The 112,027-nt window shown below is 48.6% G+C and overlaps 4 protein-coding genes, 2 long non-coding RNA genes and 1 pseudogene across 13 annotated transcripts in view; 2 read left to right on the top strand and 5 right to left on the bottom strand.

Moving 5' to 3' along the window:
• Positions 1-2,274: 2,274 nt before the first annotated feature.
• Positions 2,275-20,978, top strand: LOC133273683 (acyl-CoA 6-desaturase-like). Its single transcript, XM_061462068.1, has 12 exons — positions 2,275-2,731; positions 8,742-8,852; positions 10,149-10,346; positions 10,775-10,876; positions 11,774-11,899; positions 13,614-13,674; positions 14,149-14,225; positions 14,418-14,515; positions 15,905-16,001; positions 18,167-18,246; positions 19,196-19,321; positions 20,711-20,978. Exons 1-12 carry the CDS (start codon positions 2,525-2,527, stop codon positions 20,760-20,762), a joined length of 1,335 nt encoding a protein of 444 aa, XP_061318052.1. The 5' UTR covers positions 2,275-2,524; the 3' UTR covers positions 20,763-20,978.
• Positions 20,979-39,364: 18,386 nt separating this feature from the next.
• On the bottom strand, positions 39,365-55,510 carry RAB3IL1 (RAB3A interacting protein like 1). 7 transcript variants are annotated; one of them, XM_061462064.1, is made up of 13 exons: positions 55,454-55,510; positions 53,633-53,684; positions 51,174-51,408; positions 50,599-50,694; positions 49,001-49,078; positions 48,465-48,680; positions 46,572-46,691; positions 45,253-45,381; positions 45,040-45,152; positions 43,956-43,979; positions 42,328-42,427; positions 41,106-41,172; positions 39,365-40,685 (listed from the first exon to the last, which is right to left on the bottom strand). In XM_061462064.1, exons 2-13 carry the CDS (start codon positions 53,644-53,646, stop codon positions 40,603-40,605), a joined length of 1,275 nt encoding a protein of 424 aa, XP_061318048.1. In that variant the 5' UTR covers positions 53,647-53,684; positions 55,454-55,510; the 3' UTR covers positions 39,365-40,602. The 7 variants fall into 7 exon arrangements, with proteins under 7 accessions (XP_061318048.1, XP_061318049.1, XP_061318043.1 ...); XM_061462065.1 differs by lacking the exon at positions 53,633-53,684 and having other exon boundaries at positions 55,454-55,486; XM_061462059.1 differs by lacking the exon at positions 55,454-55,510 and having other exon boundaries at positions 53,633-54,982.
• Positions 55,511-65,951: 10,441 nt separating this feature from the next.
• On the top strand, positions 65,952-74,578 carry BEST1 (bestrophin 1). Its single transcript, XM_061462073.1, has 9 exons — positions 65,952-66,103; positions 67,270-67,364; positions 67,969-68,202; positions 69,213-69,367; positions 70,132-70,209; positions 71,765-71,917; positions 72,106-72,186; positions 72,891-73,042; positions 73,396-74,578. The coding sequence occupies exons 1-9, from the start codon at positions 65,952-65,954 to the stop codon at positions 74,576-74,578; spliced, it is 2,283 nt and encodes a 760-aa protein (XP_061318057.1).
• Positions 66,050-71,790, bottom strand: LOC133273690 (uncharacterized). Of its 2 annotated transcripts, XR_009744914.1 has the most exons (4): positions 71,344-71,790; positions 67,963-69,553; positions 67,057-67,276; positions 66,050-66,364 (listed from the first exon to the last, which is right to left on the bottom strand). It is a non-coding gene; the product is annotated as an uncharacterized LOC133273690 (long non-coding RNA). The 2 variants fall into 2 exon arrangements; XR_009744913.1 differs by lacking the exon at positions 67,057-67,276.
• A 1,609-nt stretch (positions 74,579-76,187) lies between the features above and the next one.
• FTH1 (ferritin heavy chain 1) lies at positions 76,188-80,751 on the bottom strand. Its single transcript, XM_061462046.1, has 4 exons — positions 80,481-80,751; positions 78,552-78,698; positions 77,490-77,615; positions 76,188-76,527 (listed from the first exon to the last, which is right to left on the bottom strand). The coding sequence occupies exons 1-4, from the start codon at positions 80,589-80,591 to the stop codon at positions 76,363-76,365; spliced, it is 549 nt and encodes a 182-aa protein (XP_061318030.1). The 5' UTR covers positions 80,592-80,751; the 3' UTR covers positions 76,188-76,362.
• A 28,753-nt stretch (positions 80,752-109,504) lies between these two features.
• On the bottom strand, positions 109,505-110,454 carry LOC133273975 (olfactory receptor 5AS1-like; annotated as a pseudogene).
• A 246-nt stretch (positions 110,455-110,700) lies between these two features.
• The window catches only part of LOC133273974 (uncharacterized), a 1,393-nt gene continuing 66 nt past the window's right edge, over positions 110,701-112,027 (bottom strand). Inside the window, exons 1-3 of the long non-coding RNA XR_009744974.1 lie at positions 111,911-112,027; positions 111,104-111,694; positions 110,701-110,867 (exon numbers count right to left, since the gene is read on the bottom strand). The exon at positions 111,911-112,027 is cut by the window's right edge and continues 66 nt beyond it. This is a non-coding gene — a long non-coding RNA (uncharacterized LOC133273974). The remainder of the gene's footprint in view (positions 110,868-111,103; positions 111,695-111,910) is intronic.

Below are 112,027 nucleotides of genomic sequence, written 5' to 3'. Positions count from 1 at the left end.
TCTATTGTATTATCCAGCATGTTCTAAAGTTATAAACTAAAAGCTATGAAGCAAAGGGTAAAAATACCGTGAAAGAAAGGATGTTTCTCTTACCCGTAGTTATCAATTTTTAGGAGAAACAAGGCAGAAAACACATCCAAATGCATCTGTGGAGGGCCCTGAGGAAAACTTGGTCCAGGTGTGTGGTTACAAGGGAAAAGCAGGCTACAGAGGGAACGTGTTTAGCATTACAAAGGTTAAAGCATCCAACATGCTATGCAGAATCTCCCATAAGATTAAAATCCTCGAATTCAAAGAACTCAGGACAGAAACTTTCCAGGTAAACTTATCCCACATCACAAGCAATGAGTTTCAGGTCCACCTTAATGTAGTGTCTTGCTGACATTTATTGTTGTCCTTGTCGGAGGTCTATTTTGAACCAAGCTAAATAAAACTAGCAAGTCTTAGGAAAACATTCCTTTCATTTCTGGCTTTCCTCACCCCCGCGCCACAGGAAAAGACTGTTTATGGCTGGGGCTGGACAGAAGCACGGCAGCACCAGGGCGGGAGGCACTTCTGGTTTCACTTGAGGAGGTGGTCTCTTATCCTATGCTGTCCTTCAGCAACAAGATATGATAGCGGGCTAGAGAGCAAATAAACAGTGTGAATTAAAACACTGGATCTTTAACTATGTGAATTCCTTCCCCTGCATTTTCATTCCAGGTCGGAACATAATGCGGTTGAAAGATGAGGTAAATAAAGGTCTGAGCTACCAGAAGGCAGTGTTGCTCCTATCCTAAGTTTGATCATACACCAGAATGCTCTTAGGGAATGCAGTCAGTACCCCAAAACGTTTTAACATCTTGTATATTAAATTTGCTTAGACTCAGACAGAGCCATTGCAGAAAGGATTAATAAAAACTCTATTTATTAACGCAAAATGGTCACAAGAAAAGACACCTATGGCCAGGAGAGCTCTGGGTCACAACTGCCTCTCCCTGGAGAGCAACTGCAGGTACCTTCAGGCATAAAAAAGGCAGCAGTGGAGATCCTGTGCCATTGTTTCTGCCCTTGCACCACAACACCTTGTGTAACTTAATGACAGAGATAAGTTTAGAATAAAGATGCCCCAAGGCAAGGAAAAGATGGCACAGTCCCACCTGGTAATGAGAGCATCGCCCTAAGCAGGAGCTCTCGAGCTTCGCCTGCTGTCAAACTGCTCTCCCAGGGACAAAAGCAAGCTGTCAGGTCTGACAGCCATCCGGTGGGTAATTCAGCATGACAAAACAGAGCAAAACAGCGCTAATTCCAGGCGGAGTAGCAAGAATCTGCTTTCTAAGGTCAATAGCAAGAGGTGAGGTGACAGTTCTGGGAGGAAAAAAAGAGGGCGGGTGGAAAGGAAAAAGGAAAAGGGGGAAAGGGAGAAAAAAAGGAAAAAAAAAAGGGAAATTAAAAAGGGAAAAAGGAAAAAAAAAAATAAAGGGAAAAGGGGAAAAAGAAAAAAAAAAGGAAAAAAATAAGAATAGAAGGGAGAAAAGGGAAAATGGAAAAACGGTGAAAGAGGGGGAAGGGAAAAAAGGGGGGAAATGGTAAAAGAGAGAAAAGGGTAATAAAGGGGGAAGGGAGGGGAAAAGAGGAAACGAGGGAAAAGGGAACGGAGGGGGAAGGAAAAAAAGAGGGAAAAAGGGGAAAGGGAGGAAAAGTGGGAAAAGGGGGGGGAAGAAGAGAAAAAGGGAAAAAACAGGAAAAGGAAAAAGGGGGGGAAGGAGGAAAACGGGAGAAAAAAGGAAAGGGATAAAAAGAGGGGTGAAAGGAAGAGAAAGGGGGAAAAAGGAGGAGAAGGGGGAACGGGAAAAAAAGGGGGAGAAAAAGGGGAGAAAATTAAAAGAAAAAAGAGAAAAAAAAGGAAAATGGGGTTGGGGGGGGGGAGGGATAGGGAAAGAAGAAAAAAAAAAAAAACCAACAAACAAAAGCGGGGGGAAGCTTCTGAAAGCAGGAGCCAAAATCCCGAGGCCAAGAAGCTGAGGAGGAGGAGCAGCAGCAGAGGGGTGCCCCCCCATCCCCCCCCCCCCCCCCCTCCCCATAGCCCCGCCGCCCTCCCCGGTGCGAACCCTTCGACAGATCGGGCCGGGCCAATGGCCGGGCCGGGCGCGGCGGCGGCAGCGGCGGGATTGGCGGCGGGGCTCTGCTGATCCCGGCGGAACCCCGGCGGGACCGAGGGTGCCGGGGGGGGGATGCCGAGGGGGGAAAAGGGGCCGAGCTTCCCCACTAAACGGGGCTATGTGCGAGGAGAAAGTGCATCAGTGCGGGAGGAGCAGCGCAGGGGGCACTTCCGAGCAGGCGGTGGAGCGGGGAGACGGCGGGGGCCGGGAAAGCGACAGACAAAGAGGAGGGAGGACATGAGCGAAGGGAGAGGGCAGGGGATCAGCTGAGTTAAACCGCGCGGCAAACGCATTCCTGGTTAGAGCCAGGGACAGGTTGCGTGTGTCCCCTCTACACCCTTTTCTTTTTTTGGGGGCGAGAAGACAAAGCGGCAAGTGGCTCCATGGGGAAAGGTGGGGAGAAAGGAGGGGGGTCGGGGGAGCCGGAGGCGCAGCTCCGCTTCTACACCTGGGAGGAGATCCAGAAGCACAACCTGAGGACGGACAAGTGGCTGGTGATAGAGCGAAAGGTTTATAATGTCACCAAGTGGGCAAACAGACACCCGGGGGGTCAGCGAGTGATCAGCCACTGGGCCGGCGAAGATGCCACGGTAAGGACCCAACGCACGGACACTCCCGCGGCTGCATCCCGGCGCTCAGCAGCATCCCCCCTGCCAGGGCACCGCCTTCCCGGTGCTCCCCAAGGAGCGAGCCAGCCGCCTGCTTCTCTGCCCCCCCCCCCCCCCCAACCTCTCTAACACTCGCTGTACACCCAGCTCATCTCCTTCGCTGCTTTTAGGAGCGCAAAGGTTGGTCCAAATACATGCAGCTCCTTGGCTTGAGCCATGGCGATTCGCAGCATCTGCAAGACCTGGTCGGTAGAGATTGCTCGGCTCTGCTTTAAGCCTCGCTGTTTTGTCTTTGTCTCTTGTTTGTGCTGTATCTGGAGTTCTAAATTCAGGAGTGGAGGCATCCCAAATCTCCCCCTCTTCAGTGTGTAGCTTATGACATGCAGATGCAGAGCAGCCAAGCGCAAGAAAGGGTTAAGGAGAGGCCAGGCTGTGTTTCAAAGTTGTTTCTGTGAGGAAGGTGAGCTTGAGGTTTAAAACAAGGAGCTTTTTAGCTTTATTTTTTACTCCAGGAGAGAATCCTCTGGAGAATTTAGCTACAGGTTTCTACAGAAAAGGGGAAAAAAACCCAGCCTTTTGCTAATGCTTTTCCTAGCTGAGTTCAGCTGCTTCATGTTTCAGCAACTTCAAAACCCCAACAAACAAACCCATCCAAACAGAATCCCTTGAAAAAGGAACAAATTGCCTCAGATTGTTGTCTGCACCCTGGTCAGAAGAGCATCCGGGAACAACTTCTCTCCCCAGGGTGTTATTAGCCCCTAGTTAATAAAATGCCTACTGCCTGGGAGCTGTTCCAATACCTGTGTAAGGGCAGGAGAGGCCAAGCTGCAGCATTAACTGTTCATCCCCCACTGCTCTTAACACCTTAGCAAGGAGGAGGCTCTGTGTGTGGCAGAATTAATTGGCAAGATTTACTAACCTTTGCTTTCCATCCATCTCCATTTGCCTGTCCTCTGTGGCTATTTTCCATTCGTTTCCTTGAAGCATTCATTTCCATTCATTTCCTGAGATGCCTTTTGGTATTCCTGTCCCCCTTCCAGTAAATCCTGTGAATGAATAGCTTTCTCCCTCAAAAAGATAGGCCAGGTTTTACTTTCAGCTGCTTAAATGCAGCCCTGCTGAAACCAGAGGAGTTTGACTCCTATCCCCAAGAATTTAACTCCAGTATCTCCACTTGAAACCAAAAAGCATCTGTTATTGCATTTGTCTCCAATCCTTACCAGGAAAGGACCACAGGTTTCTGATTCTACTTGCTGCTGGCCCTCGTCAGATCCACCTTCCCACTGTAGGTTGCATCCCACTATACTCAAGAGCACACTCTATGAAGGCACAGTCTTAAGAATACTCTGAAATTGTTAATTACAGCTCTGAGTGATAAAACCAAGTTGGCATCTGTTTTCCAGCTTCCCTGTGGTGAATAACAGTTTACTGCCAAAAAGAAGTCTCATTCAGGGTGAGCAAGTCTTGGCCTTGACCCTGTCAAGGCTTAACTAACAAGTTTCATTCTGTGTTGCAAGATATCACGACTGGAAGAGTTTAGGAGGAGGAAAAAGCAATGATAAAACTTCAGTTGAACATGTTTATGTTCCTAGTTTGTATGTGGCTTCCATCTTTCTCAGATTCTCCTCAGCATCACGTGCAGTGAGGACCTCTAGTCCAGCAAACGTAGAACCATAGAATGGTTTAGTTTGGAAGGGACCTTAAAGCTCACCCAGTTCCAGACCCCTGCCACGGCAGGGACACCTTCCACTAGAGCAGCTTGCTCCAAGCCCCTGTGTCCAACCTGGCCGTGAACACTTCCAGGGATGGGGCAGCCACAGCTTCTCTGGGCACCCTATGGCAGAGCCTCAGCACCCTCATATTGAAGAATTTCTTCCTAATATCTAAACTCTTCAGTTTAAAGCCCTTCCCCCTTGTCCTGTCCGTACCTGCCCTTGTAAAAAGCCTCTCTCCAGCTTTCTTGTAGGCTCCCTTTAGGTATTGGAGGGTAAAACCTCAGCATCTTGTCCATTTACCAGTCCTCTAGAGGATAGGGTGTATCCATCTACTACAAGCTGCCCACTGAAACACTCACTGAGCTCTATACCCATGCCTGGCCACTCTATCTTGCTTGGTGATACATGAGCTAATTCATCTCAGGATGCTCACAGGACAAGGTGAGAAGCTTCCAGGATAGCTGTCATGTTCTGCATGCTCAGCTCAGGTTAGGGGTTTCCATGCTAGCTTATGCATGAATTTCCCCTGCACATACTAACAACACTGAGCGTTCATTCGTTTTCGGCCATGCTTTAACACCCTGAGACAGCATACTTCTCTGGGGCAACCTGTCTTGGTATCACATCATGCACAGTTGCCTTCAGAAAATGAAGGCAAGAGTGTGCAAAGGCACCCTGCAGTCTCTCTGTTCCAGAGATGTTCAAGGATGTGAAAGAACATCCTTGTACTGACTGCACTAAGCACTTCAAATGCTCATGTACAATTCATACCTCAATAATACAAAGCTTATTAGCCAGCAGACCACAAAATTGGGAGGTCAGGTGTAAATATCATATGGCACTTCCCAAAGACTATGTTATGCCTTTCGCTCTTTATCTCCTCTAGAAAACAGAACTGAGGACAATTCCAAAATTCAGGTAGTATCTTATGTTTGGGACCTATTAGTGAAGGAGATGCATGAGATGTAGCTAATAAAAAGCAATCCTGTGTGATGATGGTAAGAGTATTCAGGTGATGTTTTTCTCGTGCCTGGAGGCTATACTGGAAAAGCCCATTCTCTACATATATCAATGACATACGTGTGTATTACTTGTCAGTGAAGGTAAAACTTTCCTGCTGCCAGCATTTCCCTCATGGCATAGGCTTGTGATGGAAGTGGAAGATAGTAGTGTAGTTTTGAGTAACAGCTGTGTTTTGACGTGCATGATGGCTTTTCTGACCAGTTCCAACCTTTACTTTTCATCCCATCTATAAAAAGTGAGGAACTGGGTTCAGAGGCAGAACTGCCTGTGGGAAAGTCATGTCAGAGCATTTATAAACATGTTTAGAAAACAGATGGGTACTGGCAGGGAGGCCCCAGGTAGACTAAAATACCTTTTAGGTGGTCAGGCAGAAGCTGCTGTTCTGAGTCAACCCCAATTCATACAACGTGAATCAGTGAGATCTCCAGGCAATACCTGGTCAGACCTCCAAAGGCTTTTTCTTTACTTTAAATAATATTGAATCAACATTCTGTAATGCTTCTCATGTGTCGACCCTCTCCCTCTTTCCCCTTCTTGCCCTTTTTTTGCCCCAAATTGCAAAACCTTGCAGCAGGTACAGTCAGCTTTTTCCAACTCATTCTGCTCACACATTTCAGTGGCATTTATGGGTCTGAGAGCTGAAAATGCTGCAGTAACTGAAGGACTAGTGAAAAAGGCTTAAGGCTGGTCTGCTACTAGTTGTAACTTTGTGCATGGCCTGTGCCATCAGGAGAGGATGGTGTTCCTTAACCTCAGATGGGCTGTGATAGTAGCACCAGAAAGGGAGAAGTATGCATAAATCATGGTAAAGCAAGTTAGGTTCCTCAAAGTAGAGAAGGAATATGGTGACTTGGGGCAAGTATTTCTTTGGATGGGGAATTCCAATTGTCTGTAGCTCTGGAAACAGCTTTGCTCATTCATTTTGGCACCAATAAAGTAACACCAGAGGCTAACCCAATGAAGTCAAAAAGTCCCACTTGTGCCAGGCTAAGTTTTACCAGTGATGCACTCCTCAGGAGAGAACATGGATAAATTGATCCAAACATCTCCCTGTGGCAACAGGGATCACTTGTCTATTAAATTGGTTCTCAGAGGGGATAGTTTGGGTACTGGTATGAGGAAAATCTGGTGCTTTACAGAAAAAGTGCACTTCAGTTTCATTTCTGGTATTTCAATTTGCCTCTCCCATTGGAATGACATCCCCCCCTTCTTTCTTCCCCCAAACTCTGGCATTTTATGGCTTTTTTAATCTTTAAACCATTCCCCAGGGTTTTATTTCTCTCCTGCACCTGTAGTAGCTCTTCTCTCCCCTCACCCCCCCTGCCAATGCTGCAGCTCTAACTTCTCGTGTATCATTTCTTTAACTTCAAGTTAAATGGCTGAGATCAGCTTTCACTCTCCCTCCTTATATGCCTCCCACAGCAAAAGTTCTATGGTCAGGGTATTATTCCAAAGCTCAATCCAGAGTCTTGGAATGAGGTGAAAGTTCCTATTGATTTTGGTGGACTTTGGGACCAAGGTTGTTGGCTGGTATTTTTGAACACCAGAGCCAGATTTTGATGGAGGTCAACTCTCAGAAGAGTAAGGTAGACACACTGAATACTGACCAGTTTGTGTTTAGAGCCAGAAATGAGATTTCAGTTGGTCTCTGCAGTTGTTAAGCAATGCGACAAAGGTGGAAAGGCTTGAAGCATGGCACTCCTTACTTCTGTTTTTGGCTGATTTTGATGTACCGGTCTTAGCACTACATGGAATTACATCTTTATACCTCTCCTAGGTGAATTTCTAGAGTTAACTCTAGTTCTGTGTAGTCAAGAAAAGGATGTGGACAGAGTGACAGTTTCTGATCTTGATCAACTTTCTGTTCCTACCACTGTATTTGCAACTAGAATTCAAGCCATGTGAAAGGAGGGGTAGGCAAGATTTCACTACGAGCAGCAGATGCATCAAATAAATGCTCCCGTCAGGCATCTGCAGGACATAGGTAGGCAAAAAACGTGTGGAAAAGGGAAGGAGTACAGAAAAAGAAGAGCCAGGCAAACTCATGAATGCCAGGATCCAAAAGACTCCACAACCAAAGCATTGTCCTTCCCTATTAGAAGTCTTGAAAATATGTGAGGAAAATAATATTCCAGCTGTGTTTCCTGCTTTTCCAGCCTCAGGATTCCATGGGCACAGGATTTATTTCACAAGTTTCCTCAACCTTGAGTTTCATCCCCCAGTTAGATTCTGTTGCTGAAACTCAACACATTATTTATGTCTCTTATCACATGTTGGAGGGGCTTCAGTAAAATGTACCCAATATTCAAGGCATGCACTGAATAGAAAATATAGAAGCAGCCTTGCAAAAGATTAATGAGCCTCTTATAGGGACAAGCAGCCATATACCACAGCACTGTAAATGACAAGAAGTCTTGTAATGCATATTGATAGCTGTAATCTCTTCAACCTGCTTAGCATTATTAGGATGAGGAAAGTTGCTTTATGGTGTAGGTCTCTTTTTGAATGTGGTCTTAGCCACTGCAAAGCTTGGTAACAAGCACTTTAAAGCCATTGCTTTAAAGCTTTGGTATACAACAGAGTTTTTGGGTTGATTCCTTTCTAAGACATTTTACTTGGACTTGCATGGAGGTGGAATTGCCTTTATATCTAGAATATGGTTCTAGAATAAAGAAAAGTTAAGGTAGCATTTGGTTACTCATCTTAGAGAACAAAAGGAGAAAAGCAGTCTCCAAAATGAGGAGTCACCACTTTTTCCTTAGCTATGTTAGTGCCTCTGCAGGTCTGGCCAAACCATCCAGCAATACTTTATGTATCTGCAGTCATGTCCAGGTTCAGTCACCCCCTCTCTTGAATTGCCTCCTCCAGGCAGCAGACTTTGAAAAGGTATTTATATCCTTGTGGGGATTTGCACAAATTCCTCTCTGCCTACTACCTTCTGAGGGAATTAACAGGATTTAGGTATTTAGTTGCTTAGAAAACATTTATTGAGGTGCCTTTCACCATATGGCTAGGTAACATCCCAGGTCTCACCATTTGCTTGCTACTAGATAGGCAAATTCGTCAGCCTTTGGTAGAAGTGCTGTGCTGACAATGATAACAGAGGTGGAAGCCACTCTGACACACCTCTTTCACAGTAACATAGTGGGGATGACTGCAGAGGAGGACAGTGCTGGATATGGATGGGAATGACGCAAGTAGGAAGCAAGAGCTTACTCCTGAATCTCACACAATTACTCCTATTCCCACTCCAGGATGCATTCCAGGCTTTCCACATCAATCCAACCTTGGTGCAGAAGTTTCTCAAGCCATTACTTATTGGAGAGCTTGCTCCAGGGGAACCTAGCCAGGACCGAGATAAAAACGTGAGTATTTGTTTCTGAGCTAGGGGTTCTGATGGGCATGTTCCCTGTTTTGTTCCTTTTGGGATGTCCTACAGGTCAGAGGCAGATTATAAAGCTCCAGAGGAGAAAAGTGGTCCATGACTGAACATCTGCATGTAGCAATATGCACATCCCAGTATAGATTAAAAGTGTGTGGAAGGGAGGTGACACATTCAGACTGGCTGTACATGTGGACTAGGAAATATGCACCACCTCTTGGTGTCCCTTCTGCTGTTCCCTCCCTGGCGACCGAGCTCTAAAACACGTATCACCACTTGCCTGTTATGGGGAAAGGAGAGGAGTAGGCAGGGAAATTTGTAAAGACTTCCAAACTAATTGCTCAGCACCTCAACAAGACTTGAATCTCTTCACTGTTCACTCTGCAGCTCCCTTGACAGATTAGCTCCTAGGAAAACACGTATTTGAGACTCAAACTGGCTTATCCTGCTGAGACCAGTATGAGCAAAGCTCTGGAGAGCAGCCACATTTGTGCCATGCATGGCATGAGCAGTAGGCACCTATGGGTTAGGAGAAGCAATGTCTCATTTTGGTGGCCGTGCTTAAGGAGCAGCAACCCAGCAAGTACCCTTTTTTTTCCCACTCAGCATCCTCAGGGCATCTCTGTATCCCTCCCAGACAGTCTGTTCATCCATTATTCAGGCACAGAGCAGGGCATGATTAGCTCTTGCTGCGAAACTCAATCCTGTCCCCTTGTCTGTGACTAGCCATGATTATGATATATCTGTATCACTCACAGTAGAAGAGACAATGGTGCATTAACTCAGGAATGCTCTTCTTGAATGATTGCATAGTACCTGACCCACATATTAAATAGATGATGGGTGCTCTGATATTGAGTGCTAATCATCAGAGCTCTGGAATTATGCATAGGTAATAGGATCACATTATCTCTTTCTCCAGCTGTCTCTTTAGTACTTGTAAAGCTCATTCAGATGAGAGTCATCAGCTGATGTAACTCTCAACACAGCCAGGTAGTGCTGCTGATTCACAGCTGAAGGCTTGGATTGCTCTCTTAGCTCAAGGTTCAAAATGCCAGGATACAGGCTCAGACCAGCCAGGATGTTTATTCATAGGGAATTGCTATGAAAAGCTAGAATACAGGGTGAATATGGAGGCAGGTTCTTCCTTACTTCTGGAGAAGCCAACCAACACAAAAAGCAGCCAGGATGCTTAGCATTTTATTTAGCCTTAGACTTCCTTAGGCTCATTCAGATTTACTTATAAGCTTCACACTGTGTCTTCCATGTCTGTTTGCAGTCCCAGCTGGTGGAGGATTTCCGGACCCTGAGGAAGACAGTAGAGGACATGGACTTGTTCAGAGCAAATCCTTTGTTCTTCTCTCTTTACTTGGGCCATATTATTGTAATGGAAGTGTTGGCTTGGTTAATGGTTTCATACTTTGGTAATGGCTGGATCACAACTTTCATCCTCTCCTGCATCCTTACAACTTGCCAGGTGAGAAATGGTGGGCACCGAGCATATTGGCTCCTCAAATCATTCAGAGAAGGCCAGCTACTAGAGCAGAACATTCACATCAGTGAAAACCATTCCCAACATACCTGCCACTGTGGTGCCAGTGGCTTCTGGCCACCCCTACCCACTGATGATGGTGGCTCACACATTTTTCTCACCTCTTTGGCCTTTCCTTCCACATGTTGGTGGACCTGGTAGTGTTAGGCTTATGGTTGGACACAACGACCTTAAGGGTCTTTTCCAAACAATGATTCTATGATTCTGTGTTCTCCTCCAGAGCGAAAACTGAGATCTTCAGCTTCTCACTTCAGTTATTTCCCTCTCTTCCTTACACTCAAAATTAGTCTTCTATCTCAATTTCCTTTTGTGCTTAACTCTGATTCCAAATGCTTGATTTCCCTTCGTCCTAGGCCCAGGCAGGGTGGCTGCAACATGATTTTGGACACCTCTCTGTCTTTAAGAAGTCTTCCTGGAACCACATCCTCCACAAGTTTGTCATTGGACACCTGAAGGTAAAGGACTTTATGGACCCAGTGCACTGTGGAAACAACTGCAGTCACTTTGACTAGGTTAAAGTAGGAAACGGCAGCTCTAAGTCTTTCTATAGTGAGGAGATGCCCAGCAGAGAAGTTAGTGACCACTGCACATGGTGCTGCTGTGCAGAAGAGATAAGGGACCCTAATCATAGCTATTACAGAACACAGTAGTTCCACAAGGTTCAGTGGAACTGCACCATTTTATAGCATTTGAGGACAAAGCTTATTACATTGCATAAACCCCTGTTTTAACATCCTGTCATGTTTTCACCATGCTCTCCACCATCCATTCAAGATGCCTTCAGAACTTCTATCCTCAGCTTCTATCCTCATTCTGGGCTTTTCAGCATCTGCCTTCAGGAGGAGCTTGTAGAGGGTGGGACACAGCTTTGCCCATTCTCTCGAACCCACTCCATCTTGTCTGGTTCCAGCAGAGGGAAACCAGAACAATAATTAGTAAGACATCAAGAGGGTTTAATGGTGGATTTGGTAGTGTCAGTTTAATGGTTGGACTTGATGATCTTAAAGGTCTTTTCCAACTTAAATGATTCTATGATTCCATGAATACTAATAACAACTAACAACAGCTATTAATAACAACTTCACATGTGGGAAGATATGGTGACATGCAACTCAGAGTGTATTTATTCCCTGTTCTTTCAATCTGGATGATCCCTAGTAAGGGTAAAGCAGCCCTCTGAATCCAGCAGTCTCACAGCAACTGACACCTTGGCCACTTACTGCTTATTGCTGTCTCAAAAATGAATCAGAGCTTGGCCATAATCTGAGTTGCACCATTGTAGTTTATATTAATGAATGGGTAATCCTACCATTAGAGGAATTGTAGTTTCCCATGGTCTTGTATCTGCCCAGGGTGCCTCTGCAAACTGGTGGAACCATCGTCACTTCCAACACCACGCCAAGCCCAACATCTTCAAGAAGGACCCAGATGTCAACATGCTGCATATTTTTGTCCTTGGAGATACGCAGCCTGTTGAGGTAAGGGAAAGGGGGTAAACCGTGGAAAACCATTGTTCTAAAGGGCTTCAGAGAATGCTTGTGCAAAACCAGGAGCTGGCTAGTGTTGGTAGACATGATTTACAGGAACGCTGGAAAGGGAAATGCTTCATCCAGGGATTTCATCTGTCTGATGAAATGTTGTCTGATAGGAGTTTGCCATCAGACCCTCCCAAACCTCGGGCTGAAGAGCAAGATTGACTGTGTCATTCCCTATCCATTACCTATACTGATGATGGAAGAAAGTGTTTTGGGGTAGCTTGGGAAAAGCAGTAAGGTGGGATCGGAAAGAAAGTAGAAAACCATTAAAGACGACTTCATCCCTTTGGCTTGAAATACCAACATGAGAGGAAAAGAATTGTGTTCCTCAGTACTTCATCAACAGTGTTCCAAAACTGATCTTCCATTTCCACAGAAAATACCTTCCAATATTAGTCAGCCCTGCTGTGCCCCCAACAGTCTGTACAAGCCCCTCACCACTGAAGCCTTTGCCATGCAGTTAAAGGGATGTTGCTTGCATAAGCAGTAACTTCTTCCTTTCTTACATTAACTACATACTGACATGGTGCACATGGAGTAACAGCCTGTTTAAGGGATTGTAACTCAATATGTCCTTCTAGAGCCAACAAATTTACTACCTACTCTATAAAAACCTAGACAAAGCACTTAAACCGTGTATCATTCGTGGTCTTTTTTACAATGGAACAAAGATCTCTGGTTTTAAAAACAACAGACAAACCAAAGAACACAAAATGCAGGAACATTTGCAGCAAAGACAACGCAGGGGAATACAACTTGAAAAGTTAAGGGTTTCTCAGCCAGCTTTTGTACTATTGAGAAAGGAACTCCAGACACATGTAGGGGGACATACACACTGGTATATGGACATGTATAGAGAATGTCTTGCACACAGAATATTCAAGAGGCAGAAGGGCTCTTCTATGTGGCTAAAATGAAAGCCTTCTCCTGGGGTGTAAAAAAGCCCCTATCAAGAAGATGTAAATTAGTATTGCACTCTTAAATGTGTGGGTACCACCCATTTAAATCTTGTGCCTGATAACTGGGTTTAAAAGCAGACCATGGTTGCAGCACTTAAAGGAAAATCTAAGGATGTAAACATTTATGACAAGGAAAACTGGATCTTCTTCCTATAAAATATATGAAATATTAGGTCAGCATCAGTCTATCCCAATAGTCCTTCATACTTGCATATAACCCTTTTACAGGCAATGCTAAAAAGACAGCCATTGAGAGCCCAGACCAGAGTGAATGATGTGCCTGATGTATTGGTGCTATAAGACTTACCTTCATGGAGAAATTGTTATGCTGGAAGCAAAAATACAGGTTCAAAGCAATCCAGATTCTCCATGCATTAGCCCCTTGTGTGATCACTCCTGCAGCTCAAAACAGACACATATGTATAGCTGCAGATATTTCACTATAGAGATGGGTGCTGAAAAGAAATGGGAACCTGCAAAAAATACAATAAAAATTATATTCATATCAAGCTAAAAGACCTTTTAAAGAGATTTCCACCTATCACAATTAGAAAGTCGATGTATCTAACCATACAAAAACACGTGGTGGTGGGAGTTTAGGCAAAACTCTTCACTCAATAACTAAAGAAGTATTGCAGAGAATCTTCTCTTTCATGTGTCCTATTCCAATCCTGAGCTTTCTCCTCTGTGTTCTGCAGTATGGCAAGAAGAAACTGAAGTACCTGCCTTACAATCACCAGCACGAGTACTTTTTCTTCAGTGAGTATCTGCACTCTTCCTTTTTCCCTGAATTCCAGTGGACCTTTCCAGCCCCTACTATGTTAGCAGAGCAACTCCTGAAGTCTCAACTCATCCTCAGGATGACTATACCCTGAGCAGGTCCCAAAATCAGTTCAGTGTATTCTTCAGTGATACCCAAGCATCTTGAACATTGCCAGTATGGCAATTCCCAGCTAAGACTGGGAAATAACTTCTGTGTGAGAGGCTCCATGGGAAAAATGCATGTTGCCATTGCTCTTTGATAAGACAAGATGAATGGGTGTGCAGGAGAGCCTCCTTTCTTCACAGAAAGGCAACCTTTCACTACTCTCACCAGCGCTAGGCAGAACCAGAACTAGTTCCTAACCCTAGGAAATCCTAGGTTTCCCTAGACCCAGTCCTATATCACTGCTCACTCATGTCACACACCTTTCCACCCCTCTGATGTCCAAAACCTTTCCTTTTGCTTTGCAGTCTTCCCACCCCTGCTCATTCCTGTGTATTTCCAAATCCAAATCATCTCGACCATGATCAAGCGCAGGTTCTGGGCGGTGAGTGAAATGTGCCTTAGATCTTCATGGGGTCTGGTTGGCTCATAAGAAATCACACTTGAGTAGGGAGGGAGGCCAGTGGGCAGGAATCACACTTTGGTGCATTAATTACCCAGTGTCCTAACATCACCAACAAGGACATATTACATGAGATAAGCAAAGTGATGCCTAATGTCTTCTCTCTTCCCCTAGGACCTAGCCTGGGCCATCAGCTACTACATACGCTACTTCATCACATACATCCCATTCTATGGTGTTCTGGGATCCCTGTTTCTCCTCACTTTTGTCAGGTAGGAGATAAAGGGCATCCCTGCTGCTCTCCCCTCCCTGCAGTGCCAGATGAACTGGCTCAGCTCCGCTGTACCCCACAGGCCTTTTAGGTTCTTTGCAGTCATTGACCTCACTGTGTGTTATCTTGCTATTCCCACTGCTTCACTTTCCTCTTTATCATCTCCCAATTCTACCTCCCTGCAGCAGAGCTGGTTCTGGTGCTCAGCATCTTTCCCTGCCTGCATCTTCTCCCTTGTGATGGTGCAGCCAGGATTCTCCCTTCTTTCCCTGTTCCCTGTTCTCACATGCTGCCTGATTCCAACACACGTATGCATTTTTTTTCCACTTTGCTCAAGTCTGGACCCTTCCAGAGAGCCTCAGGCCACTCTGTTTGTTCCCAGCTTACTGGGAAGGTGATTCAAGATCCCTCCTGAGCACTGCATGTGCTTCCCCTGTGAGAGAAATGCTCACTGCTTCTCCCAGTGTGGAAGGCTGCATGACCTGTACACAGGCTAGTACTAAGGGATAGCATTTAGTCCCACAGTCAGCACTAGTTTTAAGGGAAACTTTTAATCACAGTGAAAAACATTTTCTCGAGCCAAAATTTTAAAATTTTTTTGAGTAAAAGAAATTACAACAAATGTGCAAAACCCATCACAGCATTAGAACTTTTGCCTTCACAACATCTAGTGTCTGTAGCTTCAGTTTTCACAGTTTCAAAACACTTTGGAACTAAGGAAAAGAGATTCAAGAGACTTACCTGAAGTACCCAGCCAACCTTTTCAGTCTGAAATCAAGCTGAAAAACTTACAACTGACCCATTATTCCCAAAACTTCTGTGTTTTTATTAAGCTAAAAGTACAAGAGGCAAAACTGCAAATTCAGATTAAATGCTCTTTCAGAAATAAGCCTAAAGACTAGAACAAGGATGCTTCTGGACAACTACTTTGTCAGCATACATTTAATTCTCAACATAGAGAAACTGGGCATTTCTGTAGACTATACAGATGCTAAAAATGCAATTATATACCATAAGCAATAAACGAGCTGCTCTAAAGTGGTACCCAGGCTAGGGCAAAGTTAAGACTTAACACTATAGGTACTGAGAGAGCAAAGGGAAGCTGGGAGCTCCAGTGTGCTGAGCTCAGCACTCAGAAAGCTAACACCAATGGGCAGGTGGATTTTGAAATGACTGTATATCCATCAAGCAATGGGAAAGATGAAAACAGTTCTGAGAATTCCAGGTTCTGGGAAACCCATCACAGAAGTGATTCACTCTGGTGTACTCATAAAGAGAGGTATCTACTTCAATACCTCAGAGAAATTCTCCCTGTTAAGCCCACTCTATTTACCTCTTACCCCCATCTGCAATGTAAATTGTTCTGCTTTCTTGCCTGTTTGTTTGGAAGGTTTCTGGAGAGTCACTGGTTTGTGTGGGTCACGCAGATGAATCACATTCCAATGGAAATTGATTCCGAAAAGCACAGAGACTGGCTTAGCTCTCAGGTAACTGGGAAGGGAAAGGATACCCCTCATTCACCCCAAAATGGATTAGAGATTCATATAGAGAGCACACAAGAAGCTTAACATGAACTAGCAGTGTGTGCTCGCAGCCCAGAAAGCCAACCGTATCCTGGGCTGCATCAAAAGGAGCGTGACCAGCAGGTCCAAGGAGGTGATCCTGCCCCTCTGCTCTGCTCTTGTGAGACCTCACCTGGAGTATTGTGTGCAGTTCTGGTGTCCTCAACATAAAAAGGACATGGAACTGTTGGAACAAGTCCAGAGGAGGCCACGAGGATGATCAGGGGCTGGAGCATCTCCCATGTGAAGACAGGCTGAGAAAGTTGGGGCTGTTCAGCCTGGAGAAGAGAAGGCTGTGTGGAGACCTCAGAGCAGCTTCCAATATCTGAAGGGGGCCTATAGGGATGCTGGGGAGGGACTCTTCATTAGGGACTGTAGTGATAGGACAAGGGGTAATGGGTTCAAACTTAAACAGGGGAAGTTTAGATTGAATATAAGGAAGAAATTCTTCACTGTGAGGGTGGTGAGGCACTGGAATGGGTTGCCCAGGGAGGCTGTGAATGCTCCATCCCTGGCAGTGTTCAAGGCCAGGTTGGACAGAGCCTTGGGTGCCATGGTTTAGTGTGAGGTGTCCCTGCCCATGGCAGGGGGGTTGGAACTTGATGATCTTAAGGTCCCTTCCAACCCTAACTATTCTATGATTCTATGTGTTACCTTTTCGCCAGGTACTAGTATATGGTCTCTGTCCATGTTGCATACCAGAAAGATGTTCTCTCAGAGGCTGCAATACTGATCAAGACATTGAAATCTAAAATTCTGTAATTAAATTGACAATCAAAAGATTACTTTATATTTGAGGCAGTACCAGGTTCAAGAAGCATGACCTGCCTTTTCTGGGTGGTGTATTTCAGCAGATACAGATGAGCAAACAGAAGAGCCCCAACAAAAATCAAAGCTGAAGGGGAGCTCAATATATTCCTCAAGTTTATATTTCAGCAATAAGGATTGAAATGAAAACCAGATGCTTTCTACCTCGTTTTAATGCCTCAGGGGCAGATAAATCCACTCTGCTGAAAGGATACCTCTTATTTACAGTGCTCCAAGCCCTATTCAGACCTAGAGGATAATGAGAGCAACTTTGGCACTGACAGTAGGAATTGGGTATTACTGAGTTGAGAGAAGAAATCATCTTTCTTAGCTAGTATATAATTACTATTCCTAGTTTTTAACAGGGCCTTGAAGGTCAAGTTTCAAAGTCAGTTTCTCTCCCTCGTGCTAAATATGCTAAAACACAAGAAAAAAAGGTGCTAAAAGTGCTATTTAGGAAAGCACCTACACATTTGTTTTAAATTAAGCATGTGAATAGAGTCACTGAAGGCTTGGATGCATTCAGATGTTCACCTTAAGCTTTTGCTTAAGCACCTTATGCAACCGGAATTTGTAGGTAAAGAGGTTGTGAGAGTGAGAGATTTGGGGAGGGGGCTTATAAAAGAAAGAGAAATGGGGAAAGAAGGATAAAATGTGTTTGTGATAGAGGGAGATAGGCCTCTTTGATGTGGTTTTAAGATGCATCTTAGAAAGGGTGAGGAGCATATGTGTCCTATGGTTATGATGTAGAAATCACAGCTTAGCCACTCTGAGTAAAAGAGGATTTTAAGCAAGACTACCTAATTTTACCATCATTAGTAGCAAGAGTAGTTAAGATTTCCAGAATATTCAGACCTTGTGCTTAAGGCAAAGTGAGCAATAACTAGATGGGATTTGGAAAGCAGCTTTCTGTGTCCATGTACTTTCCTCCCATTTTCCACCTTGGTACTGTTGTTAACCACCTGATTTTCAAAGGGAAGGGGCTGAGATTTATAAGTCTATACTTGGGCTGCTAAATTACTTGTCACCAAATGTCCATAAAGTGGCTCCTGATCATGTCCCTTTTACCATGGTCAGCCCAACAGTTGTCAGTAAGCCCTGAAAGGAGGATTAAAGCTCCCCTTGCTGCAACCAGCTACCTCACAGCAGCAGTCTTGTGCACTCTGACAGGTCGGTAGTGCAGTAAGACCCAGATCAGCACTCTGCCACAGGCAAAGAGGAGCTTGTTCTGACTTTAGGGTGAGACTTCACTACTCTTCACAGCTGCTCTCTTGCCTTCCCAGATGGCAGCCACCTGCAATATCGAGCAGTCCTTCTTCAATGACTGGTTCACCGGGCACCTGAATTTCCAAATTGAGCATCAGTGAGTATGGACCCAGCATCATTTGGCCACTACCAGGTTGTCACAACACAGGACATGAGGGGAGGGAAAGTCTGCTAAAGACACATGTGTGGGATGGGGCAGGATCTTTGGAGCGCTACCATATGCCAAGGAAAGAGAGGCCAAGAATCCTGGGGGTCATAGTCTGCTTCTACTACAGACATGGCGTCTTTTCCTGCTACCAAATACTTCAGCTTTCACTTTCACACTTTTAATTTGGGGTTTAAATGAGAGTCAGTGGTACATCTCTACCAGTTACAATGGTATGGACTCAAATTCTAAGCTAACTGCTGGAATTTGAATATCCAACTTCCTCTCCCCTAAAACACTTCAGTGTTTAACAGCATCTGGCATCTGTGTGGGAGTGCACATGCTGTTGGATACCAGGTTCCAGGAGAGAGATTAAAACCAGGGCCATAGGGACAGTCTGTTGCTAGTGAAAACATTGAATGTAAAAGAGCATTGAAGAGGGCAAGGTGATCCTAAATCCTTCTTTACCTCCTTCTCTGCTCCATGAGCTTCCAAAGGTGGGAAAGGAGGTCATTGGGAATTCAATTCAACAAGAAACATCTAGGACTTCCCAAAGGGAATAGGCAGGATTCCAGCAGCCTGGGGCTGTTTCCTCACTCCTGCTTCCCCTGTATTGCACTTGGAGTGTCCTCTCCAGCACAAACTGCCTTTCATTGTCTTTCTTGAGCACAGCTTTGTTCTGAGGCATGGCAGGAGAATCAAAGCATTCATTTTTCAAAGCCTCCTTGAAACAGAGGACTATAAAGCATGGGTATCTCTCTGTGCCTCTCTTGTCTGCTTATACAGCTTAAGGAGAAGGCATTAATAATTAGCCTCTATGAGGAGGCAGCCAGAGGTGCCCATCCCTTGGGTTCGGTCTCTTGCGTCTTCTCAGGTTTGTTTTCTCTTTTCTCTATTCAAGCCTGTTCCCAACAATGCCACGGCACAATTTCTGGAAGGTAAAACCTTTGGTGAAGTCATTATGTGCCAAGTATGGAGTCCAGTATGAGGAGAAGCCTCTTGGAAAAGCATTTGTAGACATCGTTGGGTAAGGTCCTTTTAGTATCATCTGCAGCTTGTAATTCATTGTTCCATGGACATCCTGTGTTTTCTAGAACACAGAATTCAGGACATTATAGAACTTTCAGAAATACCATGGCAATATGTTGTAATCTGGTGTCATGACGTTACTAATCTTCATATCTATAGTCCAAGGAACAGCCACAGTAGTGTTGACCCACAGCAGAGATGACAGAGCTCCACTGACTTAGTGGACTAACATCAGGTGACAGCAGAAGGCAATAGGTGATGGGGGAAGAAACTGTCCCCCAGAGCAGCTTCTGCAGCCGAAGTATTATCAAAGTTCCGAACACTTAGTGTTCAGATAAGTTGTAACCTGATCTAATAGAGACTCTTTGTAAATGCTCTTCTGACACCTGGTGATTCTTGCTTTTAGGACCTGGCAGCATATCTTCAGGCTGCAAAATGAGATGAAGCAAAGGGGAATGAGTCTTGTTACAGCCCATGCTGCTTTCCATCTGAGCCCTGTCGGCAGCAATGGTCTATTCCTTATAGGCACAGCTGAAGACCAACCTAATAGCCCTTGCCAGGCAGACTATGTGTTAATGTTTCTGTCTCAGTTACTCCAAGAGGAATAATTCATGATAGGGAACATGAGAAAGTATTCTGCAGTCCAGATCTCCACTTGCAAACCATTCTGAGCAAACACACATTAAAGCTGCTTGGCCCCACCATTTAGAAGAGCTGAAAACTGGTTCAAAACCTGCTTTGCTCTTCTCATCCAGTTAGCACAGGACAATGGATGCAACACTGGGACCCAGCGGGGTGATGTCCAGCATCCCCCCGTATAGTGCCCACATCCCTACAAGAGTTCTCACAAACCATCTCAGCAATCACTTGCCCTGACTGAAGGCTTTTGTCAGAGTGGAAATGTTTAAGGTCAGGCTGGACGGGGCTTGGAGCAACCTGCTCTAGTGCAAGGTGTCCCTGCCCATGGCAGCGGATTGGAAGTGGAGGAGCTTTAAGGCCTCTTCCAACACAAACCATTCTATGATTCTATGACTTTGGGGGACAAATCAGCTCAGCCCTGTCACATAATACCTGCAGAGGTGATGCAGATGGGAAATTCTGTATGATAATTCCCAGGGGGGAGCAGGGAAGCACCTTCAGAGGTGCAACATGGTAAGCACAGGCAGTTCTGCTCTGCTGTTTATTCAGGGCCAGAGGGGCTATGAATAACAGAGTGGGCATCAGGTGAAGCTCTTTCTCACTTTGGCTCTTCTTGCTATACTGGGGAAAGACATTTGGTGTCTTATGGACTCGTATTCAAGTTCAGTTACAGGCTTCTTTGTAGGGAAAAAAGGACAGAGGCAAGATTCACACACCAAAAAAACCTTTCTCCATTTTTTTTCCACAGGTCCCTAAAGAAATCTGGAGATCTATGGCTGGATGCCTACCTCCATAAATGAACATGAATCTTAATGGGGAGGTGTGAGTGACAGGGAGGGATGGGGTGTATGGGGGGGAAATCACACACATGTCTTTTACTCTCAGATCTCAGTCTATAGCTACGTGCACAGTTGGAGGGGAGTTTCCCGTCTTGGCAGCTGCTACTGGGGATGGGCTCAGGCAACCAGTTTAATCCAGACAGATCTAAAATGTGCTTCAGAGGAGGAAATGTGATGCCAGTATTGCACAAAATGGAAGGTTGGGAGAGGAGGGAGAGAAGTGTTTAAAAAAGGGGCATTAATATCCAACCTTCACCTTCTGTTCATAAAATTCATTCTAATTCTACCTAAACCACACAAGCCCCTGATTCAGACGCTCTTATGAGGGTTGTTAGGCTTCAGTGAGCATTTGCAATCCAAGGACACCCCAGTCAGCTTCTGCCTCTTTCCTCTTTCCTGCTTTTGTCTATAAGAATTGCTCAGCGAAGAGTTTCATTTTGTTATCAAGGATCCATGCTCACTGTCACAACAGAGAGCTCAGGTGGGCTGTGATGCCCATCAGCCCTGCCCAGAGCCCAGCTTCCTCCTTTCTCTCCCTCCTTCCTTTCTCTAATCACTTTAGGAAAAGCTGTGATACTGACCCTGCACAACTAAAGTCTAACCACCTCTCAGCAGGGTTAATATAGCTGTATTTTTACAACCAGCCCCTATTTCTAGGGGTCCACGGAAGATCTTGGGGCTTAAACAGCAAAATGTCTCTTTTGGGAGACGTTGTCTCTTTAATGAGCACCAGCTCTGGCATAGCATTATGGTTGTCAATAAATTACACAAAAGACCAACATAAGTCATAGAAGGAAAACTTACTAATTGCAGGTGATGGCTCCAGTGTAACCACAAATGGTCTTTTCACACCAGAGCAGTTCCGTGTGCTGCAGTACCCCACGGTTCCGCCTGCCTGCACATGCCTGGCACAGACCATGCCTATTCCTGCTGGTCAGAGGCCAGAAGCCGTGGCACTTGTTTACCCCTCTCTTGGGAACAATCAGCCAAGAAAAGGAGTTCTCCCTTCAAAGGGAGTTGCTGCCCAGCCCTTTGACCTGGCCCTTCTGAAACCAGAGCTGACCAGGCTGTGCTGGTGGTATGAAACCTTCTGGAGAGCCCTCTAACACGCTGTCTAAAGCTCTGTTTTCTGCCCAACCCCTAAGTACCAAAATCCAGTCATGGCTTATCAGGAGGTACGGTTTAACAGCTTCCAGGTGCTTCTCTAACAGGAAACTTGATCCCAAGTAAATCAAGGGCTTTAGACTCAGCTGTGATACAACAGAATACACATACCCATAGGCTCATGCTAAAGGACCATGGTTTCCAAAGCAGTCTCCAGTTCCAACAGCTGCCTCCTTGCTCACTCAAAACACACAATAGGGATACACAAGTTAGGAGTTTGCACGCCTCATTGCTTTGCTCGGCTCTGAAACTGGATCTTCTCCATCAAATCCTTGAATGCTGACAGAGTCCCACAGAATCAGCAAGATGCTTCTTGAAGAGAGACAGCTCCCAAGACTGGAGCCAGACAATCCAAACAATAAATGGATTGCCCCCCCTGCTCTCTTTGGAGGATAAGATGAAATGATATCTTTTCTTATAGATGGGAATTCATAGGCAGGACTGCAACTTCAGCTAACAAGTAATACGTAAGGTTTGTAAAGGGCTGATGTTCTCACCCACCCCTAAGCTGGCAATACCCGAAGGTCACTAGGAATGCTTAGGATGAAAAGCTACTGCCCCTGGGGTGTCTGAAGCTCAAACAGCCTTTGAGCAAATTATAGAATTGATTTCTAATATCATAAACAATAACATCCTTCTGGATGCTGTGATATCCCAGGCAGGTAGTAACAAGCTAGCCTGAAGACTGCCTTAATACGTGCATCTCTGACTCCTTGAATGTATCTCCCTGTCTCTGCTCCAGCAAGGATGACCACAAGCACACAGTAACATCAGCATGCAATCTTTTAAATATTCAGCTTATTTTTCTGACAGTTCATACTTTTTTACCCTTGCAGTTCTTATTTCTTAATACAGATGCCTCCTCCTCCTTACTGCTGCCCCCTCTTCTCTCTCTTACCTTTCTTCATGGGAAACTGCTTTTTATACCTAGAGAAACTGGTAGCTCAGCCTGCCTAGAGTCCTGCTTTAGCAGCTTGGCTTTGGTGCTTGCCACTGAGCAGCCTACTGTAAGGACTGGTTTTCTGAAATAAACCCAGAAGAACTCCCAACACAACAGCCTGGCCGAATAGAAGACATCAACTGCTACTGATGATGGCTGGAAGAACTTGAAACCTTCAAGGAGAGCAACCATGCTGCAAGGACCTGCAGAAGGAAAGACCAGCTCTTAAATGGGCATTTTTTCCCAAGACCTTAGCAGAAGGTTCCAAAGGGAAGAAAGGGGGGACAGGAAAGGTCTTGGTATTAACTTCCCCCCAGCTATTTGCTTCTTTCAGACTCTTGAAGAATTCCCTTTCCATGAAAAATGTTCAGTTGCTCAAATCCAGAAATAAAAGCTGTGCAATGTAATGGTCAGAACTGATTTCCAAGCGTCACACAGTGTCCTTGCTACTGCAAGGGAAAAAGGTCTGTTCTGCAAAGAACAGGTCACCAACCCTTTGTAGCTATCCCTCTTTTTCTTACTCATTGAACTTGTACGTGCAGAAAGTTTGCCTGGTGAAAATGGAAGATGCTGGTTACTTTTGCAAGCAAAGGCTCTCTGGTTCAGATAGTTTTTTCCTTTCCTCCAAAGACTCCCAGCCTCTATCTTGGAATTTGAGCTGTTTCATACGTGCCTTGATGTGCAAGTCTCCAACCTTCAACTGGAGCAGGTCCAACAGATCCCTGACAAAGAGCCCTGAAAGTCTGGAGCAATCTGCTTTGTTGTATTGAATTAGCACCAAGATGACATTAGGCTTACAGGAGAGGTTCCAGAAGTGTCAGTAAAACTGCAGACTTAGGTGGATATAAAGTTCCATGACCTTGCTTGGCTTTGTCTTCAATGTGGGCAGTATACAGCAATCCATCATGCATGAGGTTCCTTTACAGGTTACAGTTAGCCATCAAAATGGTTTAAACACAGCTATTTCAGTCCAGTTTTGCCCAGCTTTCTGAGGACCATAACTGACTCATTTCTCTGAAAATAACAAGGTGAAATCTTGTACCCTTTCTCTCTTGATAAAGGTCTTTCATTTGCACTGTAATGAGACACAAACAACAAACTAGAAAGCTGGAAATCATGTTGGGAGCCTGCCAGGTTTTATTTAACCAAATCATTGGCTACAGGAGCACTTGGCAATGGAGAGAGGCCATGAGCTGGAAACACAGAGCTTGTTTCAGGGCAGATAATAAAACAATAGACAGGAAAGAACTGGCTTTGCTTCTCGTTAGTGGGGACTGGAGCAGAAGCTGGAGGACCAGGATGGTCAAAGAGATTTGGAAAAGAAAGGCGTTAACTGAAGCAAGTGCAGTAAAGGCAAGAGAAGCTTTGGGAAGCACAGAAATAGGCACGTGTTTGGGGAAAAAGTACAGAGATGGAGATATGTGAAGGGAACAGGCTGGGGAGGGATGCAGGATAGAGTGGGAGTAAAAATACCAAGGGGTTGGAGAGAGAAGAAAAAGCAGCTAGAAATCAGGTGTCTTATATTCTCCCATTCATCACTGGTATCTGCCTGGATAACAGCTTATGCTAGAGACAAGGCAAGAAAGACGGAGCACAGGCTCAAAGGAGCTGGCAGAGGCTGGCAACATCACTAGACACCTTGTTGTGAGCTGGATCTTGCACTGAGCTCCCCCTCGATGAGGGTAACACACACAGTGCCCTTCAATAAAGGGTTTCAGTCCTCCACAGAGCACGTGCTTCTCCTGCACTCTGGCTGAGGTAGGTCAAAGCTGGATCTGTGCCTCCTTTGTGAGCTAACAAGAAATCTAGCCCCATGTTTCCAGGCAGAGGCACAATGGGAATGAGGGGACTTGCACTGAATTTATTTCCTTTAAGCATGGAGTTGAGGAGTCTGAGATCCCAGCTGCTTACTGAAACAGGGCTTGGGAGGCTTTGAGCACCAGCAGAGCCTCATCAGGACACATCTCCAGGCACCATCACTCCTTTCTACTGGGGCTGATCATGCCGGTTGGATTTTAGGTCATCATTAAGGGCAAAGACATCATTTTCTTTCTGTAACAAGCTGTAATGTCCTAGCCATGGGCTCTTCTAGTAGATGCTTTCCCAAGGAAGCCTTCCTAACAAAGCCCTAACATTTCAAATGTGTTCTATGACTTGTTAAAGCATCAGCCCCGCATTCCTTATAGGACAGCTCCTAATTATTTTATTCTTAAAAAGAAATAAATCAGTAACTCAAAAAGAACAATTTTTTTTTCCTTGTGTATTCTACTGCTCAATAAAATCATAACTATTTGTTGACCATAAAAATGATTTATGTGTTTTTTCCACTCACATCCAGCATCACTGCAGTGCTATAAGAATATGTTTCTTCTTGAAGCACCTTCTGCAATATAAACCCACTAGAAGGTAGCATGGAGAAGCCAATTAAGCTAGTTAGGACAGCTCTAGGGTGTTTGTCACCATACAGGCCTGCCCTGACATCAAGATACTGTGCTCAAATTCAGAATTCTTAAAGGGTTAAGGTAGGATTTGGCATAAAGAGTGATTCAAGTCTGAGTTTCAGCTTTAGTCTTATAATTGCTGTACTAATCAGTTCAAAATCAGATCCCAGACCAAGAACACTGTGGAAGCAATCCCTAGAAAAGGGTTTGGGATCAGATTTGCTGATTGTGCTTTTCCTTGGTTTCCTAACTAGGGGGTTTTATCAAGGAGCTGTCAGCTAGTGATTGTGGAAAGTCCTTTTTCCGCTTCACAGGGTGAAATTAATGGTATTACTTTTATAACACCGACTTTTATAGCACAGATAGATTTCTTTATCAGCCTTCACAGAGCCCAGGAGCAATAACACTGTTTACCCTCGTCTTGCATGAACAAGCACCAAAGGAAAGGAGATCTTCCCAGTAATAAAAAGATCTGCTCAGCCATTCACACTCAGTCTCCAGGCCATTTGGGGAGGCAACTGAGAACAAAACTGGTATGAAACCTTTCATAGAAACCTCTTACAGTTTGTCTAAAACTCAGTTTTCTGCCCATTCCTAGCTCTATCAGAGGTTTGGTAAGCAGGTTTTCTAACCAACAACTTAATCCAATGCTTCAGCCGGCTTTAGGTCAACAACATCAGTGGACTTCAGGTCAACATCACCGGTGGACTTCAGGTCAACAGCATCAATGAGCTTTAGGTCAGCAGCACCAGAGGGCTTTAGGTCAGCCCAGAGGCTTTAACACAAGTGAGAGACTGTTGGTTCGTGCAAATAAACCCATTTGAATGGTATCATCGGGGGAGCACACAACAGAGCGAGGCTGTGAGTAGGAAGCGCAGAGGCTCTCCTAGGTCACGAGACAGAATGATAGTCGGGGAAAGGCCAGGCTGTGCTTCTCTGTCATTTAAATCAATACTACAGTTGCCCAGAGTACACATTAATTGCTTCATACGTAAACTCATCCTGCACTGAAAGCACGCGATGAGAAGTCGTAGAACTCAACAGAAAATGACCCTATCTGGCCCTGTTATGAGGTCTTTCATTTGATCCCAGACTAAATACATTCCCCTAATACAAACACAGGGAGCTCTTGTACAAAAATCAGCTGTTACAAGTTGATGTATCACCTGGCTTCCTTCCCTGGAAGTACAACTCTTCCCAGAACCTCTGAGCATCCCAAATCATCATGGCTTGAAGGGGAGCAAGGAGCAACTTTCTATGGGCTAGTTGAAATGTAGCCTTTTCAATTCCTTCCCTCCCTTGAAATTAGCACACAGATGCTAGGAATGTAAGAGAGGAAATGGATATATAGTAAGTAATCTAAGGCATGAAATCAACATAAAATATTCTTATGTTAAATACTCATATGCCAGGCATTGAGCTGATCATTTCTAACTCTATTTTAAGCTAGTTAATGGCCTAAAAAATAGAGATTTATGATTGGCAAGATCTATAAAGAAGCCTTCATCCATGAGCAATATTGATTTAAGAAGCCCATCTGTTTTACTTACCCTGCAATGGCCCAATTCCAGTTGTCTTGGTAAACTGTATGTTTTGCAGCATACCTAGTATGTGGCACCAATGTGATAAGAAACATGTTCACGGTGATCACGCGTGCCGTTTTTACCTAGGTAGTGCAAGAATATGTTGTCACAGAGCTCCCTCCTTGCAAAGTCAGTTTTTAGCTCAGTCTTTGTGCTCTATTATCATGTATTTTATTGGGCAGCTTGAAAAATCAGGCTGAATTCCTCAAATACAACAGAGAAACATTTCCACAGTGCATCCTGCTTATACTGTCCCTCTCTCCTGCAGTTTCTACAGGGTAGGGCATGGGTGAAGGTGCGAGCCTCTTGTAAGGCAAATATTCCATTCACATTTCCAGACACAGAATCATCATCTGCTTGAAAACAATGGTATAAATAGTATAAAGGGAATAATACGGAAGTCCAGAATTCAAAAGCAAGCCAGGAGGTGAATCATTCCCCCACAGCAACGCTAGCACTGTCCTGGGATAGATCTATTAAACCCAAGGGTGGCAAGAAACACAGCACAACACTTCCAGCATCATGGAAATTTCACCATTCAAGCACAGTAAGGTCTGAATCCAGGAAAGAAGATGTTAAGATCCTCCATGACCCCCAGATACATCAGTTGGTTGACAATCTGCAGCCACTTTCTACTGAAAGTGTGTGTTTTTAGAAGCCCCACCATCCCCATGACAAGAATCCAGTGATTCAGCTGGGGGGAGTCACCACCAAAGCCAGGAGCTCAGCCAGGAATGTCAAACAAGACACATGAGGAATGTTTTATGGGATTCTTACTATACCATTATCAAAAGGAAGACAACAGGGGGGAAAGAAGAGATGGGAAGAAGAGAAGGACATTACAGAGCCCATTCAGAAAAGTGATAAGAAGCCTTTCAAAGAGCATGAAGTTTATGATGCTGCTCAACCTTTTGCTGATGAATGAGACAGGGAGGAGGAGATGATTATGAAAAGGTCTCTTTTGTGTACAGAAGTTATAATTTTCATGTTTCATTTCCTGACAGAATTAAGACAGGTGTGGGCTTTATTTCCTAAACACGGACTAGGAACAACGTGAAAACCATTACTCCAGTAAGAGCTACAGGATAAACTCATTTAGTTCCTGATTCAGAGTGAGGATTCTACTGAGTCTAAGCATAACTATGCTACTGAGGCTGCAGTGTAGGGGATTTATCTTTTCTACAAAGGAGTTTTTTCTCCATGGATTATGGACTAGTCCATGAATTGCCTAAATTCACCTTGTTTCTTTGAGCAACGGCAGTGCACTCTGATAACCTGATTCATACAAAAGGTTTAATCTAAATCCAGTCTTCTGCAATCCTCAATAAAGATACAGAATAATAGAATCACAGAATGGTTTGGGTTAGAAAGGACCTTAAGCTCATCCAGTTCCAACCCCCCTGCCAGGCAGGGACACCTCACACTAAACCATGTCACCCAAGGCACTGCCCAACCTGGCCTTGAACACCACCAGGGATGGGGCACTCATAGCTTCCTTGGGCAACCCATTCCAATTCTTCACCACCTTCACAGGAAAGAAATTCTTCTTTATATCTAACCTGAACTTCCCCTGTTTGAGTTTTAACCCATCACCCCTTGTCCTATCACTACAGTCCCTAATGAAGAGTCCCTCTCCAGCATCCTTGTAGCCCCCTTCAGATATTGGAAGCTGCTCTGAGGTCTACCACACAGCTTCTATTCTCCAGGCTGAACAGCCCCAGTGTTCTCAGTCTGTCTCCATATGGGAGGTGCTCCAGCCCCCGATCATCCTCGTGGCCTCCTCTGGACTTGCTCCAACAGCTCCGTGTCCTTTTTATGTTGATGACACCAGCACTGTACACAGAACTCCAAATGAGGTCTCACAAGAGAAGCATAAATCCATTTTGATATGGGTTTGTGGGAAAATGCAGTGATAATAGGCCAAAAGTTCACTGATCCACAAGAGCAGCTTCAAAATATTCACCATCTACTTCTCTTTTCCCTATAAATATAACGCAAAGTGTCAGTACAATTATTATTGCCATGGCATATCGATTATATTAACAAACAAAAACCTGGTTGTGAGCAGTTCATTATCAAACAGTGCATTTTCTTCAATGAGTTCTCTTGATAAAGCCACTCCAGCTCACAGAGGAACATGCAGCCCTTTGCTAAGAACCAGGGTTAGGACTACTGGAGCTGAGCAGTAAAATGAACTACTGGCAATGGAACAGGGATGGCAAGGGAAACAGCTCCTAAGAGGCATTCCAGTGAAAGCAAACCACAAACACCCAGCTGTGACCAGCAAGATGAAATGCAGAAAAGCCTCATATCTGAGATCCTATCCCGTGGTATGCAGGCCAACTTGTAATGTGCATGCAATGTTAAGGCTGTTTCCTGCAACAGCATAGTGCAAATGGATTGTGGATTATGGGTTATTGATGACAAATTGACTTTCACAGTAATGAGGGCTATGTGTTGACAGCTATATAAAATCAAACCATAAAATTAATATGTTCATACTTTTTACCTTCAGTCAATGCTTTTTCTAGTCTCTGTGAGAGGAGGCATTAGACTCAAAGCCTTCTTTAGCCGCTGAACAAGTCCTGGACTACAGCTTTTCTCTCTATCAAAATGCCTTTCCTAGCACCCCAGGGAGACAAACCATCCGTCATGCTTCAGAATTAGACAGCACATGTTCCCAGCTCCAGCTGTCTGGTGGGAAGCCCAGTTTTGTTGGAGAAATACTTGCAAGGAGCTTACAATAACTTCTGCTGCTTTTCTTGATCAGAATTAGCCAGGCAGTTTGGAGGAAAGTGGGGTTTTATAGCGTAGGGCTAACTTTGAGCCACCAAAAGATGAAGGCATCCAGTGCTCAGGATGCTTTCTAACCCCTGTTGAAGTTGCTGGGTTGCAATTGAGCTCCACTGCTGCAAATGATGACTGTTTTCTTAAATACCCTGGGCTTTGTAACAGAGCTCTTCCACCCACTCCTAACAACTGATGCTTGAATGTCAAGCACAGGCTACTCAATCAAGCCAAAGAAGTTCAAGGCTCTCAGGAAATGAGTGGGAAAATGTCAATGAGAAGGACCCTCCCATGGAAGAGCCACCCTTGCCTGAAGCATCAGTTCTTTTAGCACAATTAGACAGCTATGCAACTTACTGGCCAGGTGCTGGATTAGTATATGACAATGAGAAGATGAATCTCAGTAATTGCTTGTGATTGCACACAGCCCAGTTGAAATGGGTGAGGCTTCTTGACTTGTCTCATTCGTTTGATTCACTTCATCTTCAGCTTCATTGCATTAAGCAGTGAGCTGCTTTATATAAAACACAGGAACCAGAGTGCACTTTCTCTACTGTGATTCCCCCCCTCACCTTATTTCTGTAGCAACCAGCACAAAGCCAAAGCCAACTTGCATGGTTCTAATTATAAAGAATGCTTGATAGCCTTTGGGTCCAGCCCAAATCTCCCTACTTCACTGGGAGCCTCCATGGGTTTCATGTCTGCGCCATCATTTCATCTCCCTTCTGACAGGAGTCTTCTATAGCAGCTTCTGAAATTGTTTCAGGTCCTTTCTGTGCCAAACATCATCCCAGATCAGGAAAGCACCTCTGGTGAAGGGATCTGTCAGTGATCTGGGGAGACACTACTCATGGAGATGTAAAAGTGCCAGCTGAGACCAGAAGAACATGCTTAGCAGAGTAATTATACTGATATCACCATTAGAATTAGTCTAGGAAAACTATATATATATAAATAATAATCCTTGCTTAAAGATGCCTGATGAACCTGAAAATTTGTTTTTTGAATCTGCAGAAGATGCTGTTCATTTCTCACAGCTGGAGAAACCAACAGCATCTCAGGTGGTTTCTTCTGGCTGGTCCTATAAGCATCTCCAGATAAATCACTCTGAGTTGATATGATCACCCTTTAAGCCAACAGACCTTTAGGGCATACTCATGATCCTAAATGAACCTAAGCAGCAAAACCTGTTCTTCACTATCATCTGGGGAAGGGGGAATAAAACATGAACAGAAATAAAGGTGCTGCTCCCAAATCCAATCCCAATCCCTTGCTCATTCTTTTCTCCAGATGAGAGAGATATGATACAAACGCTGAAGCTCACAACATGCTATAATTAAACATCTGATTTGGTAAAGGTATGTAACTGAAATGCAATCCAACATCACTAGAGGGCAAGGATGACTTCAGAGCTCCAATGTTCATTGCAGCATTCCAGCTCCATGACTTCTTCCACATCCCTACAAAAAATCAACAATTTGCCTCATAACAAAATGTCTGGGCTTGAATGAGATTCTGTCTCTCACCTTGGGGAAGTCAGGAACTAGATGATCTTTAAAGGACCCTTCCAAGCCAAACCATTCTATGGCTCTATGAACATTTCTGTCTCTATCCATAAATAAGAAGCAAAGAGACGTTGTATCAGTCTGCTCCATGATGCACAAATGAATCACACACAAATATCCACACAAATGAATAGAGATTAAGATGCAATTTCCTTTCTGCAGTGTTTCTGGAACCATCTCTAAACAGAAAAGGACAGTTTTAAGGTATCTATTAAATATTTTGTAAATGCACCTCAGAAAGGTTCCCACAGATGTGCTAAGATAAATCACAGCATGGTAGTGCACATGCTGCAGAAAGAGGGTTTAAGATACGTGTGCATTCTCAATGTGTAAAGCCAGGCCTTTAAAAGCAGCATAATGAAGAGAAGGCAGTGACAGTGCCCCTGACAACATCAACATTACTCCTAGGTTTTTAAACCTCAGCTGGATAAAGCATTGACTAGCCTGACCTAACACGAGTGTAACCCAGCGACGAGCAGGACTCAATTGCCTCTGGAGTTTTCTTCCCTCTGTGCAAACATCCTGTGATGTTTGCATCGCATGTGAAATGAAAGAACCATCTGCTGCAAGGAGGGAAGCTTTATCTCATCGCTCAGTCATGGACCCAGCAGCACCAGCCCAAGCCAAAACAATCAGAGGACTATGAGCCACAGGGAAACTTCCAACACTTCACAGAGACACTGAGGGTTTAAAAACCTTGTAGTAGTGTCTGATATGTCTAAATTAGTTGTCACATCAGGAATCCCTTTGCAAACCAGGAGTGAAGTATCACTAAACCCATGGATATACAATGGTCTGGTCAGAAGAACAGGGGGGCTGAAAAGACAACCTAACCAGTAAACATGATGCCTTCTCTCAGGCCCGTGTGTATCATTTCAGTGTTATTGAACAGATTTGGTCCTCATGTCCCTTCTGTTAGTTTTCCTAGTATAGAAGAGTCCTTAAGCTTGATGCTAACTTAATGAAGAAGTTCTTTACTGTGAGGGTGATGAGGCACTGGAACAGGTTGCCCAAAGCTTCTGTAAATGCTCCATCCCTGGCAGTGTTCGAGGCCAGGTTGGACAGAGCCTTGGGTGACATGGTCTAGTTGTGAGGTGTCCCTGCCCATGGCAGGGGGTTGGAAATGGATAATCTTAAGGTCCTTTCCAACCCAAACCATTCTATGATTCTATGTCAGCCAGAGCTGTCAAGCTTTTTGGGTAGTCCCAACACTTTACATGTCCAAAAGCACTCCTGTCATCCACTCCTGGGACCAGTGGGTCCTGCTGCAATTGCCCCTGAAACATTTGTCAAGCTCACTGCACCATCAACAGTTTCACTGAAAGCTGGATTAATGCCTCATTCCTTATCATCTTCACCCACTGACATTTAGGAGGTGGCCTGACAAAGGGTAAGGTCATCAAAGGCAATGGACAAGTCACCTCTTCCAGCCCCAGCTGCAATTCTGATGCAGAAAGAGCAAAGGTGTCTTTCAGCCGTGACTAACTTACATGTCTGTTGGCATGAGGCACCTTGAATGGCCACTAAGGTGATTAACAGAGCAGAATTAGCACAGTGAGCCAGGGGAATTAAGGGCAAAGACCTGTCCTTAAGTAAATACCATACCTACACCTGCCAAAGGAAAACCTGCACGCCCAGAACTCAAGTGGAAGCATAAACAGGAAAGATTAACAAAGTCTCTGGTGCTGTACATTGAGTTAAGAAGCTCATGAGGCTCTGTGTGCCCACATGGAGATCACTGAAAGCTCTCTAAGGAGAGAACAGGAACAAGTGCTAGAGTTCTCACTGCCAAGCTTTCTAGGGACCACCTCCAGCTTCTATTTCAGCTTCCTTTTCACAGCTCCCTCCTCTGAAAGAGTCCCACCTAAAAATCTGTTTTAGGGCTTACTACTACTCCTGCACAAATAGCTGTAAACCACTTCCATCCTACAAGTGACTTCAGTAACCAGACACGTATCAAAGAATCAGCTTTTCCTTGTGCAGCTCAGTGCCATATCTTCACCTACAAGAGGAATAATTTCACACATAGAATATACTATTACTTGATCAGAAAGGAGGGGTTGATCTCTTTGTACACTTGCAGTGAAGAGGATGCTGAAGATCCTTTTCTGCTTTCCAAGCTCCACAGTGCACAGGCTTTGTGGCTGCTTTACCACATGTCCCTGTGGCATATATCAGCCCTTCTGGATGGGACCTCACTGTCCACTGAGCCCTGTCAGCCTCACCACAAAGTCAATAATGGCACACTGGAACCTTCTGTTTGACCTAGTCACTCCAGCAGCAGGGGCTAGGTCAAACAGTAGCTGCAGCATTGGTTATCAAGCACTGGAACAGGCTGCCCTGGGAAGTGGTGGAGTCACCATCCCTGGAGGTCTGTAAAAGACGTGTAGATGTGGCACTTAGGGACATGGCTTAGTGGTGGCCTTGGCAATGTTAGGTTTATGGTTGGACTTGATGTTCTTGAAAGTCTTTTCTAACTTAAATGATTCTATTCCACTGTTTGTTGAGGGATATTTGTTATTTAGCTTAAATAAGTAGGTTTAAATAGTTTGAGTCACTTAGAGTTACAGTATAATGCACTGTTTGCTCAGCTTTACTTGCTTAGAATAAGCAGCTAAATCTACTGAAGCCTTAGGCCCTAAGTTGTGACTTTCACCCAGACATGCTTTTGGCTGGAATAGAGTTAGTTTTCATAGTAATTTTCCTATAAGCTGCTGCAGTGCTGTGGTTTGTCTTCAGTGGGAGAAGAATGTTGTTAACACACTGATGTTTCAGTTGTTGCTATGTCGTGTTTATCCTAGGTCTAAGACTTTAGTGTCCCATGCTCTCGTGATAAGCTAGTGCACAAGAAGCACAAACCAGAATCTAAGAAAGCTACAGCCATCAGCAGAAGCTGCATCTCAACGTGATAAGAACAGATAACAGCCTGCCTGTGTGAAGAAACAGAAAGAATTCAAGAAGGGGTTAGAAGATCCCAGACCAAAAAAATCACTGTTGGACTAAAAAGATGTGTGAAGGATGAGTGCATAAGGGTATAATTGCCCAGGGATTTCTTTCTTGAATCATGGAATAGTTTGGGTTGGAAGGGACTTTCTAGTCCAACCCCCTGCAATGAACAGGGACATCTGGAACTAAATGGAAAGCTTGGGCAGCAGCTTCTCCCCTAACACTGCTGAACTGGATTCAATTCGAGCCACAGAGCAAGCAGGAAGGCATCTTGCTATCCAATTTCTCTCTTACAAATAATAAGAATTACCCCCACTGGGGACTTGTTCTGGCTTCTGACAGTACTGCAGATGTTATGCAAACCAGCACAAAGTCCATCTGCCTTAACAGGCTGGCTAAGGTCAGCCTTCCATCTTAGCCCCATAACACTTGCACAAACATGGACATATTGACATGATAAACAGCAAAACTGACCTCTTGGCTTCCAGCACTGGTGGCACCACAGGGACTGCTCCTATAAGGAATTTCTGCCTTGGCAGGGCTGACAAGCCCTCAGTGCCAGGTGCACGTTTATAGTTGTGCCAGGACATTGACTTCTTCCTGGTAGGGCCATGCTCCTTGAATGTCCAAAATGAATGGAATTTCCCCATAGCTGACACAGAGCTGCAGTAATCCTCCCTGGTTTGGTAGATTCACCGTAAAGGAAGGTTATTAGTTATCATGAAAGCTTTGAAATAGCTGACTCTTTTGAAGCCATCTGCTTACCTTTTACCTTCTCCCTGACTGCACCTGAATCAAAAAGAAATGTTTCAGTTTTTGGTTCCTGGAAACATCCATCTCTCTGTGCATGTGGGGACAGCCTGACCGACCGTGCAACGACAGCCTGATTTACAGCCCTGTGCAAACCTGGAGTAACTCTGAGGGCAGGGTAAAGGACAGGACCAGCAGACCCAGGAATTGCCATGAGCAACCAAATCTCTACGTCCCTTATGCTGGTTTCTCTCTTCTTGCTGTTCAAAACTCTCCTAGATTCTGCATTAAGCGTGTATTAACATCTAAGTATCTTAAAGTACCTCACTGTGCACAATACTAACCTCCATCAGAGATATGAAACATCCCTTTTCACTTCCAAACACAAACTCCTTTGCAGTCCAGGTTAAGATGCCTCATCCTGGACCTGCAGACCCTTATCCTCCCAGCTATGAATACACTCACAAATGCTCAGAGCCCCACATACAGGTAGAACAAATATATCGAGTACACACACACCTTATCAGCCCTACTAGAGCTCAAGATAGAAGTGGTGGGCCCCAAATATCCACCTCATGGTGGAAACTAATCATCTCCCAGTTTAATGGATAGGAGAATTGAAGCTCCAAGACAGGCAGCTGAACTGGCACCCACCAGGATAATCTACACTAAAACTGGTGCAGGAAAAAGCCACAGGAAGATCTCTGGTTCCTTTTGCTGTAACTGCCGCTATTTGTGTTTTGGTGCCACGCCAAAATGCCTCACATCCTGCCAGTTTGGTTACTGACAACACTAACAAGCTGCAGAAGCTGCTCATGAAGATGCTGGTGGCACAATGGATATACTATCAAGCTATATGTGCATTTGTCCTGGTGCATCTATAGTACTATAGTACTACTGCAAACCATCATTTCTCAAGCTGGCCAAGCCTCTCTGCATGAATTGTCACAGGGATGACTGAGGAGCACTGTCCTACACAGCACAGCCTTGCCTGGTCCTACAGTTAGCAGTTACTAGGGCATCTCCAGGGCAAACAGGCCCTCTGCTCTCAATTGCCCTTTCCCTTATCAGCTCCAAAAAGAGGTCAAGGTCACACACACAGGCTTTAATGCTTACAGAGCCTGAGAATACAAGGGGGATTGCACAAAGGCTGGTTTATGGGCACAGAACTCCAGACATGATGTAAAATCACTTTTAGACTTTATGGCAGAGAAAGGGATATAGGAAGGAGAGAGGAAGGGAAGCAAAATCTTCTCAAAAGGTTTTGCCCATTGTGTTTCAAGCAAGTCAAACACATTACAATGTTGTTTGAAACTCTCTGAAGATCTTTTTTGGCCCAGGACAGGCTGGCAGGCTCTACACTGTGAGGGAAACAGGCACAAAGAGGAGTGCTGTTCGTACAGCAGCACATACAAGAGGACCCAAAGGCTCTCTTCAATGGACATGGGGAGGGTCTGGCAACCGGACCATGGTTTATTTCCTAGAGGTAAAACAGCAGGGAGGCTCTGGTGGAAGAGGTGGGCAGGTGGGGATATGGGACAGGGTAATGTCTGCTTAGACCATAGAAGCTTAGGAGCCAACCTCATGGTTTAGCTCCCAGCCACAGGAAAGTTTCCCAACAGCAATCCCGACTGACTCCAGTGAGGACATTACACCTAAAGACTTAGAGAGCAAAACATTCACAATCCCTTACCTGGCCATTGCTTTTTAGTGTTCCTCTGGCTTATCCAAGAATCCCTTAAAGAAATCCAAATCCTTTCCACATCACAGACACACTGCCCAGTTACCTAAGGAAAACAGCACCCATCTAAGACCAGTTTCGTTTGCCAGCAGTGGAGGCAGGCTGCAGAAATACACGTATTAAGACGCTGCAGAAGACAGGTCAGCGGGTCTGATGCCTCCACAGAAGCGAAGCAAGACCATGGAGATGCTCCATTCTTGCAGGGTGGATAGGGAGGGAGGACAGTTCCTGCCTGGTCTGCCTGCGCCCTCTTGTGGCTGCCTGGCCACGCTGCACAGGGTAGGACCAAACCAGAGAGGCTGCACTCCCTAAAGGATCAGAGAACCCCAGACGGGTTTGTGTTGAAAGGGAGCTTAAAGCTCACCCAGCTCCAATCCCCTGCCACGGGCAGGGACACCCTCCACTAGAGCAGGTTGCTTCAAGCCCCTGTGTCCAACCTGCCCTTGAACACTGCCAGGGATGGGGCAGCCACAGCTTCTCTGGGCACCCTGTACCAGAGCCTCAGCGCCCTCAAATAATCTCTTAAACACTGTAAAGATCTGTGCTACCATCAGTGAACGATGTTTCTCTAGCAACAGCTATTTGGAGCACCAGAGGTCCTCCTGTGTCCATTCATGATTACCAAAGGTGGAGTTACCTAGCTTTCCTCAGTTCCCTCTCATCAGAGTAGTGAGGGAATTTATCCTGGAGATTCTTGTATTACTTGCTAATAGTAGACTCCATAGGATTAAAATAAAATAAAACCAAAATAGAATATAATAGATAAAGAAAAATAAAAATAAATAAAACCAATAATAATATATAATAAATCCCTTTCTGGACACAGCTCCCAGTTTAGAACCCAGCTGCTTAACAGAGTACAGCCCAGGAGCTGAGAAGCACAGAGCAACTTTAGTTACCTGAGCACACCAGCAGCCCATTCTAGACCCATCAGGGAAGGGATGCGCATGCACAACTCTGAGTTTGGCAGGACAACCCTTCCAATAACTCCATCCTATCAGCTGCTGGTCCTGGTGGCTCCCACCTCCTCCCTGAAGCCCCTCATTCATACAGGGTGCTCTGGCCCTCCTGGCAGCTCTGCTCACAGGTGGGATGGGCAGACACCACCAGAGCTGTCCCTGCTCCTCAATCACCAGTTGGTTTCCTCCTGCACGTCTGGATGACTTGGCTGCCCCATATCTGGCAGTGTTCAAGGCCAGCTTGGACGGGGCTTGGAGCAACCTGCTCTAGTAGGTGTCCCTGCTCATGGCAGGGGGTTGGAATTGGATGAGCTTTAAGGTCGCTTCCAACCTAAACCATTCCATGATTCTATGCAGAAATACCCGTGGAAGAACTCTGCTCACTACCAAAACAGTCACTTAGATCTGGGTGAAGTCAGGGAGCAACCAGCTGCCAAAGGGGCAAACTGATGAAGAGAAGCATTAAAACCCCATTCCCATCAAATGGTGGCAGGAGAAGCACAGAGCACAATGCCAACAAACCTGATTCTTCTCTTGGCTACCAAACACAGATGCCCCAACCAACCCAACCCAACCCTAGAACTGCAACCAGACTTTTAAAGAGGTTAATAGCAAAAGTTTATTTTCCTGTAATAAAGAGCAGGGTGCAACCATCCCGCTGTTAAGAGAGTGACTTCATATTAATCTACAAATTGCTGTTTTGTTTCAAATGGAAGACAACCTTATGCAATGCTTTTCTTCAGCTCCTTTCATCTCAAAGTGCTTTACAAAGTGACACCGAGGCAGGGGGAATAGCCCTCAAACCAGAACATCTACACAGAAAGATCATCTCATTCCCAGTGCTGCAATGCAGCCATATCTGTTGTGCAATGCAACAGTGAATGGCACAGGACATGTAGAGATCAGATCAGGGGGAGCAGATATAAGGAGAAAACTGCCAGGGATAGGATTTACCTGAGCTGGAATCTGCAGCTGAGGAAGGCAGACACCACCAAAAGATTCAGGCTTATCACTAGCTCAAGACCCAGCCAGACTCTTACCCAAAGAGATGTTCAGAATTCAGCCCTGGAGGTCAGCCCTTTCCAAGCTGAAGGAGATGGATTCAATACTCACATGTATTGTGCAATGTGTCCTCTCAGCTCTGGGGATATCAAAGTTTCACATGGCTACTAAACTTTGGCAAGCAATAGCATGTGCCAGCATAGCTGTAAAGGAGCAACCCAGCACCATCCTGGGAGTGTGCTCAGTGACAGCAAAGCTTGTGCTCATGGGGGTCTTCTACAGGAAGGTTTTCTCAGCTCTGCTGTGAAGCTGTCCTTGTATTAAGATTCCAAACCAGAACTTTCACCTTCCCTGTCTATTCCTCCCTCTACTGAACAGAAACACGGCAGCTCAGTTTTTTTCCACTGATGATACAGAGTTCCTACCGTAGCATCTCTCAGGAGAGGACGAAACTGACTGGAGCTGAGGATGGTGATGTGGTTCTGGACACCAACTTGCTAAGATGAGAGTTATGATGATGGCAGAGTCAAGACTGCAGAAATGCCACATGAGATGAAAACCCCAGGGTAGGTGGTGACTGAGCAGATTCCAGAATCGCTGACAAAAAAAGGCTAAATTGGCTATGAAACATTGTCATGGCTTTTAACACATCCCTGTACAGACAAGCCTGGGTCTGAGCTCAAGCTGTAGGGGGCCTCCAACAGCTTTAATGACATCCCTCCCAGAACATTTTGAGGCACACAGGAACCACAGCTACATCCCTCATGTGCACACAAAGATGTCTCAGATTCCCTCATTGGGGATGGGAGCCCAGAAGCTGGGTTTCTCAGTGGACATGCATGTCTAGGTATAATGCCATACAAGGAAGGCCTCAGGACTGCTCAGCCTGGGCATGCTACTTCCGGAGACATGAAAACCCAGCCTGGGACCACAGGTTTTATCTAAACAGTGGGAACAACACTGCCCAAAGCTCCTTCAGAGCAGAACACCTCAAAGACATCTTTGTGAGTGAGGTTTCTAAGAGCACCATGGGGGTACTTCTGCACCAAGGACCAACACCAACACATCAAGGTCTGCATCTGCCTGTGGCAACTACAGCAGATTTTCTAGAGCAGGAGAAAACATTCTGCACCAACTGCAGCCAAGCTGAGAGTTATGGCTTTCCCAGCTCACTTTCTTCTGCTGAAGGCCTCAGATGCACAGCTCTGGTCCCTGTTCTGCCTGTTCCCCCAACCTGGATCACCCTGTGCCAAATTGCAAGCTAAAACCAGAAACAAATCCCTCTTTGTGACTCAGTTGGCAGAAAGCTTCTCATGCAAGCCCCTTTAAAAGGAGCAAGTAAGTACTTGGAAACAGGCTGTTCATGGCTCTCCATAAGATTATTGTGTGCTGCTGGCGTCTACAAGGCCATTAGGAGAGTAAGTGGTCAGCAGGACCTAAGTGTATGGCTGGGCACAGCACCCTCCACCCCAAAGAATAAGTGGATCAGATGGACAGACAGCCAGCATCTGTCCTGAAAGACTTGCTTACAAAGAAGGTCCAGGACTCCTGCCTTGCCCAGGACTGGCCTCGGGTTATGCCAAAGCAGCTTGCATATAAAAACAAAAGTTTAAACAAACATATGGATACACACTGCATATAGGAGACTCCATAGAGGACAGTCTATAGGCAGCCACCCCAGAGCAGCCAGGCCCAGCCCAGCTCTGAGAGGGTAGCATGGCAACTGCAGTCTGCTCACAGTTGGAGATGTGGGAGAGCTGAAGGTGGAACTTGTGCTTCTTGCTCCTTGATCAGCTTCATGCAGAGAAAGGTGGGAGCAAGTAAGGCCTGTTGCAGGAGAGGCACTGCATTCGTCTGTTTGGCAGACTACGTTTGACAAGCTGTTCATACAGGACCAGTTTCCTTCCATGCTTAGGCCTCTGCCTACATCTCACTGGGATAAAACCCAAGTTTGGCCAGAGACATCTCCCTCCGGAGCCGCATGACCTCCCAGTACATCAGCTCCACTGCAAAGCAAAAAGAGTGAGGAAGAGAAAGAAAAAAATCAACACCAAACATCAGTAAGCAATGCACGGCTGGACATAACAGTTCATGTTACGCTGCGCTCACAGTGAAGCCCAGCCAGGCTCATCCCCAGAGTGAGGGAAGCAAACACCCAGCAGCACAGGCCCATCAAGTCACCCTCCACCAGCTCCACCCTAGGGCAAAGTTCCCAACAAGCTGATGAGCAAGGACTAGGTGAATCTATTCCCACTCATGCTTTTCTTTTATCATTTAACCATTTCCAAAGACACAGGGAGTTCAGGGTACCCCAAGTGGGCCCAGCTCCTGTCACACTGAATAGGACCTCTTAATAATAGGACCCAATTCTTCCCAATGGCCCACAGAAAGTATCCCCACCATAGCCAGCTACTATCCCTTCTTACCATCTTGCCTCACCAAGCCCTGCTGAATATAGCGAATGTATGTGAAGAAGTTGCACACCGCTGTGATCTGAGGAAGAGAAGGGAGAGAAGGGAAAGAAGAGTCAGCTACAGCAGGAGAGCTCTTAGTGTTGAGCACCTGAGAAATAGTACTATGTACCACCAGATGGCAAGAGATAGGAAGAAAGCTGGTTTTAAACAAACCAAAAATCAAAATTCTGGGCATCTGCAATCCCATGTCAAGATATTACCCTATCCATGAGACACACTGTGGAAGAACTCCAAACTACTACTGATGTAAAATATCAGTAATCACTAAATGTGGCAGCAAAGTCCATGACCTTCCTTCAGAGAGGGCTTATCTGACTGAAGAAAAATCTTTGGAGCTAAAGGTTTGTGCAGGGAGGTAAGGACATTAGTGACACTTCATGTGAGGCACTGGTACAGGCTGCCCAAGGAAACTGTGGATGTCCCATCCCTCAAGTGTTCAAGGCCAGGTCAGACAGGACTGGAGCAACCTGCTCTAGTGGAAGGTGTTCCTGACCATGGCAGTGGGGTGGAACTGGATGAGCTTTAAGACCCTTTCCAATCCAAACCATTCCATGATTTTATGATTCTATGACTGCTAGTCACTTCGGTGCAAGTGACAAAAATCATTCAACTTAAGTCCATGCACAAACCCAACTTTTTGACTCAGAAATAATCACATGTTGCAGGATCTCCGATATGTAACTGAGGAAAGAATAAACTTCCGAAATGCTCCACTGAATCAGAGCCTCAACGGCAATATTAACAAATCATTCATCTTCTCCCTTCCCTCCAAAGAAAGGACAGCTTGTTCTCCCAACTATTTGAGTCACTGATCTGTACTGGAACAGTAACAAGGGCCAGCATTTAAAGAGCAGAAAATTACTGTGTTTTATAAAGGAGAATTAAAACATAATAATAAAGCAAAACAATCAAAGCCCTGTACTGAATCAAACCATGGAAAGTGAACACACTGAAAACAGGTTGCCTGAAGGAACTTACAGCAGAGCACCGGAGTGTGAGCCAGGGCTGAAACCTGCCCCCTTGTCATTGATCAAGAGCCACCTCGACTTCAGGAACAAACTCAATTCCCACAGGTCTCTGCCAGTTTGAGGGCTGACCCTCAAAAAGCATCTCCATGTCAGGGCTTGGAACACTGTTGGAGGGCTGAGGCACACTGGGAATGTGAAGGACTTACTCTGGCCCTGCAGGATGGTGAAATGTAGTAGTAATTCCCAGAATCCCCCAGCATGATGCGGTGCTTGCAGGTCCTGGGGAGGCCACTCAGAGCACACTTCCTGCAAGCAAAGGAAGAAACACTTCAGCCTTCACCAATCCACTGCACAGCAATTCAACAGCTTCAAGACTATCCATAAGAGGAGGAAGCAGTGCTTAGAAGCCAGATCTGTGTCAGTCAACTGAAGAAATAAAATCCCATGGTTGATAGGAGCCTTTGGCTCCTAGAAAGATTCCATAAACGGCAAGTTTAGGAGGCCTTAGGCTAAATATCTGGAACCATGAATCATTCCACACCCAAGCAAAGGCTGTATCCTTTCCCTGGCAGACAGCCCAAGACAAAACCACAGAAAACATTAAAGAGATGAGGCTGGAGCAGAGTATAACAAGTGTCCTCCAGTCTCTGCACATCTCTGTGTTCCAGGCAAGGCTTTTGCTGAAGTTGTTCCACTCAGCTGCTTCAGCTTTCCTGATGAGGCACAAACATGCTGGCTGAGGGCCAAACCTAGTCCCAAAACAGGTATATCCAGCATTTGAGCAGAAATTGCTCATGCTGAGCTCAAAACAAGCCACCCTACAGTCTTTATGCCAGCCTCCTCTTTACTAAGATGGGCCTGATTTGAACCTGCTCTAGTTGAAGCCACATAAAGTGACTTTCTACTGACTTCATGGAGACTTTCACTAAGGCTTGTAGTTCCTATGAACAAGCAATCCCTTCTTGCACAGACGGGGAAGAAGCTTGGCTTCACAATTGTAAGGAGATTTCAGACGGCAAACAAAAGCCTTTTCAAGACAACTCAGCTCCCAGGGAGACCACCAAGAGATGTAACCACCAAGGTTGCAGCACACCTCTATTTTCTTGCCATTTCATTCCCTTGCTTGCAAGTCAAATGGATCCCAGCACCAACCAGTTGCCCTTCCTTCATCACCACTTAAAGCAGTAAAGCAGAATACTCTGCTGCAGTCATCACCATGTTCCTCAGAGACTTAGTGGTCCTACCAGGAGAAGTGAGACATCACTCTCCAGCTGCAAAAAAATTGCCCTGTGGGCCATGGAAGAGGACAAAACACAGGGACACATGTTTCAGAGAGCTTCTGAGCACATTTCTGTGCTTGCTTTCCACTGCTAGCGAGGCAAATATTTAGGTAAGAGTGGAAGCATGGGCTGTAAGCCACCCTCATAGTAAAGAACTTCTTATATCCAACCTGAACTTCCCCTGTTTAAGTTTTAACCCATCACCCCTTGTCCTATCACTGCAGTCCCCAGCATCCTTGTAACCCCCTCCAGACACTGGAAGCTGTTCTGAGGTCTCCATGCAGCTTCTCTTCTCCAGGCTGAACAGCCCCAACTGTCTCAGTCTGTCTTCATATGGGAGGAACTGGGGAAACAAAGGGGAACAAATTCCTTTGGGCATTTATTGCCAATAGCAAGATTCCTTACTGGCCTGTGTCTGGGTGGAAATTAAACAGGGTTAAAAAGTTAGCTTAGTTCAGCTCCAGCCTCAAAGCTTCTAAATGGCACTAAATTAGTAACTTGTTAATGGATTAGAGATCTTTGATCACTCACTGAAAAATAAATACTTCACTTACGTTACAATTTGTGACCGGAACCCACTGTGAAGACATAAAAAAAAAAAAAAAAAAATCAAAGGAAACCAGTAAGGATAAACACAGGATGGGTTGTTCTTGGAACAGGCCTGACACATACTCATGAAGTTTGCCTAGAGATGACAGAAAATGCAGAGGAGAGTAGTAGGAAACCTGCATGCAGCATTTACTGTTACAGAAACACTTTAGCTTAGAACATGCTTGAAGGTAAGGGAGGGAAGAACAAAGAGAGAGAGCCCTGACTGAACTTAAATTCAGTAGCTGAATAAAATTTCCTATCTTCATATGGAATACCATGTCATATCTGCTAAAGCTCCTCCTTTTTGAGTAAATCTCAAGTTGTCTGTCATACCAGATACAGTCACACAAGCTCTGAAGCAGCCATAGCCCCAGTTCTGATGGTAAAGTGGGAAAGATGATATGCAGCAAGAGGAGATATCTTCTGACCTAGACTCAAACCCACCTAGTGCACCAGCAAGGTCAAGAGCACAAGGTGAGTTCAAACCTCACAAGATGCAAGAACATGAGATAATCATAGAATCCCAGACTGGTTTGTGTTGGAAGGGACCTTAAAGATCATCCAGTTCCAAGCCCTGCCATGGGCAGGGACACTTTCCGCTAGAGCAGGCTGCTCCAAGCCCCTGTGTCCAACCTGGCCTTGAACACTGCCAGGAAGGGGGTAGCTGCAGCTTCCTTGGGCACCTTTTGCCAGTGCCTCAGCACTCTGTGGCTCTGACTTAATTCTTTCACCCTAAGTTATGCACAAACACACCTTTAGAGAACATTAAACAAGTTGCTACCTTAATGGGAAAAAAATCCAAACCTCTCCCAAGCGAAGGGCATTAACATATCACTAGGTTATCTCCCAAAACAGTCATCTACAGTACATCAACTGAGCTAATTCCCATTCTCACGGAGCTAAACTACCACTGGTCATAGGCTAGAACACTCAGGTGAGCCCTTTGAACTGTTCACCTCAACTGACTGAGCAAGGCCTCACCAAACTCCACTAGATGGTACAGACACGTAGCAGAGAGGACAAGAGAGCATAAACATAGTTCCTTACTTTGGGCCACCACACTCTTCTGCTGACACCTTCACCGCAGGCAGTGTCTGAGAAGCAACTGGCTCAATGGTGAGTGTATTCTGCTCCACAGCCACTCGCACCAGCTCCGACAGCTGTGGCAAAGAGAAAGCAGATAGGAATGTACAAAGGTCACCTCCATAAAGGTGTAACTTTGATGCTGTGCAGTTTTTGTCCTCCTTTTCCAGCACTCACCTCATGCTTAGTAAAGTCCAGACAAGGTCCTACATCTTCCCGATAAATTCTGTCCAGGAAGGAGCAGGATTTATCTAAGGTTGGAGATTCCTTCCAGGCCTGGAACTCAGCAAATAAAATGGAGTCGACCTGCAGCAAGTGTCCAACAGGAGTGGGAAGAGAGAAAGTGAGCGGAGAGATACAATATCAAAAGGTTTCTTTTATATGCAGATAACCTAACTACAAAGCATCTGCTTTGGCAGCTAGAAAGGCTTAGACACCACATAAGTGTCTGAGGGGAAGCTGGTTTGCTCCAACCATCTTTCATCTCCCACCCATCAGGAGTTCTGTGCCAGACTGACACAGCCATAGTGGGCTTATTCTGTCAGGAACCTGCAGGCGCCTCTCTATCCCATCTTTCTCCAGGATGAGGCAGAACCTCTGCTACAAGAAAGGCACAACACAACCACCAAACAGACCAAGTGCTCACTCAGCCCATGGCAGGAATGATGAGAGCAGCTGAATGACAAAGCACAGTGGCACCCAGGGCTTCCCTAAGGGAAGGATTGCTACAGAAAATGATGAATTGGAAAAAAGCTATGAATAAACAGCCATCAGCAGGACTACATTCAGTGAGCCCAAGAATGAGTTCACAGGCTATGCCAGCCCTTTAAAGACCACTTCAAGCCCAGAACTCTGGTGTTTGTGGACTTGCAGAAGTAATGGGAACACTAGGAAGCCATACAGGCTTGCAGAGGCAAGCTGAGTGTAGGAAAAGAGCTCTCTCAAAGGGAACTCAAAGAACAGGAACAGCTTTCCTTATTCTAATATCTGCTCATTGCCTTGGGCTTGCAAGAATTATCACTGCTCAGCGACATGGGACCCAGGACAGAGCTTGCTCCCAGCCCCTGTGAAAGTTGTTTCCTCCATGTCTGTCTGGATGGAGGGAGTCTCTGGGACCTGGCATTTAAATCCCGGATGGATCAGTAGCCAAACCACCAACCTGACTGACAGGGCTTCTCCTTAAAAGGCCAGCAAATCCTGTTAAAGCTGGTGAAAGGGAAAACAAAACTAAAGAAACCCTGCTGAGCAACACAAAGACCATGAGTGAAGAAAGCTGAAAATAGGTCTGGGTTCTAGCACATTCATTCTATGCTATGGACACTGCTCACCTGGCACCAGGAGACAGCTTCAGAGCCACAAGATGGAAAAACAAATGGAGAAAAACAAAAAGAAAACAAAATATGGAGGTTAGCATAAAAGGAAGCTGGAACTGAAAGGCTGGAAGTGTGAGAGGTAGATGTATCCCACCCATCACCAGTGCTGACCAGAAAGGTTACCTGCTGCAAGGACGAGGAAGCATCTGCCCCCAAGGCCTGCCAGCTTGGTTCATAGGTGATGTGGATTGCCTTCCCAGGGATGAAACAGAGGAGCAAAGAAAGGAGAGCAGGTAACCCAGACTTCGAGGGCAGAGGAAGAGACAGACAGTGAAGGGAAAGGTTTAGAGACAGGCAAGAAAGGGAAGTAACAAACATGAGATAAACCAGAAGATACAAAGACAGGCTCAAGTCCTCCCTTCCAGGGAACTAAGCACACTGCTTAAGAAATCACAGGGTCACAAGCCTCACCTTTTCTCTTCAGCTTGAGGTGCAAAACCAGAACAAATTCTGACATTTTTAGGCTCAGTTTAAGATATGGCATGTGCTTTCCACAGAGCACCAACTCTCCGAATCCCAGGTTCCCTTTTACCACCTCTCACATAGGCCATTAAGGAGTTTGAGAGACAGAAATTAACAAGTTACAAAAAAAACATGCACCCCATCTTGGACACATAAAATTAGTCACTTTGGAACTGGCATTTTAAAGCTCAGGTTATCTGCACGATGTGGAAGTTGCCCACACAAATGACAGGCCCAAATCTGTTCTGACTGGAGGAATGGGTAGCACTGGGAGAGCTCACAGGTCCTTAAAAATACTAAAACCTTTTTCATCCCATCCCTCAAAGTAGCTTCTAACTGACTGCATTTGACTGCAGCTTCCAGCATGCCTGGACTGTTCCATGTCTGACCACTAGAAACCAGGCTTTCGCAGTTATCAAACTCATTTTCCTTTGGCTTTCTTTCTCATATAACCTTTGTTCCTCTCTGCCTGTGAATAGTTAAAGGATCTTCATCTCTCATGGCTTTTGCTGTCTCAGAACAATGGCTATAGCCAATGCTGCCTGAAGCATTTCAGCCAAACTCTACCAAGAGCACTGTGCAGAAGGCACATTCACTGAATCCACTGCCAAAAGCAGATGTTAACCAGTGTTGCCAGCACAGTCCTGTTTGGTGAGAGCATTCATTTCACAAGTGGCTGTTCTGCATATGTTCTCATGCAAACCAAGTGACTGGGTACCTTTGTGTTCCCTCAACAATTCCTCAGGCTGCAGCACCCAGAAAGTTACTAGGGAGACATATTCCCCCCACCACCTTCTCATTCATTTTCCTTCTTGCTCCCAGGACTGCTGTGAATATATCTGGCTAGTGGAAAGTTCCCAGATGGAAAAGTCCTGCTAGCAGGAAGAAGCATTACTTACACCCATGGTCACAGCAGGTGGGGGACTATCAAAGGATGACCAAAGGGAATTAAACAGGGTTTGTTTGAAAGATATTCACAAATGCTCTGTATACTTCCCTGCCCAGTTCCTTCCAGTGAGGAAGGAACTAAATATAATTCCACTATGCTCTGCAAAGAAGAGTAAGAACAGTGAAATGCCGGAGAAAAGAGCAAGTGACAGACTAGAAGCTGATGGAGGTATCCAGGTGTCCAAGCCAAAATAGGCAGACAGAAGAAACAACAGCAAATCACACCAGAACAGGCAGTGGACTCAACTGCCACGGTGCAGCAAGCAACTGTCTTCTGCCCAGCAACTCCTGACACACCCACTCTCAGCACTGGCAACTCCTGAATCTGTCCATGCCCTCCAGGGATCTCCTGGCTGCTTCCTCCAGCAGTTGTCCTGACGCAGCCTTCAACATGCTTCTCAGAAGAGGAAATCTCCACAAATGGAAACCCTCCAGAGCTTGCCTCAGCACAAATTTAGGGAACAAGCCACATTACTGCACAAACAGCTTCTCCCAACACTGAAACCACAGAGCTCTCCAGGAAGCCCAAGGCAAAAGCCACACAGCTCCCTGTGCACAGTGACAACAGTGGCTCCAGGGCCAGTGCAGTGAATGGCCCTCACCCACCTCTTTGCACTCACGGCTGACAGGCTCTGGAGTCACATTCTGGCTGGCAGCTGAGACCATTGCACTGCTGGTGCTTTTGTTTCGCCCATGGCCCTTTCTGAAGCCAGCTTTAGAAGGGCTCTGAAGCTGAGGGTGCAGCTCCCGGTTTGGAGAAGAAGGTGTTGACGTGATGACCAATGTCTTCAGAGCTGTTACCTCTGCCTGCAGCATGTCGATCTGAGGAAACAAGGCAAGAGTCAGCACCTTCAGCACCTCCTGAGCTTGAGCTTGCTGCACCCCCACCAAACACTAAAGCTACTGGGGTCCAGCTACAATCCCCCGATCCATCTCTCACAGGGGAGCTGGATCAGCCGCAGGCTGCAAGGATGCCTTTACCCCCCTCAATTAGTGTCTGCTGGAGAGGGAACAGAGCAAATGAAGCATCTCAGAGAGACTTTACTCTCCTCCAGCCAAACAGCATCATGGCCAGGCTGGGCAGGGATGGCATCAACCTAGCACAGAGATCAAGACTCTGTGTAAGAGAGTGGAATTCTTACCTTCCCCCGTGCCTCCCTCAGCTGTTTCTCTGATGCCGCCTGTTTAGTGTTTGCTTCTCTCACCATCTTGTGTGCTTCCTGGACCAGAGAGAATTTGAGTCAGCTTGTTGCAGCCCCAACTCAAAGCCACCAGGCCAGGCCAAAGCTCTGCTGTATCACATGCTCAGGGCAAGCAAGCAGGAGGACAGACATCACTGCCACATCCAAGGGTTTTACTCTGCCATCTGTGAAGACCCTTCTCCCAGAATTTCCCAGAGAAAGCTCTGAGTGCCAGAGTCTGGAGTGCATAGTTGACTTAACTAAAGAGTTTAGCTGGCCAAATCCAAGGTCATCTCTTTCACCAATATGAGGTGCTATGAAGAAAGGGAGAAGCAAGTGCCTGCCCCTCCTTGACCTTGGGAACAGCTTTAAAGCTGAGGCTTCGACATTAGCACTCACCTATGCTACATCACTGCTGTGGAGCAGTTGTGTCTGCACCCAGTCCAATACCTCTGCAACTCTGAACTTGACCCAGCTTGGCTTCCTGACTCAACCTCAGGCCTGTGCTGTCACTGCAGTCACAGCAGACTTGCTGGTTGATCACTGGACTGTTTTATGACCTTGGTTTCTGTCTGTGGCACTAATCCTGATCCAGACTTGCGGCTCCACATCTTGGCTCCTCACTGGCGAGGTCACTGCTCTTGCTTGTTACTGCACTTTGCTCCCACTTCCCTTGCAGACAGGCCAGCTCCTCACTGCTCTGGGCATGGCTGCAACACAGCAGGAGCTGTAGCTCAGGTGGAGACCAAATGGCAGAGGCAGCTTAAAAGCATCTCTCACAGGATGAGGGGAGTGGTGTGAATCCCAGCTGGAGCCTCCCTGCTGTCCAAGGCCACCAAAGGAAGTGAACAGCCCTCAGCTATATTACCTCTATGTTCACCCTGAGCCCAGGAAACCAAACCTCCAGGAAGGGGATGCTCTCCTGGCCCTCACACTTAGCACCAGCCTGTTTCAAAGGTATAGATGGGCTCTGGCTTTTTCCTGGCTGCTCAGTCAAATCCAGACATTAGAGCTGCTGGTAAATGGGATCTTGCCAGGAAAGAGCTTGGTAAGAATCATGTTACATGAAATACCCAACCAACAGGCCTTCTGAACAATCACTGGAGCAGAGCATATGAGGACATCCAGCTTGTTCCCACCCCAAGCAAGGGCTGACACGAGCCAGGGAATCATCTCTATTACACAGCAGCTGCTGTCCAGACTCAGAGCACGCATAGGAGAGGGGCAGAGAGCTATGCTTAGCTCCAGCTATAACCATCCCCACATCTGTTTTTGCTACCAGATGGAGACCCATAACTAATGTGCTCTTTATGCCACCACACAGCTGCTAGAAGAGGAAAGAAATGCATGTAAATACTCCCTAGGAGAAGTTACAAGCCCCTGCTCTGAGGCTGTGCCTGCAGCACTGCCCAGCTCCACTTCTCCAAGTGGGAAAAGAAAAACAGGAGAAAGGAGGAAGCTGTGGGAGGAGATGGCTGGAAGTTCAGGGAAAGCCTGTCTTAAAGGAGTTAGATGTAAGCTTAGTTTAAGAAATTATGGGAAAAGGAAGAGGGTGGGACCTCAAATAGGCTAGCTGTTAACTCCTCTAGTTCCTGCTCCAGTTGTTCTCTGACTTTTGATAATTTCTCACATTCTTTGTCCTTCAGCTTCAGCTCCTGTTGAGGAAATGGAGAGAGACACATGAGCTCATAGCAAGCCCCAGCAGTGCTGTGCCTGCCTGCCCCCACTTGTCAATCATAACCTTTCCTTCCACCACAGCATGGATTCCTGGTCTAAGACTCCTGTGTACCCCACTCCATGTCCCTCCCCAAGTTCTAGCAGGCTTTTCAGGCTGGAATTGCTTATCTGCAGGGAGGCTCCATAGTAAGTACTGCCTGCCTCCAACTTCTTTCTGCAGCAGATTTCCAGGAGAAAACATGGATGTTGGCACAGAGGCTTTGGGTCATGCAATTCATGACTTTGCTCCAAAGCACTTTATGGCCACCTCAGCATAATCTCTGTCCTTTTCTGCCTGCTCCAGACTGTGCCACAGCCACATTCAGACCCTGTTCCCCTCAGCATCACTTCTAGGAACATCCCCACTGCTCAAATCTATGCCACCATCCTCAGTATTCTTGCAAACTCTGGGCCTTACCTTTTGTGCTTTGTGCAGCTCTTCCTTCAGGAATTCAGACCCTTTTTCACGGATTTCCACTGAAGAGCTGCGTAGACGTGACACGTTGAGCTGCTCAGTGGACTGGGTCTCATCCACACCTCCAGCATCCTGGCACCCAGCTTCTGTCTCCTCCTTGCTCCCTTTGGATGGCATTAGTGGTTTCCAGTGTCCAATAGCTGGTTGCTTCTGGCTATCATCCTCAAAATTGGCCTGGCTGTGGGTTACCAACACAGTGAAACTTTATATGGGGGTGATTCATAGCCTTCCTCTAACACTCAACACCAGTCTCTGCCTCCAGCCTCTCACAGGCACTCAGGTGAGGCAGGGAAGGGGATGGTGGATGAAGAAGGCAGCAGCAGCTGCACCAGTTCTTTACCCTTTTGGCTGGATTGCTTCCTGCCTGGCAACAGAAGACATGATCTAAAATACTTTGGGGGCAACCTCCACTCCTATCCTGGGATCTTTAAGAATCACACCAAGTCTAGTTTGAGACGCCCAGCCTGCACCCCTTTTAAGAGGGCTGGTTTCTCAACAGTGAGTACTCCCTCACAAGTAATACTGGATGCACAAAACTTAGCAGGCAACACAATGCTATTAGTAACTCCTGGCGTAATCCTTCTCAAACAGCATGTCTCAGATACTATTAACTCAGAATAAAGCAGGAGAAGTAAAGACAGCTACTCCAGGAATCCCATTCTCACCTGCTTTGGAGAGCAACCCTCTGCAGCTGGCTTGTTTAGAATGCCAGTATACACTCAGTACACCTAAGTTCAGAGACACTCTGAGCAGAGTAGTGAGGAAAAGTGAGTACAGCTCTCCCATTCCCTATGAATGTACAGATCTTAATCCCCCCACTACAAACCCACCTTCTTCTCCCTCCCACCCCTGTTTTGCGGAAATCTATTTTTAACCATTGGTTTCCCACCAGAGTCCTCCACAGAGCTCTCTAAACACGTGTATTTCCATTGAGCTGAGACGAAGCCCTCTTTTTTTAGTTTCAGTGGCTTGCAAATAGAGATGTACTAGAAAGAAGAAACCAGAAGAGTCACTCAGGACACCTTTTTCCCTAGTGCTCAGTAGGACTTTGCCAACTGTCAGACTAACACAGACCCTGGAAGAAGCTTGGTGAATTTAGTAGGCTTTGTAGTTGATGGGGTCTTATGAGAGGAAAACATAGGCTTTATTTCCTGCATGACAGGGCACTGCAATCTTAGTGTTGTCTTGAGCATGTGCATCACCCCTTCTTCATGCACTGAAATGTCCACATGCAGCCACTTGTCATCTGAAGTCAGAGATCAAGTCTTGCACACATGGAAGCTTTCTATCGTGTCCAGCCACTCAGCTTGACCCACACGCTGCACTACAGATTAACCTGCTGCTGGTTATCTCTGGGTCACAAGCCTTAGCTGAGCTGTGTGCTACCCTCTTCCATGTACAGCACCAAAATCCCTCCTCCTGCACACTCCTGGCTACTGCTTCTTCTCCACTACCTTCTCCTGCAGAGAAGCTATCACCTTCTTTTGGCTAGGTTCACTTCCCCCTCTTCCCAACGTGTTTTCCTCTCCTAAACTTGCCCTACCTCTTGTATTCCAGCCAGGCCTCGCTCTTCCTCCTCACTCTGACTCCAGCCCCACACTGGGCTTATCTGCTTGGCCATGGGCAGCACAGAAGAGCCTTGTTTTCCCTTATTTCCCTTTCTACCCCCAAAGCTGTCCATGAGCAAGCTGTCCACAGGCATCTTCCAGAGAGGGAAAGAAAAAGCAGCTTGCAGCTAATTCAGCTCAGGTACCACAGGAAAGCATGTGGAAAAGCACACATGGAACACTATTTGAACCCTTGGAAGACAAAGAGCACAAGATCCTTGCTGCAGTGTGATGCCAACTGATGCACCAGGATGGCCATACAGCAGTTTTAAGAACATAGGAAAGGACAGAAACTAACTAATGTCCCATTGACCTCACCTGCTTTCACTGAACATTCACTGTTAAGATCTGGAAAAGGAGGCTCATCCTGGTGATACTACTAACTTTGGAAGTATGGAAGATAACATGAAAGGGTGTGTTGGGGAAAAGGCAAGAAAATAAAATTGGTTTTAGACAGAGGAAAAAGGACAGACAGCTCCTCCAAGCAAAGTTCACCTTGAGCTATTCAGCATGCTGGCACTGCTTGATAAAAAGTGATATGCACAAACATGGAGGGATAAGGCTGACTGAGCAAGCCATGACCAACAGGAACTCCCAGACTGGGCAGGCATCTACAGTTTGAGGTGCAAGAGAGCATAGAAGTGAGAACTACATGGTGTCCAGGGCATGCAGTGCCTGCTCCATCCAGACAGGCTGTTCTGTTGGCACATCTGGTTAATCAGAGGAAAAGTAGAACTGCACAGAAGAAATGAAATGGCTTAGAAAGGTCAAGATTAGTTAACACACATCACTTACCTAAACAGTGACATCGCTAACAGGATGAGGAGGTCTCCAAAGGCTCCAAACACTAGGAAACAGGACAGAATAAGTAAAAGAATGACCCAAAGGAAGGAATGAAACACACTACAGGAATATGGAGATTTAATGAGACCAATTAATGAAGTGGATCTGCCACGGGGCATGGGAAGCATGGCAAGCAGAGGTCTGTTCAACACTTAAACCATCTCTCAGGTGGCATAGTAGAAGCTCTCTCTGCTGTGGACTTTTGAGATTATACAGTGTAAGCTGCAGAGAACACATCTCTCCAGGTACTCCTGCATTAGAAAGGAAATACACCAGAAGGGACCCAGCCAGTCCTAGCACCTCCAGCTTCTGTGATCAGAAGGAAGCAACAATCAGAGCACGGAGGAAAAGCCAGATTCAAAACCAAGCAGCAAGGAAAAGGGACATTTCAACACTCCACTAAACTACTAAGACAGCCAAACTAACTCATACGTAACAGGAAGAAAAAAAACCCTGTTGTTTCATTATGACTCTCAAGTTCTCAGATGAAAGTTGTTTGTCTTGGGAGGCAGGTATTCCAGTGTATTTCCATGCACTGTGGAAGAAAACTGGAGGATACCAAGGAATGAAACAGTCCCACCCACACTCTGTAATACCAAGGGACCTAAAAACCTATCCTGAAGAATCATTTCTATGATGATATAGTGCATTCTCTGCCAACAGAATCTCCACAAGGGCCTTGGCTACGCTGGCTCCTGCCCAGCCAAGCCCCATCTCCAGTATCCAGCTGGGGCTTTGAATTACAAAGCTCCAGAGACCAAAGGACCACCGTGTACAGGCACACTCTTGCTACTGCTGCTCTGTCGGCTGTCTTTCATGGAAAAATGTATTATCTCCTAAATGTCCCACACTGACACAAGAAATGCAAACTTGTACAAAAAACAAACCCTAAAACAACCCCAACAACCTTCTAAAGTTGGTTTCTGTAGAAAAAGCAAAAAAATGTGCAGGATCTGCACTTTTTCCAGTGGGCCCCACATGTTCCTGCAATGCTGATCCGACAGGGTTATTTCCCTTACAAACAGCCCTGTGAGTCTCTCCAGGTTAAACTCTTCCCCTCCAGCTCACAAAGAGGACCTGAGTGGTCCATCCAGATGGGACAGACCCCTGACTGCTGCCATCCTGCACCACCATGAACCAGCATCTCTCACCACCCCACTAAGAGCTCGGTAAAGGGCCTCTCAGGAGCTTTCGGCAGAGCATATGGTAGCATTTTATTTTAGCTTAACGCATAACTTTTATTTCTTATATCTGCCTCGGCAATCACCCACTGCGTTCTTACACCTGAGGGCTGCTGATGGACACGATATGTCCCTATCCTGTCACAGAACCCGAGAGTGGTTATTGGGGGAAGGAAAAAAGCTCATCCAGTTCCACGGGCAGAGACACCTTCCACTAGAGCAGGCTGCTCCGTCCCGCCTGGCCTTGAACACTGCCAGGAATGGGGCAGCCCGTCTCCCTTCTTGACTTCCACACAACCACAGCTGCAGAGCCCCGAGACCGGAGAAGCCGTCAGCTTTAGGGCTCTGCAAGGGCATGAAGCGCTACCAACCACCGCAGCAAACCCAATGGAAGCCCGAGGGGACCCTCAGACACCACAGTCCCAACACCCGCGTGCGGCCCCGCGGAGCCACCGGCTCCCCCCCTTACCCCGCTCGGGGGGCGGTAGGCCCGGGTATCACACATCGCAGGCCCGCAGCGCCCAACCGCCGCCCCCTCAGGCTCCACCGCTAACGGCCGCCCCTCCGCCCGCAGCCCGGCTCCCGGACCTACCCCCGCCGCATGCTGGGTCCCGCCGCCGCCGCCGCCGCTCAGGGTGAAGGAGCCGCTGCTGCCGCCGCCCCAACCATGCCCGGAGCCGGCCCCGGCGCCCAGGCACCGCCTGAAGGACGCGCTCCCGGGAAGGGGGGAACAGTGACCGAGGTGCGCCTGCGCAGTGCTGCCCGCCGGGCCCGGGAGGGAGGGAGGGAGGGGGGAGGCCTGAGAGGGGACGTGGAGTCCTGGGGTGGTTCGGGTTGGGAGGGTGCTTAGGGCTCCTCCAGCTCCAACCCCAACCCCTTCCACCAGAGCAGCTTGCTCCAAGCCCCTGTGTCCAACCTGGCCTTGAACACTGCCAGGGATGGGGCAGCCACAGCTTCTCTGGGCACCCTGTGCCAGCGCCTCAGCACCCTCACAGGGAAGAGCTTCTGCCTTAGACCCAACCTAAATCTCCCCTGTTTCAGTTTTAACCCACTACTCCTTGTGCTGTCACTATAGAGAGGCACCCTCGCTGCGATGCTGGAGCAGCCGGATGGAGGTGTGTGCTCAGCCAGGGGTTCAGCCTGAGCCAGCTCCCATAAACACACCATCCCTCCCCAGCACGGAGCGTGCCCGCTTGCTCCTGCTGAAACAGCTCAATGGGCTCCGTGGGTGGCTGGACGGGGGTGAGAAAGCATACTGAAAGGCTGTTGGGTCAGGATAAGGACAATGAGAATGCTCAGCGGTTACTGTCATGGGCAATACAGCCTCAGCTTTGGGAAGGGAGCTTAATTTATTACCAATGGAATCAGAGAACAGTAACGGGAAATAAAAACTGAATCCTACAAGACCTTTCTCCCGTTCTTCCCTTCTTCCCAGGCTCAACTTCACCCCTGATTTTCTCTGCCTCCTCCTCCGGAGCAGCACAAAGGGATGAGGGTTGAGGTCAATCCATCGCACTCTGTCTCTGCTGCTTCTTCCTGCTCAGGGGGAGCACTCCTCACACTCTTCCCCTGTTAAAACACTGGGTCCCTTCCACAGGAGACAGTTTTCCATGGACTGCTCCAACATGAGTCCTTCCCACAGGTTACAGTTCTTCACCACCACCGGCTCACAAGTCCTGCCAGCAAACCTGCTCCGGTGTGGGCTTCCCACAGGGTCACAGCCTCCTTTGGACATCTACCTCCATCCCCGTGGAGCGTCCTCCACGATCTGCTTCATTGTGGACCTCCATGGCCTGCCTCACCATGGTCTGCAACATAGGCTGCAGGGGAATCTCTGCTCTGGCACCTGGACCACCTCCTTCCCTCCTTCTGCTCTGACCTTGATGCCTGCAGAGCTTTCTCTCACATACTCTCCTCTCCCATTGCAATTGCTTTGTGCAGCTTCACCCCCACTTCTTAACTATGTTATCCCAGAGGTGCTAGCAACATCACTGCCACTCAAACCCAGTACAGTGAGGGAATCTGGGATGTAAAGAAGTGATTGATAATACACAGGAAGCTGAAAGGATGGGAGAAACCTGGCCGAGAGGAGAAAGGCTTGTTAGTGATGGGCAGCAGCAGGACTGGACCAGGATTTTTGAAGTCCCCATTCATGGAAAGCACTGGGCTTCCCATAACCTGGTGTGAATGAGACAACTCAGTCTCCTTGTTACTGAGTTTTGAACACTGGATACTGCAGCTCTGATTTTTAGCTGGCTCATCCTTCCAGGAGGCTGAGGGAGCAGGGCAGCTCTCCCAGCACACGAGAGCAGTCATGTGTCCGCACTGATTTACACCATCTCTGCAAAGCAGTGGGAACACACTATTCCCTGCCCGCTCATTTTACCCCCTGCATCACCAGCTCTCATGGAGGAGCCTCATTGCCCAGGGCACACTCATCCCAAAATGCTTTTTCCTCACTTGCCCTGCTCTGCTAGCACAGAGGGGCAAAAAGGCTCAGCTCCAGGTCATTCCTGGGGCATTTGGAAACGACTGATCCACTCCACAGCCTGTTGCTGAAATCAAGAGGAGATACAGTTCTAGGTAGTTCACCTAGGGCATTACCTACAGCCAGAGAGACAACTGTCCCTCACAGTGCTGTGAGGTTCCCACCTCCCAGCACATGATCCAGGGCATGTCTGCCTGCTGGGAACAAACCAGGCAAAACACTTCTGCTCTTACCCCAGTCCCACAGTGGATCCCACAGCCACCTCTGGATTGACTGCAATTGGCAAGGCAGTGCCTCCAATGGGCCAAAACCTGGTCCCCTACAAGCCACCCATGGAATATGTTTGACTGGTCCTTCCCCATGTTTCCCATTGTGTCCTACCTTGCCTTGGGCTTTCCTCCAGGTATCTCCTCCAAGCCTTCACACACAGGGGCAGCTCCCAGCCTGGAGTCAGCTACTCCATCCTCTGCCTCACTGCCAAAGGCAGGCAAGTTAGATATGGAGGTCCTTGTATCTATTCCAGACAACCACTGTAGATACGACACGAGGAGCAATTCCCTCTCCCAGCTTCTCCTGGGTGTCCATGTCATCTACAGCCCTGCCCTGCCTTGCGGTCACAATCCGTGGTGGCAACAGAGGCCAACCCCATGCTCTGAACGAAATGTTTGAGAGGTTTGTGTCGACGGCTGTAACCTTTGTTATCTTCAGGGAACTTTTGGAAGGAGGGGAAAGATCTTCAGCTTTGCAAGACAGCACCAGAAGTAATTAATCTTTGTAATGATTAACTCCCAAGGCCTGGCTGGCAGGGACGGAGGGTCCTCAGATTAGAAAGGTAGAACTGCTTCCAGGATCCAACAAAGGCAGGAAGAACCAGAAGTGATAGTGCAGACAGGAAGCATGAAGAGGGAATGTGCTGGAGATGCCAAATGCCAGCCACTGGCAAAAGTAACTTGTCACAAGGTGAAAGCAGAACTGCTCCCCCTCACTCCCAGCCCCAAAGGACAGGCAGAGCTCCTGCAGAAGCCTGAACAGACGTGAGAGTTCTCCATAACCAGATGAATGGGCTGGCCCTGCAGAGCAGAACCCAAACTGGGGGTTATCATGCAAGCTGCCTCGAGGCAGGAAAAGCTGCTGCCTTCTCCATGCTCTCTGCACAAGGCTGGCTGTGTTGCAAAGCATCCCAAAGTGTCCATCCCAGCAACTGGTGAGACACAGACCCATCTCTCACCTCTGCTTCCAAGAGATAACAAACCACTAGACAACCTTCAAGTCTCAGTGCAGTTGGAAGCTGTGAACCAGCACCCTTGTCTCACACCATGGATGTACCCACCTCATTTTCCAGTTACATTTCATGGAAGCTGAACAAATTACTCCGTGTAATGAAGTGTCATGAAATCCACTTTGCCTCCTGCAAGTCTCCCAGCACAGCACATACCTGTTGTGAAAGCCTTGACATGGAACCTCCCCACTTCCACAGGCATTTTTAGCCATCCTTTCCCCCCCATACCTTCCCCATTTCCACTGCCTTCGCTCTATCATTTGTACCCACTCACCCCCTACTCCTCTCACATCCCTCCTGCAGATCCACCATCCACCTAGCCAAGCTACCCACCTCCCTGACTCTTCACCTTTCATTCCTCATCCTCCCATCTCCTCCAGCCAGAGAAGCATTTTGCTAATGCTTTCTGTGTCTTCTTGAGAGTCAGGTCTGGTCCAGTCCCTTGTTCTCCATGGCTTTTTCATGCAGGAAAATAATCTCCAAAGTCCTTCCTCTGGGTTTCTCAGATGCAGGGATATGCTTGTGGCTCCCCATTGGGTCCTCAGACCCAGTTCTGCATCTCCTCCAGCACCATGAACAGTGATAGGCCCCTGTCACTGCTCGAATCCCTGCACATTATTCCTCTCAACACAGGCAATGTGGAGGCAGGCACATGCCCTGAGCAACCAGGGAGCCCCCAAAGCAAAGCAGAGACTCCCATTCAGTGGGCTCTGTTTCTGGTGTCCTAATTGCCTCCTGTGGACAACAACCTCTCTGCCTCCACATCATCCTGATCCTTCATATTCCCTCCCAGAGTGCCCACATCTTCCTCTGAATGAGTCATAAATGAAAAGCAGGACTCAAAGTCCTGAGTTTGGTTCAAACAAGGTGAGAGACCACCCTGAGGAACAGAAGCAGCTCTTGACACCCTGCCCAACACAGATGCTTCCCAGTCATGGGAAAGTGTTCGGGCTTCCTCAGGGCTGCCTTGTCTGCTTATGGATTGAGATTCTACTACATTAAATTAACAAAAAAAGGGAGGAATAAAGGAAAAAACAGACCCAGGGTGGGAAGGGAAAGAGAAACAGGGATTATCTCAAACTTGGAAAGCAGGGCTACACCCCTGACCCAACAAACCCAGTCCGGATGTTATTGCCATGAAAATGGGAACGAAAACAAATGGCCTAAAGCTCCAGGCTTCATCCACCCACTCTCTCCCCTCCCTCTTGCCTGCCTCAGCTGTGCAGCGTGTTTGCTCCACTGCCTGGAAGGGCTTCAGCAAAGGTCCTCTGGGATCTCCGGGTCTAAGATCTCCGATTTCATGGATCTGCCTTGATCCCCCAGCAAACTGCAGCCCCTGTTCCAGGAAACAGGGTGAAAAGAAAAGATGGAAAAAGCACAATTCTCAGCTTGTAACGAAGCCAGAAGAGCAGGGCAGGGGGGTCCTGTATTCCTCAGATGCATGCTGCTAAGAGCAGATGCATCAGATGCTGCTAAGGGCAGCCACATCGTAGCCCTGAGCAGACCCACTGCTCTTCCTCGGCTGCACACAGCTAACAAAGAGCAGCCTCATGCTCAGCAGTGTCCTTTGAAGGAAGGGTTCAGCCCGAACCCAGGGGAAAAGACCCTAGATGGAAAAGGAAGAATTGCAGCTGGGAAGCTCAAAGCAAAAGGAGGACTGCCCCTCCGCTCTTTAGGAGGGTCTGCCCTTCTGCTGGCTGATTTATCCAGCCAGAAACCTCTCAGTCCTGCATCTTTCCCATCAGCATCAGCAAGGAGGTAGCAGGCAGTCCCTAGAAGTGACACCCAGGACCCACACAAATGGAACCTAATCCCCACCACGGTGGCTAAGGCAAGAAAACGGGGACCTTACTAAGGACTCCTTCCTTCTTTTCATGTCTTACAAACTGAACTACGGAACATCAGAGGTAAAGGGAGAGATTTATCACCCTCCAGGCCCCTGATTGGTCCCTGACTTGGATTTGCAGGGAGATACAGAGCTTGGCACTGAAACTTCAGAGCACTAGAGGGGTATCATGTTCATATACTGATCTCTCCTGGGCAAAGACATACCTAGATGTGTCAGAGAGTGATGGCAAATAAAAGGCTATGAGGTACAGTCAGTCTTTCTGTGTACTGAGTGGTTTGTCCAGGATTCCCAGGCATCCCACAGCTTGGTCCGTGCCATCCCACATGGCTGCTTATACACAAATATGCCAACTCCACCTCACAGGAGGAGGGAGCCCAGTGATACCAGATGGCTGCAGATTAGCCACAGAGCTGGAAAAATACCCCAAAGACACTTGTAAAAAGCAGTGAGGCTGGCAGGGACGTGGCTTCTCCCACTAGAGCAGCAAGTTGTCCCCTCCTTGTGTTAGAACAGCCCATAGCCCTTGAAGAAAGAAACAACTACACTGCATCCTCTTCAAACATTCATGGCCAGCTCAAAGCTCAGTAAATCCTGCCTGTGCCAAACAGCCCCTCCTCAGATATTTCCCACTTTTCTTTTTATTTACACCGGATTCCAGGGTGGAATGGCAGTTTGAGAGACACCTCTGGTGCCAGCGTCCCTGCTCATCTGGAAAATGGAGAAAAGGAGAATGGTTCCAGGGCTGTGAGGCTGAGGAGGGATGTCAGCACCTCCTTGCTTCCTCCCCTGCTTCTGCACAAGGCAGGCTTTCAGACCAGCATCTTCCTCAAGGACTGAGGCCCCAGAGGATGTGAAAAGAGATCCAAACCCCTCAATTGTTCACTTCCAAATTCCACAAATACTTTGACAGTGTTCAAGGCCAGGTTGGCCAGAGCCTTGGGTGACATGGTTTAGTGTGAGGTGTCCCTGCCCATGGCAGGGGGGTTGGAACTGGATGATCTTAAGGTCCTTTCCAACCCTAACTCTTCTATGGTTCTATGTTGTCCTCAGGGCAGCTCTGAACCACACAAACTGCCAGCTGAGCTGCTCTCAGAGGAGGGCAGCAGAGTCCCCCAGATGCCAGCGCATCCTGACATAAAGAGCAAGATATGAGGTTTTGTCATTTCATGTTGGAGTCCTCAGGAGCACCCAAACTGTTCCCAGCAGCTCCAGCAAATGTCTCACCTGAACCATTTTTGTCCCCTGCTATGTGTAGAGATGAGGGCTCAGGCACTGAGCTCTCTCATGAGGTGCTGATGCTTCTTGTACGGGGTCTGGATCTCATGCTGTATAACCATCATGCTGCCTTTTCTGCTTTGCCATCCTACCCACCCAGAGCAAGTCATCCATGGCAGGGGGACTCCAGGGCCAGGGAGCTGCAGCACATCCAGGGATGAAGAGATTTCCTGCAGGAAGGATCTTGGTAAGGCCAAGTGCTCCAGGGCCATCCTTCCCCCTTGCAGTTATACCCATTCTCCTAACGCATAGCGTGGCAACCTCTCAGTTGCACTGCCAGATGTGATAGCTTACTCCCACCAGATGTGTGCCCATGTCCTTCTGCATATCATGGGATCCAATTCAGAGCAGCTTCTACCCAGAGACTAGCAGAATTCAGATCTCCATAGGTCTTTTTGTCAGAAAGGAATCGGGACTAGAGGAAGCCCTACATACCAGAGCCTACAGCAGAGTTAAAACTGGATGTCACTGGTGTGACCTCCTCTCACTCTAAAAGTGAGTCCCACATTTTAATCAATGGTCTCCCCCACCACTGACAGCAATTCCAAGGACAGCACCAGAAAACCCACGTTAGACAGATGCCAGGCAGTGAAACAAGACCCTCCCCTTGTCTAGACTCAGCCACACAGAGAGGAGAAACCTACAGTATGGACAAACTGATCCCTGCTGCTGATGCTAAGCAAGCGTCAAAGATACAGGCACGTAGACTAGCACAAGGGAAAGCTGGCTGTTACAAGACCTAGCTCTTCATCTAATTCCACTGGAGACTTTGCTGCCTGCTTGCTGGAAAGAGACGTGATAAAAGCCCACAGAGCCTCTCAAAGGAGCCTGAGTCTTGCCTGCATGGATCAGACCTGTGCTCCCTCTCCACAGTGTCCCACAGCTGGCTAAGGGATGGGGTCAGGACAGGGTGGTGAGACAGGGCCATGGCTTACCTTAAGCTAACAGTTTTAGATGGGCTCTTAGGCACAAGTTCTTCCCTGTGAGGGTGCTGAGGCACTGGCACAGGGTGCCCAGAGAAGCTGTGGCTGCCCCATCCCTGGCAGTGTTCAAGGCCAGGTTGGACACAGGGGCTTGGAGCAAGCTGCTCTAGTGGAAGGTGTCCCTGCCCGTGGCAGGGGATTGGAACTGGATGGGCTTTAAGGTTCCTTCTAACACAAACCATTCTATGATTCAGGCTCAGAGCAGCAACTTGGAAGCAGAAAAGGGACTGAGACCTCACAGAGACAGAGGCAAGGAGTTCCCTGGCTTGGTGGATGCTTAAGGACAAAGGCAAGGAGCAGCGTTTCCCAGGATGGCATGCAGGAAAGAGCGGTGACATCTCCCCAGCACTGCTGGAGAAGCAAGTGAAAAACAAAGTGAACACATGGGAAGAGTCTCAGGAAGCCAGTGGCAGGGTAGAAGTCCCCAGCATCCAAACCACAGCTGGAAGAGATGGCAAACTCATCCAGGGACAGTGAGGAGCTACAGAGATACATCCACTGGCAGCCAGGCAGAGCATGGACCAGGAGTTTCACTGACCTAAGAAGCTAGGAGCTTCCCTAAGGAAGAGAGAGCTGTGCAGCCCCCAAGAGCCACACGTTTTATGGCTTTTGTGGAAAATTCCATCCCTACTTAATCTCCTGGGGCTCCTGTAAGGTTGTGGCTTGGGGAAAGGGACTAAACAGGAAAGAATTAGAGCGAAAATGCCTCTCTTTTGGCAGCCCCCATGGCTGTGCCAGGAGTTAGCAGCAGCGGCTCGGAGCAGCCAGCCCTGCCTCCCCCTGCTCCTGCCGCCTCTATAAACACTCAGAGCTTACTCAGAAGATTAGAAAGGAACAGGGCAAAAGACAACAGAGTCTCTTTTGTAACGAGGAAGGATTATGGCATCAAGTGACCGGCTGCAGCTCCCAAGTGGGTTTCAGGCTCCTTAACACACCGTGTCTGTCAGGTTCAATCCCCCCCATGAGCCAAGGGGGCACAAGGAGGTGGGACATGGCATGGGCCACAAAGGACCCAGAGAGGACACGTGTGGGACCAAACCTCCACAGCCTCTGGTGCAGCTCAGGAGCCCATGACTGTGAGTATCTTGTCCTTCTGAGAGCAGGTAGATTCCTTCAAGAGCTATCCTTCTGCCTATCCATGACCTCCTCTCGCTTCGTCTGCTTGTTCCCCATTTCTGCTCATGTCTATTTGCTGTCTTATGTGGTGGGTAATGCACCTGATGCAGGCTTGTTGTTGAAGGATTCTCATAGTCTAATAAGTGTCTGTTGACCTTCAGGAGCAATGGTTAGTCCAGACAGATCAGGCAGTGGCAGGCAGCAGCTCCCTGGTACCACATAGGGAATGGCTCTTGATGGTTCTTCCCCCCCATAGCTTGCTGGTGTGGCAGTGCTGGTGCTGCAGTGAGTCACATCCCATCATGTACTTCAACCCCAAATGGTGCTTTGAGTGTGCCAGTGGCATTCCAGGGCAATCCCACAGAGGCAGGCAGGGAAGTGCCTTAACCATTCAGAGCAGGAGGAAAAAGCACTGGGAAAAGCCCCATATCCCATACTGGAGCAGAATGGCAGAGAGGTGAGTGACATCCATTATTTACATGGACAGGAGCTGAAGTTTTCCATGTTTGGTAAAAAGTGAATCTGTATTTGACTTACGCAATGAAGAGTTTCCCTGAGCACTTCCAAGACCCAAAGTGTTGAGGGAAGAGCCAGCTTTCTTTAAGCATATACATATGTGCAATCTCTAGGTCTAAGCCCCATGCACTGGCCAGAAACATGTACGGAAACAGGGCAGGGCAGGTACCAGCTCTACTCTTCCGATATAACCATGAGAGGGAACTTGGGGGGAGTTAAGACAGGGAATCCCAAAGAAGGAGCAGCACCAAAAAGCCAAAGCCAGGACAAAGATGCTATTTGATACAGGCTTTGCTGGTTTATTTCACAGCACCAGCTCACTGGGACCTGAGTTTTCCCCCTGCTAAGTGTAGGTCTTTCACTAAGATGCTTAAACAGGGAGCATGGACACAAACTCACCTGCCTTCAACTGTTCCTACAGAGCAGTAAGGTCTGGTTTGTCCCTTGAAGGGCTTCTTTGTCTCCACCATTCAGGCCCCATAACTATTAACGTTATTGCCTCTGTTAAACAGCAATGTCTGTGTAACATCCTGGTAACCTATTAAGATACAGAAATACCAATAGTCTCACACTGGATAATTATTTCTAAACCAAGGCATCATTCACCTCCCTGCCTGGCATGGATTAAACTGGTGATTTATATTAGTTGGTCTGATTATTAATTGCTGACAAAGAATTATTTGGTTACTCTCCTGGTGTAATGGTTGGACTTGATCTTAAAGCTCTTTTCCAAGTTGATTCTATGACTCCATTCTCTTTATCGAAAGTTAAACTACAAGTGAAACGGGGATGCTGCAATGGGGATCGGGAAGCATTTCACAAGCCTGAATGCCTTTTTTCATCCACTGTGATTTATTGCACAAAGGACGGTTGAAGGAAAGGGGGGGTGGAGTTCCTGGAATCTGTGGCTAAACTCCATCTCTCAGCTCTCTAACAGGGAGAGCTGTTCTGCCTGTGGGAATGGGACCAGCATAGTTCAGGTATGGCCCTCAGCCTATATTTAGCAGCTATACTTGTTGGGCAAGAGCGACAAAACCTATCAGATCTCCAGGGGTACCTTCATCTGGAACAGTACCAAGAAATCTCTCCTTTATGGACTTTGTGCATTCATTTGGTGTTTTTCTGGGGGCATTTTTTTCCCCAACAAGTAGAGTTACAGAAACAACATATTTGAAGCAAATACTATAAGAAAAACAAATAAATGGGGTAAGAAACTTTGGAGTTTGTGATGCTGAGAATTAATCTTAAAAAAAACTGTGGGAGTGGGAACTGTGGGAGGGAGTTAGATGTGGGCTTTGTCCCCTCCAACTTCCCACCTCCACTTGAATGCTGACCATCAAACACTAGAAACCAAGGGCTTCATGAGAAAGTGTATCCTCCATCACCGTATCCAGCTCACATGCAGCTCAAAGACAGGGAAAATGATGGCAAGCTCATCAAATCCATCACATATCATAAATTTCCTCCTGGTTCTCTATGTCACTGACTTTATCTTACCTGTCTTTTGGTCCTAACTTGTTTCTTCCTTTGCAAGATTGCTGGCAGCTTCATCATCTGTTCACTCTGTGTCCACTAGGATCTGTGATGACAGTGACATACACCAACCGTGTGGCTGATGCCCGCCTAGGCACCTTCTCACAGCTCCTGCTCCAATGGAAAGGAAGTATCTACAAACTGCTCTACTCAGAGTTCCTTATCTTCATCTCTCTCTACTTCACCATCAGTCTTGTCTACAGGTAAGCATCCTTGTACATTAACACTAACACAACCCATCACTCTCAGCTTGTCCTGGAGCAGGACAACTGAGCAGTGCAGGGTTGGGATAATGATGCTGCTGAAGAAGAGCTGGCCAGCCACTCACCAGCCTCTGTGCACAGGAGGAAAGGTCCTTCCTTATGGCTCCTATGCTGCTTAGCAGATGATAAATCTCCTTTTTCTGTCCTGGGAAGTAACACAGTTTCTCTTCTCTGAGATTAAGAGGTGCATTTGATGGTTACCTATAGAATGGGAATGTAGATCAGTGGAGATCGTGATTGAACTGGTCCACAGCCAGGAGCTTTAGGCAAGAGTTTCCCTTGTTACACAACAGGCAATGCCTTGGGTACATTTCTGAGAGCTGACATCAGCCCTGGGACCACAGATCTGTAATGAGGCAACTGTGGCTGCTCTGACTTTCATGGAGTCATGGAATGTTTTTTGTTAGAAGGGACCTTAAAGCTCATCTAGTCCCAACCCCTGCCACAGGCAGGGACACCTTCCACTAGAGCAGCTTGCTCCAAGCCCCTGTGTCCAACCTGGCCTTGAACACTGCCAGGGATGGGGCAGCCACAGCTTCTCTGGGCACCCTGTGCCAGCACCTCAGTACCCTCCCAGGGAAGAGCTTCTGCCTAAGAGCTCATCTGAGTCTCCCCTCGGGCAGGTTAAAGCCATTCCCCTTGGCCTGTCCCTACAGGCCCTTGTAAAAGAAAATCTGGTGAGGAAAGAGGGAGCTCTGTGCTGATCCCAGAGGCAGCACAGAAGCAGGGAAGTGGGTCTAAGAAAGAGACAGGAATCCATGTAAGAGCAGAGCTTGAGCTCACATTTTGTGGGGTATTAAGTGAACTGCAGTGCACATCCAAGCTCTGTGTCAAACCCTTGGTATCACACAGCACTGAGTACGAAAATAGTGACATCAACCTGCATCACTTACTCTCTGTCAGTGACCATTTGGGCTCCTTTGGACTGGTCAGCAGGGTATTCTGGGAGGTGGGCTCATGAGTGGTGTTCACTCACAGCATTCTCATGGCATGGGAGTGTTCTGAGTACACATCCTTGGCTTCCTTTGCCAGACTCCTATACTTCAGCAGGCCCAACAAGGCACAGACTCTTCTTTGAGGCTGATGCTTCTGTTTCTTCCTTTTAGGCTGATCCTGAACGAGAGCCAAAGGCTGATGTTTGAGAAGCTGGCGCTCTACTGCAACAGCTATGCTGAGCTAATCCCTGTGTCCTTTGTGCTGGGTAAGGAGCTCTGCGAGCACACAGGGAGGGGAAAGAGGCAGCATTTCTTCCCCCTGGTTTGCTATAGTTCTGCAGGCAGGCAAGATTCACTCAGCAGATCCCTCCCTCTGCCTTTGCAAACCTCCCCAAGCATCATTTCATGTCACAGCTATGAGGTATGCTCCCAGTACACAGCTTGCACTGGCCAGATGTGCTGGCATGCCCTGGGCTCTGACAGGAGGGCAGGCACCAGGTAGCACCAAATAAACCATGAAATCCAGACTCTAACTTCAGCATGGGGATCTGAATTGCAGAGAATCAGAGAATGGTTTGGGTTAGAAAGGACCTTAAAGCTCACCCAGTTCCAACCCCTGCCACAGACAGGGACATCTTCCACTAGAGCAGGTTGCTCCAAGCCCCATCGAACTTGGCATTGAACACAGTCAGGGATGGGGCAGCCACAGCTTCTCTGGGTAACCTGTGCCAGTGTCCCACCACCATCATGCCTGCATCCATCCCTGGATGCCTGCATCCATCCCTGTATGAGCAGAACAAAACATCCTATACACAAGCATTGACATCTCCCATCCCTTCAGGACAGCTAATGTGCTGAGCTCACCTCTAGGTTTCTACGTGGCTCTGGTGGTGTCCCGCTGGTGGGCTCAGTATGAGAGCATACCATGGCCTGACCGGATCATGAACTTGGTTTCCTGCAATGTGGATGGGGAGGATGAGTACGGGCGACTCCTGCGTCGCACCCTCATGCGCTACAGCAACCTGTGCAGTGTCCTGATACTGCGCTCAGTCAGCACCGCTGTCTACAAGCGCTTCCCCAGCATGGAGCACGTCGTGAGGGCAGGTCAGTGCTGGTCCTGCCTTCTGCACCACACAGCATCACCTTGGTGCTGGTTTTGGGGCAAAGAGCCTTGGAAAGGGCTTCATGACCTCCAGACTGGAGGTGGGATAGTGCTGCAATGTGCTCAGCTGATGTCTGCAGTGGTGCTCACTCTGCTCTACTGAAATCATCAATGGTTGATGTTTCCCTATTTCACAGCATGCTCCTAAGAGTGGCTGGAAGGTTTGTTTGAAATATGAAGTGTCTCTACCCAAGCTTTTATACATAAGGAGAGTGCCAAGATCCTGTTTGTCAATGTAGATACGCTGCAGGTCACAGAGTAGCCCCGGCTGGTCAGATTAGGGTAATGTGGTGCAGCAACTTCACTAGGAGCTGCTCACCCTGCTCTGGAAGCAGGAAGAGAAGAGCTCTCTGTAGTAAATGACCCTGTGCACAGATCTACAGCAGTACACAAGCAGAGCTTACCAAGTGGAATGTTCATCCTCCCTCAGGGCAACAGTTTTCCACTGGGCAGGTGGGAATTGGAGCCTCTGACCTCAAGTGCTGGGCTCCCTGAATCCTCTCTGAAGATGCTTCTCAAGATATGACATTTCCCTCCCCAGAGGGATATGTCAATTAGAACCCTACTCAACTGGTTTCCCTTTGCAATCCGGAGAGAGAAACAGGCACTTTTAGGACACAAGTTACCCCATTCTCAACAAACATCTATGTACACCAAGCAATTGCACCCTCAGCAGTACTTTATCTCCCTGCTGACTGTGACCTGGTCATATGTGCTGTAGACTTCTGAAATGAAATGAGATAAAGCCTGCCCCTCACAATTCTATAACTGAATGTTTTAACAAGACTCATCCTCTTCTATGTGTCTCCCAAAAGCTGAGTGCTTGAGTATTCCCTGTTATTTTTAAGGACAGCCAAGGTGACCACCTGAGATTTAAGTTTTCTTTTCAGACCAGTTTGTTCCTTTCTGCCCTTTACAGTCATCCTTCTCCCATCTACTCTTTTCCACCCAGGCCTCATGACACCAGAAGAGCACAAGAAGTTTGAGAGCTTGAATTCCCCACACAACAAGTTTTGGATCCCGTGTGTGTGGTTCTCCAACCTGGCTGTGAAGGCAAGGAATGAGGGGAGGATCCGGGACAGCGTGCTGCTCCAAGGCATCCTGAATGTGAGTGCCAGGCAACAGGCAGCTATCTTGGATCCTCACCTGGGACCTTATGTGGAGCTACAGGGATTTCCAGAGTCAGGCAAGGAATAGGAATGGTGAGGTAGGACAGTGAGCCAAGCCTGCCCCTAAGGATATTACACTGGAAGTCTCTAGGATACAGACGGAAAGCCACAAGGAAGCACATATCTGGAAGAGACCAGGAGAGGACAAAAACATCCCCCAAAAACAAGGTCTCTTTGGAAAACTTCACTATTGAAAACTCTTGGACAGTCCTGGGATGCTCCACATAGTGTGGATTTAGTGTGATAAGGGGGATAGTGTGGGCATGCTCCACAAGACCTGGCAGCCACCCCTGCGCAGCTGCAGGGGAAAAGGGTCCAGAGCAGCTCATCCTGCCTGGTATTCATGTGCAAAGAAGGCCACATTCTTTCTGTTACCTGGAGTGAGATGTCTCCCTCTGGGCTATTTACCCAGACTCACTGTATAGTCAGGAGAGAGAAATGGATGCTCCTGAGTTATTCTTTGCCTAACCTGTTGGCTGCTCGTTTTGGGAGGAGGTAATCTCTGCTATGAGTTTCTCCAGGGCAAGTCTGAGACCCTCCTGGTGCTCTGCTGGAGTGAGGCTGAGCCCCACCTTCCAGAGGAGGTGTGAGCAGGAGGGAATGGGCTGGAGCAATAAAGGGCAGTGAGGCTGGAGATTCTCAGTGTCCCCAGCAAGGAAATGCAAAGCTATACTGACAGGCTCTTCCTTTTCCACACTGCAGGAGCTCAACACCTTGCGCAGCCAGTGTGGGCGACTCTATGGGTATGACTGGATCAGCATCCCCTTGGTCTACACTCAGGTGAGAAGGGATCCCCACACCTATTGTAGAGTCATAGAATCAAACAGGTTGGAAAAGACCCTTAAGGTCATCACATCCAGCCATTACCCCAGGACTGCCAAAACCATCACTAAACCATATCACATATTGTTGCTCCACTGCCTGCTTGCACACACGGCCCCATTTACACCCATACCTCACCCACACATGGACCATCACCTACACACGTTGGTGCTCTCACATATGTACCTCAGCAACACACACCCAGCCCTTATTTCCCTATCTTAAAACAACCCACTGTCCAGGAGTACCTAACCATGATGCGTGCCACATGGGTGCATGGAAACCACAGATACACACAGACCCATTCCCTGCACTATGCTGCAGGGATCACACCCCTGAATCAGTTTCTTCCCACTCAGCAGAGCTGAGATGCATCTGCCAAGCAAAGCTGCTCCAAGCAGGCACGGCAGCTCCGATGGAGTCATGCCATGCGTGTGAGTGCTGCGTGCATGTTCTCAGGTGTCTAATAGCTCCCTGGATGCCAACCCAGACAGACGCTTTGGCTCCTTTGTCAGATGCAATCCAGCTGCTCAGATAACACTAATGCACTGCACAGTGAAATCGGAACAGCTTCCATTCACGTGGCACTGAAGGTTAAATAGGGAACACGCTGGGAAACTATTTCTGCACAGCCCTTTGTTCTGCACATTAGGAGCAAAAAGCAATATCATAGCACATCTTTGCAGTACACAACCTGTTCTTTTTATGGGTGCTCATCCACACTGTCATTCCACGCACTTTCTATTCTGCCCATCACCAACAGCCCTGCAAGGAACTCAGTGGCTAGCTCGAGAGTCTCGTGATGCTGGGTGGTTTTGTTTTGAGCCCTCTTTCTCATTGCATGTAGAGACCATGCAAAAGCCTCAGCTGCTTTTAATCTGAAAAGGGGAAGTTTCCAGTCCTGTGATTGCAGAGAAAAGCACAAAGCTCAGTGAAATCTGGGCATGCAGGCAAGTGAATACACAAAACATCCAGCATGAGGGCCAGGAAGGAAGGAGCAGCTCTGGCAGCGCAGCCTGAGCCAAGAGGGGCTTGAGATAGCTTTCAGGAGAGGCAAGGACAGGAATGAAAAGAGCTCACAGCACCCCTTACCTCGGCAGCAGAACAACCAGGCAGCCATGTGTCAGTCGTTTCAGCTCTTTCCATCCAGGGTGTCATTTGCTTTCTTTCTGTGATGCCTACACAGATGTCATTCCAGGGACAGCATGGAATGAAATACAGTGTATTTCATGTTACATATGTGTATTTCATATTACATAGCAACGTAACGACTAAAGGGCAAAGAGCATATTTAAAGTCAAAATGCATCTTCCTACAGAAAGCAGAGAAGCCTGTCATAAGCAGGTGCTCTTTAAGGTCCCCTCCAACCCAAACCACTCTGATTCTATGATCACTGAATCCAAGGCTTTCAAAAGGCTACAGATCCAGAAGCAGCTTGTTGCTGTTTGGAGACGTGTGGGGTGGAACTGAAGAGAAAGGCTGGGAACTCAAGCTCCTCTGGCATCTTTCCCAGGTGGTGACCGTGGCTGTTTACAGCTTCTTCCTGGCTTGTCTGATCGGGCGGCAGTTCCTGGATCCAGAAAAAGCATATCCTGGCCATGAACTAGATCTCTTTGTGCCAGTCTTTACGTTTCTGCAGTTCTTCTTCTATGCTGGCTGGTTAAAGGTAAGTCCAAGAAAATACACCTGGAGCTGGAATCGGACACAGCCTCCTGCTTTAAACCATCCCTTTTGGGAGGAACAGCATTGCTCTGTTCAAGGTATATGCTTGACTCTGCCCAACAGGCCTTCTTCCAGTGGGGGAAGCGGTGGGGATGACCATGGTGACCTTTGCTATGTTCTCTCCATATGCAGGTGGCTGAGCAGCTCATCAACCCTTTTGGAGAGGATGATGATGACTTTGAAACCAACTGGCTCATCGACAGGAATCTACAGGTAAAGTGAAGGCAGGGAGCTCTGATGACCCTCACCTGCAGAGGAACACCAAGGTAGGAGTGCACCTATGGCTTCAACAAGCCCTGTCAGTGCAAAGTTCTGCAACACCTTCACCATCCACTTCCCATGCCTGCAATGGGTGGAGAAGCAGTGCCCTTGTGCTTTCCTGAGCTGGCTGCATGTTAAGAAGGGGCCTAGGATTTCCAAACGGAGATGTCAAGGAGAGCAGGAGAGTGTAAAGCTTCCCAACAAATATGAGGGTTATGGGGGACAGCTCAGTGTTCCCCCTCAGCAGGAGAAGGCTCCTTAAGGGGAGACCTTAGAGCAGCTCCAGTGCCTAAAGGAGCTACAGCAAACATGGAGAGAGGCTTTGGACTAGGGTCTGTAGGGACAGGCCAAGGGGAATGGCTTGAACCTGCCCGAGGGGAGACTGAGATGAGCTCTTAGGCAGAAGCTCTTCCCTGGGAGGGTGCTGAGGCGCTGGCACAGGGTGCCCAGAGAAGCTGTGGCTGCCCCATCCCTGGCAGTGTTCAAGGCCAGGTTGGACACAGGGGCTTGGAGCAAGCTGCTCTAGTGGAAGGTGTCCCTGCCCGTGGCAGGGGTTGGAACTGGATGAGCTATAAGCTCCCTTCCAACACAAACCATCCACTGATTCTATGTGTAATGCTGCTTACCCCATATGACACTTCTGCTGTCCCCTGCAGGTCTCCCTTATGGCTGTGGATGAGATGCACCAGGATTTACCCATTCTGGAGAAGGACCTATACTGGAATGAGCCTGATCCCCAGCCCCCCTACACTGCAGCCACTGCTGAGTACAAGCGCCCATCATTCCTTGGCTCAACTTTTGATATCAGGTGAGCACAGCCATGGGGTGTCAGAACATTCTGCATTTACACCTTAGAGCAGATCTTGTTGAAGGGGAGTAAGAACAAGCAATAGTATTTTCCTCCATAGTCTGTGAAATCTCACCCTAAGAGACTTCTAGGCTTGTCCAAAGACAACAGCCAACATCTTCCACTTACAAGGATGCCTCTGACCTCTTTTCCACACTCTCCTCTACCATGAGCATCCCTACTGTGGGGGGCCTGACACATATCTAGTGGCAGCACAGGGAAGACATGCTTGCCACTGGCAGCAGCATGCAGCCTCTCCCCCAAAACCCATTTCTTTTTGTGGCAACCTAACAGCCTGCTCTGCCTCTCCCCAGCATGCAGAAAGAAGAGATGGAGTTCCAGCCCCTGGAGCAAATTAAAGAGAATGAGGAGGCCAACCATTCCACACCATTACTGGGGCACCTGGGCCGGCTTCTTGGTGTGCAGTCACCCAGCTTCTCCAGGTCCTCTTCCCGGATGAACCTGCTGCGCAGGAGAGAACCCACGTCCCCTTTCTCCCATTACACATACCAAGACATGGGCAAGGCTGGAAGCCCTTGTGGCATCAATCAGCCAAGGGGAGACTCCAGCTCACAGGAACAGTGGGACAGCGAAGATGGAAAACTAAGAGAGTTTGATGCCTTCATGTCAACCCCATTCTACGAGAGACCTGGTTTCTACAGCGCTCCACAGACACCCATCAGCTCTATCCCTATGATTTTCCCTTCTAGACGCCAAGGCCGCAAGAAGCCTCCTGCACTCTCCAGCATTGCTGCATGCTCGACTTCTCTTAGGGATGTGGTCAGTACCTCCCCTTCTAGAGTCAGTGATGTGTATAAAAGCCAAAGCTCCATTGGCTCGGGTGCAAAGGAAACATTTATTTGGCCAACAGACCGAAGCAAAGGTTCTGACTCACTGGTTGTAACAGCAGAAGAAAAGAGCAACTCTTACGGTAAAGGCAAAGAAGGTATCACCACAGGAAGCCCAGGAGTTCAGTCCACAGCATCAGATAGCCCTAAGTTCCCCTTCTTGACAGAGTCCCCAGACTATGAGAAGCAGGGTAGCTTCAAGAGCCTGAAGAGCGTGAAATCTTCCCACCCTCCCTGGCTATCACTGGAGAGCACATCATCACCTACTCCCAATTCTGAGCACTTTCACACCCCCAATAACAAAACCCCTGGAAGCAGCACCTCTTTCTGCTTCTCCTTCACCCCTGTAACATCCCCAGTGCTGCAGAGGTCTCACATGGGGAATATGGGTCCTGATGCTCGCAGCCTAAGTTTAGAAGATGCAGCCAGTGCTCCAGACCAGCATCCAGCAGAGGTTTCCAGGAACACAAGAGACACTGGAAATGGAAGCACGAATGCTCCCCCTACAAAGGAGACAAGACGAGCTGAGAGTCCATCCCCCAATGACTCTGGCATCTCTCTAGCTGAAGGTGACTATGTGGGGCTGATGGAGGTGATCATGGAGACCAGTGAAAGCACATGTGAAGAGCAGATGGACCAGTACAGCTAGAGAGCAAGAGGCACAGTTCTGTTGAGATACTGCAGTATCTTTACACTTGGCCACACTGGCACTCACCCAAACAGGGCAACACAGCCAAACCACCTACTGCTGGAACATAGAGCTAAAGCCCAGCCTAGGCTAAAGCCAGCACTAAAGACTCACTGCTACTGGCATTGGGTACAGTAGCAGACACAACTTCAGTGCTGCACCAATAAAACCACCAAAAACCCCTCTACATCTGTAGCAAAAGACCTTTGAGTGCGAAGTACTGCAGATACACAACAGCAGAGCAGTATCTCAGCAGGTACCAGCCTGAAGAACCTGGAGTGCAAGTGTCACCCAAAACAGAAGGACATTAATAAGGACATCTCCTCCTCCTCACCACAGCACAAATTGGAATGTGAGCTTTATGTCAGTGCGTCACAACACCCATTACAAGTCTCAGGCATGACTTGCACTACTGACAAGATACTCCAGGGAAATGGACTGAAGCAAGACTCACCATTTGTGATGCAGACTCACAGGGCCTCAATGTCATTCCCAGCAGTGTTTTCCAGTTCTGGAAAAGTAATGGAACAAGGCAAGGCAAGTGTCTACTAGACCAGGTGGCTGCAGGCAATGGGATTTGCCCTACACATTGCTTCCTTTTCCATATCACATCTGCCACTGATTTGACAATGCTGAGAGAATAAGTTGTTTGGATGGCAGCAGAAACCATAGAGCTTTGGGGTTTTACTGTCCTCCTTAACAAAATAAAAGCAAGGCTGAAGACCAGGACCATCTGCTTCATTTCCTCATTTTAGTTTCCATGCAACAATAGCAGTTAAGAATAGAAAAACAAAAGTTTTTCTACTTCTGTCTTCAGAAACAGCTGAAAGCATCCCATTTCACAGGGGCCATGTGACAAACTCACTTCCCACATCCCTCCCCAACAGCTGCCCACTCACTGCCTTCCCAGTACTGCCAGACCCTGGCAAACACCACCAGCAGCTGCAACTGCTGATGGTGTCAGCAAGGCAGTTCCTCCAACACTGCTGTTCCAGTTCAGCCTGGTGCCAGCACACAGCTCAAATCTGGATTCACAGGACGTTTTCTCCACTCAGAAGCATAGCACCATTTGTTAGGCAGGCACAATGCCAAGTGAGGCTCCAACACCCTCCTCCCCCCTTCAGTTATTTCATCTAAATTCACAGGGACAAGCTCAGGAAGCCCAGATTTTCAAGCTTTCCTTTCCTTGTGCTTTATGGCAACAGCTTTGAATAAAGGATTTAAATCACATTCATCACCATTGTAAGAGCACTAAGCAAGTAAAACCCGCTCCCTCTAATAAGAGGCAAGAGAGTAAGTAGGAAGGAATATATTATTCCACTCATGCTCCATCCCTGGCAGTATTCAAGACCAGGTTAGACAGAGCTTTGGGTGATATGGTCTAGGGTGAGGCATCCCTGCCTGTAGCAGGGAGTTAAACTAGACGATAATAAGGTCCTTCCCAGCCTTAACTGTTCTATGATTCTGATTCCTTTATGACCAGCTTAAGTCAACTGTCACAAAAGAAACTACAGAGCACAATCCCATGAGTGCAGGCCTCTTGCTACCGAGAGAAACAGCAAATTCCAACTTGAACCAAGTCACTTTATTGGATGGAGGGCGATACACAAAACACAAGAGAAAAGAGGGGTGATATTTGGTACAGAGTATAAGAACTGTTTATCTAGATAGCTGGAAATGCATGCATGGCTGGACAGTGAAGTAGGAGTCCCACTGAAACCCAGAGGGTGGCTCTTGGCATGACTTCAACTGTCATGGTCGCTGTCCCCAAGGGTGTGCTTGTCAAAGAGGTACTCCGCCATGCCATACTTTGGTGCCCCCATCTTCCTCAGATTGGTCACATGGTCACCCAGCTCCTTGATGGCTTTGACCTGCTCATCCAGGTAATGAGTCTCAATGAAGTCACACAACTGAAAGGGAAAGAAAAAGAGTTGGAATTTAGGCCTGGGAACAGCTTATCCTGCTGCAGCAGCATCTGAAATCCTACCCATCCTCTCTACAGACACAGAAGTGAGAATTTAAAAGCTACAGCCTTTGGTTGTGCCTTTGCAGTATCAGAACAAGGCCAAACCAAAGCAGGCTTAGCTAGCACACTTGCTCCAGAACTATGCAGTACATCAGCTCAGGAAGCCTCTCCATGGGAAGCAATAGCAAAGTTACTAAACAGATTTAGAAACCCCCACTGCACAGCACTTGAATTCATCACATGAGGATTTACATAGGTAGAATGGCTCCCCTATGTTATTTCTTTTAGAAAAGTCCCTAAAAACTTAGGCAGGACACTCCTAAGAGTACTAGGACAAATCCCTTCCTGATACTAAGAAGTCTCAATCCAGCCTTGCCAGTAACTGTAATGTGTGAAGAAAGCTGTGTTTTCAGGCACTGTGTTATGAAGTGTCAGGGCTTTTAACATTTGGAAGAAGCAGCTCCAAAATTTGATGACAAAAGAGCCTTATGACAGAAAGCCTTTACAGGCATCCACTTGGTTTAAAGCCAGAACTCATCCCCCACAAAAGCAAGACTTTTTTTGTAGAGCTTTATATATTTCTCCTCTTCAAGATGCTGTTCATAAAGAGCTCTCTGTTCTGAGAGCAACAGAGGGGCTTGCACAAAGCCATGCACCCACTGTTCTGTAAGGTGGGCCTCAGGCACCCTAACACACTGCAAGTAGTCCTCCTGGAAGGAGATGGCAACAATCCTACACCAAATGGTTAAGGTACAAGCCAACACCTCAGCATTTCCTTTTGGAAAGGCTATACCACCAGTTCACATACTTTTTCCATCTTCAGTAACATCAGGGACACAAAACTTGCCCCCATTCCCACACTACCAGACAGCCAATTGCAGAGCTCCATTCTCAGCTTCCACTTACATGTGGATCATTCTTTTCAGTTGCCAGTTTGTGCAGCTCCAACAGTGACTGGTTCACATTCTTCTCCAGGTGCAGGGCACATTCCATTGCAGTCAGTCCATTCTCCCAGTCATCACGATCTGGCTTCTAGAAGGGGAAAGCACATGACCATAATTTCTCTTAAGTACCCACAGACCAGTAGGGAGGAAAGTCTTTCAGATCAGTCTCAAAGCCTGTTTAGAGCAAGTTCAGGCATTTAGGCATCTTCAAACATTTGGCAAGCACACAGTGCACACTGAGAACAGGACTGCATGTCCCAGACCTGTTCCCATTCCCCAGGTTCTCTTCTTGTAGGCAAGACAGCTAAGAGAGCTACCGCTTCCCTCCTCCTGTTAAAACCTAATGGTTTAAACATCTGCCTACGTAACTAGCCAGCAGCCACAGTCCCAGAAACAAAGCAGTTAAGACACCAGGGCAGGCAAATCTAACTTTCAACTCAGAACTGCCTAGTAGAGTCTGGTGTTTCCAAGCACTCACTTACTAGTAAAGCAAGGGAATCCTTCTCACAAGCCTATCACTCTGTTTGCTGTTTCCCTCATGAAGAGTTATGTTACATTAAACAGGCTTTACAACACTGCTTGCTTTCTGCTGTTCCAAATTATCTCATTAAAGTAACTTCACAAAACCTTGCAGTGAGCTTAAGAAGCAATAGCAAACTTGACATTTTATGTTCCTGTGACAAGGCAGTTGAGTTCTCTACAAAACGAGCATAGCTAACACCACTAAATCTAAGGTAGGTGAACCAGCTGTGTGTTCTAGTTACCCTCAGCCCACAGCAAACCACCTAGGGCCAGGTATTCTCTTCTTACACAAGTACCTTTTATTGGCCAGTCAGCCAATTATCAATTTACTACCCATCTCTAGATTTTGGGCCGAGTGCCACACAGATCACAGCAATGCAGTGTGTTTAGGTACAGTCAGCTGCTTCAGGGCTCACAGGGACATTAATCCCCTTCCGGCATGGAGGCAGGCCACAAGCCTAGTTCTGCATTAGACAGGACAACCCATAGCTCCACTCCTTACCTTGATGTCCTGCAAGAAGATGCGCCCGCCCCTCTGGTTCTGCAGCTTCATCAGTTTCTCAGCATGCTCACGCTCCTCGTGGGACTGATGCAGGAAATACTTGGCAAAGTTTTTCAGAGCCACATCATCCCGGTCGAAGTAGTAGGACTGAAAAATAAGAATTCATACAGTCACGCCCCCAAGCCTCACTCCAGCAGCCACACAAAGTCAAATCCATACTACAACTTCAGATCTGTCCCCTATCAGCCCTGCTTTCAGGGCTGCTGGAGTCCAAGGCCAGCAGCAGCACTGACATCAAGGCAGCCTGGCAAAACTCTTCCCTTAGGGGAACTCACATTCTCCTGACCAGAATTAAATCTTAACTTGTATGTCTACCATGAACAAATAAATGTTATTTCTGGTTCAGTTCTGAAGATACAAAAAGAACTCCCACCCCATAGATTACTGTTCTGAGCATCACTCAAATGCCTTAGATACAGCAGACTTGAAAAGCCGTTTTCAAGGAAGAAGAATGTTCCTGCTCCTTTTGTTTGCCCAAGTTTGTTTACAATGATCACAAGTTGATGCTCTGACTTGCAATACCAGATAAAGGTGACCAAGTTCAAGGTAATTTTGCAATAAAACTCCTGTGGCTCCCCAGGCTTATCAGGGATTAAATTAGGAAGGACAATTCCTTTTTTGGGGAAAAAAAAAAAACACATCTAAAAGTCAAAAGGAACTAAACAGCAAGTACAAGACTGCTTTTTCTTTTTAAAGCAAAACCTGTAACAGCACTTAGAAGACATCACACTGCTTGTTTGTTCTTTGGTCAGAGCCATCAGGCAGGGTTCAATCAAAAGCTTTGTATCAGATGCCAGTTATTTAATCAAGCTGCTGCAGAAATCTCTGCTTTTAAACCAGAAGCTTGCCTGGGAGGTTGGAGGAAACACACTGGTGCTTGTGCACCACTATCATCCAACAACATAATTACATTCAACTCATGAGGTTCAGACCTTCATGGTGACAGAAAATCAAGCTGTCAAGCCGTACAACTCCAGGCCACAACATACTACCATATCACCATAAAGTCTCAAATTACCTAAACATCTAAAGCACCAGGATTGCTGCACAGAGGTCACAGCTGCTGGTTGCACCAAAGTTGCTCATCACTAACATGGCTAAACGGAGTATCTCGCACCATGTGAAGCATGCGAGCACAGCGCTAAGGAATCCCCGGATTCCTACTAATTCATTTCAAGAAACGACGGACTATGAAAAACCTCGCCTCAAGAGACAAGAACGCCTGTGGGAAAGGTGCCAATCGCTTCGTTACTCATCTCCTGCTATCCAGCCCAGCCCCAAGGGCAGCGCCGCTTGGAAGCTGCTGAGCTGTGCCGTGCTGATAACGAGTCCGCCAAGGGCAACGGACGGAGCGCGGTTAACGTGTAACTGCAGCCCGGCACCGAGATAAAGGCCTCACCTATAGGAAACAAGCGGCCGCCCCACCCCCAGGGAAGGCTGAGAACGCCCCTCAGGCGATGGGGGGGGGGAAGGAGGAGCGTGGCTTCGTCCGCAGGCATCACCCGGCACTCGCAACCCCGCTCCCCAACCGGGGCACCGTGCGGGACCCCAGGCTGCACCCTGGTATAGAGCTCGCAGCGGCGGGGGTCTGCAGGCCCACAGCCACGGCCTTTATCCCTTCCCTCACACCCACCCCCTTCCCCAGGGAGGCCTCGCACTGAAGTTCTGATGCTTCTCCCCCCACCCCAACAGGGCCTAAGCACAAGGCGGGCTCGGTCCCTCTGGGGAGGAGCCGCACCGGGCCTGGCCTAAGCCCCTCGCACCGCTACCAGAGGCGCTCAAGTAGGCCCGAAGTCCCCCTCTTCCCATTAACCTCCCCTCTCCCCTTAATCCCACGGTGGCTGAGCTCCTCTCGGCCGATCCACTCACCATGCTGAGGTACACATAGGAGGCGTAGAGCTCCAGGTTGATCTGGCGGTTGATGGCGGCTTCGCAGTCCTGGTGGTAGTTCTGACGCACCTGAGAAGGGGGAGCTGCCATGGCGCTGCCTTTCGGTGGGGTGTGTGTCGGTGAAGTCCGGCGGGGCGATGAAGGCGGTCAGCGGTGGCGGCGGGCCCGAGCGCGGCCGGTTCCGTCCAAGCACTGTTGAAGCAGGAACCCGCTCCGCTCTGCCTCGCCGACGAGCTCTGAGGGCCTCCAGCGCCGCGATGACGATTTTATACCGGCGCTGACGTCATCGCGCACGGCCACGCTCCGCCCTCCCGCCTCCCTTCTGCTGGCCTAGCGTGACTCAGCACCTTCAGCGCCCGCCACCGCGGCCTCCGGCCCCCGCCGGTGTGGATGACCCCCGTCTCGGCCTAAACGGGGAGGCCAGGGGTGTCTGTGCGGCAGAGCGCGGGGCTCGGGCCGCCCCTGAGGGAGCAGGCTGCAGGTGTGCCCTGCGGCCGTGTTGTGTGGGGTTGGCTGGAGGCCCTGGGGAGGAGTGCCGTGGGTGTGAGCACCGCTGCAGGCACAGAGGCTGGTGGGAAAGCAGCGTTTCTTGCCTTCAGGTGTTGGCCTGATGGGGAGGTTTGGCATAGAGGGTTGTAGGGAGTTCAAACAATGCCATACATCTTCAGAGTGGTTTGGGTTGGAAGGGACCTTAAAGCTCATCCAGCTGAAACCCCTTCCACTGGAGCAGCTTGCTCCAAGCCCCTGTGTCCAACCTGGCCTTGAACACTGCCAGGGATGGGGCAGCCACAGCTTCTCTGGGCACCCTGTGCCAGCGCCTCAGCACCCTCACAGGGAAGAGCTTCTGCCTAAGAGCTCATCTCGGTCTCCCCTCGGGCAGGTTCAAGCCATTCCCCTTGGCCTGTCCCTACAGGCCCTTGTCCCAAGCCCCTCTCCAAGTTTCCTGTAGCCCCTTTCAGCACTGTGAGTTGCTCTAAGGTCTCCCCTTAAGGAGCCTTCTCTTCTCGAGGCTGAACAACCGAGTAACCAAATAAAGAAGTAATTGAGAAAGGTCAAATGGAAAAAAATGAACCTTCTGATAATGATCATTTCAGCCACTTTTATTACCACCGCAGGCACTCGAGTTTGTGTGGTTTATTTTCAATAAACACTGGATTATTTTCCTTTCTGAAGTTTCAAGTAGATTATTTGAATTTGGGAGTCCTGGGGCAATGGTTGGACTTAATGATCTTAAAAGTCTTTTCCAACCTAGTTGATTCTGTGATTCTGTAAGTGGAACCTTAAGAGCTAGAAACATCCTACTTAAACCAAGGTTATCCCATAACATAAGGGTCACAAAGTTTTGGCTTTTGCTAAGCCAACGTTCATGTTGAAATAGTACAAGTTATTGAGCCTGTACACTTGGATTAAATCGAGTTTCCTGTAACCAGTTCCTCCTTGAAGGTATTATGGGTGTTTGAACCTTCCCGGCAGTGCATGGTGTCCTATGCGTGACTGCACAGGCGTCTGTCTGCGTGTGAAGGGCAGCACAAGGCTTGTGCCAGCATAACAGCACTTCTCAAGGTTCTCTGAACGCCTGAAGTAACCAGCAGGCAATGGTTTCGTTCGCCTTCCTGTTTTCAGTTGCTTCTGTCAGTTAACCATCAGAAGTAATTAAGATCTATATGTTAACTTGCGGCATACCTATCGCTTCAGGCTGCCACGTACATTTGAAATCTCCTGTTCTCCTTCCACACAAATGCTTATGTAAAGATAAAAAGGCTGGGTGGATTTACATTACTGTTTTCATACCGTAGTATTTCTGCCAGCTTGCAGGTACTTCAAACCAACCTTGTGTTTGGCTGAAAAGGCTTGCCAGAAGCTTGGAGTTGTACTCCTGAAGCACAGACTCTTGCTTAACCTGACATTATTTATATATGTATTTGTATATATATATATGTGTGTGTATATACATACACACAGGCTGGGGAAAGAGTGGCTGGAAAGCTGCCCATAAAAAGGATTTGGGGGTGCTGACTGATGGAGCTGAACATGAGCAGCTTGTGCCCAGGCAGCCAAGAAGCCCCCAGCATCTTGGCCTGCACCAGCACCAGTGCGGCAGCAGGGCCAGGGCAGGGATTGGGCCCCTGTGCTGGGCACTGGTGAGGCTGCACCTCGAATCCTGTGCTCAGTTCTGGGCCCCTCACTACAAAAGAGACCTTGAGGTGCTGGAGCGGGGCCAGAGAAGGGCAATGGGGCTGGTGCAGGGCCTGAAGCCCAAGTGTGGTGGGGAAGGGCTGAGGGACCTGGGGGGTTCAGTCTGGAGAAGAGAAGGCTCAGGGGGGACCTGATGGCTGCCTCCAAGTGCCTGAGAGGAGGATGGAGCCAGGAGGGGCTGGGCTCTGCTCCCAAGGAACAAGGGATGGGACAAGAGGAAACGGCCTCAAGCTGCCCCAGGGCAGGTTTAGATGGAGCTGAGGAACAATTCCTTCCCGAAAGGGTGGTCAGGCATTGGAACAGGCTGCCAGGGTAGTGGTGGAATCACTGTCCATGGAAGTGTTAAAACCATGTAGACAAGGGCCTTATTGACATGGTTTAGTGGTGGCCTCTGCAATCCTGAGATAACAGTTGAACTTGATGATCTTAAAGGTTTTTCCATCCTCGTTGATTCTGTGATACTGGTGGTTCACTGCAGAGTACATCTCAGTATTCCAGAAAGACTAACCTCGAACCTACAAGTTGTTTTATGACAAGGCTGTGCAATGGCACAGTTTGTAAGCAAAAGAACAGAAATTGCATTAATAATAGGGATATATTTTCTCTGTAGCTTGGACAGCCTGTGCCACCCGTGATTCAATGTCAGTAGGATTAGGGAAGTCCTATATTCTGCTTTCTGGATCAGCTGCAAGTTGCACAATGCACATTATCTTTGATGACAGCAGATTTATGTGACGAGAAGAGGAAACACTGGGTTGTGCAGCCATGTGTCATGGTATCTTTGTGACCGAAGTGAAGAGCTCCCAGTGTGCTGGTCTTACAAGAGTTTATATTCAGCCATAGCCAGACCTTTTCTGTCAACTGTGCAACTCACTCTCTCAAACTACTGTCACATTGTGCTTGAATTTTTACTTTATTTCATGCTGTTTTCTTATGCTTTGGTTTAAGCCACCTTTTATCTCATGCTTTTCATGCCTTTATAAGCATTCTTGGGAAGAAGGCTGCTAACAGCATTACCACACTCGGGCTGAACAGCACGTCAAATGACATTCACATTAATGGCAAAGCTCATTTGTTGCACCTTGTAACACTTCATACTCTACTTTCTATCATATTATTTTCAGTAGGTAATAGTTAATTGCATGCCTGTTACTTATTAAACTATTGGAATTAGAGGGAAGATCCAGGCCTTTCTCATTGAAATCCAATAGATTTGAATTTGAAGAATTTGAATAGAAGAATTTGAATTACCAGAGCCTGGATTCAAATTCTTCTTTCAGTACACTTTCACATACCAGCTCACAGCTGCCCAGGGACTGATCCATCCTCTCAGCTGCACACACAGCAGTGCTTTGAACTCATGTTGGCTCTCAGCTGCTTGGTCTGAAGTAGAAGCATCCTTCATGTTGCCCACAGGCAAAAGTCAGCATATTGTCTGCCTACACAAGCTTCAAATTGTTGAAGACAATCTCTGTTTTCCCTTGGACAAGATCCCATTAGAGACAATGGAGCAAGCTCTCTTGTTTACAACTTACAGAGCACAGACCCCAACGCCAGCCAATTTAGGGACAGTAATGCTTAGCTTCCTCACAGGACAGCTGGAGAGGACAGCTGGAATGTGCAAAAAATCATCACAGCTTCTCTGATGAATGTTTCCATCTATATAAAAAAGATGATTAAGTCAGGGAACCGGTGGGCAGTGGACAAGGTATACCTAGATGCAGAATAATCCACCAAGATTCTGCTTGTACACACCTCAGAGCATCTCAGCAGAGTAGCATGCATCATGTGTGTGTTTATCAGAATCCCAGACTGGTTTGTGTTGGAAGGGACCTTAAAGCTCATCAAGTCCCAACCCCCTGCCACAGGTAGGGACACCTTCCACTGGAGCAGCTTGCTCCAAGCCCCTGTGTCCAACTTGACCTTGAACACTGCCAGGGATGGGGCAGCCACAGCTTCTCTGGGCACCCTGTGCCAGCGCCTCAGCACCCTCACAGGGAAGAGCTTCTGCCTAAGAGCACATCTCAGTCTCCCCTCGGGCAGGTTCAAGCCATTCCCTTTGGCCTGTCCCTACAGGCCCTTGTCCTAAGCCCCTCTCCAGGTTTCCTGCAGCCCCTTTAGGCACTGGAGCTGCTCTCAGGTCTCCCCTTCAGGAGCCTTCTCTTCTCCAGGCTGCCCCAGCCCAGCTCTCTCAGCCTGGCTCCAGAGCAGAGCTGCTCCAGCCCTCGCAGCACCTCCATGGCCTTCTCTAGACTTGCTCCGAGAGCTCCAAGTCGCACTTGTGTTGTTGCCCCCAAAGCTGCATGCAGTACTCCAGGTGGGGGTCTCAGAGAGTAGAGTAGAGGGGGAGAATCCCCTCCCTTGATATGCTGTATGCATCCATCTGTCTGTCTGTGAGAGTCCCTGCCTCAGCCAAGTTTAAGTAGTTTGGGAGCCTGGACTGGGGTTTAAGAGGTGAAGACGTGGTTACAGTGAGTTTCCACAGACAGGGCCATGCACAGCACCATGTAGCAGAGCATCTTACGTGGGTACGGTGTAGAGTATGCTATTAAAAAAGGGAAAGTTTCCATGACTCTTACACTCACTTTAGTATCATTCTACCTGTGCCTATCTTTCCAAATGACAGCAGTGATCTTACTGTGAGCTGAAAAGATGACTATAAAACAAATACTGAACAGTATATGCCCAAAGTAAATTCTGAGCTTGGACCTGATGATCTTCAAGCTCTTTTCCAACCTCATTGAGTCTGATTCTATGAAAAATAGAAGCTGGATTTTTGCTGAGATCATCCTTGAACTAAAACTTAGCATGTGACTTAGGCAGCCAGCTGGACCTTTAACAAGAGGGTTCCCTTGACACGAGCAGAGCGAGCTTGCTGCAGTTGGGCAATGCTCAGGAATGCACTAAGTTTTATTTATCATTTGTAGAAATGGTTCTCCTCGAGCTTTAAAACACTTGGGTTTTGCCATTGCTAGTTTTATGCTTGGAATAATAACAGATCTGAGTTAAACAGCAACTGTTCCACATCCAGTGAGCAAGAGAAAGCTGGATGTGCCTCGAGTATTATATCAACAAATATATAGTAACCTTTTTGCAAAGCTCAAAGTCCTGTAAATGAGATAAACTGCACATCCAGTCAAATATTTGCTATGGAGACCTCCCATTCCACCCACAAACCGCAGTGTAATTCAGCTCACAGACTCTTATGTAAACACAAAAGCAACCCTAAACTTGGCTGCGAGGTTGGTCATGTGTCTGGAAACTTGACACTGATCTCAACTGTGAGCTTCCAAAGCCAGTTTGTTAAAAACACCTGGGTTCCACTTGTGCTTTAAGATACCCTGAAAATGGAACCACAATTAACTGCAAATTCCCCCTCTAGCTCCTGGGGCAAAACATTTTATAGTCATTTCAGTGCCTGGATTTCTAGATGAGGGAAATGCAGGGTTTAGGCAATAGGTTTGCACTGGGTACTTGCAGCACAGAATACAAATGCCTGGGTCATGCAGAACTGCTGGTTCCTGGAAACACAGTCCTAGGAAAGACAAAGGATACTTGAAGTTACTCTAAGAAACATGTTTAGAACACTGAGCTGTTTTGCTCAAAGTAAGCCCTAAAGACACAATCATCTCTAAGTGTCTGTACTGCAGGGGTTTGCAGAGAAGTAAAATAGAACTCATTTTAGCCAGACAGTTTCTCAGCTGTGTTCCAGATCTCTCAGGAACATTTTGCACACAGTGTGTCTGAATGAGGTGCTGCAGGAGATGATTTGTTCAGGATACACTTTGAATTCAAGTTTTCTTCTTTAACATGCCTCTAAAAATGTGCTTAGAGGCGAGAGTGAGGAAGAACCATGTTAATACAATAACTCCATTTCCCTGGTGTGGCCAGAAGGAGAACTTGGTGAATTTACTAGCATGTATCAGCCCCATTTAATCCAATTTCAAGCCTAACTCTACTCTCTGTGATTGCAAGCTCTGATCCAGTGGCAGCTGTGCACTAGGTGAACATACCATAGCTTTCACAAGACAGCTTTGTTAAGCTGCAAAAGCCACAGTTAGTTCAGCATTGACATTCCACAATCCACAGCCTTTGCTATACTGTCATCAGCCTCTTGTACTGTGACCCGTTTCCTTCCCCTCTCAGATTTAGTCTTAAAAACAAGGGGGTGGCATTATTCCCATTCCCTGTTTCTGTTGTACTTATTTTTTTCCACAGATATTAAAAAGCTGGGAAAACCCCCAGTGCTTGCAAACAGAACCACCCAGCTAAAGTCAACAACTGCAGGGAAGTTTCTCAATACACCACAAATCACCTCCTTCCTATCATGAATTCCCCTGCAAAACACTGGTAGGTGTTCAAGCCTTCATGAATGACTGGGCAGCTTCATTCCAAGCAGGATGCACAGCCAAAATGTAATTTTTCATAGAATCATGGAATGGGTTGGGTTGGAAGGGACCTTAAGATCACCCAGTTCCAACCCCCTGCTATGGGCAGGGACACCTTCCACTAGAGCAGCTTGCTCCAAGCCCCTGTGTCCCACCTGGCCTTGAACACTGCCAGGGATGGGGCAGCCACAGCTTCTCTGGGCACCCTGTGCCAGCACCCCAGCACCCTCACAGGGAAGATCTTCTGCCTTATCTGCAACCTGAAATTCCCCTGTTGCAGTTTGGACCCATCACCCCTTGTCCTATCACTCCAGTCCCTAATGAAGAGTCCCTCCCCAGCATCCTTGTAGCCCCCTTCAGACACTGGAAGCTGCTCTGAGTTCTCCACGCAGCCTTCTCTTCTCCAGGCTGAACAGCCCCAATGTTCTCAGCCTGGCTCCACACAGGAGCTGCTCCAGCCCCTGAGCATCCTTGTGGCCTCTTCTGAACTTGCTCCAACAGCTCCATGTCCTTCATATGTTGAAGACACCAGAACCGCACACAAGGCTGCAAGTGGGGTCTCATGAGAAGAGAGTGGAGGGGCAGGGATCACCTCCTTGGACAAGCTTCAAACAGATATCTATCCCCTCTATCCCACAGGCTCCCAGCACAATGCCACAGCACATTGTAGGGTTATCAAGCAAGAATAAGTGGTGGCCCTGCACTTGGGCAGCAAGAAGACAGGGATTGGTGGGGGAAGTAAAGCAGCAATACAGAATATTTGAGATGGAACCATGGAGCTTTCAAAGCTTCCCTATCCCATGGTTGTGTCTAGAAACCAGGTTCTCCATCTGCCATTGCATGCTCATATGTGTGATTATTGCTCATCCCCAAGATGCCATTTTGGCAGTTTGTGCAGCATCAAGTTGGAACAGACATTCTACAGCATTATGCCTTCCAGAGTAGGTGGTGGTTGCTATTATATTTAGCCACTCAAAAAGGGGCAGGCAGGCAAACGCTTTCAAGCATGATGAGAAGAAACAAGCTTTTACATGGAACTGGCAGTTAAACACCAGCTTAAAGAACAAACACCAGCTTAAGGAACATGCACCAGCCCGATAAAGCACCAGCTCCACCAGAAAAACAAGCAGTGGCCCATGGCATGATCTCTCTCAGGCAGGACATGCTGATGGGGAGGGCACCTCACACTGCTGCTGTTGAACAGGTCTCTCCAGGAATTTATTTCATGGCTTGTTTAGAGGAAGCAAAGAGATTAGATTATTTTAGTGGCTTAGAAGAACCAGAGGCTTGTTCTCTACAGACACAAAGCATAGGTTGGTGAGGTTGAAAGCAGAGGGAGTCTTCTAAGTGTCTGTGGGAAAAGCTGGTTCCTGCTGTGGTGCAAAGACACCCACGTGGTTTATGCAGCTGAGATGCAGCCACAACCCCACAGGCTCCACACACGCAGACACACACCTTTCCTGCTGGGTGTTGTTTCTTCCTAAGCCACATCCAACCCCTTGGCAGCAGGGTGAAATTTGGCAGCAGGGTCAAATTCATGTTGATGCTGCATCTGCTCCTACATGTGCTGCCTGTGGAGCAATGAAAATGGACAGAGAAATACATGTGGAAGATGGTCAGCAGGGGCAAGACCTGACCTTGGTATTAACACATAGGATCAGATATGAAGACCGTGTATAAGTTGTGTTCAACTCAGCAGATGTTGGGCCATGCCCACAGATAACAGCATTCCACCAACCAATAAAGCAGTTACAGAACACACCACCCACTCCATGCAGGCAGCCAGATAACACAGAAGGACAACTATAGGAGTATGTATGCTATAGAGAGAGGTATATAAATGCCTTAATCACATCTTGCTATTTCAGACCATAGCAGATGCTCTGCTGAAACAGGAAGAACCCCCTGCTGAAACAGGAAGAACCTCTTAAACCTTGGCCATGTGCTAATGCTGCCTATGGCTTTGGTCAGCTGGAAAGATTCTTCTGCTAAAAGCTGCTATTATCAGTAGCAAAAGATGACAGTCTGCAGCACTCCCAGATTTTTCTAGGATAGCAGCCAGCTCCATTTTAGGTTCAAGACAACCAGAGGAATGCTCTGTCTGGTCTAAGGAATCAGTTCTTCCACTCAGTTGCTCTATGTTATGAGCAGGCTTGTTCAGTCATGCATGGCCACACTGCCCCAAACCTGTCTAAATAGGCAGTGATGACCAAGACTGAAACCACTCAAATCAGGAACTTTCCAGCACAACAAGAAAAACACAAGATTTCCCCTCCACACTTGTTTAGCACAGGCTGAACTCCCTGCTTTCTGTTCAGTGCTCTTGGTTCATTCTAGAAGCCAGTGTGAAGGAAAGGAGTAAGCTTGGAGTAAAGCTACAGCATGCAGCTGAAACATTCACACAGCTTAAGGCTGTCAGAAAGGGGAGACTGCAATCCTCACACACAAAGAGACCTACACACACATTATTTGCCTCTTTTCCCTGTCTCAGCTGCCCTGCTTACCCCACACTAGCTTCAGTGTTCATCAGTGTCTCTCTAGGCCAACTCAGTTCATGAAGAAGGAGGAGAAGAGTGAAAACCAACCATTTTTGGTCAGTTTCTAGGCTTGGCTTTGATCATGGCTTGATCTAACAGGCTCCAGACTTGGGTACAGGGTGGGAGAACAGCAGGTTGTTCGATCAGCTCAAGCCTTCAGGTTATGCCTCCATGCTGGGGCTGCGGGGTGGTGGCCCAGCTCCATAGCAATGAGAAGCAGAAGGAGAGAGGAATAAGAAGTGAATTGTTTCAAATAACACAGCCAGATCCGTGAGAGCTATATATACCATATACCCCACAGTATATGGTTTATGCTTGAGAGCTAGAAAACACCCTTCCTGAAAGCAGAGGATGCTTCCTCACACCTGCACGGCCAAGGTATATGTACCCAAAACCGCATGGGCTATAAACCCTGTGCCTAATTTGAAGATGTTAAAGCAAGCCCAGAAAGGAAATGTCTGCAATGAGTTCTCTTACAAAGCATTTCTGAAGTCAGGAGGTGCAGGTTGAGCAACAGGCTGACATCAGCTGAAACAACAAGCTGGAGGGAGTGGCTCTGATGCTGAACCATGCGGACGTTTCCAAGGTCATCATGTAAGACATCACTCCTGACTGGGATGAAAAAAAGAAGCCAGAATTGCAGCACTGTTACCTAAGGCAGGAAACTTTGTCAGTAAAGTTCAATTGCATGAACTGGGTCAGCATGACCATGCAGAAAAGCTACAAGCCTTTTACTGGAATCATAGAATGGTTTGTGCTGGAAGGGACCTTAAGATCATCCAGTTTCAACCCCCTGCCATGGGCAGGGACACCTTCCACTAGAGCAGGTTGCTCCAAGCCTCATCCAGCCTGGCCTTGAATTTATAAGCAACTGCATCCCAAGCCACAGTAAGGCTTAACTAGCAGCGAAGCCTGCCTGACACAGGCGATTCCTACTTCTTTCCCTGCTCCTGTAGCCTCACTGTAACAGATCTTCCCTGGAGAAGAGGCTGTGTGTAGCCCAGGTCCTTGCCCGGCAAGGAGTATGCACCCCAGCCCTTCCTCACTTGTTATTCCGAGTGCCTCATTTCCAGAGGCAAGGGTCAAATGGATTTGCCATCAAACCTTGTGGTTATTTAACTCCCACTCATCACACTCTTTGATCAGTCAGTTCACATCCATAGACAAGGAAAAGGCTCTCTCACTGCCCTGTTAAGAAACAGTTTTGTATCTAAGATACCCATGAGCCAGAACTGCCCCTCTGTATCCTTTGCCACCAATTGTGACTGGTCCAAACAGCTGGCAAGTGATATTTGCTGCTCCTGCTGTTTAGCCATAGAGTAGAAGTAGGCCTCCCTGTAAATGTGAACATTTCAAGATGAACCGGGTGAACCAATCTAGTAAAGGCATACATCCACTTCCAGTGTTTTCTACTGAAATGCCTTTTCCTTTGCATCATCACCTTTGTCCTGCTTGCAGTACCCTGTGTCATCACAAATTGCATCATGTGGGAGGGGTTCAGCACCTCCTTGCTCTGCTCCAGGGGGCAGGAAAGCAGCTTGATCCAGAAGTGGCTCAGTCCAGGAGAAATGTGTATTTCCTAAGCTATTTCAACCTAAAGTGGCCCATAGTCACTTCACAGTCACACAACCACACAGAGGCCTACAGTAACAGCTGGCAAACCAAGAACACAGCTGAAAACTGCAGAGACTCAAAAGGAAGGAGGAAGGGGACTGAGAATCTGTTTCTACATCCACATCCAGCATAAGAAACACCAGTGCATGGAGAGACTGAGGAATGGGAAGAGAAAGTGACACCATCATTAGTTTAGATCATCTGGAAACCTTTCTCTTCTTGTACCAAGTCCTTCAACAGTGCCTTCCTTCAGAAACAATTGCTAAGAGGCAGTTCTACCCCTTTTCCCCATACCAGCCCCAACCATACTCGGGTCTCTTTTGATTTCAGTCTGTTTCTGCTTCCTCTTAGGTATCAGGATTGAGCAACAGCACCTATGAAAGCAACCAAACCCTAAGGGCTGGGAAGTGGGAAGTGGACAGAACGTCTTCTTGACCAGCACATGACCTTTATTCATTGTCCTTCTTGAGAATGAGATGGCATTTCATTTCCAGGAGTGTTTTGTTTCATATCTGCAATAACCAAACTAAGAAAGGCAAAGAGCACATTTTAAAGAACATCTAGCAGATTGTCCTTGCATTATAGCACAAGCTGGGGAGGGACATTAGGGACTGTAGTGACAGGACAAGGGGTAATGGCTTAAAACATAAACAGGGGAAGTTTAGATTGGATATAAGGAAGAAGTTCTTTACTGTAAGGGTGCTGAGGCACTGGAATGGGTTGCCCAGGGAAGTTGTGAATGCTCCATCCCTGGCGGTGTTCAAGGCCAGGTTGGACAGAGCCTTGGGTGACACGGTCTAGTGTGAGGTGTCCCTGCCCATGGCAGGCGGGTTGGAACTGGATGATCTTAAGGTCCTTTCCAACCCTAACTATTCTGTGATTCTATGATTCTAAGTCAGGGAGTATGTGGAAGGTGGCAGCGCTTTGCTTGACCTCCAGAGTTCAGTTGTCTTGGGAAGAATCCTGTCATTTGCACCTCTTCCTAGGAAGATAGCAGAAAGAGGCATCTGAGAAGCCAGTCACAGCCACAGCACTCCTCCCCCTCCTCCCATTTCAACCAGAGGTTTAATAGCATTTGGGGAGGGTGGAAGGACCAGTATAAGTGACATTTGCATAGCCAACACACCTACCTAATCCTACCATCACAAAGCAGGAAAGCTCATTTTCCTATGAGTACATTCCACTTTGTTGGGAATCATATACATTAGTTCTGCTTTTTCAATATATATAACTGTGTCATAACTTATCTGAATCTTCTTTCCATCAGTAGAACCAGCCCAAGTGACACTGACACCTCATTACTTTGCCTCAGGCTGCCTATAACACCGGGGAATCTCCCTGCTCACCAGCCTACCCAGCCCAGAGCAACTCCAGCTCACCATGACCTCAGCTTGCAGCAAGCAGTGACAGGCCAAGAGGAATAGCTTTAACCTGCCCAAGGGGAGACTGAGATGAGCTCTTAGGCAGAAGAGGGTGCTGAGGCGCTGGCACAGGGTTCCCAGAGAAGCTGTGGCTGCCCCATCCCTGGCAGTGTTCAAGGGCAGGTTGGACACAGGGGCGTGGAGCAAGCTGCTCCAGTGGTAGGTGTCCCTGCCTGTGGAAGGGGCCTGGACCTGGATGAGCTTGAAGGTCGCTTCCAACTCAAACCAGTCCGGGATTCTACAAATGGACCACAGGAAATTGAACAGTAACACCCCACCACTGACAGCTGCCATCCTGAGCACAGCCTCCATTGTGACAGCATTACCGGCTCTGACATCATGAAAACTCATCCTAACTACTTTTAGGCATCTAAAAGTTAGCCGGGTTCTTTTAGCTATCTTTTTAGCTATCATTGGCAAGAAATGGACACTTCCAAAGATGGTTCATCCCATTGTAAAATAAGTTTAAGGAAAATGGCATGTTTTGCTTTCTGCAGGTCTCTCCCTCCTTACACTGACTACAGAAGAAGCCCCAACGGTTAGATTTGTCTTACCTGGTTGAATTTTATGCTGAAATTTGGTGAAATTACACCAAACAGAGCCTATGTTCCTATTGCCATAGCCTGTTCCCCAGCACTTACACAGAACACAGGCAGAAGCTCTGGGCTAAAGAGTTCAGAGAGGACATCCCTGAGGCAAGACACAAGATCTTGAGCAAAACAATCACATGGGAGGAAAGCAAAACACCACGGCAGAACTGATCTTTAACTTTCCTATTTCAAACTGTCGTTGATGAGATAGGAAAGCTCCACAGAGGCTTGCAGTAGCCAGTGATGGATATGCTTAGACCTTCCAAATCTCTGGCGAGAGGCTAAACCATGACACATGAAAGGGATGAAATGGATGCTCTGCTTTGGGGGAAAATGATGTGGGAAAGCCAGTCCAGAATAGGGGAAATTATCATGTTTGGTTTGTTATTCACGCCTCTGCTCTATCATTTGATATTGGTAATATGGGGTTCACCAGTCAACGTAAAACAATTAAAACTTACTCCTCTAAGCTTAAACTTCTACTGCTCTAGTAATCAATGTAGAGAAATAATCATTCAAATTCCAGGAAGTATCCAGAGTGCAAACATCTATATATAGGCTGTGGACACTGCTTACCTGAGCTTAGGAGAGGACTTTGTGTCTCTCTTCTGCTCCGGCTGTGCTTTCAGGGACAAGTCATCTCTTAATCAGCCGTCTAGTATTAGTCTCAGAAGACCACATACTGTGAATCAGTAAAAATACAACTTAATGGTCCAATAGGGAAGACTGGCAGTGATGTGAACTACCTTTAGATTGAATAAGGAGACTGTGGACTGGAATTCGGATTCCATCTCCATTGTTTTATGAGGACCAGCAAAACCTAAAACAATGATTCCCCTCCCTTTATGTCTGCTCCTTGAAGATCTCATATAAAGGCTGATTGTTTCACAAGGTCAGCAATCCTCGGCATGTAATCCTCGCCCTGTTAAACTGACAGAGAGGGGAGACTGAGATGAGCTCTTATGCAGAAGCTCTTCCTTGTGAGGGTGCTGAGGCGCTATTGTGGATACCATTGAAGAGAAGGAAGTGCAGAGGCTATGGGGGGATCCAAACCCCACCGAGGAGTCCCTGGCACCGCAGATGCTGTGCCCTCCACCGCTGCTTGGTCCCTTAGACCCAAAGCTGCCAAAGGAGAGCAGAGCTGGGGAGCCCAGGGCCCCGGGCAATGCCAGTGCACTGGGACAGCACAAAGCAGGACAGCAGGAGCCACAGAGCCCCCGTGGATCTGAGGAGAAACCAGCCATCCAAGCACCAGAGGAGGATACACTGAGGAAGAGCCTCCTTCACCTGGGTAGGGGCTTGTCACCGTGGGACAAGGAGTGCCTGAGGCCTTTTGGTTTAGGCGCGGCCCCCCCTGCCCGTCCCAGCCTGGATAATGGAGCAGCAGGACCAGAAGCGGGACCAGCTTCCATGCTACTGAAGAAAGATGCTGCCTGTCAGATCAACATCCCCACACAAGGCAGGGACCATGCCCACAATGAGGACAGGAGCTGGTCCTGTGCCACAGCGCCTATCAGCAACGCAAGGCTGGAGCTGAACCAGAAGGTCCACAGCAAGCTCTGGACCCACACAGCAAGAAAATGCCTGGAGATAAAACTCCAAACTCTCCCCAAGGCAGTGCAGAGGTCCATGGGCATGTCGCAATGCTCACTGCCCAGACGGAGGCAGGCTGGGGCTGGGCAGCTGCAGCCCCGCAAGAGCTCTGCCATTATGGCAAAAACAAAGCAGCTCAGGCGGAAGGAATGGGTCCTGCAGCAGCAGGTTCAGGCATCCCTCACCTGCACTCTGGTCCCCATGACACCGTGCTCCTGCCTGTATTGTGTCTCCTCCTACGGCCCCGTTCCAGGGACGGAGAGCAGCCAGGCATTCCTGGAGGCCCGGACCCTGCCCAGCACATCCTGCAGCTCTGGGAAGGAGATGGCCACAGACACCAAGGATGCGCCAGGGCCACCCTGTGGGATGGTGAAGGACTCGCCAGGGCCAGCATCCACCCTTGTGTCCCCAAGCCTTGTCCCAGCGTTTTCTCCTATGGACACCAAGCCAGAGGGAGCACAGGGAGCACACATGTGCTCAGCCCATGAAGGCTTCACGGCACGAGCCCAAGGAGCCCTACAGAGCCATTGTGGCTGCTGCAGGAAACAAGCTAGACCTGCTGACGGCAGCTTCTCAAGTGGGACAGCCCCTCTGGAGAGCACTAGGAGCAGCAGCAGCAGGGAAGGGAACGCAGCATCCAATTGTTGGGGGAGTGAACCAAGCCTGGACAGGCAGAAATGGTGGTCATCGAGGAGGCAGGGCACTGGCAGCTCCGAGAGCTCCCTAAGCTGTGGGACATGGTCCCAGGGCACCTCCAAGAGCACAGAGAGGCAAAGGAGATGGAGTCCTGATGGCCTCTCACAGGGAAGCCCACCCGAGATGGCTCCAACCTCCAACTCCTGCTGCCCAGAGGGGATCCCCAGCCAGCACAGCCCATCCTCGCAGCAGCACTGAGGTTCCCCTGTCACCGGGAACGTGAGCTCATGCCAACCGTGGCCAGACCGGGACGCACAGGACACTGAAGCAGCATCGCCAAACAATATCCTGCGTGCGGTGCTGGAGAGGATTCGGCAGCGGGGAAGGAAGGTGTCCTCATCCCCGGAGAGCTCTCCCACTGAATGCAGCTGCCGTGGTGTGGAGAGGCAGGGCCAGGCTTCCCAGAGCTCCTGTTCTCTGTGAGCCCTCTGTTCTTGTAAATAAAGACGTTGATGGTTCTCCAAAGAGCCATGCAAGTGGACTAACCCCTGCTGGAGGGGCAGGGTGTGCTGGGGATGGGAAAGGGAAGGCGGGCTCAGGGGCACAGGGGAAGCTGTGCTGTCCCAGCAGGAGGACCTGGCCAAGAGGAGAAGCCTGGGCAAGGGGGTTGCTGCTCCTAGAGCTCCTGCTCAGCCCTGCCCTGGCCAGCCCCTGTTGCCACCCTGCAGGGCAGGTCCTTTGGCTCAACTTCACTTGTTCTCCAAGCCTTACCTGAGAGCAGCTCCCTCCAGCCCCACCCCAGGCACCTTTGGGGACCACAGGGCCCCCCGAGTGCCTGCAGCTGCCTCTCAGGGGCAGCTCCACAGTGGTTTGCCCAGACACAAGCTCATTGACCAGACAAGATGATGCCAGTGTCCAGATGCAGGGCTGAGGTCCTCGATGCCTACAGCACGTCTCTTGGGCCAGCTGCTGCAGTAACATTTCTATGCTGTGCCCCGCATCCCGAAGTTGTCCTGCTCCAACGCGCACATCATGGAGCACTTCACCTGTGCGGCTGTGCTCATCATCTCAACCAAGCTCCTCATTCTCATCTCCTACGTCTGCATCACAGTTGCCATCCACAAGATCTAAGTCCAAAGGCAGGCAAAAGACTTCTCCACTTCTGCTTCCCACCTGATTCCTGCTGCCATGTTTTATGGAACAGGCTTCTTCACGTACACACAGTTCACAGTTCTCTATGGAGCACAATAATTATTGCTTCATTTTTGCTCTGGTGATTCCCATGCTCAATCCTATGATGTACAGTCTGAGGAACAGGGAGAACTATCAGTTCCCTACTCTAAGCAGATGAGCAGGAGAGGGCCAGCACGGGAGGGATATCACAGTAATACAGGCCAACTTCATTAGAACCACAAAAGAGAGTGTAAAAATCAAAGATGCCATCAAGCAGTGACAGGCCGAGCGGAATGGCTTTATCCTGCCCGAGGGGAGACTGAGATGAGCTCTTAGGCAGAAGCTCTTCCCTGGGAGGGTGCTGAGGTGCTGGCACAGGGTTCCCAGAGAAGCTGTGGCTGCCCCATCCCTGGCAGAGTTCAAGGCCAGGTTGGAACTGGATGAGCTTGAAGGTCGCTTCCAACTCAAACCAGTCCGGGATTCTACAAACTGCTTACAGGAAATTGAACACTAATACCCCACCCCTGACAACTGCCATCCTGAGCACAACCCCCATTGTGACAGCATTACCGGCTGCTACGCACACCTGGATGGCTATGCTGTATGTTAGGGATATGTTTTTTTATGGTTCTTCTAAGAGAAGAAGGCAAAACTGAGGTGTCTCAGGGGAGTCACACACAAGGAGACACTGTGCACAAGGACGGCCGTGCTCTTTGACCCATGATTTCTTTCCGGTTTCAAGACCCATATCTGCACAAGGATATTTAGGGCTCATGAAGCAGAAGCAGCAGGATGCCCACGGTGCTGGTATAATGGGGCCTGTAACATCACTCGGCTGTTCTCAGCAGCAGGCTCTTAACTTCACAGCAACAAGTGCCACTGTTCCACAGCTCCTAATGTGGTTGTCACGGGCAGGGCACGTGGGCAACAGCAGCTTTCTTCTGGGCCTCAGCATCCTGATCCTGGCTGCTGGGGCCATGCTGCTTGCCATCAGCCGTCGCCAATGGGATCACTTGTGGCCATGGGGCCCACTTGGTTCCAGCACTGGTGGTGCCTGTCCCCAGAAAGGTGACTGTGCCACAATGATGTTCCCACAGGGTGATGGCCAGGGCAAGCAACAGCGCAGATGGAGGCAGCAATTTCGGGCAGCAAAGCCATGTAAGTCCCCGGCAGGTCCCCCAGGGGAGCCCAGCCCCATGGGGAGCAGGCTGGGTGTACGGTCCCAGGTCGGTTGCGGCCCCCCGACACTCAAGAACCCCTCCCTGCCTTGCAGGTAACGCTGTGTCCCCCCTGTGCGGGCCCTGGCACTGCAGGCCCGGCTGCACCCACTGCATCAAGGCTGTGCAGGAGCTGCAGGAGCTGGTGCTGTCAGCGTGGGCTGGGAGAGGAGCTGCAGCCGCTCTGGATGCTGGCACGTGGCAGGCGCTATGGCAGGACCTGGAGGAGCTGGTGGAGCAGGGAGAGCTGAGCTGCTGCGGCTCCCCCAGTTACCCTGAGAGCATCAGTTCCAGCGAGAGCCTCAGTCCCCCCGAGAGCCTGACAGCAATGCTCCTGACTGAAGATGAAGGAGCCCCTATGGAGGTGAGGTCTGTTTGCTCCCTCGACCACACGTGTGCTGGCAGAGTCTCTTCAGCCCTGAAGATGCACGTGGCTCAGAAAGCCCTGGAGATACGGCTGGGGGCCCTGCCCGTGCCGGTGCAGCAGTCCCAGGAGCAAGCAGCACAGCAGCAGGGCTGCCTCCCTGTCCTGCCCAAGCTCATCCTGCCGGGACAGAGCCAGCCCTGGCTGCGGCACGTTCTGTGCCCCTCAATGCAGGCCAAGGCAAACGCTATTGTGGATACCATTGAAGAGAAGGAAGTGCAGAGGCTATGGGGGGATCCAAACCACACCGAGGAGTCCCTGGCACCGCAGATGCTGTGCCCTCCACCGCTGCTTGGTCCCTTAGACCCAAAGCTGCCAAAGGAGAGCAGAGCTGGGGAGCCCAGGGCCCCGGGCAATGCCAGTGCACTGGGACAGCACAAAGCAGGACAGCAGGAGCCACAGAGCCCCCGTGGATCTGAGGAGAAACCAGCCATCCAAGCCCCAGAGGAGGATACACTGAGGAAGAGCCTCCTTCACCTGGGTAGGGGCTTGTCACCGTGGGACAAGGAGTGCCTGAGGCCTTTTGGTTTAGGCGCAGCCCCCCCTGCCCGTCCCAGCCTGGATAATGGAGCAGCACGACCAGAAGCAGGACCAGCTTCCATGCTACTGAAGAAAGATGCTGCCTGTCAGATCAACATCCCCACACAAGGCAGGGACCATGCCCACAATGAGGACAGGAGCTGGTCCTGTGCCACAGCGCCTATCAGCAAGGCAAGGCTGGAGCTGAACCAGAAGGTCCACAGCAAGCTCTGGACCCACACAGCAAGAAAATGCCTGGAGATAAAACTCCAAACTCTCCCCAAGGCAGTGCAGAGGTCCATGGGCATGTCGCAATGCTCACTGCCCAGACGGAGGAAGACTGGGGCTGGGCAGCTGCAGCCCCGCAAGAGCTCTGCCATTATGGCAAAAACAAAGCAGCTCAGGCAGAAGGAATGGGTCCTGCAGCAGCAGGTTCAGGCATCCCTCACCTGCACTCTGGTCCCCATGACACCGTGCTCCTGCCTGTATTGTGTCTCCTCCTATGGCCCCGTTCCAGGGACGGAGAGCAGCCAGGCATTCCTGGAGGCCAGGACCCTGCCCAGCACATCCTGCAGCTCTGGGAATGAGATGGCCACAGACACCAAGGATGCGCCAGGGCCACCCTGTGGGATGGTGAAGGACTCGCCAGGGCCAGCATCCACCCTTGTGTCCCCAAGCCTTGTCCCAGAGTTTTCTCCTATGGACACCAAGCCGGAGAAAGCACAGGGAGCACACATGTGCTCAGCCCATGAAGGCTTCACGGCACGAGCCCAAGGAGCCCTACAGAGCCATTGTGGCTGCTGCAGGAAACAAGCTAGACCTGCTGACGGCAGCTTCTCAAGTGGGACAGCCCCTCTGGAGAGCACTAGGAGCAGCAGCAGCAGGGAAGGGAACGCAGCATCCAATTGTTGGGGGAGTGAACCAAGCCTGGACAGGCAGAAGTGGTGGTCCTCGAGAAGGCAGGGCACTGGCAGCTCCGAGAGCTCCCTAAGCTGTGGGACATGGTCCCAGGGCACCTCCAAGAGCACAGAGAGGCAAAGGAGATGGACTCCTGATGGCCTCTCACAGGGAAGCCCACCCGAGATGGCTCCAACCTCCAACTCCTGCTGCCCAGAGGGGATCCCCAGCCAGAACAGCCCATCCTCGCAGCAGCACTGAGGTTCCCCTGTCACCAGGAACGTGAGCTCATGCCAACCGTGGCCAGACCGGGATGCACAGGACACTGCAGCAGCATCGACCAACAATATCCTGCGTGCGGTGCTGGAGAGGATTCGGCAGCGGGGAAGGAAGGTGTCCTCATCCCCGGAGAGCTCTCCCACTGAATGGAGCTGACGTGGTGCGGAGAGGCAGGGCCAGGCTTCCCAGAGCTCCTGTTCTCTGTGAGCCCTCTGTTCTTGTAAATAAAGACGTTGATGGTTCTCCAAAGAGCCATGCAAGTGGACTAACCCCTGCTGGAGGGGCAGGGTGTGCTGGGGATGGGAAAGGGAAGGCGGGCTCAGGGGCACAGGGGAAGCTGTGCTGTCCCAGCAGGAGGACCTGGCCAAGAGGAGAAGCCTGGGCAAGGGGGTTGCTGCTCCTAGAGCTCCTGCTCAGCCCTGCCCTGGCCAGCCCCTGTTGCCACCCTGCAGGGCAGGTCCTTTGGCTCAACTTCACCTTTTCCCCAAGCCTTCCCTGAGAGCAGCTCCCTCCAGCCCCACCCCAGGCACCTTTGGGGACCACAGGGCCCCCCGAGTGCCTGCAGCTGCCTCTCAGGGGCAGCTCCACAGTGGTTTGCCCAGACACAAGCTCATTGACCAGACAAGATGATGCCAGTGTCCAGATGCAGGGCTGAGGTCCTCGATGCCTACAGCACGTCTCTTGGGCCAGCTGCTGCAGTAACATTTCTATGCTGTGCCCCGCATCCCGAAGTTGTCCTGCTCCAACGCGCACATCATGGAGCACTTCACCTGTGCGGCTGTGCTCATCATCTCAACCAAGCTCCTCATTCTCATCTCCTACGTCTGCATCACAGTTGCCATCCACAAGATCTAAGTCCAAAGGCAGGCAAAAGACTTCTCCACTTCTGCTTCCCACCTGATTCCTGCTGCCATGTTTTATGGAACAGGCTTCTTCACGTACACACAGTTCACAGTTCTCTATGGAGCACAATAATTATTGCTTCATTTTTGCTCTGGTGATTCCCATGCTCAATCCTATGATGTACAGTCTGAGGAACAGGGAGAACTATCAGTTCCCTACTCTAAGCAGATGAGCAGGAGAGGGCCAGCACGGGAGGGATATCACAGTAATATTGGCCAACTTCATCAGAACCACAAAAGAGAGTGTAAAAATCAAAGATGCCATCAAGCAGTGACAGGCCGAGCGGAATGGCTTTATCCTGCCCGAGGGGAGACTGAGATGAGCTCTTAGGCAGAAGCTCTTCCCTGGGAGGGTGCTGAGGCGCTGGCACAGGGTTCCCAGAGAAGCTGTGGCTGCCCCATCCCTGGCAGAGTTCAAGGCCAGGTTGGAACTGGATGAGCTTGAAGGTCGCTTCCAACTCAAACCAGTCCGGGATTCTACAAACTGCTTACAGGAAATTGAACACTAATACCCTCCCCTGACAACTGCCATCCTGAGCACAACCCCCATTGTGACAGCATTACCGGCTGCTACGCACACCTGGATGGCTATGCTGTATGTTAGGGATATGATTTTTATGGTTCTTCTAAGAGAAGAAGGCAAAACTGAGGTGTCTCAGGGGAGTCACACACAAGGAGACACTGAGCACAAGGACGGCCGTGCTCTTTGACCCATGATTTCTTTCCGGTTTCAAGACCCATATCTACACAAGGATATTTAGGGCTCATGAAGCAGAAGCAGCAGGATGCCCACGGTGCTGGTATAATGGGGCCTGTAACATCACTCGGCTGTTCTCAGCAGCAGGCTCTAACTTCACAGCAACAAGTGCCACTGTTCCACAGCTCCCAATGTGGTTGTCACGGGCAGGGCACATGGGCAACAGCAGCTTTCTTCTGGGCCTCAGCATGCTGAACCTGGCTGCTGGGGCCATGCTGCTTGCCATCAGCCGTCGCCAATGGGATCACTTGTGGCCATGGGGCCCACTTGGTTCCAGCACTGGTGGTGCCTGTCCCCAGAAAGGTGACAGTGCCACAATGATGTTCCCACAGGGTGATGGCCAGGGCAAGCAACAGCGCAGATGGAGGCAGCAATTTCGGGCAGCAAAGCCATGTAAGTCCCCGGCAGGTCCCCCAGGGGAGCCCAGCCCCATGGGGAGCAGGCTGGGTGTACGGTCCCAGGTCGGTTGCGGCCCCCCGACACTCAAGAACCCCTCCCTGCCTTGCAGGTAACGCTGTGTCCCCCCTGTGCGGGCCCTGGCGCTGCAAGCCCGGCTGCACCCACTGCATCAAGGCTGTGCAGGAGCTGCAGGAGCTGGTGCTGTCAGCGTGGGCTGGGAGAGGAGCTGCAGCCGCTCTGGATGCTGGCACGTGGCAGGCGCTATGGCAGGACCTGGAGGAGCTGGTGGAGCAGGGAGAGCTGAGCTGCTGCGGCTCCCCCAGTTACCCCGAGAGCATCAGTTCCAGCGAGAGCCTCAGTCCCCCCGAGAGCCTGACAGCAACGCTCCTGACTGAAGATGAAGGAGCCCCTATGGAGGTGAGGTCTGTTTGCTCCTTCGACCACACGTGTGCTGGCAGAGTCTCTTCAGCCCTGAAGATGCACGTGGCTCAGAAAGCCCTGGAGATACGGCTGGGGGCCCTGCCCGTGCCGGTGCAGCAATCCCTGGAGCAAGCAGCACAGCAGCAGGGCTGCCTCCCTGTCCTGCCCAAGCTCATCCTGCCGGGACAGAGCCAGCCCTGGCTGCGGCACGTTCTGTGCCCCTCAATGCAGGCCAAGGCAAACGCTATTGTGGATACCATGGAAGAGAAGGAAGTGCAGAGGCTATGGGGGGATCCAAACCCCACCGAGGAGTCCCTGGCACCGCAGATGCTGTGCCCTCCACCGCTGCTTGGTCCCTTAGACCCAAAGCTGCCAAAGGAGAGCAGAGCTGGGGAGCCCAGGGCCCCGGGCAATGCCAGTGCACTGGGACAGCACAAAGCAGGACAGCAGGAGCCACAGAGCCCCCGTGGATCTGAGGAGAAACCAGCCATCCAAGCCCCAGAGGAGGATACACTGAGGAAGAGCCTCCTTCACCTGGGTAGGGGCTTGTCACCGTGGGACAAGGAGTGCCTGAGGCCTTTTGGTTTAGGCGCAGCCCCCCCTGCCCGTCCCAGCCTGGATAATGGAGCAGCAGGACCAGAAGCAGGACCAGCTTCCATGCTACTGAAGAAAGATGCTGCCTGTCAGATCAACATCCCCACACAAGGCAGGGACCATGCCCACAATGAGGACAGGAGCTGGTCCTGTGCCACAGCGCCTATCAGCAAGGCAAGGCTGGAGCTGAACCAGAAGGTCCACAGCAAGCTCTGGACCCACACGGCAAGAAAATGCATAGAGATAAAACTGCAAACTCTCCCCAAGGCAGTGCAGAGGTCCATGGGCATGTCGCAATGCTCACTGCCCAGACGGAGGCAGGCTGGGGCTGGGCAGCTGCAGCCCCGCAAGAGCTCTGCCATTATGGCAAAAACAAAGCAGCTCAGGCAGAAGGAATGGGTCCTGCAGCAGCAGGTTCAGGCATCCCTCACCTTCACTCTTGTCCCCATGACACCGTGCTCCTGCCTGTATTGTGTCTCCTCCTACGGCCCCGTTCCAGGGACGGAGAGCAGCCAGGCATTCCTGGAGGCCAGGACCCTGCCCAGCACATCCTGCAGCTCTGGGAAGGAGATGGCCACAGACACCAAGGATGCACCAGGGCCACCCTGTGGGATGGTGAAGGACTCGCCAGGGCCAGCATCCACCCTTGGATCCCTAAGCCTTGTCCCAGCATTTTCTCCTATGGACACCAAGCCGGAGAAAGCACAGGGAGCACACATGTGTTCAACCCATGAAGGCTTCATGGCACAAGCACAAGGAGCCCTACAGAGCCATTGTGGCTGCTGCAGGAAACAAGCTCGACATGCTGATGGCAGCTTCCCAGGTGGGACAACCCCTCTGGAGAGCACCACGAGCAGCACCAGCAGGGAAGGGAACACCGCATCCAATTGTTGGGGGAGTGAACCAAGCCAGGACAGGCAGAAATGGTGGTCATCGAGGAGGCAGAGCCTTGACAGCGCCGAGAGCTCCCTAAGCTGTGGGACATGGTCCCAGGGCACCTCCTGGAGCACAGAGAGGCAAAGGAGATGGAGTCCTGATGGCTTCTCACAGGGAAGCCCACCTGAGATGGCTCCAAGCTCCAACTCCTGCTGCCCAGAGGGGATCCCCAGCCAGCACAGCCCATCCTCGCAGCAGCACCTTGAAAAGAAAGCAAGAACAAGTCCCTGTGACATTTAAGGCATACAACCTGTCTGGGTTCGGCAGTAGCATTTTTTTCTCCTTAGTAGCTGGTGCAGCGCTGTGTTTTTGACAGGACACCTGACACAAACGAGCCAAAGAGGTATTCCATACCACAGCACGTCATGCCCAGGATGTAACTGAAAGGGCTAGTTCACTGCGGGGTTGGACCAGGTATCAGTCGGTGCTTGGTCAGGCGGGGTGTGGCTAGTTATCGGTTGGCGGGTGGTGAGGTGTTGTATTCTCTTCCTTTGTTATTTCCTTTATCATTATTATTATTGGTGGTAGCGATTTGTGTTGTACTTTAGTTACTAAACTGTTCTTATCTCAACCCTGGGAGTTACGTTCTTTCAATTCTCCTTCCCACCCCTCCAGGAGCCAGGGCGAACAAGAACGGGAGTGTTTGATTTATGGCTGACTGGGTTTAAACCACGACAAGCCAAAGGAGACAGAGCATCTATAAAGCCAAAATCTTGTCTTTCCCTTTTAATTTTGTGGTCCAAACTGTTCTGCTGTAAGAAATACCCTTCAACTTTGTCTCTTGTCCCTTCTCCCTGTCAAATAACTATCACCAGAAGCACCAGAGGAAGGTGTCAGGAAAACTAGAGCAGGCATATGTAAAGATAGAGCATGGTATCCATAACGAGACTAAATAAGAGGCCTTGTCTAGCAGTAGGAGAAGGCAAAAGTTACAGGATGACCCACTGCAAGCCTCTCAGCAGGCCTGTACTCCAACATCAGCGAAGTCATTAAACCAACTGCCATCACAAATTAAACATTTTCCCTTCCCAAAACAAGGAATTCCTCTGGGGGGCAGGCTTCTGGGCATCCTAAAGAAGCCTCTAATGATCTTGAAACCTTCTTAGAAAGCTCAAAGTAAACCTACCTCATTCTTCCTAACAAGCCCCTGGGGACAACTTCATAGACATTAAGGAGAAGGAAACTTTCCTCTTTCTTAAAGGCAAGAGCGCTTCTAAAGCACTTCGGTTTGGCACAACTCCTCCACACCCTGAAGCTGGAGGGTGGAGAGTTTATGGATTGGCAGACTCCTTTCCAGTCCTCCTCCTGGTCACTACAGTAGTGACCCTTGGAGTTTGAAGGAAGGAGCAGCCACCCCTGGCAAACAACTGATTGGCAGAAGTCACTTGGCATCTTAACAGCAAGTTCTTTGGACATCACAAGGGGTCCATACACAGCCACAGCTGTGGCAGGTGATGCGCTAGATTCAGGGTTTATCAGTCAGAAGCAAAAGGTGATGTGGCTGACGACAAAATACAATGTACATACATTTCCCTGTCTAGAAATAAAACTACCTACAGCTCAGGTCCAAGCTGCATCCAGGAGACAGATGCAGCCAGACACACTCCTACAATGAGGGGTCCTAGTCTATGGCAGAGGAGGAGTATGATGTGCTGAGGGAAGAAAACACTGGGCGAGGCTGATCAGGACCTATTGTTGCCATCAGGGTCCGGACCTACATGAACTACTGATTTTGGGGATGCTAACTGTGCTGGTGTTTCTCAGGTCGTTTCTGCTGCCTTGGGGCTGAAGTCTCTGAGGTGATCTCCTCCATAGACAGTGCTATCTGTAAAAGCATACAAGGTTCATAGAATCATAGGCCATAGAATCAATCAGGTTGGAAAAGTCCCTTGAGATCATCAAGTTCAACTGCTCCCCCAGCACCTTCAAGACCACCACTAACCCATGGCACTGAGGCCTCGAGTCGGCGGTGTGTGACTGTGACTGCAGCCCTACCCTGGGCAGCCTGTTCCAATGGCTGAGCACCCTCTGGGGAAGGAATTGTTCCTCTTCTCCATCTAAACCTGCCCTGGTGCAGCTTGAGGCCCTTAACTCTTGTCCCATTCCTTGTTCCCTGGGAGCAGAGCCCAACCCCTTCCTGGCTCCATCCTCCTGTCAGGCAGTTGTCGGGAGAGATAAAGTCCTCCTTGTGCCTTCCCTTCCCTGAGGGCTGGAGCAGCTCTGCTCTGGAGCCAGGATGAAAGAACTGGGCTGGGTCAGCCTGGACAAGAGAAGGCTCCTTAAGGAGAGACCTTAGGGCAGCTCCAGTGCCTAAAGGGGCTGCAGGAAACCTGGAGAGGGGCTTTGGACAAGGGCCTACAGGGACAGGCCAAGGGGAATGGCTTGAACCTGCCCTAGGGGAGACTGAGATGAGCTCTTAGGAACAAGCTCTTCCCTGGGAGGGTGCTGAGGCGCTGGCACAGGGTATCCAGAGAGCTGTGGCTGCCCCATCCCTGGCAGTGTTCAAGGCCAGGTTGGACACGGGCTTGGAGCAAGCTGCTCTAGTGGAAGGTGTCCCTGCCCGTGGTAGGGGCCTGGAACTGGATGAGCTTGAAGGTCCCTTCCAACTCAAACCAGTCCGGGATTCTACAAACTGATTACAGGAAATTGAACACTAACACCCCACCACTGACAGCTGCCATCCTGAGCACAACCCCCATTGTGACAGCATTAAAGGCTCTGACATCACTCGGCTGTTCTCTGCAGCAGGATCTAACTTCACAGCAACACGTGCCACTGTTCCACAGCTCCCAATGTGGTTGTCACGGGCAGTGCACATGGGCAACAGCAGCTTTCTTCTGGGCCTCAGAATCCTGATCCTGGCTGCTGGGGCCATGCTGCTTGCCATCAGCCGTCGCCAATGGGATCACTTGTGGCCATGGGGCCCACTTGGTTCCAGCACTGGTGGTGCCTGTCCCCAGAAAGGTGACTGTGCCACAATGATGTTCCCACAGGGTGATGGCCAGGGCAAGCAACAGCGCAGATGGAGGCAGCAATTTCGGGCAGCAAAGCCATGTAAGTCCCCGGCAGGTCCCCCAGGGGAGCCCAGCCCCATGGGGAGCAGGCTGGGTGTACGGTCCCAGGTCGGTTGCGGCCCCCCGACACTCAAGAACCCCTCCCTGCCTTGCAGGTAACGCTGTGTCCCCCCTGTGCGGGCCCTGGCGCTGCAGGCCCGGCTGCACCCACTGCATCAAGGCTGTGCAGGAGCTGCAGGAGCTGGTGCTGTCAGCGTGGGCTGGGAGAGGAGCTGCAGCCGCTCTGGATGCTGGCACGTGGCAGGCGCTATGGCAGGACCTGGAGGAGCTGGTGGAGCAGGGAGAGCTGAGCTGCTGCGGCTCCCCCAGTTACCCCGAGAGCATCAGTTCCAGCGAGAGCCTCAGTCCCCCCGAGAGCCTGACAGCAACGCTCCTGACTGAAGATGAAGGAGCCCCTATGGAGGTGAGGTCTGTTTGCTCCTTCGACCACACGTGTGCTGGCAGAGTCTCTTCAGCCCTGAAGATGCACGTGGCTCAGAAAGCCCTGGAGATACGGCTGGGGGCCCTGCCCGTGCCGGTGCAGCAATCCCTGGAGCAAGCAGCACAGCAGCAGGGCTGCCTCCCTGTCCTGCCCAAGCTCATCCTGCCGGGACAGAGCCAGCCCTGGCTGCGGCACGTTCTGTGCCCCTCAATGCAGGCCAAGGCAAACGCTATTGTGGATACCATGGAAGAGAAGGAAGTGCAGAGGCTATGGGGGGATCCAAACCCCACCGAGGAGTCCCTGGCACCGCAGATGCTGTGCCCTCCACCGCTGCTTGGTCCCTTAGACCCAAAGCTGCCAAAGGAGAGCAGAGCTGGGGAGCCCAGGGCCCCGGGCAATGCCAGTGCACTGGGACAGCACAAAGCAGGACAGCAGGAGCCACAGAGCCCCCGTGGATCTGAGGAGAAACCAGCCATCCAAGCCCCAGAGGAGGATACACTGAGGAAGAGCCTCCTTCACCTGGGTAGGGGCTTGTCACCGTGGGACAAGGAGTGCCTGAGGCCTTTTGGTTTAGGCGCACCCCCCCCTGCCCGTCCCAGCCTGGATAATGGAGCAGCAGGACCAGAAGCGGGACCAGCTTCCATGCTACTGAAGAAAGATGCTGCCTCTCAGATCAACATCCCCACACAAGGCAGGGACCATGCCCACAATGAGGACAGGAGCTGGTCCTGTGCCACAGCGCCTATCAGCAAGGCAAGGCTGGAGCTGAACCAGAAGGTCCACAGCAAGCTCTGGACCCACACAGCAAGAAAATGCCTGGAGATAAAACTCCAAACTCTCCCCAAGGCAGTGCAGAGGTCCATGGGCATGTCGCAATGCTCACTGCCCAGACGGAGGCAGGCTGGGGCTGGGCAGCTGCAGCCCCGCAAGAGCTCTGCCATTATGGCAAAAACAAAGCAGCTCAGGCAGAAGGAATGGGTCCTGCAGCAGCAGGTTCAGGCATCCCTCACCTGCACTCTGGTCCCCATGACACCGTGCTCCTGCCTGTATTGTGTCTCCTCCTACGGCCCCGTTCCAGGGACGGAGAGCAGCCAGGCATTCCTGGAGGCCCGGACCCTGCCCAGCACATCCTGCAGCTCTGGGAAGGAGATGGCCACAGACACCAAGGATGCGCCAGGGCCACCCTGTGGGATGGTGAAGGACTCGCCAGGGCCAGCATCCACCCTTTTTAACACTGTGACGCTGCTGATACCCTACCCATCAACACACGTTTTGTAACACAATTAAGCAGGAATAACCAATTAAGCTATGAGAAGGGAAATGAAGGCTTGTGGTATAAAGGCAGAAACAGATTATGGGAAAACATACACAAGTAGTAAAGTCTTTAAGGTAAAACACAGGAGGAGAAGCATGAAAGGTGTCTGAGGAGAGCAGAACAAGCAGGAAGGATTTGTGATGAAACATGAACAAGCCTGGTCCTAAAATGCAATAAATTAGGAGGACATGAGATTCCTCTCAGTATAGAGGGTATGGCGAAGCTGGCTGCTAAATAAGCGCAGTCTTTTCCACGGTACAAAATGCTTTCATTTCCAAGTTTAATACATACGCTCACACCCGTATGTAGGAGTTTTCTAAATTGAACTTTTCTTTAGAGCATCTTGGTTGTTGTCTCAATAAGCATAAGCTATAAAAATAGAACTTTCTTCTGCATTTGGGATAGAGGAGTTGGGTTGAGAAATTTGGGGTTTTTCAGCCTGGAGAAGGGAAGCCTCGGGGAAGAACTTAGAGCAGAGGAGAAAGAGATCCTTCTGTGATGGGAGCTGTCTGACTTTGCCTTCTGTTTTGTGATACTGGGAATCACCTTGTAAGTTGACTGTTTTTTTCCCAGCAATTACCAAATGAATCTGGGAAGTAGATCAGATGCAGGTGTTCCTAACATGTCACCTACATTTAGTCAGGCAGTTCCCATCACTTGTGTTGCATCAGAAACACACTGTCTTTTTGCTTCAAAGAAAATCACTGTGACAACACTCTTCTCCCTACTGTCCTCCTTAGAGCATCCTTCACCTCTTTGTTCCTGAAGCTATAAATGAGGGGGTTCAGCATGGGAAAAACAAGGGTATAAAATGCAGAGATCACTTTGTCTGTGTTCATCGAGTGGCTGGAGCTGGGCTGTAAGTACGTGAAGAGGAGGGAGCCATAGAATAACCCAACAGCCATCAGGTGGGAGGTGCAGGTGTAGAAGGCTTTGTGCCTCTTGTCTGCCACATGGATCCAGAGGATGGTGCTGAGGATGCAGGTGTAGGAGGCAGCAATGGCCAGGAAGGTGCTGGTTTGTATAAAGCCACAGAGAGTGAAGAACCTCGTTGATGTGTGTGTTGGAGCAGGAGAGCTCCAGCAGCGGGGGAATATCACAGAAGAAATGGTTGATGACATTGGAGCCGCAGAATGACAATGTGAAGGTGAAAGATGTGTGCACCAGCGAAGTCAGACCCCCGCTGAGATAAACCCCAGCTACCAGGGTGGTGCAGACCCTGCGAGACATGACAACAGTGTAGACAAGAGGATGACATACAGCCACATAGCGGTCATAGGCCATCGCAGCCAAAAGGAGGCACTCGGCGTCAGCAAAGGCAGCGAAGGAAAACATCTGTGTTGCGCAGCCAGTGAAAGAAATGGTCTTCTGCTGTGCTAACAGACTCACCAGCATCTTGGGAGCAATGGCAGATGAACAGATAAGGTCTAAGAAAGACAAATTGCTTAGGAAATAGTACATGGGAGTATGAAGGCAGGCATTGAGCTGGAGAAGCACGATGAGGCCAGCATTCCCCACCGAAGTGGTGATGTAGATGAGTAGGAAGAGCCCAAACAAAGGTATCTCCACCTCCAGACGGTCGGTGAAACCCAAGAGAATGAACTCTGTCAGCGTGGTGCAGTTCTCTTCAGGCATCTCATGACCCTGTGTTTGGTTCGTCAGGGGATCAATCCTAGTGGGTAGAGCAATGCACAAACACATTGTATCTTTCAGAAGACAGAAAAGTAGGCACCTCGCCAAGTATCAGAGGGGGAAACCAATCACTTAGATAATGCCCATTGAAAAGAAACTTTAGGAGGACATTCAAAGTGAGCTTTACATTAAAAGAAAGCCATGAGTGTTGTTTTTAAGCATCTGAGCACAAATACTGTTAGATTTTCCAAGCATTTTCCCCCACTTTATTTTTCACGTAAAACCAACTGAATTTGATTCAGTCCTCTCTCAAATTAATTTCGGGTCTTAATTTTACCTTTCCAGAAGTGCATCATGTAACTTAACTTTGCCAAAGTTAGCATCTGCTGATGCCAGTATAAGTTCGAGGCAGGGCAGATCTCTCTTGCTCACCTTTACATTTCCGGGAAATATAAGGATTGCAGAAGGACATTTGATAACGAAACCGCTAGCAGGTCAGTTAAATAGTCCTGTAAATATCAATGCTAAATGGATAAAAGCACAGCCAGACCAGAAATGTCTATGTTCCTTAACAATATATAATAATCTAAGCTGACTCATTCAGGATAGGATATTAATTGGTTACAGCAGAGCCTGGGGGTTCAGAAAGAGGGTTGCACTGACCTCACCTGTATTTGGCTTTGTAAAGGTTGGTCTAAGTGCATCATCTTCAGTTCCATCTATAATCACTGCAGAGGGGTGGGTGGGATGCATCGTATCCTGGCTATGCGCTCATCTGTTGATAAGAAAGGACGCCTGCATGACCAGTATCAATTCACTGCCAAAAGTTTAGATGGTTAGTGAGATGAATCCCATTTTAGACTGTTTTCTTTGATCTTTTTTCAAGGTCCTTCATTCTTGATGCATCCTAGAATCTGAATCACTTTGTGGATGTGACCGTTTACTCCAGATGACGTCTGGGGTGACTCTGGTACCGTGATTCCTAGACTAAGATGACAAGCTCTGCCAAAATTCAATTGTGTTTTAGTTTTAGTTGAGACCAGTTAAACAGTGACCTTGTAACATTACCACTTATTTTAACATTATCACCGGTAATTTGAGAGATTTCTAGTGAAAGTAAGAAAAAGAACCTTTCTGCCCCAAAAAATACTCCATAGTTAAGCACATGTAGCTGTTTCCTCCTAGTTTCAGCTGTGGTTCATGTTCGGAAATCCAGGCAGAGAAAGCCTAGAAGCTGCTGAGTGGTCTTTGATGAGGACCTGCAAGAGGTATCAGATCAAAATTTAGGTGTAAAAATCAAAGATAAACCAAATTCCCCCCTTATTAAAGATATATACATATTTATTGTTTTCTTTTGTTATCTCATGGTGCTGCAAAGCTTTTCTGAATCAGAAATACATCCAAAGCAACTGACTTGGAACAATTCCTACACAACACCCTGAATGCAAGGAAATTTTATTCATTAGGAAACTTACCTACTAGGGAAATATTTGGTTTATATTCCTGGATGAAGGAAATGTTTCTTTTGAGGAATGTCACGGATTTTATATCTTCCTTTTGGACACGGGAGACCGTAATGTTCTCTAGGGAAG

The sequence above is a fragment of the Pezoporus flaviventris genome, unplaced genomic scaffold (assembly GCF_033815535.1).
Source record: "Pezoporus flaviventris isolate CSIRO_AGI_PZ_B2104156 unplaced genomic scaffold, CSIRO_AGI_Pfla_v1 ptg000035l, whole genome shotgun sequence".
In the NCBI taxonomy this organism is placed as follows: domain Eukaryota; kingdom Metazoa; phylum Chordata; class Aves; order Psittaciformes; family Psittacidae; genus Pezoporus; species Pezoporus flaviventris.
This window is presented reverse-complemented; position numbering and strand designations above follow the sequence as displayed.

Bases quoted from the DNA above. Each gene is read 5' to 3' on its own strand.
- LOC133273683 (XM_061462068.1), top strand. From the start codon at position 2,525: ATGGGGAAAGGTGGGGAGAAAGGAGGGGGGTCGGGGGAGCCGGAGGCG. The intron at 11,900-13,613 runs GTAAGGGAAAGG...TGTGTTCTGCAG, and splicing joins GAGATACGCAGCCTGTTGAG to TATGGCAAGAAGAAACTGAA. The intron at 13,675-14,148 runs GTGAGTATCTGC...TTTGCTTTGCAG, and splicing joins GCACGAGTACTTTTTCTTCA to TCTTCCCACCCCTGCTCATT.
- RAB3IL1 (XM_061462059.1), bottom strand. From the start codon at position 53,808: ATGCTTCCCATGCCCCGTGGCAGATCCACTTCATTAATTGGTCTCATT. The intron at 46,692-48,464 runs GTGGGTGAGGGC...CTGCCCTCGAAG, and splicing joins TCAGCCGTGAGTGCAAAGAG to TCTGGGTTACCTGCTCTCCT. The intron at 41,173-42,327 runs GTAAGTCCTTCA...TCTCTTCCTCAG, and splicing joins CACCATCCTGCAGGGCCAGA to ATCACAGCGGTGTGCAACTT.
- BEST1 (XM_061462073.1), top strand. From the start codon at position 65,952: ATGACAGTGACATACACCAACCGTGTGGCTGATGCCCGCCTAGGCACC. The intron at 68,203-69,212 runs GTCAGTGCTGGT...TTTTCCACCCAG, and splicing joins GGAGCACGTCGTGAGGGCAG to GCCTCATGACACCAGAAGAG. The intron at 71,918-72,105 runs GTAAGTCCAAGA...CTCCATATGCAG, and splicing joins TCTATGCTGGCTGGTTAAAG to GTGGCTGAGCAGCTCATCAA.
- FTH1 (XM_061462046.1), bottom strand. From the start codon at position 80,591: ATGGCAGCTCCCCCTTCTCAGGTGCGTCAGAACTACCACCAGGACTGC. The intron at 78,699-80,480 runs GTGAGTGGATCG...CTTATTTTTCAG, and splicing joins CCTATGTGTACCTCAGCATG to TCCTACTACTTCGACCGGGA. The intron at 76,528-77,489 runs GTAAGTGGAAGC...TTTCCCTTTCAG, and splicing joins CTGAAAAGAATGATCCACAT to TTGTGTGACTTCATTGAGAC.